The sequence below is a fragment of the Salminus brasiliensis genome, chromosome 2, assembly GCF_030463535.1.
Source record: "Salminus brasiliensis chromosome 2, fSalBra1.hap2, whole genome shotgun sequence".
NCBI classification, from domain to species: Eukaryota; Metazoa; Chordata; class Actinopteri; order Characiformes; family Bryconidae; genus Salminus; species Salminus brasiliensis.
In genome coordinates this window covers 12,465,732-12,608,476 of record NC_132879.1, presented here as the reverse complement: position 1 = coordinate 12,608,476, position 142,745 = coordinate 12,465,732, and the positions used below count along the sequence as shown (strand labels likewise).

General features: G+C 40.1%; 9 protein-coding genes across 20 annotated transcripts in view; 4 read left to right on the top strand and 5 right to left on the bottom strand.

Moving 5' to 3' along the window:
* gabra6a (gamma-aminobutyric acid type A receptor subunit alpha6a) overlaps nt 1–2,613 on the bottom strand; it is a 20,716-nt gene extending 18,103 nt beyond the window's left edge. The window contains exons 1-3 of the mRNA XM_072667918.1: nt 2,579–2,613; nt 768–874; nt 550–617 (exon numbers count right to left, since the gene is read on the bottom strand). Of these exons, the coding sequence (XP_072524019.1) occupies nt 550–617; nt 768–874; nt 2,579–2,613 (210 nt within the window). The remainder of the gene's footprint in view (nt 1–549; nt 618–767; nt 875–2,578) is intronic.
* A 2,209-nt stretch (nt 2,614–4,822) lies between these two features.
* On the top strand, nt 4,823–8,049 carry nudcd2 (NudC domain containing 2). Its single transcript, XM_072667938.1, has 4 exons — nt 4,823–5,262; nt 6,017–6,065; nt 6,160–6,311; nt 7,937–8,049. The coding sequence occupies exons 1-4, from the start codon at nt 5,074–5,076 to the stop codon at nt 8,018–8,020; spliced, it is 474 nt and encodes a 157-aa protein (XP_072524039.1). The 5' UTR covers nt 4,823–5,073; the 3' UTR covers nt 8,021–8,049.
* Nucleotides 8,050–8,268: 219 nt separating this feature from the next.
* ccng1 (cyclin G1) lies at nt 8,269–12,432 on the bottom strand. The gene is made up of 6 exons (XM_072667927.1): nt 12,248–12,432; nt 10,576–10,839; nt 10,122–10,375; nt 9,922–10,000; nt 9,470–9,580; nt 8,269–9,298 (listed from the first exon to the last, which is right to left on the bottom strand). Exons 2-6 carry the CDS (start codon nt 10,837–10,839, stop codon nt 9,107–9,109), a joined length of 900 nt encoding a protein of 299 aa, XP_072524028.1. The 5' UTR covers nt 12,248–12,432; the 3' UTR covers nt 8,269–9,106.
* A 3,443-nt stretch (nt 12,433–15,875) lies between these two features.
* Nucleotides 15,876–34,227, bottom strand: LOC140544369 (septin-8-A-like). 3 transcript variants are annotated; one of them, XM_072667892.1, is made up of 10 exons: nt 34,066–34,227; nt 28,546–28,660; nt 27,676–27,871; nt 26,773–26,959; nt 25,625–25,786; nt 25,234–25,330; nt 24,534–24,702; nt 23,848–23,980; nt 23,227–23,417; nt 15,876–17,628 (listed from the first exon to the last, which is right to left on the bottom strand). In XM_072667892.1, the coding sequence occupies exons 1-10, from the start codon at nt 34,093–34,095 to the stop codon at nt 17,574–17,576; spliced, it is 1,335 nt and encodes a 444-aa protein (XP_072523993.1). In that variant the 5' UTR covers nt 34,096–34,227; the 3' UTR covers nt 15,876–17,573. The 3 variants fall into 3 exon arrangements, with proteins under 3 accessions (XP_072523993.1, XP_072524009.1, XP_072524001.1); XM_072667900.1 differs by lacking the exon at nt 15,876–17,628 and adding an exon at nt 18,940–20,397; XM_072667908.1 differs by lacking the exon at nt 25,625–25,786.
* A 4,597-nt stretch (nt 34,228–38,824) lies between these two features.
* On the bottom strand, nt 38,825–56,665 carry sfxn1 (sideroflexin 1). 3 transcript variants are annotated; one of them, XM_072667875.1, is made up of 11 exons: nt 56,590–56,665; nt 48,618–48,786; nt 47,774–47,944; nt 46,819–46,917; nt 46,647–46,722; nt 46,218–46,303; nt 45,918–46,045; nt 44,701–44,750; nt 44,485–44,534; nt 44,313–44,360; nt 38,825–42,712 (listed from the first exon to the last, which is right to left on the bottom strand). In XM_072667875.1, the coding sequence occupies exons 2-11, from the start codon at nt 48,779–48,781 to the stop codon at nt 42,616–42,618; spliced, it is 969 nt and encodes a 322-aa protein (XP_072523976.1). In that variant the 5' UTR covers nt 48,782–48,786; nt 56,590–56,665; the 3' UTR covers nt 38,825–42,615. The 3 variants fall into 3 exon arrangements, with proteins under 3 accessions (XP_072523976.1, XP_072523968.1, XP_072523982.1); XM_072667867.1 differs by having other exon boundaries at nt 56,586–56,654; XM_072667881.1 differs by lacking the exon at nt 56,590–56,665 and having other exon boundaries at nt 47,774–47,864; nt 48,618–48,750.
* A 1,501-nt stretch (nt 56,666–58,166) lies between these two features.
* On the bottom strand, nt 58,167–79,060 carry LOC140544339 (cilia- and flagella-associated protein 69-like). Of its 2 annotated transcripts, XM_072667855.1 has the most exons (23): nt 78,816–79,060; nt 78,676–78,732; nt 77,627–77,692; nt 75,792–75,901; nt 75,625–75,701; nt 74,379–74,477; nt 73,891–74,043; nt 72,954–73,131; nt 72,528–72,651; nt 72,348–72,396; nt 72,128–72,249; nt 71,797–72,031; nt 71,238–71,402; nt 70,023–70,138; nt 67,446–67,564; nt 66,415–66,496; nt 65,900–66,092; nt 64,152–64,289; nt 63,987–64,063; nt 62,050–62,247; nt 60,506–60,592; nt 60,271–60,375; nt 58,167–59,588 (listed from the first exon to the last, which is right to left on the bottom strand). In XM_072667855.1, the coding sequence occupies exons 1-23, from the start codon at nt 78,936–78,938 to the stop codon at nt 59,415–59,417; spliced, it is 2,847 nt and encodes a 948-aa protein (XP_072523956.1). In that variant the 5' UTR covers nt 78,939–79,060; the 3' UTR covers nt 58,167–59,414. The 2 variants fall into 2 exon arrangements, with proteins under 2 accessions (XP_072523956.1, XP_072523947.1); XM_072667846.1 differs by lacking the exons at nt 58,167–59,588; nt 60,271–60,375; nt 60,506–60,592 and adding an exon at nt 60,676–61,422.
* An 898-nt stretch (nt 79,061–79,958) lies between these two features.
* LOC140544330 (lysine-specific histone demethylase 2-like) lies at nt 79,959–99,320 on the top strand. The gene is made up of 21 exons (XM_072667834.1): nt 79,959–80,139; nt 82,330–82,496; nt 83,872–83,993; nt 84,075–84,164; nt 86,708–86,819; nt 87,130–87,243; nt 88,700–88,738; nt 88,940–89,117; nt 89,489–89,673; nt 92,034–92,204; nt 92,899–92,973; nt 93,328–93,462; nt 93,804–93,975; nt 94,447–94,574; nt 95,209–95,340; nt 95,505–95,579; nt 95,674–95,790; nt 96,273–96,398; nt 97,018–97,140; nt 97,721–97,873; nt 99,045–99,320. The coding sequence occupies exons 1-21, from the start codon at nt 80,124–80,126 to the stop codon at nt 99,126–99,128; spliced, it is 2,514 nt and encodes an 837-aa protein (XP_072523935.1). The 5' UTR covers nt 79,959–80,123; the 3' UTR covers nt 99,129–99,320.
* A 1,318-nt stretch (nt 99,321–100,638) lies between these two features.
* On the top strand, nt 100,639–114,067 carry LOC140544316 (uncharacterized). 3 transcript variants are annotated; one of them, XM_072667809.1, is made up of 14 exons: nt 100,639–100,954; nt 101,031–101,228; nt 102,294–102,389; nt 103,107–103,202; nt 105,519–105,620; nt 106,037–106,138; nt 106,274–106,384; nt 107,462–107,563; nt 107,881–108,057; nt 108,442–108,543; nt 109,023–109,124; nt 111,406–111,510; nt 112,433–112,571; nt 113,426–114,067. In XM_072667809.1, exons 2-13 carry the CDS (start codon nt 101,204–101,206, stop codon nt 112,540–112,542), a joined length of 1,230 nt encoding a protein of 409 aa, XP_072523910.1. In that variant the 5' UTR covers nt 100,639–100,954; nt 101,031–101,203; the 3' UTR covers nt 112,543–112,571; nt 113,426–114,067. The 3 variants fall into 3 exon arrangements, with proteins under 3 accessions (XP_072523910.1, XP_072523918.1, XP_072523925.1); XM_072667817.1 differs by lacking the exon at nt 102,294–102,389; XM_072667824.1 differs by lacking the exon at nt 111,406–111,510.
* Nucleotides 114,068–115,784: 1,717 nt separating this feature from the next.
* On the top strand, nt 115,785–135,388 carry LOC140544291 (probable C-mannosyltransferase DPY19L4). 5 transcript variants are annotated; one of them, XM_072667786.1, is made up of 20 exons: nt 115,785–115,844; nt 116,602–116,691; nt 118,374–118,574; nt 120,186–120,310; nt 121,223–121,313; nt 121,418–121,539; nt 122,435–122,580; nt 124,245–124,368; nt 124,689–124,823; nt 125,217–125,348; nt 125,672–125,773; nt 125,863–125,936; nt 126,068–126,226; nt 127,101–127,220; nt 128,007–128,127; nt 128,235–128,291; nt 128,989–129,071; nt 129,999–130,131; nt 130,919–131,077; nt 132,277–135,388. In XM_072667786.1, the coding sequence occupies exons 2-20, from the start codon at nt 116,604–116,606 to the stop codon at nt 132,439–132,441; spliced, it is 2,337 nt and encodes a 778-aa protein (XP_072523887.1). In that variant the 5' UTR covers nt 115,785–115,844; nt 116,602–116,603; the 3' UTR covers nt 132,442–135,388. The 5 variants fall into 5 exon arrangements, with proteins under 5 accessions (XP_072523887.1, XP_072523895.1, XP_072523864.1 ...); XM_072667794.1 differs by having other exon boundaries at nt 115,791–116,088; nt 118,377–118,574; XM_072667763.1 differs by having other exon boundaries at nt 115,791–116,088.
* Nucleotides 135,389–142,745: the final 7,357 nt, after the last annotated feature.

Sequence of the window (142,745 nt, the reverse complement as noted above, 5' to 3'; positions counted from 1 at the left end):
AAAGTAAAAAAAAATAATACATTTTATGATACTGCTGTAACTTTATCATGTAAGCATTTAATGTAAGATAATTTTGAGCAGGTTGCCACATAATTTAGTCAAAACTATTTAACATGCTTTACACACTAGTATCCATATATAACATATAAGTTTTCCTGAGCACAAATCAGAAGAAATTTCATCAAACCATATAGTGAAAAAGTCTTTTGGTTACATGGAACCACCAACTTTTTACAAAACAATTGGAAATTGATTGTGAATAAAAGTATTTAAATGTCATCTAAATGTTTAAATTGGTACTAGATGTATAGCCAAAGTGTAACTTTACCAAATTACATCACTTTACACCAGTTACTAAACTAAACTAAAGGTTGTTAGCATTGTTAAGGTTCATGAATTAATAATATCTAAATACTTTGGAGAGACACATCAAAACTATGTAGTTTAACTCTTCCTAACTGGACGACAGGGTCCACGTCTCGACACTCAGCAACTACCAATGATAAAATAATGAAGAGGGTTGAATGAGTGATGCTCTGTGATTCTCACCATTTCAACATCTGACACCGGACCAAAGCTGGTGACAAAAATGTCTGTTTTGACTTCAGTGACTGAAACTGCAGAGAAAAATGGCATATGAAAAATGAGATAATAATAATATTAATAATAATTAAATTTCTTATCCATAAACATCAAAATGATTTTAACCATCTAAACCATATTAAATTATCTCTGTGGTTAAAGTGGTACTTCTGAAGGGTCCTCACTTCCTGATCCGGGGCGCAGCCGGTTGTCATATCCCTCAAGAAGCCGGTCCAGAATACGTGTGATGTTCTCGGAGTTGATCTTCTGGTTTCCTCTAACAGTGCTAATACTAAGCAGAAAAATAGAGTTAATGCAGTATCAAAAGGAATGCTTAAAAAAATCATTTGACATTTAAGAGCTCAGCGGTCCGTTGCTGTCATAGAAGCAACAGTCAGTGATCAATGATCAAGCAGTGCCTCCTGTTTACTGTCTACTGGACCGTTTTAAAAGATCACTAATTTGGGATACTTACTTTGACACATGTATTTACCCAAGCCAACCAGTCTGTAAATAGAGCTCTGTGTAATCAATACATTTTAACACAGATAATATCAAAACTTGCATCGTATATGGCCCGTATTCAATCATCTCAAGCCTGAGAATTTGTGTATTGTTAAATTGTTAATGTCAATACTGTTTAAAGCACATGTAAAACACAGTCTAGAAGGCTGGTCTATTTATCTATCTTTCTACCAATCTAGACATCTATCTGCCCATCAAGCTATACACCTGTATATCTATCTATATGTCTATACATCTGTCTGTCTCGCTATCTGTCTATTTATACATCTATCTGTCTATACATCTGTCTGTCTCGCTATCTGTCTATCTATACATCTATCTGTCTATACATCTGTCTGTCTCGCTATCTGTCTATCTATACATCTATCTGTCTATACATCTGTCTGTCTCGCTGTCTGTCTATCTATACATCTATATGTCTATACATCTGTCTGTCTCGCTATCTGTCTATCTATACATCTATATGTCTATACATCTGTCTGTCTCGCTATCTGTCTATCTATACATCTATCTGTCTATACATCTGTCTGTCTCGCTGTCTGTCTATCTATACATCTACATGTCTATACATCTGTCTGTCTCGCTGTCTGCCTGTCTATACATCTATCTGTCTATACATCTGTCTGTCTCGCTGTCTATCTATACATCTATCTGTCTATACATATGTCTGTCTCACCGTCTATCTATTTATATGTCTAAACATCTGTCTGTATCTCTGTCTACATATCTATCTGTCCATCTAGCTGTACACGTGTCTATCTATTTATCTATCTATCTATACATCTGTCTCACTGTCTGTCTATCATATGTCTATACATTTGTCTGTCTCACTGTTTATCTATATGTCTAGGCATATGTGTGCCTCACTGTCTGACTGTCTATCTATACATCTATCTGTCTATACATCTGTCTGTCTTACCGTCTATCTATCTATATGTCTATAAGTCTATGCATCTGCGTGTCTCACTGTCTGTCCGTCTATCTATCTATAAGTCTAACTATCTGTCTATATCTCTGTCTACGTATCTGTCTGTCCATCTATCTGTCCATCTATCTATCTATGTATCTATCTATCTATACACCTGTCTGTCTCGCTGTCTATCTATCCATATGTCTATACATTTGTCCATCTCACTGTTTATCTATATGTCTAGGTATCTGTGCGCCTCACTGTCTGTCTATCTATCTATACATCTATCTGTCTATACATCTGTCTGTCTCACTGTCTATCTATTTATCTAGACTGTCTCACTGTCTGTCTATCTATATGTCTAGACATCTGTCTGTATCTTTGTCTACATATCTATCTGTCCATCTAGCTGTCCACCTGTCTCTCTGTTTATCTATATATCTATACATCTGTCTCACTGTCTGTCTATCTATCTTTCTGTCTATATATTTGTCTGTCTCGATATCTATCTATCTATCTATCTATCTATCTAGTTTATCTATATAGGATGATTCTACTCACCTAATCAAAAATAATAATGTTACAATATTGTCCATTTTCTCCACTCCAGGCTGATCAACGACAGAAACCCATAACTTGAGTCTGAGTCGCTGTTTTCTCGCTGTGTGCAAAAGTCTTTGGAGTTGTCTGAGGTGAGATCTTTGAGAGTAATCGAGTTAAGGGATTAAGGAAATCCTCTGAGTGACTGGGTTTGGACACAAGTAGGCTTGGCTTTACCCAAGTGGTAAAAAGAAAACACACAGCATTTAAAAATCATAATGACGTCCATAATTAATGCTGGATCATTATCTCTTCATCCAAATTCAGAGATGGTTATGTGGTCCCACCAGAGCCACAAAACCCGTGGCCTACTTGAGTTGTTGCCATTTACACAGCGTCCAAATGTTTGGAAACACCTGCTCGTTTGTTCTTATTAAATCAAAGGTATTAATACAGCGTTGTCCTCCCTGCTGTAGTCCTCCTCTACTCTTCTTGGAAGACACTGAATGTTGGGTCATTCCTGTGAGGAGCTGATTGCAGACAATGTAAAACAACCATATTCAGCATTTGTGTTGGACAGAGGTTTTGATTGGACAGGAATTTGGCCTCCACATTTAACCCATCCGTGCAGTGAACACTCACATACAATACAGACACACAGTGACAGTGAGCACACATGCCCAGAGCAGAGGGCAGCCAATGCTGCTGTGCCCAGGGAGCAGAGAGGGTTAAGGGCCTTGCTCAAGGACCCTACAGTGGCAGCTTGCCAAGCCCAGGTACCGAACCTAGGCCCGGTGCTCTAACTGCTCAACACTGTCCCCATCACATCCCATCCCTGCATTTCCCACCACCATCCTCACCTGATCTCTGTATTACCCAACACCATCCTCACCCAATCCATGCATTACCCAACACTGTCCCCACCACATCCCTGCATTTCCCACCACCATCCTCACTCAATTTCTGTATTACCTAACACCATCCTCACCCAATCCATGCATTACCCAACACTGTCCCCACCACATCCCTGCATTTCCCACCACCATCCTCACTCAATTTCTGTATTACCTAACACCATCCTCACCCAATCCATGCATTACCCAACACTGTCCCCACCACATCCCTGCATTTCCCACCACCATCCTCACCCAATCTCTGTATTAATCAAACATTGTCCAAAACCACATCCCTGCATTTCCCACCACCATCCTCACCCAATCTCTGTATTACCCAACACCATCCTCACCCAATCCCTGTATTACCCAACACTGTCCTCACCCAATCTCTGTATTACCCAACACCATCCTCACCCAATCCCTGTATTACCCAACACCATCCTCACCCAATCCCTGCATTACTCAACACTGTCCCCACCACATCCCATCCCTGCATTTCCCACCACCATCCTCACCTGATCTCTGTATTACCCAACACCATCCTCACCCAATCCATGCATTACCCAACACTGTCCCCACCACATCCCTGCATTTCCCACCACCATCCTCACCTGATCTCTGTATTACCCAACACCATCCTCACCCAATCTCTGTATTACCCAACACTGTCCCCACCACATCCCTGCATTTCCCACCACCATCCTCACCCAATCTCTGTATTACCCAACACCATCCTCACCCAATCCATGCATTACCCAACACTGTCCCCACCACATCCCTGCATTTCCCACCACCATCCTCACCTGATCTCTGTATTACCCAACACCATCCTCACCCAATCCATGCATTACCCAACACTGTCCCCACCACATCCCTGCATTTCCCACCACCATCCTCACCCAATCTCTGTATTACCCAACACTGTCCCCACCACATCCCTGCATTTCCCACCACCATCCTCACCTGATCTCTGTATTACCCAACACCATCCTCACCCAATCCCTGTATTACCCAACACTGTCCCCACCACATCCCTGCATTTCCCACCACCATCCTCACCTGATCTCTGTATTACCCAACACCATCCTCACCCAATCTCTGTATTACCCAACACTGTCCCCACCACATCCCTGCATTTCCCACCACCATCCTCACCTGATCTCTGTATTACCCAACACCATCCTCACCCAATCTCTGTATTACCCAACACTGTCCCCACCACATCCCTGCATTTCCCACCACCATCCTCACCTGATCTCTGTATTACCCAACACTGTCCCCACCACATCCCTGCATTACCTCTTCTTCACCGCTGGATGTCAGTGGAAACCTCGACACCCCCGACTCTCCAGCGTAGAAATACAAGAGAGCCTTATCTGGATAGAAACTGTAGGAATGCTGGAGAAGATTGTGAACCCAGATCAGTTCAAGCATTTCTCCCTGGTCTTCAGTTTTACCTGTCAGGGCTAGGTTGTTGAAACAGGACGATCTCGGCAGATCACACCGCGGTGGCGTTGTTTAGGTGAAGAGATTCAGTTAGCAGAGATCCAGCTAGCCTGGTTAGCCGGCTAGGCTAGGAGAGGCCAAGCTGTAGCTGCAACAGTACTGAGATACTGAACCATGTCGGTCCATTTTGAGGAAAGGAGCGGTGTTATCCCCTGTAAAACACCGTGGGGGTCGTGGTACCAGACCATGGAGGAGATTTTCATCGAAGTAAATGTTCCTCCTGGATCATCCAGCAAAGAGGTCAGGTGTAAACTTGGCAGCAGAGAAGTGGAGCTGAACGTGAAGGGGCAGGAGATATTCAAGGTAGCTACACTCAGCAGCCTTTCACTGTTTATGTTTGTATTGGTGAATTTCATGACCTGAAAGTCTTTGGGAGAAGGTTTTCTGCTGATACAACGCATAAGCTGTTTGCCATAATTTGCTATGAAGCTACACTGCATGTCCACAAGTTTGCAGATAACCCTTATGCAGCCAACCAACTACTATAAAGGGTGGGTAGCCAAAGGGGTGGTTGACCAGTGTTTTAAATGTAGGGGAAAGTGAGGTTTCTAGTGGATTTGCTGAATAAATGTAGTATTTGAGCCAGATAATAACTTTAAAACAAGCAACAGGGGACTGATCATTAATGAAAATATATGATATAATATGATTTATTGTACATACACTACATCTATAGGGCATATCAGATGAATCTATACATATAACCTCACCCTTAAAACTAGCCCCCTGTGTGGAGGCTGCTTTTCATGGTCCCAAGCCTGACCTATACAAACCACGATGCCCTGTAAGAGCTGTATGAGATAAATACCAAAGTGTGAAGCCACCATTGGCTACATTACTGCTGTTAATGGCTAACATTCAGAACACTACATATATGGATATGTCTTCTGGCTAAATGCAAAAAAACACCAGAAAAGCAGCTGATGCTGCATCAAAGAGGGGTAAACTCCCTGTTAATACCCTTGATGAGCAGGTGTCTGCAAACTTTTGGACATACTGTCCTGTGAACAATGTAAATTGCTAACCTTGGTGTAACTGGGTTGATTTATCGCCACAGGGAAAGCTGTTTGGAACTACAGTGGCAGATGAGGCAACATGGACATTAGGTGAGGCTTTCCTGACACTGCAGATTGCCTTGGATAGCCTGATGTTGAACTAGTGCAGGTCGTGTTTGTGACTGATCTGAAATTTGCCTTGCAGAGGACAAAAAGCTGATTAGGATAGTCCTGATGAAGACAAACCGGGAGGCTGGAAACTGCTGGGCTTCGCTTCTGGAAGGGGAGTATGCGGCTGACCCATGGGTGCAGGACCAGATGCAGAGAAAACTCACACTGGAGAGGTTCCAGAGAGAGGTACACCACCATCCTCACCCAATAAAATTCCGTTTTTACAGTGTTATACAAGCCGCCCCAAAGCAAACAGTGGTCAAAGTCAATAAGCTCCCTAATTCAGTGCACAGATTTATCATCATGTAAATATTACACTAATAATGCACTAATTTGTGGTGAAATGTTTAGATGGGAAAGCTCATTTGGCACAGAGAGCAGGGCAGGAGGACCAGGGTTGGCAACAACTGCTCTAACCTTGCTGAAGTATTTCCTTCACATGATTTTGCCCTGCTGGTCTGGATGTGTATGCCCCACTCTCAGTCCTGAAGTTACCTTACGCTAATGAGTATTTTTGTCAGCGTAGGAAGGTCTTGATGAGTAGCTCATGAGGTAAGCTGGGGACGGTGCTGAATTATGCAGTTGAAGTATTGAGAAATGCTGATCTAAGTCACCAACATAAGCACTCAAAGATTTCTCCCTCCAGATTTTGTACTATTTTACCTTCATCAACATTACTGATAAATATTCAAAAGATATATGTTGGTTCAGTGGTTGTTATGGATAGTAAAAAATGGCTGTATTTGAACATTTCAGGCAGCTTGAAGAGCTCCTGTCATTAGCTTTAATGGAGCGTAAGCAATTAAAGTACTGCTTGGAATGCTTGACTTTAATGCAGTGCTTCTTAATTCTGGTCCTGAAGTATTGCTGCTCTGCACATTTTAGTGCTTCCCTTGCTTTCATTTAGGACGGGCTTGTTAATTAGCTGATGAGCTGAAACAGGTGCATTCGAGAGAACACCAAATCATGCAGGACCAGAATTGGAAATCGCTGATGCACACCAGTTAGTCAAAACATTAAGACCGGCTGGTCATGTGTGTATCACCAAAACAGCTAAATCTTGAGTCTAGGCTGGTAAAAGTACAACTTTCCTGAGGAACCTTTTTCTTGAAGGTTCCTCCAGTTTCAAACTGCACAAACTCCTCAAAGAACCTTTATAACCTTTTAAGTCTGGTCTATATGCTTGTGGTGCCCCGGATCAGAGTAACCTACAGATATCATAGCAGACCACAAGAGTCCCCCTATCTAACCAGCATGCCTTCAACGCACCCTTGACCTGTCATCAAATATCAGCGAGTAATCCAGCTGGTCTTCCTGATAGTATAAGTAGAATTGAGAAGAGAGGAGCTGCTCGGTCTTCTTTACTCTTACGGACGGTGAATTTCAGAGTGAACGCTGTACTGAGGTCTGGAAGTTATTAGATTTTAGTAACAAATGAATTTGTTTATTGGTCATAGTTTACCAAGTTAGTAAAGTAATGATTTAAGGCTCTCCTGGGTGGTCAGCTATATGGTTAATTAACTCAACAATGGTATTGGTGCCTCCCTTACATAAGTACTTGAGCATTAGGATCACTCAAAAGTTAAAGAACTATCCCATAACTGCTCATGTCAAGGTCTGGATTGTAGGTTATGTGGCAAATAAACGCTCAGTTCTTTTAGGTGAGTTTATTGCAAGAGTGTCTTCAAAGCTGGGCTAAGGAGAGACAAAAAAAGGCAACATGGTGTTGAATGTTTGACTCAGTGATATGAAATATGTATGTGAAATGTTTGTAGGGTTACTAAAGCATGCATTTCTCTTCTCTCAAACAGAATCCTGGATTTGATTTCAGTGGTGCAGAAATCTCTGGAAACTTCCAGGGTGGGGGACCAGATTTCTCCAGTTTGGAAAAGTAGAACCCAGCAACATAAAGACTTTAAACTGACATTGTGGGTTTCTGTGGTTCAGTGGGACACATCTAGAACCCCCCCCCTCCTTGTTGCAATATAATGTCCAAAGGTCAGATAAAGAGCTCAGGCTGTTCATATGTAAGCCATAACTTAGTTTTCACAAGAAGCCTTCGAGTCTCAGTTCTCCCTGTGGACTTAATAAATCATTTGTTCAGGTTCTGCAGAAGTATCCTTTTAAACAACGGAGCCAGTACAGCATTTCAATAATGTTTTATTGAAAGGTCCACATTCATATGTTCACAGGGCACAGTTAATTATATGCCAAATCATGAGGTTGTAGTACAAGTCTTAACATTTCATTATTACAGGAAACCTAAGAGAAATGAAGACTTAGTCAATTTGGACCCTGCAAAGTTTGTAGTTTCACAAAGCCATGTAAACATGACTTGTCAACTTTGTTAGTAACAAAGAAGCAGTTCAGTTAGGAGCAGGTTACTCAGCAAGATTAAAACCTACATGTTAATCATTCAGTTTTATCACCTCACAGAGAAGAACAACTTCCCCAACATAAGAAAAGGAACTTAAATCACCTTGGGTAGGAGTGTGCTTTAGGACTGTTCAGCAACCTAGGGTGAGAGTTAAGGGTTTTGGGCCCGATTTCTTGGTTCCACTGGTTTTTAAAATTCACAAAACCCTTCTCCCTCCTCTTCCACATGGTGGACTGAGGACCTAGGTGGTTCAATACTTCACCGCTTTAAGCAACCAGCACCAGTGACAGCACTGATTCAAATGAACATACTGTACATGCGCAAGCTAGTCAAGCCAGGTTGGTAAGACCCTCTCTGGCTGACTGCCATCAAACCCACCCTTGACTAGGAATTTCCAAAGTCAAAGCAGACCAAATAAATAACCATGCCAATGCTCAACAAACAAAAGAGGGGAAAGGGGGAGCTAAAAGAAAGAAAGAAAAAAGCCAGCTATTTGATTTCCTTAGAGAGCTTCACTTAGAAGCTCTATAAGGAATTCCATGCAGCATTAGGTGGCCATAATTTACAACATTCGTTCTGAATTATGGCTACCTAACCCTGATTTTCAACAGCCAGTTTCAGGAATCGTAGGCAGATGAGCAATCTTGTAGTAGCTGTGTTTCAACTGTCGGGCTGTTCTTCCAGAGATGATCCATCGCAGCCTCTGACCATTAGGCTTTGAGCACTTGGTGGTGGAATACTCAATCAGGCACTTGGCAACAAGCTCCCTCACACAAACCAAATCTCCATCTTTAATCTGGGGGAGAAAAATTGGCATGCCTGTCAAAGATCATGAGGCAAAGCCATCTTATACAAGCAATTAAAATGAATGCCCTCCTAAAATGGATAAACTTTTCTAGAATACTTCACATAACTCATACAAACAGTCCTTAACAGGTTAAGAACCATTTAGAAAAACTGAACTCACAGAAAGTTGGCGCTGAAGGCCCTGCACTGCCTCTCTCAGGGCTTCTACAGGCTCGAATTCATGCTGCTCCTCAACCTCAAGTGCTAGCAGAGCCAGGGCAAGCAAGGAAGGCTGATGGAACAAGACCGACATTAAACACAAAATATGCTACTGAAGGCTACTGAATTTGACTCAAGCAAACAATATTGCAAAAGGTTAGCTTTGCCCAAGTTTCAATAAAACTATGCAGCAGACAAACATCTATAGGACAAATACAATAGACAGCACAAGTTCAGGACACGCAAATTAAAGCTTGTTGATTTTCCACTGGGTGGTGTGGTACAGCAAGGTACCCCTTTGAAGTTGTGAATCCTCAAGCAACTGTACCCTACATGTGCTAGTTTAGGTTACCAGGCTTGGTACCAAACTGTACCATAATAGTGAATTGCATAAAAAAAAAACCCTCAACTGACCTTTATTTTTGTAAAGGTGAAGGAGCAGTGGCAGGCCTTTAGCTGAGCCTCAAGCCTGTCGATGTTCAGAATCTTCTTACTGCAAGGAGGTGAGAGTTTAAGCTGATTAATGTACTGCATAATTACAGGGTCACTTGGACAATTCAGTCAGTTAATGACTGCAAATTTAGGTCAAGATTGACATTAGATATGTTTCTCACCTGTCAGCATCCATCTTCTCCTGAATGTGGAAGTGAAACAGCCTGAGAAAATGCAGCACAGTGGGTGCCCGGACTTTCCAGTAAAGTTTTTCCAGAATGATCTTTTCCATTCTCATCATATCCGAGACTGTAAAGCGGTTCTGGCTGATCCGGATTAGATCATTTGCCAGAGGAACATTCTTCTCCTCTTCTGATGTCTTCACAGCAATGTAGAAGCAGCAAAGGCCAACACAGGACAGGTGCTTCGGTTGAATCTGTATATTTAAGAAGAGAACACTCTTAAACCCACTAAACAGATAACCAAGCTAAAACAGCCCTGGAAACAAGTGCAAACATCTAAGCCTTTTTTTGACTCGATAATCCATGCAGAAACAGACTGGTTCCAAAATCAATTCTCAACCTGATGACTCATTCCAGCTCTGAATCCTACATTGATCCACAAGAATATCCCTACCTTCATCACAGCCAGAAAGCGATCCAGGAGGCTCACAGCAAGGGAGAACGTCTCAGCACTGAAACCGAAGAACCGGGTCAGCGAGAGTAGATCCTTCACCTCAAAATCCCTCAGCTTGGCAGTCATCCTGAGGCCGTTGTCATGGGCAGATTCAAGGATGCGGAGGCCGCAGAGTTTTGGCTGATAGCGAGCCTCCTGCTCCAAGAAAGCCTTCAGCTGGACAGCAAAAGGCAGAGCTTCCGATCCGGTCACCTTGTCAATCATCTAAAAACGGAAGATGAAAAAATTGCATGTTTAGTGCATGGGCTGAGAGCTAAAGTGCAAGTGCTTTGCAAATACACAATCAGAAGGATGGGATACAGGAAGCATATGGGACAGTGATTTGTCCTGTACAATGGCAATCCAATATAATAATAATGCAGATATTGGGGGGGGGGGGGGGGGGGGGCATATCCAGTATCTCAACATTCTGCTGTTCCAACAAGATTAAGTTGAAAATCTGATCATCTAAAGTGATTAAATTTGAGCAATATTAACAATCACATCCCTTTAAGGGGCAGCAGAGCACACTAATAAAATAAAGCCAACTGGCAAGGAAACATCTGGGATAAAGGCAGAGCCCTGACAGAGTACACAATTGTTAAATCCTTCCAATAATCCCCCACACACTAGTCCCTCTCCCCAAAGGAAAAATTAACCTCATGTAGGCCACAGTGTATTATTATTATTATTATTATAATATTTAATATAAAGTGCTTTGGTCATCATTTTCAATCTTAATGTCAAGGTCGTTCAACATAATGACATTGAAGCCTAATGTAGAGCTTTTCTAAAAAAATAAATAAATAAAAAAAAGATAAACACATGCAGCATTGTCCTTTAAGGGCTTTAAAGCTTACTCTGCTCTACAGAGGTACTCTTGACCTCATGTGGGTCAGCCTAGTCGTGTAAAGGTCTTTCTAGAAAGTTAGGGGGTGGTGGAGATAGGGGGGAGGGTGGAAGGGGAGGTGGGGACCTGTGGACCTGTCTGGGCATGTCAATCCTTTGTCAGTGGCTTGTTTAACTATGTAGCTACAACAACTGACAATCTTTTAACCCCACAACTAAACACCACCGCTTGTTTTCCCCATATTTGAAACACCAGCTCCCAGCTTCCAAACGCTGAGAGTGACCCGGGTCCACGAAGCCCTACAAGAGCCCTACGGCTACAGGCAGTCATGTCTGGACATGTCCCTGCCCGAGTGAAGACAAGGGTCGTGTTAGGTAGCCGGCAGTGCCTGTTCACTAATAAGTCATTTCTAAGCCACACTCAGATTAACACACTTACACTACACTGATATTACAGCTACAGTCGTCTGACGAATTGAAGACCCCTCGGGCCTAAACTGGACCAGGCTTGGGTAGCTTAGGTAGGCTGGGTTACGCAAGCGCACAAGTTAGCTATTAGCTAGCTACGTTAGCCACCGAGCTAAACGTTTTCTAAACGTACATTCACGACAATAAATACTTCAAATCGTCGGTATTAAAGATTACTCGTAACGTAAAGTGATATTTGTATATTTATAAGTCATAAAAGCTAGCTTTCGGCTTCAGATTTAGCTAATAACTGTGATAATAGCCAAGCTGGCTTAGCTAGCTCATGCTAACAGCGAGAAAAAACGCGAACACTTACCTTGAAGTTGTATTAGAGTAGCTGAAAGCACAGTAAATTGAAAAGCAAAGACAAAAAAGTTAGGAAAGGGGGAATAATGCGTAAAATAAAAGGAAACCGTATGTACGTATGTTTAAAGTCAGTGTAAAAGCGTCCGCCCTGCACACCCCCAACCCACGGCGTTTCAGGCGACAGATCAGCCGCATCTGCCGGCTTTTATACTACGCAAAGCTCCGCCCACACGAGAGGTGTGTTTTAATTGGTCGGCGGGAGGGCGGTGTCGCTTCTTGCTGCGTTCACATTGGTTGAAACATACTTCAGTCACGGCCCAGGTCCCAAACCCCGCCCGTCCCTGGATTCTGTTGCTTTTTTTAACCTTATGTAGTCAGCGACAAACTAAACTCCGGTGGGCTGGCCAGGGTGTACAGCAAGCAGCTTCACCCACTTAAACACAGGCCTGTGTTTTTTTTCACTTGTTCAAGCTATACACAGATCAGCCATAACATTAAAACCACTGACAGGTGAGGTGAATAACATTGATTATATGGTTCCAAGGTGGGATCTACATATTAGGCAGTGAGTACAGCAACAGTGAGTTCTTACAGTTCATGTGTTGGAAGCAGGAAACATAGGCAAGCGTAAAGATCTGAGACACTTTGACAAGACCCAGATTGCGATGGCTAAACGACTGGGTCAGAGTGTCTCTATGCTGGTAGGTCTTGTGTGATGTATGCAGTGGTCAGTACCTACCAAAAGTGCTCCAGTGAGAGATAATTGGTGGAGGGTTATGGGCGCCCAAGGCTCATAGGTGAGAAGCATGGAGAGCCCAACTCTCCAACAAAATATCAAGGATCGGCTAATGTCTCGGTGCCAGAGACCACAGGTGTTGAGGGGTCTGTGCCTTGCTGTTTTGATGGCATATGGTACTAAAGGATACAACACAAGTATTATAGATTCAAATGAAACATTAATACAGGTATAATGTAGATGCAGACTACAGAGTAGCACAATAGAGACCATTTAGAAGTGGTTGTAGTCGTTTGTTTTCGATCCTTGTTATTCCCAGATCCCAAATTCCCTGAATAAATACACTTAGTGACTTAATTAGTCATTGAATTATTAGGAAAAGAAACACAAAACATATCATTCGTATTGTGTCACTAGAAGAAATAAAAATTCATCTCAGACGATACAAAATGTATAAATTATTAAGCACATGAATAACTAAATTAATAGACAAACAGAGAGTCTTGCATATTTGCAGTTTTTATAGTGTCATTCAATTTAATCCACTTTCTGTGGGTAGTTATTATAGATAAACAGTTGTATGCCATCCGTTGTATCCCTTTATGCCATCTTACCAGCCTACAAGCAGTTCACTCTTCTCTCTCACCTTGACCTTCATAGTTCCTCTGAACTGCCAATTGCTAATACTAACAACAGCCTTGTCAATCCTTTGTCAGTGGCTTGTTTAACTCTGGGCAACAACTGCTGACCATCTTTTAACACCACAGTTAAACACCATCTCTTGTTTCCTACCTTTGAAAGACTACCTCATGAATGCTGAGAGTCATACGGGTTCACGTAGGCCTGCAATAACAGTGCGACTATAGGGAGTCATGTCTGGACACGTAAGTGAGTAAAAGCAAGAGTTCTGTGTGATAGTAGTGCAGGTTAATAAACTGATCATAAACGGAAGCACTTTCAGATCAAACACGTATACTTAACATAAGCAACAGTCAGACAGAGCTTTTTATTTGACCTTACCAGCATTTGTAGCAGTCCTCCAGATCTCATCTTCACCTCCACAGTCCCTCTGAATGGCCGATCGCTAGTAACAGTCCGTACTGTAGAAACATCAAGCTGAAATCTTCTTATAGCCTTTCCCTTAGCTTTGTGGGAATGGATTACTTTCATTTTTAGATATTCAAACAGTTGCTTATAGGAGCCCATTTTTGATTGGTGTTAGTACAAGTTTGACAAAGTAAAAAAAAAAAAAAAAAAGCTTGAAAATTTGATTCAGCTGACAGTTAAATTACAGCTGGTGTCTGATGCCTTAGGCCTAATGTACTAAGTTGCTAAGGGCTGAGACCTTGGCAACCTGAACCTTTGCAATGCTTGGGATGTAAAAACCTCTCACAGGCCACAGTAATTACTTTGATTTGTAATTTTGTGTGAAAGGAAAGACAGGCTAATGTACATTAGATCGAAAGATAAGAAAAAGTTCCTCATACTCCCATCTCTTCACCAAACCCAATAAAAATATTGATACATTTACCCCACAGCCTGTAGATGAGCCAATCGTAAGCACAGACACTCTGCAGAATACTACAGCATCTCCTTCTGCTGAAATCCAGTTGCCCCGAATTCCACGGATCACTGTTTTCATCCAGTCTGTTCTCCAAGGGCACTTTATTCTCCAGGTGCATCAGGAGGCCAGACAGCTGCAGCAGCGCACAGCTCGTCAACCGCTCTGCCAGTGAAACACTACAACACTTCACCAGGCTTTTTTGAGAAGCTGCTGGAAGGGTCATGACATTTGGAAGAAGAAGGTGGTTGCAGCAGAATAAATTCAAGGATATTAGTGAACTGGAGGCCATTGTCCATGAGGAATGAGTTAAGATTCCTTAGGAACGCTGCCACAAGCTGGTTTCTGGCTAAGCATCACATTTGCAGCAGATCATAACAGCAAATGTACTACAGGCGCTTGTCATGAAGGGGTTGAATAATTCTGAGACTGCAGTCGTCCTTAAAAGTATACATTAATGTTGAATCTGGAGAAAACTTAAGAAAACTGTCAAGAAAAGTTGGTTATATTAGTTGTGTTGAGCTATTTACGTTGGTCTGGTTTGATTGGTTTAGGCCTTCCTGCCTTTTTGCTACAGAGTTATCAGTTATGTAATCCCAGCCCCTCCCCATTTCAGATTTCCCTGGAGGAGACCTTTAGCAGCCCAGGCACAGCCTGGCCATTGAGAAGTTCTGTCATTTTTCCAGTGGGTCTGTTGTGTGAGGGCTGGCCTTTTTTCCACAACGCCGGCATTATTTAGCTTATATCTAGCACTCTATGTCAAAACATGGATAAAAAAAGCTGCAAAGAAAGGGTGGGGGGGGAAAGGCTTTGCTGATTAGCTGCTGGTGAGGACATCCTGCCCCAGGTTTCTGCACTGTGCCACCCCTGGCAAGATGCTACACAGGGCAACTGTCCAGGTCACCCATATCTGATTCGGACACTGTTTGTATGGATTCATGCACAGTGAAGTCTATTTCCACTATCCTCTCTTTAAAGTCCCTCACCTTTTAAATGAAACTGTGCCTTTAAGACTGATCTACGTAAATGAGCTCTGTTGTGATTGGCTGCCCTTTATTGCGCCTCCTTCAAAAAGCAATCCAGCCTGAAACACTCCACCTAAAACTTCTATAGCACATAGCATATAGCTTTCTATCACATAAATGGGCAGGGCTAAAATGCTGTAGGCTGAAGAGACAGCTGTATGGAAATGTGATGGACTCTTAGGAAAAAAAGGACTGCTTAGATTGACAGATTGAGAGGCATACGAGAGGGAAATTCAGTTTTCTATGGCATGGCCCTTTAAGTAAACCCCAGTACGTACTGTAATGTAAATATATCTTTAATAATAATGTTCATTTAGGGGGCTTTTATTAATGTTAAACAAACCAGAATCCAAATTCCACACTTTCTACAACAGAGTCGCTGATTAGTGATTTCCAAGGGCAGTTTATTTATTACCAAAGTACTGTGGTTTGTCAAGGGAATATTTAATATTCAAAGGGAATCCGCATGATGATCAGAATCACATCAGAAAGCAATTTCTGCAGAAATAAATAAATAAAATTAATAAATAAAATAAAATCTAAAGCAACACCAGCGCCACCCTGTGGTCCAGAGTACATACTGCTGTTTACAGTGAACACAGGTCATAGAATCGATGAACAACACAGATCACAGCAAACCAGACCCATTTACACAGACGTTATGAGCACGGTTTAAAAAAATACTCAGATTAAACGTAGCTTTACAGATATTCACACTGTAAAACAACTGCACAGGTCCACATGATCCCTTCTGGTATAGATCTACAGTAATACTACAGCATTTTCTACAGTATTCCTATTTACGAATCGTACAGTAAACCAGGACAGGTACTGTAGTTTTACTGCAGGATGTTACACAAGTTTTACAGAGTACCCTAAAACAGTTCTACAGGAATATCACACCGAGGCCAAGGCATCACAGGTTATTATATAAGTACTACTGTAGAAATATTGCTATAGCAAATGTATTCTTATGCTATTACGTCACTACAAATAAAGGTGCTATGAATGGTTCTTTGAGTGAAGCCATAGAAGAACCACTTTTGGACCCATAAATAACCATGATCAAGCCTTCACATTGGTAAATAACCTTTACATCAAGTGATGGTTCTTTGGGCCTTTAAAAGCTTCAGCCGACAGCTTGTGTAGCGTTACAGTGATTTATTGCTCAACGAAAACAACTGGTGGTGATTTTATTTGATTATGTAAAGTGGTGATGTGCAGTAAGCTTGGGTGTATAGAAGTGTCGAGAAGTGGTCTAAACAGTTCAAATACTGCCACAGATTGACCCACATCTTTCCTATGGAAACAACTTCTTATTAGGCTCCATTATAACAGTCTAACCAGGCAGCGTGCTCACAGCAAAGCTCCCGCCTCTCACAATTGCAGCATAAAATGTAACTGCTTTTTAAGTTCTTCATGGAAATGAATTATAATTGTTTGTTTTCCAACATTTTCATGATACTTTTCCTTTTTTTTTAAACATTGTATGTGCACAGAGAACTGTGGGTAACTGAGAGCTGGGAAGGATACATCAGCTGCATTTCTAGGCTATATACGAATAGACGTAGTGGCAAAGAAATGCAGCCTGAACTATAGAAGGCAGCTTTAAATTCAAATACTGAGCCTTTCTGACAGTTTTATCATGTTCTATACATGCAGGAGTGCAAACGAAAAGCCCCCAACATACAAAAGATCATGTGAAAAGCCAATGAACTATATCAAAACCAAAAATAACATCCAATCCTCCAAAACACATTCAATGACCTAAAGGAGCAGATATGAAAACCTCATATTTCTTCCTTTTAACAGCTACAACAGATTCTTCACACTCACACATCCCTATAACTAAAGGTGGTTCTTCTATGGCAAGACTCAAAGAACCATTTGCAGCACCTTAAATTTTAAGAGTGTAGATCCTTTTTTGTTGGGTTGATAATTGCCACACTACAAACCAAACAAGTCTGTTAGTTACACATAAAAGAGGACAGTGATCATTTTTCAGATTCAAATCCTAATTCAGATTCCTTTCTGGGGTGAGGGAGAAAGCTGATGGAAGACTAAAGAAGCTGTGAGGCGGAGATGAGAGGAGAAGAGGGGTCAAAGAGAAGACAGGATAGCAGAAGGTAAAGTGTGAGGAGAGAAATAAAGAGGAAAAGAAGGGAGAAAAGACAAGAAGAGGAGACAAGGAAATAAAAAAATGAGAGAAGAAGAAAAACAGAGAGACCAACAGACAAAAAAACAGAAGAACAGACAGACAATAAGAAAGAAAGAGAGAACAACAAGTTAATAATCTGCAACTGTGAGCATCAAATCTCCACTTACGCTAACTGTCATCATGCAGATATTTATATGCACAGATCAGCCATAACATTACAACCACATGCCGAAAACTGTATAGGTCCCCCTTGTTCCAGCAAAACGGCTCTGACCTGTCGAGGCATGGATGAAGGTGAAGTTGTTCTGTGGTATCTGGCATCAAGACATTAGCAGCAGATCCAAGGTAGGACCTCAATGGATCACATCCATGAGCCTTGGGCACCCATGGTCCTGTTGCTGGTTCACTGGTTGTCCTTTCTTGGCGCACTTTTGGTAGGCAGGTCTTGACCACTGACCACTGCACACCAGGAACGCCCTACTAGACCTGCCTGATGTTTTGGAGGAGCTCTGACCCAGTCATCTGGCTATTTCAATATGGCTCTTTTCAAAGTGGCTCAGATTCTCATGCTTGCCCTTTTTTCCTTCAAGAACTGACTGTTCACTTTAATATCAAATTCACTTCACCTGTCAGTGGTTCTAATGTTATGGCTGATGAGTGTATATGGAGAATGGAGTCTAAAAAAAGCATAGATCTGTCTCACACCCTGTGTGTGAGTCACGTCACATTTTACACAAAGTTTTAAAACCCTGATGGTTTTCTGCAACCATTAAAACCCAGGCAAGCCTCTGCGAGGTTTCTATGAGAAGGTCTCCAGATGTTTCTTTTATGATTTATGAAACATATATTTAAGAGTTTGGACCATAGAGTCAACATATGATCATGTGCAAGGGAACTGTAAGAGGAGGGGAACTCTGAGAACTTTGGCCTGGAGTTCAGGTGGCCTCTGCTTTGAGCTAGAAGGCCAGACCCCTCTCTGATAAGTGGAGCTAGGGCTGAGAGATATGACTGAGTTAAAGGGAGGATAAGGGGTGGTGGGTTGTGGAAACTTCGTCATGGACACAGGGGGTAGAGATGGAAATTCATGGGACATTAGATTGGGAGGAGTCTCTGGTGTGTCCCTCCTCCCAAATATCAGTTCTTTCATAAATGGAGGTAAATGCACCTTAAGACTGGTTTTCCTGTTTTCTGGAAGCAGAAATGTGTACCGGTAATGTACAGGTAAAACTCACTGAAATTGGTCAATTGGTTTCTTAAAATAAAGAAACTTTTATTGAATTAAATGTAAAAAAAACAACAACACAGAAATATTAATGTATAATAGATAAACTCTGCACAGTAATCTATCTTCTTCTTGAGTCGTTTGGTCTAAAGGTATAACAATAGTTAGTTGCAGTTATTACACTGGGTCATTCAAAGCTACAAAACATGACATATTAAACATGAAGACACGCAACATCATCCAGCGAGTTATTATGACACTGATAGTTCACTCACTGTTCACAATGGTGAAACCTGCTTCTTAAAGCCTGCTTTAATCAGATCACATCACATTGTTAATGTTGTATTTTCACTTTCTAGCTTAAGGTTCTGTAAATGGCATCAAATGAGGAATAAAACATGTTCTACAGCACATGAGAAACAGCCAGAGACCTCCCTGCATTTATTTCATTACAAGAGCTCCACCCTTTACCTTTAATACAGCCTCCATTCTTCTCAGGGGACTCACTCTCAGTGTTTCTGAAGGGGATTTCTTCACTGTTCTAGAAATATCTGTTTATAACCATCCAAGAACAGAGAACAGAACAGCAACAGCTTCAGCAGTTTGATTTGCAAATAATTTTTTGTTGTTTTTTCTCTTCCATTAGCTAAAAGCTCACTCTGTGGCATCATCTAAACTTCAGAACCATTCCCTTATCAAGATTAGATGCGGGTCTACTTTACTGTAACTAAAATCAAAGATAGAAATGCATCCTAATGTTATCAGGTTTAGGTTTTTGGGGAAGCTGAAGATAGAGCTGCATGTTGCTCTGTACACGGAGGAGCTTCTTGATCAGCTCCACATCTGTGGACGTTTTCAAATCTGAAGCCAGAGTTGAGCGTGATTATCTGGCCTGTTTATCAGATGTGGCCATTTTGGTGGTCTATCAGGTCTTGCAGGGGGTTGTTAGGGGTCACATTTTCTCTGTAGCTTTGAGTCTTCCAGTTTTGAAAGCCTTAGGTTTTTTCCCTCATTTGCTTTGAATTTCTCACTCCGTATGCAAGTAGACCATCTTCTATCCAAAGAACTCTGGACTGTAAATGAAATGAATGAAGGGTGGTCTTCTGTACAGTGCTGTCTGCTCCACTATCAGAAGGGTTAAATATAAGAGGTCAATAAGGAAAACACCTGATGAAGACTTCTACAGCAGTGATTACAGCAAATGTGGCCTTTTTCCACAGCGGCAGTGTAAACACTGTGTTAGTGTGTACCGATGCCACAGAGGGGATCAAATACTCTGTCACCACAATCCTGGTGTGTATAGTGTGTATAGTATAAATGTAGGCTATTCCATACTAAGTCAATTACGTATTTTTAATGATGAGCCATCCGCTGTCCATTTTGTGCTGTTGTCATTGTAAACCATGTGACCGTGTGGAGTGCTTCAAGCAGGGCTTAGAAAGTGTGCAAAAAAGTCAACTGAAAGACAAAACAGAAGAAAGGAATGACAGTTCACACGGTTAAGACACAGGCAAAATCAAGCACAATGTGTAAATAAAAATAACATGGATTATTGCCATCTAAGCTTTCAACTTCAGAAACGGCAAATTCCAGTCTTGATTTCAGACCTACAGTGTGCTATTTTTTATAAATACATGTGGGGTGTGCAGCAGGATTCATAGATTGAGAAAAGTTGGGACAGTGCAGTGACTGTCTTGTTCGACATGTGGGAAAACAGGTCACAGATGTTAATGATTGGCAAAAAGAAGTGATTGCATTTGAGCCAAAGGCCACAGTGTGAAGAAAGTAGCAGAGTTTGCAGGTGTATGGAAGTGGCTGGTCATACAGGTCTACCAGCAGTCATGCCTCAGCAGAAGGGAGCTAAAGGCTCTTTCATGCCACTGTGCTTCATATGGTTCAGGTATCCTAACTGGTGGTGAAGGACCTGCGTTGACTTCTAGAAGCAATTCTTGCCTGGATGGGACATAATTTTTCCAAGCCATGAAATACACCAGCGGTCCCTGTCCGTCAATTTCAACTGTCAGTTACAATTCTGCAGAGAGTTTCCTATAGACTGGGATTTCTGCCACTGCTGGTAGACCCGTATGACCGCACACTTCCATACACCTGCAAATTCAGCAACTTCCTTCACACTATGGCTGCACCTCTTCTCAATCTATGAATCATCCTCATGCAATAGGAGGATAAATATGACAATAAGCCTTTCACATGTGAGACAAATCCCTGAGGACCTGCTCTGAGCGGCTCAACATAGTGCAGAGACATGGATTTAGTGTTCTCAATTATTTTGAACTCTATTGAGAATTGTTCTATTTAATGTGTACGTACTTAAGAGTCAATTCACCCAGCTCAGTTGTACTGACAGCTGAAACTGGGTGGTATAGACTAACTGGAGTAGGAGACCACTGGCTTAGCGGATACAGTTATGTGACACTGTAAATCAGCACCAGAATTAGTGGAGCAGTTTGTTGAAAATCCAATTCATACAGTTTTGCTCTTACCCCAAATACAACCAATCTGCCATGACATGTTCAGTGTTTTCCTGGTTCCAGAGCTACAAGAATAATGTAGCTAACAGGCTTTAGAAGCTTCAGGAAGACCTCTTTTAGAGGCTCTAGGGAGCAGTACAATGAAATGTAACTTTTTTGTAAGATTTAACACATCCATAGAAGTGAACAGACACATACACACTCTGGGCAGTGGGCAGTCTCAGCAGGTGAGTGTGAATCGCTCTTCTTGCCCAAATTTCCTGCAGGTACGGGGATTCAAACTAATGACCCTTTAAGCTTCAGTTGCCCCTTATCTACTATACACACTGAATGGCATTATATATATATATATATATATCTCAATAAAGATAGACAAAAGTACACTGCACTGCTAATATCCATTTTTGTCCCTAGATAACAGTATGTGGACATTAGCCTCATACTAACCCCAACAACATTTGAGATAAGAAGAAAAATGTGTAAATTTACATTTAGATTTATCACTGAAACTGTCTAAAAATGACCTTTTCTTGCTGGCAATGTTGCTTTTCTCCAGCAGAGGGCTCTTCACTCAACAGCCACCAGAAACGAAGAGCTGCTGGTATTGTAACGTCACTCAGACGACAACATAAAAAGGGCCAAAACAGTCATTACTAATGTTTCTACTCTCTTTTTATGATTCTGTATGATTGTAGGATAATGATTGCAAGAGTAACAAGGTCATATATACACTGATTAGCCATAACATTACCACCACCTCCTTGTTTCCACACTCACTGACTATTTTATCAGCTCTATTTACCATAAAGAAGCAATTTGTAGTTCTATAATTGCCGAATGTGGTCCAAACCCCAGCAGCACTGCTGTGTCTGAGCCACTCGTATCAGCACAGCACACACTAACACGCTACCACCATGTCAGTGTCACTGCAGTGCTGAGAATGACCTGCTCTGTGGTGGGCATGTGGGGACCTGACCATTGAAGGACAGGGTGAAAGGAGGCTATCAAAGTATGCAGAGAAACAGATGGGCTACAGTCTGCAATTACAGAACTCCAGAGTGCTCCTGTATGCTATGAGGAGCTGATAGAATGGACAATGAGTGTAACATCAGGGAGGTGGTATTGATGTTATGGCTAATGGGTCAACAAAAGTATTTGGACACACCACTTAATTATTAAATTCAAGTGTTTCATTCAGTCCTATTGTCACAGGTGTATTCAATCAAGCACCAAGCCATGCAGGCTGCCTGAAATTCAGTGTGTTACAGCGTGAACTTTCTTTCCTCCCAGATATTCCACAATCCACTGTGAATGGTATTACATAAAAGTGGAAACGTTTAGGACCCGTGTATTAGCGTGTAATAGGAGGAACATTTAAATCATTATTATATATATATATAATAATTTAAATGATACATTTGAATATTTTAAATGAAAAACATTATTATATGATTCCATTGAAAAATGTACATACATATTACACAACTGATTACTGTACACATGCACACACAGCTGCCCCAAGCAACCTGTAGCATGATGCAGTGTGTGGCTGCAGTGTGCCAGAGCCCTGAGTGCCAAGGTGCTGTCATAGTGCTTCTCCCTGCACAGCACATACAAACAAGAGCAGCATGCAGAGACAAACAAAAAGCCCACAGAGACACACTGAGAGAGCCACAGAGAGGAGGCAAGGACATGGAGACACCCAGACACACACACACACACACTCTCAGAGAGACAGACAGAGCCTAACACAGATAGGAGCAGACAGGCTGACACTGGAGGAGGGGAGACGACTCACTTTCTCTTGTCTTTGTCCTTTTTGATGGTGTGTGTGATGGAGCTCTGCAGCGTGCATGCCTGCAGCGCCTCCGCCGCCACCTTCCTCCTGCTGAACGAGTTCATCTCCTCCTCCAGCTCACGCCGCTTCTGCTCCAGAGTCCGCTTCTCCTCCTGATGCAAACGCTTCAGTTGCTCAAAACGCTCGTGCAGCTGTAGACACACACAAACACACGCATGTCTATTTTTAGACTTCAGGACATGGGGTCATACGTGCTACGTCTACGTATGAACATACATATATATATATATTTTTATGAACTTTTTAGTTGTTTAGGCAAAGCATTTCTCACAAAATACTCACAAACTGGGACATACTTTTCTTCACACATGAACACACTGTAATGCACACATACACACACACACACACATACACTGAAAAGCCTCCTCTTCACTAAACTCAGAGCACACATTAATGCACACACACACACACTCAGTATACAACTGCAAAGAAAAACAGAGCTACCCTGCAGGATCCACAAATGCTCCAGACTGTATGAAGGGCTTTCTACACATTTTTGATTAGTCAACGTGAGGTTAATGTATATGGCAACGTCCTGCATGCTCTCCTCTGTCCTCTGACCTCTCTTTCTCTCTCCTTCAACTCCGCCTCCGTCTCCTTCACTTTATTGACAAACATCTGCCGCATGTCCTCCTCACTGCGCTGCAGTTCAGCCATGAACTCTCTCCTCTTGGCCACATAAACGTCCTGCAGACTGAAGGACAGAGGCAGAGACACAATGATAACTCTATCTTACATTTACAGTACAGTACATTAAATAAACGTTTAGCCAATTGTGGGCAATAAGAGATTCTTGCTTGTAAAACCAGAATACATGCAAATAAACATTAATGCAGTACAAGTAGCAAGAATTTATTGCTTTCAAGAGTAAAGCATCTCCTCCATTGCACCAGTTAGTTTGAATTCACCATCAGCAGAACCCAATCAGGGCTTTAAAACAGACCAATTCCAAAACCTTAAAACTATAAAACGCAACAGTCTGACTTGTTATCATTACGCCCCCACAATTTACACGCACCCAGTCCCCTAGAGAAGTCCCTGCGAGCCCTAAAGCTCTGACACTGTAAAACGTTGGGAAATGATGAACGATGGTGTTTTTGATACTGGAGAGCTGCACTTCACCTTCAGACTAGGGTTAGCTGAGGTAAAACTAGTTGCTGAGTGAACCAGGCCTCGTGACCCTGGCTTTGCCTCTGTCAGTGTCTGTGGATGGGGAATGGGGAAGTGTGGCAACCCTGCAGCGGTACCTGAATGGCTGTGTGTCAGTGTTGGAGTCTTTAAAGCCCATCTCCTCCAGTTTGCAGCGGCGGTAGAGCTCATAATGGCGCGTGTGTGTCTGCTCCCGTAGATCTTCCATGTTCACCCGGAGCAGCATCTCTCTCAGCTTTACGAAGTCACAGTGGCTCTCGTTCTCCACTGTGCTCAAACACAAACACACATACACACACAACTTACAATACAGCCTCTGAATACTCTCACAGTGCATTGTTTTGCTGTATTCCAAATTACAACACAGTCAAGGCCCCAATGTTCTGCCTGCATGTGTGTATCCATGTGGCTCCATGAAGACCAGAGTGAAAATGTCTGTATCAGGGTTGTTTTAAGTCCACAAAGGTAATATGGCAGTTTACATTAATAGTAAAATGATGTGATAGGGTGATTAAATGGCATTTATATTGCCAGTCACGCACAACTGTAAAGCTTAAGGGTTCAAATGTGTGTCCGCACTTAGGTTCTTTGCATATAATTACATAACATCAGTTTCACAGTAGTTACCAAGTGATTTATAGTAGTTTACTGAGTAATACTGAGATCTTACGATTAATAGGAGGACTAACACTGCACTTTAAAGGGTTAAATTCTCATATTTAAAGGGGTGGCCCACGTGGACAAGAACTGTAACATGTGCGTTTCCCCTAGCTAACATTATCTGACTCAAATACTCACCCTGCACCACTCCCCATGGGAACTGCCTGGCCCGCACCATCTTATTTCCAACTTTAACCTCCTCACTGCTTCCCACCACAGCAAACGGCAGATGTGCCTGCACAAATTTGCTCAAATTCACTCCATGAAAGCAAATTCTGGCCTTTATGTACTTTCTGCCTCTGTACTTTCATCCATAGCTTTTTATAAACAGTATATACACTAATCAGCCATAACATTAAAACCAGTCAGCTCTTGAAGCTGAAGGCTTAGAGCTGTTTTGGTGGCACGAGGAGGATTACTCAGTAGTCAGGTGTTTTTATTTGTTAAGTGATGCTTTAGCTTTGCCCCACTGATCGTCACAATAGCCATTACTTTGCAAATAGCATACCCTGTGTTTGAGTTCACTCACGTTCATGGTGGAGTTGATTTCTGTGACTGCTTCATCGTCTGTTGGAAACTGGTAAATCTGAACGCCGTTACTGACCAGTTCACTCATGACTTTAATCTTAAATTTGTGAAGCTCACACTTGGAGATGGTGTCTGCCTTTGCAATGAGGGGAATGATGTTCACCTATCAGGGAATTCAGAAGAGCTTCGAGTTAAATTCACACAATAGGAGCAGTGTACACACAGCAGGATTCAGCCATTAAAATGACCCCGTTTGCAGCACTGTAACTTTTCATTTAATTCTAAAGGTTTGAATTTTGTTCATTGTTATATGAACTTAGAATACAGGATATAACAAGAGGAATGTGCTCCAAAAATAAAAAAAAATCATCATGCTGAATAGCTTCCATTCCTTGTCAGCCACATTATAATGCTGCATTTTAATAATATGCTAAACAGTGATGCTATGCACTACTACATACTGTAACTTGGACAGTTCCCTAGTTACCAACCAAGAAGTCTATATACTATATACTGACCAAACATGCCAATGTGGCTATTGAATTTTTTTTTATTGAACTCCCTGCCAATCCAGATTGGCCAGGGCAAGCTGGTTAGAATGGTCTTGACTGGCACAGGGTGTTTTCTCTGATAGTGATGGTTTAGCGGGTCTACCAGCGTGATCAACCTGACCAAGCTTGTTGATCAGCATGACCACACTTGTCAACCAGCCAGACCAGCTGGCGACTACGCTTGTCTACTCCCATGACTAGCTTGACCAAATAGGTCAACCAGCTTTATTAAACTAGTTAACCAGTATGACCTGCTTGATTACCAGTTTGGTCATGCTGGTCATGCTGATAGAGCAGCAGTTAATCAATCAAACTCAAATAAAAACATACACTTCACTGGTCAAGAGCTGAGATGGTTAGAAAAAGCATTACCGACAACTTCACCAGCTTAGTGTATGTTGTCTTCTGACTAGCTTCTCAACCACAATCAAAGACCAGCTTTGGCCATCTAAAACCAGCCATCAGCAAAAGCTGGTAAGGAGCTGGATGTTTCAGCATTGCTATTTTAGCACTAATGACTGAATGTTAAACCTTCGGTTTTTATGGTTACAGTATTTTAAAAGAAAACTTTGCTATTAAACAACAAAAACAACATTACCTTACTGTCAAGCTTCTTCATGGTGACCAGATCGAGGGACTTCAGCGAATGGCCCGTGGGGGAAATGAAGTACAGGCAGATGTGGATCCTCGTGTCGTGGTAATTGTGGAGTGAACGCTTAATCTTAAGCTCCTCTTGGAGGAAGTTTTCAAACTGGTTATCAATGTAGTCCACAATGGGTTTGTAGCTACAGGACAAAAACAAATACAGATTATACACTTACATGGACAAAAGTTTTGGGACACCTGCCCATTCGTTCTGTTTCTTCTGAATTCAATGAAATTAAAAAAGTGTTTCCTGCTTCTGTTGGAGTAACTGTCTCTGCTGTCTGAGGAAGGCTTTCTAATTGATTTTAAAGCATTGCTGTGAGGATTCGATTGCATTCAGCGACTAGAGTGTTAAGAAAGGTCAAGATTTTGATGGAGCACCATCAATGTAGGGAGGGGCTTTATATCTGTCTAGCCCACAACTAGCATTAGGCATGGTGCCAACTGGCTTACGTTTATGTGCTCCAGAGAGCTGCCTATTCTAGTGGGAATACTTCTCAATTGGGACTAGACAAGCTGTGTGTATATATTTGCAAGTATATGTCAGTAGCTGAATGCATTCATTAGAGGGGGTGTCCACAAACATTTGGACATGTAGTGTACCAAGGGATGGTTTGTGTAGAAGTGCAAAGCCCCCGAAAGCAACCACCATCTAAACAATATATTTCCTGCATTTTGGTTTAACTCGTCATGCGAAAGCTGACCCAAGGCACTGGTGTATTGGCAGTGTTTCTGAAATGAAGCCTAGCGTGGGCTGAAGTCCAGCTCTGTTTAGCTTTAGCATTCATTCAGACACCCTTACTAGCTACACATTAGGCCCTGTGCCCAGAGCAGGCGAAAGAGTGTCCTGCCCTACCTCTCCTCTTTATTGACCTGGTCGCCAAACCCCACAGTGTCCACTATGGTCAGCTTGAGGTCCACGTTGCTCTCCTGCAGGTTGTAGGTCCTGGGCCGTAAATACACAGTGTTCTGGTAATGGCTGGCCTCTTCATTCTCAAAGGTTGTGTTGAAGAGAGTGTTCATCAGTGTGGACTTCCCAATCCCTGTTTCACCTGAGAGGAAACAAGGTATGTGGCGTCAGGCATGGGTGGGAACAGACATTACCAGATCCAAATAACTGTAACAGTAGCAGTAATTACATAACAAATACATTGTAGAAATATATTGATTACCAGCAGGATTACACTGATTACACTCTTAACTAGCGTTCCTTTTTAACCCTATAGCGCAAAAAGGCTTATTACACCCTAAGATGTATTACTCAGTAACTAAAGGGATTTCTGTAATGAACTGGTGGGGCTATTCTTTGGTAATATAAGTTTGTAATAACACATCCATTGGCTTTTTAAGGGCTAAAGGTTGACTTTCCATCATGTGGTCATCTCAACCACCAAAACCTTCATTCTGTAAATAGTCTTTGTTTGGTAACTGATTTCAGAGCATTCTTTTGCATTAACTCAGCTTAGCTTTGTCAAAACTTTTCCTAGCCCACATTTTTAGCTCTACATCTCAGTTTGATCAACAATACATATTGGGTTTAGCATCAAACACATTAGTAAATGAGCTGCAGCTGAAATTACTTCAATATTTAGTAATTTGGTATTGAATAATATTTATGTTCAATCTGGGGCTCCTCCCTCTTAATTAGCTTACTGAATATTCCATTCAGCAGGTTAGGACTCCCCCTATCACATCCTCATGAAAATGTGATAGATCTATTCCTCACCTACACACAAGATGTTGAAGCAGAAGCCCTGGGACACAGATTTGCTGACTAGCTGATCAGGAAGGCTGTCGAAACCAACATGACCGCAGAGGGTCAGAGTCCTCTTCTCTTCAGTCTGAAGGACAAACACATTAACAAACATAGAAAATTCTAAAACCACTCTTGAATGCTTGAACTTTTAAGGTACTCTGCCATACCTTTTTACTAGCCATTTTACTGGAAACATCTACAGTGCAAATTAACTTTATGGATTTATAGTTACCGACTGTTTCCTATCTGTTGATGCTCAATTTATTAGCCCAACTCCATGACTCAATCAATGGAAAGGACCCATACCCACTCTCATCATAGCAGTGATAATGCTGTTGTGGTGTGTATGGCACAGGTTCAAGTAGATCAGGCAGCAGTGTACCTGAGGGTAAAAAATTCTATGTACACTTGCTGGACACTTTGTTAGAATCCCCTCTCCTGTAGCTTTTCTTTGCCATGTGAAAACATTCAAACAACCCATGAGATCCTTTGTCTTTTTTTTTTTTTAACTTATTTAAGTTTGTAGACATCTGATCCCCAAATTCAGGTGCAGCACATCAGCTGCAGATGAATAGAACATGGTAAGATGGGATTGTGGAGAAGCCCGTCTTATTTAAACCTCAGATGTTTAGTTTGGTTTGTGCTTGATTGGTAAAGTAAGTGGAATCACAATAGTGAGATCCAAAGAGCTCTCTGAGGCCTTCGGAAAGAAGGCTGTAGATGCAGAGGAGTCTGGAAAGGGATCTGAGATTATGGATCTCACAACTATAAGAGATCAGCCGTCCCACTGTCCACTAAATAATTTACAAGTTAAACAACTGCCAACATGACAAGGCCAGGCCGTCCTAGCAAGTTCAGCTCATCAGCAGACCTCAAAATGTATAAAGAGATCTTTAACAATCCTAAAACGATATCACAAAACCTACAGGTTGTTCTTGCCACAGTTGATGTCAGTACAGCATCTGCCATCAGAAAGAGACCACACATTCATTTTCAGGAGTGCAGAGAGGAAACCTTTGCTGTCAAAAAAACTTAAAAAAAACAACAAAAAAAAAAACAAACGTGAACACAAAACTCTCTAGCCAGAGAACACCTAGATATTAAAAAGAACTTTTGGAACAATGAGCTTTAGCACAAACCCAACACAGCATTTGAGCACAAAAACCCAAACCAACTGCAAAACACATAGGTGGAAATGTCTTGGTTTGGGGCTGCACTGCTGCAGCAGGGCCTGGCTTCATCACAGAATCCACTAGGGCTTCTTCATTGTATTGAGTAAAACGTGAGACCATCTGTCCAAAAACTGTCTGGAGGAGTGGAGGTGGACCATGCAGCATGACAATGACCCAAACCATTCCAGTAAATCAAGCAAGGAATTGGTGGTCCTTCATCAACAGTCACAGTGACACTGGCATGTGTAAAAAGTGCAGCAACCTCACTGTGTCTAACAAACTCATTCCATTAGTTAGTGGACGATGGGACGGCTGGTTTCTAATAGTTCTGAAATCTTTAAAAATCCCTTCCCAGGCTCATCTGCATCTACAGCCAACTACACCACTGCAGTGTCTGTGTCATTGCTGTGCTGAGAACGTTCTGTCTGGTGAAATTCTCCACAGTGAACCAAGGCAGCATTTAGCACTGATCAGAGGCCGTGAGCTGGCTGTATTAAGATGCATGGCTCATTGCAGTGATGAGACCAGCCCTACAAACACACAGCATGCTGAGGGCTTCACAGCACCAGCTTCTATACAAACACAACCCAGCGTTTCACACACAGCCGTCATCTGCTGCGCTGTCCCACTGCTCTTAACACACATACAATGGGGATAAAGGCCTCTTTATATATCCCCATAAACCCTCCCCCACTTGCTGCCCTTGCCTTATAGCCCATCAGTCACTCTTTCTCCTACTGCAAAATCAAATGTTATTACCATGCCACTAACAGTGTGGGAAACCCTGCATAGGACACGGAAGATATAGTACTTTCCCATGCACAGATATATACTTTATTTTTAGAGTAAATGTATAGAAATGACCCACTACACTCTATATACTGCCGTCTAAACAAAAGACATATTTGAACATTGAGTTTTAAACATTGCTTGTTTTTCTGAGCTACAGTTATACTACAAATATATTTCAATATATTAATTCAACATTACAATTATCATTGTTTTTAAATATATAAAACTATAATTCACGTTAAAATACATTTCGGTTCTATATAGCATTAAAAACTGCAGTTTGATTAGTAACAATAGTGGAAAACTTTCCGTTGCTAGGTTTTATATAGACAATTTATAAAAGGTTCTTCAAAGAACTATTTACAAGAGGGTTTCCACGGCAGTGAAAAATAATTTAAATCCTCAAAGAATCATTTCTCCAATCTTTTGGTTCCAAAAAAACAAACAAACAATACACCCTTAAAACTAGATAATACCATAGCTATAGATTTTTTTTCTACATTCATATGCAGTACCAGTCAAAAGTTTGGACACACATGGTTGAACGTGTGCTGATTATCATGTTAAAAACATTTGATCCAATTTTTTTTTCATAAGGAGGAAACTGGGGATACACGGGTATCCACTGTAGTGAGGATGTGGTGGTTAGGGGTTTCAAGTGGGCCAAAGTTGTAATTGAACTGAAAGGAGAGCATTTGGTCACATATGCTATTAACCGCTTAACACTCCAAGGCTTATTACACAGTAACTACAGGGACTTCTGTACAAACTGGTGAGGCTATTCTCTGATAATAGAAGTTTGTAATAACAGGTTTGGCCCGTCTGCGGGGCCATACACTTTTTATTGGTTACTTTTAAGGCTATTTACTGGTCTTGCTTATTGAGTGCTGAATGCTTTAAGAGGTATATCTACCCTTACACATACACACTCCCACAGTCCTTCACCTTAATCTACTTGAAATGCCCCAACCACAATATCCTAACTATGGTGGATACCTGTATATCTGATACTCTTCTGCTAATTGATGTCTTAAGGTAAGATATTATATTAAGATCTGATATTAGGCACATGATTTTAATGTTATGACTCATAAATATATATACACACACCCCCCCACCCCCCCACCCCCCACACACACACAATATATATATATATTATACACACACATATGCACACATATATACAGTGCCTCCAAGTATTATTCAACCCCCTGTAGATTTTGCAGGTTTACACATTTGGAGTTAACTTGGCATAGTGACATTTGGACTGTAGATCAGCCTGGAAGTGTGAAATGCACTGCAGCAAAAAAGAATGTTATTTCTTTGTTTATTGTTTTTTAAAATTGTGAAAAGTTTATTCAGAGGGTCAATTATTATTCAACCCCTCAAACCACCAGAATTCTGTTGGGTTCCCTCCAGTACTAAGAAGTAATTGAGGCCTTTTCTGACTATTTAAGCCCCTCCCCAAACTTGTGAACAGCACTCATACATGGTCAACATGGGAAAGACTAAGGAGCATTCAGAGACAAAATCGTGGAGGGTCACAAGGCTGGCAAGGGGTACAAAACCCTTTCCAAGGAGTGGGGCCTACCTGTCTCCACCATTGGGAGCATCATCCGGAAGTGGAAGGCTTATGGAACTACTAGTGCCGAGGCCAGGCTTGTCCGAACAGTCAAGGCTGACCCAAGGACAACAAGGAGGGAGCTCCGGGAAGATCTCATAGCAGTGGGGACATTGGTTTCAGTCAATATCATAAGTAACATACTCAATGCAATGGTCTCCGTTCCAGACGAGCCCGTAAGGTACCTTTACTTTTAAAGCGCCATGTCAAGGCTCGTCTACAGTTTGATCATGATCACTTGGAGGACTCCGAGGCAGACTGGTTCAAGGTTCTCTGGTCTGATGAGACCAAGATCGAGGTCTTTGGTGCCAACCACACCCGTGACGTTTGGCGACAGGATGGCACTGCATACAACCCCAAGAATACCATCCCTACAGTCAAGCATGGTGGTGGCAGCATCATGCTGTGGGGCTGCTTCTCAGCCAAGGGGCCTGGCTATCTAGTCCGCATCCACGGGAAGATGGATAGCACAGCCTACCTGGAGATTTTGGCCAAGAACCTCCATCAAGGATCCTAAGATGGGACGTCATTTCATCTTCCAACAAGACAACGACCCCAAGCACACAGCCAAGAAAACCAAGGCCTGGTTCAAGAGGGAAAACATCAAGGTGTTGCAGTGGCCTAGTCAGTCTCCTGACCTTAACCCAATTGAAAACTTGTGGAAGGAACTCAGGATTAAAGTCCACATGAGACACCCAAAGAACCTAAATAACTGCATGGAAGATCTGCATGGAGGAGTGGGCCAAGATTACTCCAGAGACCTGTGCCGGCCTGATCAGGTCTTATAAAAAACGATTAATAGCTGTAATTGCAAACAAGGATTTTTTCACAAAATATTAAACCTAGGGGTTGAATAATAATTGACCCACAGTTCTATGTTTAAAATGTATTATAATTTAACAAGCAACTTATATTTGCACTGATATATATATATATATATATATATATATATATATATATATATATATATATATATATATATATATACACATATATATACACACACACACACACACACATATATACATATACACAGATTACATATATTTATATATTATATATGCGAGGTTTTTTATAAATAATAGAGGTTTTAAGAGGATTTTAATTGCTGCAGTGCACGTGGACTACAGCCTCGGTTGATAACAGGGTATTGATCTTCTTCTGGCGGTTAATCAGTCCACTAGAAGTAGATCAATAATGTTCACAGATCAGTGACGCAGAATTGTGGTGAACAGTGCTCAGTGCTTTGAACTACATGTGTACGCTGCACCAGATATTTGTAATTTAGCAAAAAATGTGTTATGGAAACACAGCTGCTGAAGTCAAACCTACACAACTTTCATATCACTACTGTCTTGCTTAAATCTCCAGTTTTGTATGTTTTTTACTATTTGACATAATGTGAATCTGGCAGTTGTTCTTTATATGGTGTCAAAATTTCCTCTGATAACTGGACCAATAGAAAAAGTCCAAAATTGCTTGGAATGAAATCTTTTTCCATTGACTTTCATTGAAAGTTAAGAAGGGTTTTTCTTTCTCCTATAAAATTGACATTTTGGAGATACAAGGTTTTAGGAGGAAAGCAAAGACACACAGAGAATGGCTAATATGTTTTCATCATACAAATGAGCAAAGTATGTTTCATATATCTATATATAAAAGTCCTGTAAACGTAAAAAATAAAAGTCCTTTTCTTTTTTTAAGGCCCAAAAAGTTCAAACTGGGTCAGTTGTACTGAACAGGTCCACAAGTTATCATCACGCTGTGGATTCATGTTTAGCTCAATCAATGGATGAAAGTATTAGAAATCTAATACACGCTTTGTGCCGGTCATGGAAACTAGCTACAGACCCAGACTGAACCGTCGCCACAATACACAGAAAACAAAACACAGTGGTCACTTACAGGGTGTATGTCCACGTCCAACGCAGCCATTCTGATGTCCGAGAAACAGCTGATGGTGGGTGGTCGATGTTTTCAGCTGTCCTGCAATTGAAACTTCTCTCTCCGCCTGCTCTGTGCAGCCACTCGATGGCAACACCCTCTGAATTGAAATGCAGCTCAGGCAGCTTAAATGCCATCCTCCAGAAACTTGGCAGCTCTGCTTGTCCTTACACTGAAGAGATCGGCACGCTGAACGCTATTAAAGGGGAAGTCTACCAACCTTTTAAACTTTCTGTACATTTTAAATACATCACGGTAGAAGTCTTTTAGAGATGTTTGGGTGTGAAATGCTGTGTGCTGTAGAGAAACTTACCATTTGTCAGTGGTGGTGAATGGAACCAGACATCTCAAGCGTTTAATGTTTAACAAACATATTGCAAGAAATGGTTATTTTTGGAAATATTGGCCTATGATAAGGTTCTTGATCTCTTATTTTTATCTATTTAAAGTTAGTAAAGCAGTAATAATGCATGGTATACTCACTGACCATGATTTTGCTAACAAACATAAGCCTCCCAGTAAGGAACTACATGGGAATTCACAGCATTTGCAGCAACCATCATCAGCTCCAGTTTATTCCACTCCAGTCTGTTGCTTGGTAACAAGACTCACAATGCATTGTGGTCCACATTCAGATGATGTAGCGAGCTATGATGTTTACTAAAAATGACTAGTGCATTGTGGGAAAATTACGCTTGAACTCCACTTTATGATTCGGACACTCATTAGTGTAAAACCTAAAGAGGGATCAAATTCGGCCACAGTCACAGTGGCTCCATGTGAAATGATTGGTGGTGGTGGTGATGGGAACCAAGGGTCGCCATGACTACAACACAGTTACAGCCATTTCATTTACCATCCAAACTGACAGTGAACCAACATGTACAAGTTTTATATGTAATGCTGATGATAGAGGGGCCTTCATAAAACAGTAACTCAACGTATTCTCACAACTATTTCACATAAGCATTTTCAGTGAGGTTTTTATTTTTTTTGGGAGGTTTGAACCCCTTAAGCAGCCTATGGAGCACTGGCGGGCCAAAAGTGTTATTACAAACTTCTATTACCAATAGAACAGCCCCACTAGTTTGTACAGAAGTCCCTGTAGTTACTAAGTAATACCCCTTAGTGTGAAATAAGCCCATCTGCGTTAAGGGATTAAGCTCTTTGGACGTCTCGTTCCGTACCAAGCTTAAATGTAAGATTTGCTGTTAATTTCTGTAAACGCATGCAGGTCACTGGTAGAAATGACTGTATTATACTGGGCGTACCATGCAGACACTGCAGGATAAGATTAGACTGAAAAACATTGGACATTAATTTACAGTTTATTATTCAACATCTACTATAAATTATTCAGTGTATTTTTAAATGCTATGTAGTTACTGTAAATGAAATATGAGGAGTTGAGGTGTGGACCCACATCACAGACCGTAGGAGTCAATGACCCTCATATGGACTGAGCACAGGTGCAAAAACCTGGTGGTAAATACTTTTATTGACACTTACTAGACTATAGCTTGCTATTAAGGTTACTATACAAGTATAATAAAGACAGACTGAAGAGATATTATAAAAATAAAAGAATTGCTGTCCTGCAAGTGCCACTGCAGACCCCTAGAGGTCTCACCTTGCTCTATAATTGATACCTAATGTATGACTTCTTGTCAGGAGTTTACACAATATCTAATTTGGGTAAACTTCAAAATACAGCACTGGATCACTATTTAATGCAACACAAACTGGAAAAGGTGTTTCTGAATGTTGTGTATATCCAAATGGCAACTTTACACTGAAAGTAAATGGAGGTCATTTGGGAGCATTTCTGGTCCCTTAACTATGTAAAGAACAACATAAAATTTAAAGTACAACAAATTTAAATAGTCAAAAAGTGAAAGTGAGATACAAGGTTTTGGCATAACAGCAGTGATGTTTTTTTTTTGCATGTCTGTAAAAGGATGGATTTTCTTATTAATTTGCCAGAATATCTGCAGCCAATTTAGAGCAATCTCAAGTATAATTTGTAGCTAAACAGATTGTTTAGTAAAATTAAAGAATAAACCAAGGAAAACAGTTAAAAATAACTCAGTGTTGAGTCAAAGTAGTAATATAGGGTAGTGGTTCTCCTCCATGTCTTCGTTCAGTCATACGATCTGGTCAGTATAACCCAGCATCTGGTCTGTTATACAGTAACCCAACATTGGTACTTATTGGTCTAAAAGAATACATAACAGATGCACTCATTAACGTCAAACTAAAATCACAGCTCCATTAATATTTAAGCCTTCTGTCAGCTTGGCACAGCTCCTCTAGCATGTTTGTGCAATCCTATATGACATTCAACAAAGTTAGAAAGTACATTTTTACAAATTCTGATAGTGCTGGTAGAATAACAACTAAAAAATAATAATAAAAACTAAACTTAAATGATTACATAAATAATAATAGTGACTAGTCACAAATGACCTAAGTGTTGGCTCCATCAATGGGCGATTGCAGGTTCGAACTTGGTGATGCCACCACTATCCAGGGCTGGGAGTCCCAGAGAGCATAATTGACCTTGCTCTCTCTGAATAGATAGGATCACTCAGCACGATGCCAGCGGACATCTACTAGCTGCAGAAACAAGGAGTGTTCTCCTCCAAATGTGTTTAGCTGTCCAAAGATGTTGCATTAGCAGCGGTTTGAAAAGAAGTGTTTGGCTAGCTTGCTAGCATTCACTTTCCCAGCACTGGTAGCATTGTGTAATGGGGGAGTATTAGCTTGCAGGTGGAAATATTATCCTAAGCGTTTAGTTTTAAACCTGATAAACATAGTAAATTTACATAAATGTACTATAAAATACATATGGTTCATTCTGTTCCCTCGAGCACAGTCACCCCCGTCCCCTCACAGGGCATGCTGGAGACCAGGAATACTACATTTCAGATACAGGTCAAATACAATCACCATGGGATTCATTAAAACCTTTTTGTCACTTTTATCTCTCAAGGCAATGCAAAAAACAAGCAAAATAAAACGAGGTGCTCTTTTTTAAACATCCTTTATTTCTTCTAGGTAACCTACACATTACAACACCCTCATTAAATGTAAAAAATAATAACACCTTTCTCAAAAATAGCTGACCCACCTCATTTACTGTAAACAACAATTACAGTGACTTATTCTGAATTTACTGGCGTCCCAATGGATACACTGTTTATCGTACTGGTGACTTTAATAAAAGCACATCCATCATCTGAATTTTTTAACGTGCTGGTTTTGTTCTGTAATATGCCTTTCTTTCCATATTGATCACAATCTGCAGCTACAGAACAAACAGAAACATTATATTTAAACAAAGAAAAGGAAAAATCTGGCTGCTAAATTCAATGTTTTTTTTTCCCCTCAGTTCAGTGTGTGTCGAAAAAGCCCTCCCACGTTTATTTCCTTTGCTTGTTTGGGGTGAAAAAAAAACAAATTAGGGCTAAAGACACAATATTATCCATGTCTGTGTGCGTTAGATGGATACTTAAACAACTTTCAACTGCATCAGGTCCAGACGCATCTGTGTCAAAAGCTTGATTACCATGAATGATAATTTACCTCACAAATGAATAGAAAAACACTTCCAATAGAAAACACAGGGCAGGTGCATCGGCATCTGTCCACTGGCTACTATTTTAAGTGTGTTATATAGAAGTCAAGCAGCTTTCTGTTAGTTCAACAAATTCAGGTAGATGTTACCTGACGAGATTAGGTTGCAAAACAGTGGAGTATTCCTTTCACACACTTAAGAGTGATCGCAAAAACCTTCCATTTCAATCAGAGGCTTAAATGCTGTGATTCTAGAAAATGGTCTGTTGGTCCTGAGTCCAAACTGACTAAACTACAGTTTACTTCTAATATGTTCACTGAGATTAAATGCAAATTAGATCATGGTCTCACATTACAGTCAATTATACAGTCTTGCAACACTACATAGCACACCTTACACAGAGTCCTCTTCACCTATCCAGAGACACATTTTTCAATGCACAAACTTGCTACACGTGTTATATATGGAATTACAGATCCTGAAACTAGGCATACAGAACCACAGAAGTAGCATTTAACACACTGAGGTGCAATACAGTGAAAGTGTCAACTGGAATGGGTACCAAAATGAAAAAAAAAAATCAAAAACAAATAAAAGAGAGAAAAAAAAAAAAACATCCACTTACAACCACAGGTACAGACTGGATTCTGAAATAAAGGCCAGTGTACAACTTTTGCAAAAGAAAGAAGGGGAAAACAGGTCACAGCAGCAGAAAATACACCTGATGTTAACAATACATACCTTATTAAACTACAATGTCAAAAGTACAGCTGTAGCTATTTTGCTTTTTACGTGAACTGAAATAAACAGCATTAAATGATCATTAACTATTAATTTCCTTAAGGGTGTCAGGCTGCATGAAATGATCTCTGGATTTCTGAGGTAATAATTTGTGCTTTAAATCAACAGGTTTTTTATTTGACTTCTGTCTAGGGCCGGGTATCATATAAAACTGATACAATACCAACTGATACCTTGTGTTTGCTACAGATTCCTTAAAAAGATTTTGTGCCAAAGTTAACTATATATATATATATATATATCTATATATCTATCTATCTCATATATATATATATATATATATATATATATATATATATATATATATATATATATATATATATATATATATTTCTAGACATTTTTACTTGGAAGGAAATTTAATGCATTTTTAAATGCAAATTTAAACATTTTATTCTATTTCACTCTATTCAGGGATGGTTTTAAATCTAAGCATGATAGAAAAAACTAAAATCGAAATAGATGAAATAGTCTACATCGATCAGAATTTGATCTATTACATTTACGATGATTTCACTTTCACTACAGAAAGGCAGAAGGTCTTAATACTTTGTGGTATTAGGGTGGTAGAGTGGTGTAATTACTGTTGTAATTTGGTTGGTACTATAAAAGAATTTGATTTTGATACCCAGCCCACTTATACTTTTACCAAAGACTAAATTAGTACTTGCCTTAATTGTTGCTATAGACTTTGTAATACAGAATATGAAAAAGTAGCAACTGATGCACTGAACCCCCAAAAACAGCATCTGAATGTCAGTTGAAACAAATGGTCACGGTCACAACAAACCCTCCTATCCCTGAAATAATACCTTCATATTCTGAATAGGTGATGGAAAAAAAGAGTTTACTCTGAGTAACTTTTGCACCATTCATTGTAGAATGTTGCCAAGATGCAAAGGAGAGCTGGTGATAAATATGGAAAACAAAATAAACCACCCCTTCTTGAATTGGCTACGAAGGTTTGCTATAACAGACAAAAAACAGCACTCAAAAGTCCTTCGTCTGAGTGAGCAGTGAGCTATCAGTGATCATCACTTGCTCTGCTCTTTGAACGGACTTTGTCACATCTAATGGGAACAAATGGGGATAAGACCTTACACAAGACGCCCCCGTCCCCCCCTCCCCCCCAACAAAACAGTTTGTTCATGCATGTTTGGCAAGCAGAATGAGAATACTTACAAAAATCCTATTTTAAGACCATTTTTATCCAAATACTGTCCATAACTAAAATCACACGGCAGTCTCTCTTTATTAGTCCAGTTTCTTCAGAAAGGAGCAGCTCAGGCTCAGCCTCGGCAGGCTGGTTTGTAATGGAGAGGTCAAAACTCATTTGGCAACGTTTCAGATCAATTGCACTGCTCTTACATAGAGGTCCCGTAGACGGTATGATTCGTCATTAAAGGTACACTAAGCAGTTTCCTCACTGTGCTTGTAAGTCATTTATTGCTGGTTAAGATGAACAATGACTTGGATGGTTTAAGGACAGAAAGTGACTTCCACTGTATTGGTAATCCTGGCAGTGGGAAAGGCCTTTTCTCAGTCTTACTGGCAGACTTGAGCCTACATTAAAAGCACCAACAGCTAATCTGTAAATGTCAAAGTGACATAAAAGCCTGTGTGATAGCAATTCATTGTTTTCTTAGTTGTGGTTAAAATTTGAATGGTACTTTTAAAAATGTAGTATAATCATTAGTACTGTTACACTCTTTAAAAATAAGGGGCTTTAAATGATTCTTTGAGTGAAACCATAGAGGTGATACCACTTTCTGTAATAAAGACGTGTGAGTGTGAAGACCCTTTTAAAAGTCTAAAGAACCATCACTTGAGGTAAAAGTTTTTTTTACACACATCTTCATTACGTCTCACTGTGTACCTACACACTGCCAGGATCGATGGAAAACAGCACTTAGTGTACCTTTAATTTGAACTTGAAGTATTTGGCAGTTTTGTGTCAGAAGCAGCCTTAGTGTACACAAACACTGATCACTTAATACAGTAATGCAATAAAACACTAACAGAAAGCACAGGATCATTCCCCCCATCTTTGTTCCTCAGTGAATATGATTCTGTATGGCACATGGAACGGTTTGGCAGCAAACACAAGAACAGTGCAGTCAGCAAGTAACTGGACAGTGACACAGTGGCTATGGATTTGGCGCTGTATTCCAGCTCACTGCATTAGAAATGAAACCATATCCGGGCTTATTGTCCTGCTACGAGATGAAGCATCAGCTACAGAGGTTTCAGGCATTTTGGTTGGCGTTTCCAACCGCCATCAGTTGACATCCTCAACAGAGACGAGTAATCAGTTCCACTGGCTGTCACACCTGCTCTTGCATTTTTCCAGTTCCTGATTTTCACTAGCGACCTACAACATCCACATGATGTAAAATCACTGTCCAAAAGACTGGAATCAGGTCTTCAAAAAATATGGTAGCAAACAACTGATCCTAGTCTGTGCACAGGTTTCAACTAATCAGCAGGAAGCTACAGCTCTGTGTTTTTAGCTGTAAAGCGGTGATCAGACCTGTAATTCTGTTTGCAAGATGACCCCAGAGGTTGCAGAGCAGCAATAATGAAGTTATGATAAAGATTATTTGCAGAATGCCACATATTTCAAAAGTGGTGATCAATCTAGAGTCAAATCTTGGTTTCAAACGGATAGAAAATGATTCATCAGAGAATTACAGCATCATTTTATAACATTAAAAAAATGTTAAGACACACTGATTATTAAAACTCTCCTTAAAATACAATTTAAAGCCTATTCGCACAGAGTCCGATTTTTACAGCCGAAAAGAACACACAAAGTTTTGAATAATGAACACACGTTCAGTAATGATTGTCAGATAACTGGTCAGAAACTAACAGACTGCGACACTGCGTTAATTTTTCAACCAGCGCCGGCTCTATTTTCTATGTTGTACAGATGCGTTAAAATCAGGCTGACCAATTAGAGCTCCATTGGCATGGTTGCAGACCAAGCAAATAAGCATCCAGACGGCGGCAGAGCAGCTCATCTTCTTCGGGCCAGAACAAAAAAGCTTATATGACGATCAGCAACACGCCTACTGTAAAAATGCAGAGGTTGGAGGAAAGAGCAGAGCTGAAAGGCTGGGGAACGATGGTGAGAATTTTACAGCGACATTATGCAGCCATTTTCAGCCAAGTTTTTCTAGGTGCATCCTAGTATGTTCATGTCCCCAAAAAACTCTACAGCAAACTATAGCGTCCCTCGCTAACTCATGTAGAGGACGGACATTACAGAGAGTAAAAGTGGACAGAGAGCAGAGAAAAAACAAAGAGTGGCAATTTGCGAGAGCTGTGGAGTTTCTAGCCCTGTTTACAGAGCACAGAAGGCAAAAACGCACCAGACTAGGCGTAAAGGTTCCACTACACCAACGACCCCAATCCGGGAAAAAAACGTACATGGTGTGAAGGGGGTCATTCCGAATATTTAAATGTGGCTTATGTAAGTTATTACTGCATATAAAACAACCCTGCTGGAAAAGAAAACCCAGCCCAAGCATGGTCCGCACTTCGCAAAACATACCATATATTGGTTAAGAGCCAAGCTCGTCAACCAGCTTAACCACTGGAGCTTTCCAGGCTGTTTTTTAATCAGCAAGGGTGTTTGTTTTTAACTTCATCATTCACTACTGCAATCATCCAGTTTGCTACAGCAATGCTAAGCATGGTGTTATTGCTTCTTCTCAATAGAGAAGCATCTGACTGATTTATGCTTCATGTTAGTCAAATTGTTATTATTCATAAAAAACAAACAAACAAACAAACAAACAAAAAAAAAACGCAACACATTTCATGTCACTGTTCAACTACTTCCAGACTGCACTGTACTTAACAAATTACAAAAATACTAGATGTGGATACAAAAATCAAACTGAAAGAGCACCCTTTGTGACAAGTCTTGTCCTAACACTAACATCAACGAAATCTTTTTTCATTAAAAAAAAAAGAGAAAAAGTCACTAGGAATAACGTCTTACAAAACGACTGAGTTGGGATTTCCTTGAGATGAGACAGAGGAACTTAACTTTGGCACACTGAAGGTGGCTTTAACATGACGGTGAGTGGGATGGCCATGGCAGTGTAGGTACGAGGCTTTCTCTCTCATAGTCCTTTATTAAAGTAGACTCTCTCCACTCCAGGATGACTCGCACGGATCTTCTCCTGAAGCTCAGGCTCCAGACGGCTCAGGGCCATGGAGCTGTGGGGGGCGATCGCACAGGGAGATGCATTAAACACAGCAAACTCGCACCATACAGCCATGGGTCTAACGGACCATGTTACATGTTAGACATGTTAGACATGTTAGAGTGGACTTTCAAATGAGGTCAATGCAGATGAAACACCTTCACTTAAAGTGATCGCTGACGAATTGGTACTTCCACACTTCCTGGCATGCAGGATTTTATGTGAGAATGGATATTTTCAGCTTCTGGGTTCCCCCTACATCTGGGGAGTGTAATTCACTGCAACATCCATGCTTTACCTACAAAGAATCCTTCATGGACAACTGTACATGAATCTTTGTTGACAAGCTGAGAGATAGAGAACAGACATCTGAAGTGAAAGAAGCATGTGGACTGAGGCTGAGGAGGCATATTACAGGATTATACACCAAAGTAGCTGGGATAAAGTACTGTAGTTTTACATTATAATATTTTTTATAAAATTTCCTGACTCAAAATGAAGTCTCACTTGTTTCCCCTCGGTTTCACTGTTGCCTGCTGTGCGTTTACAGATTCTATGCAAACTCCACAGATAACGTCCGAATGAATACTGACTCACTATGCGTTCCTTGCAAAGGGTTAGCTCATAATACTCCTGTGACGTAACTCAAAGTTAACCTCATTGTTTATGAAAGGTCTCAGTTTCAGCCCATTCACACTAAAACCCCTGAGTTTTCAAGCTAAGACATGGCCAGCAGCATTTCCAAAAGTCTCAGTTTTAGGGGCTCAATACTCCAGACGAGTGAGAACAGCAGGCATGAACGCAGCACAAGTGATGGGTTTTAATACTAAAACATATTCATGTTCACGTGGCCCGAGAATCAAGTACACGGTCTTCTCTTGTTGGCTTCGTTATTCACACAAACTACTTTTGGCCTGAGGGACATTTGGGTTAATGGGAAAATTGAACAATTTTATAAGCCATGAATCCAACAACTTTGAACAAACTTCACTGGCCAAATTTAACGGTGTTAAATGTATTATATCATAACATTTTAATAATAATGTTTATTATTTTGTTAACAATCCTGTCATTAATGCATTACAAAAAAATATTTGCCAACAGTTATGCACATTTTGTGGGGTCCCACATGGTTCTATTTTAGGGTCTTTAAAACTGATGTTAAATATGAGAGAACTGCAGTTATGAGGATAAATACTTGTGAAGGTCTCCATACAGGGTTTAAGGACTTACGGCAGTATGCCTTTGGCTTGCTTGCTTGCTTACTTAGGATGAAATGTTTTGTGTTCTGTTACTCTTCAGTCTTATTACTGGATTTCTATAAAGCTGCTTTGCAACAACATCTACTATAAAAGTGTGATACAAATAAATTGATCAAATGATTTGATTTCATTTGATAAATGCTCTTTTCTTTCTGCCCAATGTGTGTCTGTTTATGTGATAGTATGTGTACTGGTACTGTAATGTTGCAATTTCCTTCAAGATAAATAAAATACTTCTATTGTTTTCTACTCTGTTTTAAACTAAAGCGCCTCTCTGAAGCCCACTGAACAGTGCAGATAAGACAGTTTAGCAGGGTTTATGTATGAAACAGTTCTTTGAAGCTCTCTTACCTCTTCTGTGGGAACAGTGCGCAGCACAGTGGCGTGGCAAACACCAAGCTAAGCAGCAAAAAAAAAAAAAAAAAATTCTCAAAGACGGTCACTAGCAGTTCTCATACACAGGCTATTAGAAACACTGTAAATAGCTGTTTATTACACCACCCGTCTATCTTTGGCAACTCACCAAAATCCCACCAGGCCGACCTGAATGGGTGCACTCATCCATGGGAACCTCTGAAAAGAGGAGAAAGAGAAATCAGCCCAGCAACCACAGCAGCACTTCTGTGAGGCTATTGTAAGCTTTAACGTACGCACTGTACTGCGCAAGCTCGGCTCGAACTGCTACTGAACTGCTGCATAAAACACGCTCATGAGAAACGAGACTTGGATAAGCACTTACCTTAAGGAATGCTTTCTTTTCCAAAGAGTTCATTAAAAATGGTGGAATAGCTAAAAAAAGAAAAGAAAAGAATATTATATATTATACCTTTTATTTTTCCACATTTCCCCTAGTGTAAAGCACACACGTGTGTGTTGCTCTCACAAACCTTATTCCTCCTACAGAGTAACTGGTAATTAGCTGAACAGTGTTACAGCAGCGAAACCGCCATTCTCTACAATAGATAGTACATCCTCTACTATAAATCCATTCATATATTAAACTCCATCAATCTCTCACTATACATCTAGATCTTTATTAGAGATGGCTGATTCTGATTTCAGATTTTCTTATCATATGACTGGCCGATTTCAATTTTGGCAAATTATAAATGACAGCATACAGAAACATTTTTGCTCTTTTCATTAATACTATTAAAAATATCTTTATATATATATATATATATATATATATATATATATATATATACACACACACACACACACACACACACACAAAAGAGTGTGTAGCTATTGTAGATTAAATACAGACATTTGAATTGATGAATAATAAATATAGTTGAACTGCTTTCGGTCATACTATAATGAATTGCAGAGGCTACTGCCTGTTCCTAAATACACCCATAATTATGTCAAACACACTTTCCAGAGTTTCCTCTGCATCAAGAATAAAAAAGTTTAACTGCAGCAGGAAGAAACAAAAAACAAACAAACAAAAAAAAACCTCACCCTGCTAAATTTAACAAGGCCAACCAATAAAACGTGTTGAACAATAGCTCTGTGCATCTCTAATCTTTATACAACAATATTTTATATTGCATCCATCTTTTCATCCATTTATACCAATCTACAGATTTATCTCTCTTATGTGTCCTTCTCTCTATCTGTATACAGATTTCTCCATCTATACGCATTCATCTATTGATTCCTATCTATGTTTTTTTCTATCATCAATCTATCTATCTGGATTTTACTCCCAATCTTTCTATGGATGTCTACCTATTTCATCTGTCTTCCATCCATCTATCTATCTATCGACTTCCCTGTTCATCTACCCATGGATTTGTCCATCTATATATATCTATCTATCCATCCATGAGTCCATGGATTTTTCTCTCTCTACCTGCCTATCTGTCTGTTTGTCCATCAATCCATTCACCCATGGAAGACCAGAGACAAAGATTAAATAACATTTCTTTAATGGAACAAAACACTGACCCATTCCAGGAGAGGCCATGAGGATTCTGGAGATGACCACTTGGGAGATAGCTTGTTGTGCTGCGTTCGTCGACTCCCCTAACCGATTATCATTCTCATCTGTTACTGGAATACCATGCTTCAGCTCCCTGTCAGTGAGGTACAACACTTATTCTTAAATTTCACTTTTCCTTCAACATCAACAAAAACAGACTTGATATACATATAGCAAACTGCTAAAGTAACCATGCATCCACAAAAGGTTGCATGGCTAGGTCACTTTTGGGGGGGGGGGGGGGGCTGAAAGTTACTACCCTTTACCTTTGCCTCATCAGTGGAATATTGATACAGTTAGCAGCAGCTACAGCAGCAAATGGCACAAAGCGTCCCAAAAGTGGAGAGACATGCTAGAGAAAAAAAACAAAACAAAAAAAACAAACAAACACAGCATTCATTTAAAATCATGGGGGGAAAAAAACACATACCGTTGTAACTGTTACACTGCCTTCTGATATGAGCAGTTTTAATTAGCACGATTGTTTTTACTGTGAATATTAAAACTGCTGTCTTAAAGTAAGAAAAAGACAGATGAACAGAAATAGATCAACTGTGGCCTTCAAGTGCTTATGCAATCAGGTAGTCTTTGACTTACTACCACATGAACAGGTGACTGGGTAAATATCCATGTGAAGTTTATGGGTTAAAATGTTGGATTTTACTCGGTAAGAGCGAGTATCTGGAAAGTGTTACCTTTGCTAGTGCGTTGAGTCCTAAAGCTGTGGCCACTGCTCCTGTTGTGGCAGATACGTATGCTGTGCAGAGCTGACTGAACATTAAGACATTACAGATTATTAATAATGAACTGTGGGATCTGAAAAACAGAATTCTGCAGTTGAAAGCACTTATTGAAATGTCCTCTTACTTTACTGTAATGGGAGCGTCGCCACTGCGGTTGGTGTAATTGACTATTGCATTAAAGGACTGATTGATCCACTGCCAGAATAGCACTGCTGGGGTTGTCCTGGAGTTGATGAACAACAAAAAAAGAAAAACTTAGTAAAGCATTACAGCTGTAAACTGCCACACCGTCAGATACTGGGGTACTTTCACACTACAGACAATTTACCACTAGCAAATACACAATCCCTGGCAGAATGCTGGTCATAAATATAATATTCTATTTACAGACATGAAATATATACAGAACCAATGTACAACCATATATATATATATATATATATATATATATATATATATATATATATATATATATATATATAATTTTATGTGGGACATTTTTATCACCACCTATCCCTTGTTTGTTTCAGAATCACATATTACAAAACAGTATTTAAATTAAACATTTTGCAAATTTGAGTGACATTTGCATTTCCCCAAAAGCAAAGTTAAATAACTTGTTTCTCTTCACCTTTCTGCTTGCTTTCTCTCTCTCTCTCTCTCTGTAATATGTGTATGCTTTATCATTATCATGATATATGTAATATATCAAGTATATTACAATTTTTGAGTATATTGTGGGCATCATCAGTACAGCTCATAAACTAGCCAAATTAGTTTAAGTGAATCTACATTGTTACATAAAGTGAAATGCATATTCATAAGTATTATACCTTTAATGCTGTTTTTGTTGTTTTTGTCTACTGCTTCAACATCAATAAATATTATTATATGTATTGTTTACCAGGAATAATACGTTTATATTACTCCTATACATCCATTTATCCACCTGTCTACTCGTTACACTGCAGCCCTAAACAACTGTCCTACACACTTGGTTTTAGTGACTGCAGGGTATTTACTGAAAAGCCTTGCTCGCTTGCTGCAGCGATTCCTGACCAGGACTTTCTGCTCCTCACCTGTAGAAAGTCATCATGCAGCCAGTGATGGTCATGTTCATGGGGACCTGAGCGGACATGCGGCCGATGACCAGCATCTTCTCACCCGTATCTGGGTGAAAAGCAGAGTCAAAAATATACTTCGCCCTCCAGAGCTCATCTTCTGTCAGACCTGGGGACACCACACCCTTTCTAGAGAAAAAAGCAAACCATAGTTTTAATGGATTTTAATAAATTGGATTGTAGTAAGTCCACTATCCAGCACTGTCAATCAGAGGAAACAATACTATGGAGGGCAGAGAGGCCCTAGGACCAGAGTTGGAAATAACAGGCTCTATTGGTGTACTGTATGTTAGCATGGTTTTAGCAATTATAGAACACATAGGCTGCATTCACACTGTTGGATAATTAGAAGAGATAATCTGAATATCTATATATATGGCTTTTCAGATTATCTCTTATGTGGCCAATATCTAATATTTGATCTTATTTTATCCAATATTTCTATTTTATCTTTACGTCACACCCCTGAACTTACCCTGATGCACAAGAGGGAATTCAGTTCAGTGCAAAAATGTCAATATATCGGTTACTGGATCAGGAGACTAGATGTCGTTCTCTAATAGAATTAAATCTAATCCATTTATGAACAAAACACTAATTTATAACTGTGTAGAAATTCCATGGTAATACATTTGTATATAATTATTCAAATATTTCTGAAAAAAAGATGCTGAAATAATCTGAACTGTGAAACTGAATTGTGGTGAACTTTGAATTGTGTGAGATGTTGCACTGCCTCGTTTGGAAATGAGGTCAGAGATTCTCATCCTTAAGATTCATTCAGACAGTGTATTGCTGTTACCTGTAATCCTGAATGATCCTATGTGCTTTCTCCAGCTGTTCATTGGACAGGAGGATGTTGCGGGGGTCTGTGACGGTGAAGAAATGCTTCGCTCGGCCTATGAAGGTTCCCTGATCCCAGCGAGGCTCTTTGATGTTTATGGAGGTGGAGAGCTCGGCCGCCATGGTCTCTACAGATGGACAAAACCAGGAGGGAAGTTCAGTTGTGGTTGAAGCTCAGTGGGGGGATCAGCAGGTTAAACACGCTCCAAAGCCGTATGAAATCAAAAGCCGCGGCGTCACAATGCTAAACAGCTCATGTGGGAAAGCCTGGAACAGCTTACAGTCTCTGACAGGGCTGTATCTCATGACGGTTATATTTTTGGCCTTTTGATGAGCATGCTGACCATCCGTCCCCTAAACCAACACTGGACAATGAAGACATAGCCATGTTTTTTTTTCCTTCTTCTTCCTACAGAACAATGCTTCACATGGATTAAGCTGCTGCTGAATCAGCACCAAGTTGCTATGGAAACAGCTGACCAGCCAACCACAGTGGATTCGGGTTCACCGCCTCTGAAACGCTCTGGAGGAGAAGCAGACGGCTTGATTTTCAACAAGGCTGTGTTCTCTCACGTGAGCGGCTGCTCAGAACTAATCAGTGAAACACTGAAACACGGGCAGCAGGCCAAGAACGACATGCTACTGCAACAGGACTGTAAACCAGGAGGTGCAAAAAGGAAAGAAGGGCAACCTGAGAACATTCGAGAAGTGATGCCAATTCTCTGAGCAGGAGGTCCTTGATATTGAGGGTCCATTCCAAACATGGAACTGCAGGAGATGCACAACAGAAACTGCAGGAAACATATCATGACTGTCACACAAAAAACCCTGTATCTCCAAAACTGCAGCTTTACAGGAGTACACTTTTAACAACAATGGTGCTATGAATGGTTCTTTAAGCGTTTTTATAGGAGAACCACTTTTGTGAAATAAATATCATTGTGAAGAACCTTTGAAAGGTATAGAGAAGTCAAAGGTTCTTCACTCAAATGGTTCTTTATGGAACAAAAAGTGGTTCTTCTATGGCATCGCTCAAACATCCCGCTGTGGCACCTTGCTTTTTTAAAGTTAAGAAAAAAAGCTGCTTAACTTCCAGTGGAAGGAACATTGGAGAGTTTCAATTCGTGATGAAATTAAGACACAATGTACAGAACAACCAGATTCCCATTCTGTCACAAATGGAGATCTAAGGTTTCTGTGCAACAGGAATGATATGAACTTATTTGGCTTAAGAAACTGAGCAGCCTTGTTCTTTAGAGAGGAGCATCATAATGAGATATGATGAGATTATGCTAAAACAGAAACTTCAGCTCCAACGAGGCACACAGATCAAACTGTACAGTATCAATTACTCCTAATTACTGCTAAAATGACTGTTAATTTTAACATTTAACAATATTATTATTAGTTTTCAAATTTAAAAAGTTTATTTTATTATACAGTTCCTTATACATCAATTTAGCTTTTTGTTTTCTTTTTAGGTATATTTGTTGTTTGTTATTTCATCTTTTTTAATTGCTCAGTTGTATTACATTATTTTCCTATCCATTTGTAATGCTTTAATATTCCAGAATTTTGTGTCTTAGGCTGTTGTATATTTAAGGTCAGCCTTGTAAAACATTTTATGTATGAAATTAGGGTTATAATAATAATAATAATAATAATAATAATAATATCATAGTAATAATATAATGTGGCAACCCAAGATATAATCAAATAATTGTTTAAAAAAAAATAATAAATAAAAAGCTTGGTCATCTCAGTGTGACATATGACCGGCTCCTTTTAAAGACACAGAGCAGAGAGCGAGCGAGAGTGCAGGAGCACAAACAAGAGGGCTGAAAAGGTCCAAAGTCTGGCTGCACTTTTCAGACAGAGGTCACAACATCAGAAGATTTTCTAAACTAGTTAATGCTGTAAAGTAGGGCTGCATGACCTTACAAAAAAAGACTAGCACTGCAATATTTTGTTGATCTAATATATAATATAATCTCTATTTTTGTTCTTTCGTTTTTGTCTTTTAAACCCTGTAGCTGTTCTGTACAATGTGTACATAAATCTAAATGAACAGACCAATAAAAATACTTTAAATGACTTGAAATTAAGTCTTATTTTACATTAACTTCCATAAAAATCACAATTTTAGAGATGTTTTTCATTGGACACTGATGATAATAGAACAAAGAATTCAAACAAAAAAGAAATACAGGAATTTTCACCTGATTTCACCAGAGGTCAGTGATCCAACACAATATTAATAATGCCCTACATGTAATCAATATTGGAGAGAAATGAACGATGATATAATCTGCCTCTGCCTCTAAAAATGTCATAGAAAACAAGAAGCATTTAATTAAAATTGCCTTACATGACATGCTCACGAAAGCTCACAGCAGCCATGTAGCACAGCACAGTCTCAGCGCGTTGTGGGATAAGCTGAAGAGATTGTAGCTGGTCGGCTAGTTTTAGCATTTACATTTTTTTCCATTTACATTTATGGCATTTAGCTGACGCTCTTATCCAGAGCGACTTACAAGGTTACTTGTATTACAGAGGTGGGTCAGTGTAGTGTTAGGAGTCTTGCCCAAGGACTCTTATTGGTGTAGCGCTGCATAGTCACCCAGACTGGGAATCGAACCCCAGTCTCCCACATGGTGTGGGAGCTCAGTGGCAACTAGTGATGTTATCTGTTGCCAGGCTGGCACTACCCGCTCGCTTCCCTGGCTTTCGCTTCCTCATTTGCCGAAAGAAGGGTTCCTTTCCGCGGATACTGGCACAGAAAAAGCCTGGTTCACAAGACTGGAGTATACAGCAGCCGGTTTTCCAAATATTCAAGAATAAATGTAAAAAACTAAATATTTTAACAGTAGATTTTTCCAAAGGCTTTTGCTAGTGGCTGGCTTCCTGTAAATTTTGGGGACATACATATAATAGGCCCACACTGTTATGTAACGGTCATGGGATTCTGAAATTGGCCTGTTTCACAGCCTTAGTTTAGTTGGATTTTCTTTTGAATGAAGCGTCCGCAGTGTCTGAGGGTCACAGCTGGTCAATTCAATTGTACTGACCTCTAATTATTGAACTTTGCCAAGGAACACACAGTTGTCTATTCCAGGGCACCTTTAAGGCAACTAGGCTTGTTACAATATGAGCTGAATGATGGAAAGGCTTTACAGATACTGAGGTTTCTTCTTATTTCACTGCTGCAGACATGTAGGTCACATGATGTCAGGAACGACTGCATGCACAACAAAATGCCTCATTCATGCCTTTGAAATTAGGAACTAATTCAATTTCATTTTCTGCTGCTTGGAGTTTAGCTACAGACCATTTTACTTCTTGGTAGAAATATGCTTACAGGCAGGATTAACCCAATACAGCCTGAAAGCCAGGGCCACCAAACCTGTTCCTGGAGAGCTACCTTCCAGCCGACTCTGAACCCAAGCCAAATCAGCCCCACCCGATCCAACGCATTACTGCCTTCAGACGTCTGGGATTGGCTAAATGAGGTGTGCTGGATTTGGGTTGGAGGAGAGGTGCAGGAAGGTAGATCTCCTGGAGAATGGTTGGAGACCTCTGCTGTAAGCTACTGAGCATCTGTGATTTGCTATGTGCACCCTTTGTTAGCTGAAATTTAGTACCTAGCCTTTTGGTATAAACAACAACAACAACAAACTGTCCAAGAATGTCTTACAGACTGTACTTTACATTATTAGCACAGTGTCAAACGCTAAATTGTACAATTTGTCACAAATTACCCAAACTGAAGATGGTATTGAGGGCTGAAGTCTGAAATCTTTGGTTTCTGACATTCTCATATCGCCCAAGGCTCGGTCTGGAATTCCTAGATAGTGTAGTGTGTAGCATTAGCATATGGGTGTTTCACAATTTGGAGATCTTGCATTTCTAAATAGACTATTTTCCAGATAGGCAGTGATTAGAAATGTCTCGTTTTACCATGCTGCAAGAAATGAACACCACAATGTACATTAAACACAGACATAACATTAAAACCACTGACAGGTGAAATGAACAACACTGAATATCTGGTTACAATGGCTTCTGTCAATGTGTGGGATCTACCTTTTAGGCAGCAAGTGAACAGCCAGTTCTTGAAGGTGAGGTGTTGGAAGCAGGAAAAATGGAGGAGCGTAAGAATCTGATGGCTGGGTCAGAGCATCTCCAAAACATCAAGCAGGTCTTCTGGAGTGTTCCTGGTATGCAGTGGTCAGTACCTACTAAAAGTGCCCTATGGAAGTACAACCAGTGAACCCAACAACCTGGTCATGGTACCCAGGTCTCACTGATTTGATTTATGCACGCCCCACCTCACAGCTTACAGGACCTAAAGGATCGTCTTGGTGCCAGATACGACAGGTACTGTGGAGGTCATGTCCTGATAGGTCAGAGCTGCTTGGGGATCTATACAATAGCAGGCATTTTAATGTTATGGCAGATACGAGTACTGCTGCAACTGCTGTGATCTTCTGTCTGGAGAGACTTTACACTAGATGATGGAGCATGGCTGAAAGGATCTGACTGCATTCACCCATGAGAGCGAGGTCAGTCATGAGGGATGGTGACCTTAGGCTCAGATGCTGCTGCTCCAGAGCGTCATGTTGTACTGGCAATGGCTTATACAAGCTGTGTGCACACAACTGAACACCTGTGTCTGCAATGGGTGTACCGTTAAAGTACCTAAATGATGAAATAAACAGTTCTCCAGATCTAGGTTTAGGCTACGTCTGGACTAAAACACTAATGCATCACTGTCAATTGCACCACTGCAATTTAGGCCAAGACAGGGCCTAATCAGTGTCCTGTCCAGGAATCCAACCTAAGGTTCAGACAATCAGGCAATTTTAAAATGTTGTATGGTTTGGTATCACAATCAATATTCTGGCATTGGAACAAGGCCATTTCACTGTATTGCCAGCATTAGGACCATTATTTGGATATCTATACAAAACAACTAATGCACAGGATTTCTGCTGGGAATTCATTGCTCAATATGGATTAGGGCAACGTATCCCTGTACTTTGCCCATGCATTGCTCGAATTTGACAGGCGGTAGACACAAACTTCCAAGTCTTTGAGAATTGAGGTGCATTCCCTGCTGGTTTACAGCTATTAGGAGTTCAAATCCTATGGCCAGCCTGGAAAACACGTATATCACAGAGTTGTCGGCAATCAATCAGCGTTATTATATAGAAAACAAATGAAAGAAATAGAGTTAGGGGTTCATGGGTGTCCGTTCAGTATGCTGCAGTCAAAGTGGCCAAACTCTTTTACCCAGTATGTTGTACTGAACAAATACACTTATTGATTCATTTAATCAATGACGAATTAAGCTTTATCATCATAGCATTAATGCAGCATTTAGACCCACTCTGAATTTGGATTATTATGACAAACAGGCAAGTGAAGCTGTTTTGGTACCTACTGTTTTAACAAATCAGGGGAAAATCCTGCTGACTGCATTAATCCTTCAGTCACAGGCCAACGTTAAACAGGGATTTCCATGGCTTTTCATCATGTGCCATGTTCAGCTCTTTCAATACAGCATCAACGTTCAGCTCTCTGGCTTTTAACATTAGAACTGGTGACTTCAGCCTTGTTAACTGACCTGTGATGAAGTGTTTGCCACAGTTTACCATTTTTATCCTCTTTGAGCATGGCCTGAAGCCACAGGTCTCTCCTTTTGCTGTCCTTCGCTCTTCGGGGAAGTAAAGAAAATTGTAAACTAGCAATGTGATTGGGTTCGCTTTCACCCAAAATGGGATGTGGCATTCGGACGACAGGGAAGTGACACGTGGTTGCACTCACCCATGCATCATGTTTTGCCTAGGCTTTGGGCCCTCAATGTGTGGCAAACACACTTTTAAAAGGGCCCATATTAGGCAAAGCAGTCCATAATACTCCATAAATGGAAACTATGCTGCAAAAACAGTGTTTTTGTGAGGTCACGAATACAGATTTATGTGTTGCTGTAGACTAAGTTTTGATTCCCCAATCAGGCAATCACTCCAAGCCACACCAATAAGACTCTAAACACTACTCTCCTACCTGTGTAACAAGACTTAAATGTACGTAATTCTGAATAAGAGTGTCAGCCTAATGTAAAATATGCAAAAACTGGTATTAGTTTTGCTCCTGGCCTCCTTTTACAGGTGGGGAGTGTAATCCACCTTTACACCACTGCCATAAATACAAATCGTGCTTTCAACAAATGCATGTGTACAGCTGTCCAAGAGGGGGCGCTCTTGGACAGCTGTACACATGCATTTGTTGACAAGTAGAAGCCATACGCAGTTCTCACCAAAGTTACCAAGTGCAGTAGCCGGCATTCCCCCTATTACAGTCAGTGGAGTACCAACAGACGTCTGAAATGCTACATGAGAAGCAGTTAGTTTAGCACTTAGTTAAGTCTTAAGGATAAATAAAGGTTGGAAAATGCTAATTTTGGTGTCCAGTGGTTACTGATCAAAAGGCTGTAGGTTTGATATCTGGGTGCACTGTCAGGCTCTTGAGCAAGGCCCTGGTTTATTAAATTAAAGTAATGTTTTTAAAATCCAGGGAATGATTTCTTGAATAAAGAGCGTGATTTATTCAATCGAAACAAAACATTTATTAAATCGAGGGAATTATTTATTAAATTAAGGGAATTATTTATTAAATTAAGGGAATGATCAAAAGGCTGTAGGTTTGATATCTGGGTGCACTGTCAGGCTCTTGAGCAAGGCCCTAAACCCTTTCAGCTCAAGGTTTGCTATAGCATGGCTGACTCTGTACTCTGACCCTGGCCTTCAAAGCTGTGATATGTAAAGAGGAGAGCTTCACTGTGCTGTGCATTGCATAAATGTAAATCGCACCATCTGTAAATGGCAGTACAGGTATAATCATATGACTGTTTTTGGTACATGAAAATAAATACATAAAATAAGGTCCAGAACAGTGGTCCTCTGGGGGGAGGGGGAGACATATATAGGATATGGGCCCTTTAAACCACTTGTCACCACATGCAAAACAGATTCTTTGAGCTAGTCTTGTGTAACACCAGAGATTACTCCTGAAACCAACTGCACCAAAGATGGCTGCAGGAGCAGGGCTTCAGCAAAACACTGAACACTCTCCTTTTTAATGCATTCAGCCAAAACTTAATCCATGCATTTTAATACGTTTGTAAAACGTTTATAAGATATATATGAAATTATAGTACAAATACAGATTCTGTTGATTTTTTTTTTAGCACTGCAGCCTGTAGCTGCACAAATCAGTGGCACTGGTGTTGTTTTTGTCTGAGGCCAGAATGAACTTTGATCAGAAAGATGTTCACACTCCCTTATACAGCACACACACACACCGCGCGTGCACACAATGCCACATTTCAGTAAGGTATCGATTAACTGGAGCTAATCATGTCTGGAGCTAATCATGCTCGTGCACAGCTCTGTCACCCAGCAGATCAAGAGCAGCAGCAGCAGCAGCAGCAGCAGCTGTGCATCAGCATGAACCGTCGTGTGCAATTCGTGTTTGCCAGTTGCATCATTCCTTCTGCACCGAGCAAATGGAGGTTGGCCCCAAACCAGTCAGTACTGGTTACAGAGCCACAGTAACAGTAACAGTAGCTGATGCATCTGAATGGACGGACAACTGACAACAGATTCACTGGAGCCCCACGTGTAAACCAAGCACGGTTAATACAGTAGACTGCAGCCACCTGAAGAAAGCACCAGCAGATCTCCATTTATTTAACTAGCTGCGGCTCCAGCTGTGCAGCCGCTGTGGTGCCTGATCTCACAGAGCCCTCAGACACAGGACGGCAGCCTGTCCCCGCTGATAGTCGCCAAAAACGCTGCAGATTTCGCCACAGTATGACTGAGAAGTTGAGCATCGAGTCAAAGCAAAATCAGAAACGGGCACTTACTTACAGTAGCTAGCAGTCCAGTCCAGTCCACCCAGTCCCAATCACAGCAATGCCGCTGACTCCAGCTGCTCTCCAGCTCATTGAATATTCAAGCGAGGAAGGGGAGGCACCACTTTTCAAACTAAGAGCACCTTAAAGGGCCCGGCAGCGTCCCCGCCTGCTCCGTCTGCTCTTACCCGGTTCAGCGGTGCACGTGTGGGGGTCTGTTTCATCAAGGTAGAAAATTATATATTACAGACATAAATCATCCACTTAGTTTTCTCAGTTTAAAGAAACACTTTAGTTTAGAATAAATGATTCATTAAATTGAGGGAATGACTTATTAAATTAAGGGAATTATTAATTAAATCAAGGGAATGATTAATTAAATTGAGGGAATGACTTATTAAATTAAGGGAACAATATATAAAATTATGGGAATGATTTATTAAATTGAGGGAATGATTTATTAAATTGAGGGAATGACTTATTAAATTAAGGGAACAATATATAAAATTATGGGAATGATTTATTAAATTGAGGGAATGATTTATTAAATTGAGGGAATGATTAATTAAATTGGGGGAATGATTTATTAATTTGAGGGAATGATTTATTAAATTGGGGGAATTATTTATTAAATTGAGGGAATGATTTATTAAATCGAGGGAATTATTAATTAATTTGAGGGAATGATTTATTAAATTGAGGGAAATATTAATTAAATTGAGGAAATGATTTATTAAATTGAGGGAATTATTAATTAAATTGAGGAAATGATTAATTAAATCGAGGGATGGGCAAAAGCAGTTTCAGTATGTGTGGAGTGATGCATTGTGCTCGGGTAAAAGGAGATCCAGTTAATAAAAATATTCCCATTCAAAATACATTTTTAGGGTTTTGTAGATTTTTTAATATCCCTCCATTAGGGTATTCCATACCCTAAACCACACTGATCTGCCTGTGCTAAAAAGCAGCAGATCTGGGTGTGTTTTCAGTGTACTGTAGTCATGGAGACGAGACTGGTGATGAGCCCTGAGGTTGTTACCAACTTTAGCCTACATTTACATTTTATGGCATTTAGCTGACGCTCTTATCCAGAGTGACTTACAAGGTAACTCGTATTACAGAGGAGGGTCAATGTAGTGTTAGGAGTCTTGCCCAAGGTCTCTTATTGGTGTAGCACAGCATAGTAGACGGGGAAATGAACCCCAGTCTCCCACATGCTGTGGTAGCTCACTGGAAGGTAGTGGTGTTATCTGTTGTGCCACACCAACCACAGCCTAGCTTCTCTTGTTGTAAACTAAAGAAGCACATCATATTTTGCATTGATTGGCTGCATCTGGAGTCTGTTCAGATTCTTTTAAGACTAGTGTATGTAAATGACATGTTTTTTGACTGTCTGCACTTGTGTTGCACCACATTCAAAATGCAGTTCAGGCTGAAACAGTGGATGTGCTCCAGTACCCATCTTCTTATATATATACACAACCCAACCCTTCTTACAATAAACCCACACAGAAAACTGTAAAGACATTTAAAATGTACTGAATCTAAACCCACACATGACAATTCAGTCTCAATAAGCACAGCTACAGCTGCTGAAAGTCACATTTTTATTTAGATAGGCTACGCACCAACGTACATACAAGCCAGTATAAGTGCTGCCAACAATCCATTTAAGCAGCTTCCTCTGCCAGTATCCTTATGTACAACATGGCAAGAGGTTGCAGTTAAATGGAGTTGTGTGGCATTGCTGTTGAATTGGGTCCAACAACTATATAATTGCATTTCATGTTCAGTCATTTTACCTGTTTTCATTTATTTTTTAAAATCTGTTGTTTCCAATATAAAGGTCAAAATATCAATGTGTACGAAATCGCTTTTACCTCTATTTTACATCTATTAAAAACATTGACATTTCCACCAACTTTCCCCATCATTTATTTTCTACTGGTTCCATAATGGCATGCCGTGCATGGACCCTGACGATCACAGCTTGTGGCGTAATTTGTAGACTGTGGCTAAGCTCTCACAGCGTTAATGGCAGTCGACAGGAAAGTTCCACATTCATTTTAAATGAAAATAAGTATCTGAAAGGACTGAAAAGCAGCAGCAGCATCTGTCTGATGGGAATTCTGAAATTATATTTGCATAAAACATCATCAGCAACCTTACTGACTTCCATTACCCTGGAAAAGCTTACACACAGGGGTCAGACGTCGTGATGGCTAATCACAGGATTATACGTTATGAAAATTTTGAATTCTTTCAAAGAATTACAGTCTAATCAAATTGAAAGAGGAATCTTATTTGAATTTGATGAAAGTTGATCCTAAGAAGCATTCCCATCGCTGTCACGAAAAAGCCTTGTATCTCTAAAATGTCAGCTTTACAGGAGAAGGAAAAACGTCTTAGGTTTCTATGAAAGTGAATGTATAAAATATTCATTTTGGAGCATTTCTATTGGTCCATTTATCATAAAAAACACAGTACAAGAACAATGTTCTGATTCACATTAGATCAAAACGTGAAAAACAGCTGAAAATGGAGATACAATGTTTTTTGTGTGACAGCAACAGTATAATAAAATAAGCCTTCATATTACATATTATTCTATATCAGCATGAACCATCTCAGTTTCACTGGACATTGTCTTATGTCTTTAAGGAATGCTGTGCTACACCTGAGGGATTGTGCATCATTTCTGTAGGATCTACTCACAGTTACTTACAGTCGTTCTACATATCTGAGCCCATGTGAGCCAAGACTTTAAGTCAAACTCTGGTCCCAGAAGGCCTCAAAGCTGCTGAATTAGGTCTTTGGAGTTTCCAGTCAGTACTATAGTGTTTATTTGACAGTGACTGGATTGGGAAGCTCAAGCTCAGCGTTCGAAGGGGTCACTTTTCTCAATGCGCCGCCCTGAATAGGCACCCTCTCCAGGGCTAAATCTGTATTTGCCAGCGGTCCTCCAGTCAGAGCTGTAGGGGTGCTCTCTACTGTCAACACACGGCTGTAGAAATTCTGTAATAAGAATATGCACACACACACACACACACACACACACACACAAACATTATTTAACAAACATTTTACAAAAGATCATTAAACAAATCAGGGAGAGTCTCAGTATGTAAAATTATATTTTTTGACTGTAGAATAATTTCTTTAAAGGGTCTTTAAAGAACCATTGACAAGAGGTTATCCAAGAACCATTTAAACACTCAGATTGTTCAGTTCAAGTTTTCACAGGTCTATACTGAACCCCTACCTTTATTAAAGGCCCCACCTGTGCTCTCTGAGACTCCTGGCCACAGATGCCTGTAATATTACTGGGGATAGAACCTGTGCTTTCCTAATGATAGGGTCAATGCTTAGACAGTTGTACCATCTGGGAGCCCATGAAGAATCCCCTTCTTAAGGGAGAATTATCAGAGACCCGATACCTATTTCTGTTGGTGTTGCTTTGTGTCCTAAAGGTCATTGTTTGTGTTATACTGCATGCCCTCAGCATCCCATCAACGGACAAATCATCCCAAAATAATGCCATTAGCAAGTGACCACTCCAGCAGCACTCCAACGTGCAAATTGCCTCACCAATTTCTAATTAAACATACACAGACACATATAGCCTCAGAGTCTATAAAGAAAGCCTTATCAGTTTAAGAGAATGGTCACATGTAAGTGTAGCTCACACAGCTCTTACAGTGGTCTGCAGGCCATGGATCTGTGTAGAGTGGAAAATAAACCCCTCTGGTTTCTCCTTCGGCCGAGATGCCTCAATAGATCGTTCCTGTAGCAGCTTCGACTCCTGAAGAAAACCAAAGGTGAAAATGAAGTAACTGTTCACTGAATATGATGCATCAGCCAGTTGTTTTACTGTGTTTGTCTTCTGTTGATTGATCACACGAAATTCAGCAATGATTAAAAGAGATACGTACCTTTAAGATCTCGTAGTCTGATGTTTTAGCAATATGATGCTGCCAGGACTTTGCTGTCAGCTCGTGTTGCTTACGATTCAAGCTGATCTGTATGTTCAACAAAATCATCAGAATAGTCCATTAAAACTGAATGTTGAGTCATTTAGTATTTGAGAGGACATTTGTGGCATTTAAAGGTGCGATAGAATGTCAAACTGTGTGTTCCTTGGCGTAGTTGAATAATGAGAGTTTGGAAGATGGAAGTGACTGACCGTAAACCTCAAACACTGTTGACTCTTCATTTAAAAATTCAGAACCAAAACAGAGGTGTAAAATCGGCCAATAGACAAAGACCACTGGAAAAAGCTCTGGTCTGGACAGGAAAAACATTTACATGCAACAGTGACTATGGTGTTGTTGATATTGGACAGCAGAGCACCACCTCCAGACTCTGCTAGTTATGGGAAATACGGGCTTCTACTAGAGCTTAGACCTAGCCCAAAAAATCCAGCCCTACCCGAGCCCATAAACAGACATTTTTATAGTAAGTAGACCTAAAAACTGACTTTTTAACTACAATTCCAAGTTGTTTGAATGACTTCTTTCTTTGCTATATTGTGATTATCACGGCATAGCTTTTATATAAAATAAAAAATAACATTAAAAAACATCACAGACCATTTTCTTGAGCCCTAAATGGGCTCGGGCACGGGCAAAGAATCTAAATTCTGGCTGCTACGCAAATCAGGCCTTGTGACTGCAGCTTTTCCCGTGCCAGTGCTCGCAAAGGGGAGCTCAAACTCATAACACGACATGAAATGAAAGCCAGGGGAAGCAAATGGGCCGACACTAGCCGATACTAGCTTATACCACCTCGTCTCTCCATCATCTGCTCAGTCGAAAACAAACAGGACTTCTTCAGCTGAAGCAAACTGGAGCTAAACACACATCAGAAGGGAAAGTACTGGCTTATTTTTATTCTGGTAAGACTCGACCAAGGCTAAAACTGGGGAAACAAGTTGCTTATGATTCAAGTTGATTTCTATGTTCAACAAAGTCATCAGAATAGTCCATTAAAGCTGAATGTATAGTCATTTAGTATTTCAAAGGTTATTTGTGGCATTTAAAGGTGCTGACTGACTACAATCTATTAAGCACATTGCACTGAGATGATACATTAAGAGAACTACAACACTATCCAGTAAGACTATAAACTATAAACTATGCTATGAAATGTGGTTAAAGAGCGTGAAAGCCTGTTGTAGTGCCGTAAACCAGCCGATAAGTGCAGAGCTTCATGAGCCCTCTGTTAACAAGAAAATTTAATTCCTCAGTTTCATTCAAACATAACAGGGTTGTAAAATGGCTTGTTAAACAGGATCCAATCATTTTTTGCCCCAGCCAAAGTCACTTTGGAGCTAGTAGTATTAAAAGAGACATGTGTCTGAGACAGCCTATGTCATGTATGCCAAATGCAGTGGATATAAATAGGGAAAAAGGTATTTCAGAAACTGTCTGTGAGGATGAGAGGCAAAACATGCTGTAGTTTAAAAAGCATTCTTCACCTCTTTATATGCAAGTTTCTCTTCTTTGAGGTCTTCCTGCTCCTGCTGGTCCAGAATGTTTTGCTGCAGTGAGCAGACGTGTCTGGCCGTGTCTTCACTTGTCTGGATGATGGTTTTGAGAGCCTCTGCATCCGGAGTGATGGGTCTGACCCCTTCCAACTCCAGCTCAGTTGAAATTTCACCCCACACCTCTCCTATCTGAACACACATGCATGTTGTGACTCATCTTTGTCATATGGTGAGCAATATAGTGATGTGTCATTGTCTTGATGAATTACATTACATCAATCAGATGATATCAGTACCTATCACCAGACCATCATCTTCATGATATATGCACAACTAGGTAATGTATAGCATGGTAATACAGTAAACAACATCAACCAGTGTTTAGAAACTGCATAGTAATCAAATAGCTAGCTTAATTTTACTCATAGTTTATTTTTAAATGTGGCACTACAGTTCCAGCTCGTTGAAATGTCTTTAACCTCATTTAAAATAAATATATTTTTAGACCATCACTTATTATTACTTAGCAGTCAGCTCATTTCTAGGCCATACAAATGAATGCCATTTAGACCTGGGCAGGATACACGTCTTCATACTGTTAAATTGATCCAGATATCACAGTGGTAAACCATGATACTGAAATACCATCATTCTTCTTGATGTACCTTATTATCGTATACTTGCCAACACTACTGATATTCAGAATAAAAACACCATAGTAACAGGTACCAAAAATGTTCTAATGGCTACAGTTTTTCCATCAAAAGTATCCACACAGAGCAGGGTTCCTCAATTCTGGTCCTGGAAAGCAGGGGCCGGAAGTGTCTTAAAAGAAACTCTAAGATGTGTTTTTTTTTCTTTAACTTCATATATAATAATGAATGATTTTGCTATTCTTTAAAAAGCTTCTGAAGAATTTCCTGTTTTCTCTAAACCTTTCTCTTAATTGGTATTCTTAATGTAAAATTAATGTAAAATTAAAATGATCAATTAATAAAATTAATTCTTAATGTAAAATGCAGCAAAAAAGGCTAGCTACATAAAAGTAGCTACATAAGAAAACCATAAAGAAATAAATCATATAAAAAATATTGAGAGAATGTTTAAGCTTCTTAATTCAATTAAATTTAATTCAATTTTATTTATATAGCCCTTTTTTTTATTTTTTACAACAAATATTGTCACAAAGCACCTTTACAGAGATCCAGGTCCTCTTTTGAGCAAGCTAGTGGCAACAGTGGCAAGGAAAAACTCCCTTTAGGTCAAGAGGAAGAAACTTTGAGAGGAACCAAGACTCAAAAGGGGAACCCATCCTCCTCTGGTCGACACCGGATCATAATAAAGATCAAAACAGGAATAAACACAACAATAAAAAGAAACTGAATTAAAAATATATATTTATATATATTATAATAAATAAGTGTTTTTTGAGAATTGTGCCTCACTTATCAACCTTTCTTAATCAAAAAATTACTTCTTAAAACACACTTATGGAGCTTTTAAGAAGATTCTGCCATTCTTACTAGTGTTTTCTTTTTTAGGATTTGTTAATTTACGAAGACACTGGGATCCATCATTATAAGAGCAGAGCAGTGAAGAGTTTTGCGATTTAGAAATACATATAACATAGACTTTTTGTTAGGACTTTTCTAAGTAGATATTGGTGAATGGGGCCTATTCTTATCAACCTCTTAGAGTTCATTTTCTTAGCTTCCCTTAAGTTTTTTTCAAAGCAAAGTTTTTGTGAATCCGACCCCTGGTGTCCAGCACATGCCCTGCTGAAACACACCCACTAAGCCTGGCAATTAACAGAGGAGTTTAATCAGGTGTGCCTGGTTAGGAAAACCTCAGTGCTAATCACTAACTACTATCTACTAACTGCTATCAGGACCAGAACTGAACAACCCTGCCATTATGCCTAAGCGTACCTTAAAGTCCAGGTATCTGCTCACTATGCTTAAGGTGATATAGTCTTCTGCAGTCAAACCTGGCAGGTCCTCAAAGCCTAGAACACATTCATTTCTCATTACAAAAGCAAGTGCATCCTTTCTTACCTTTTCTTATTGACTCCCTCTCAAACACAGTCATCTCACCTAGTCTGAGGAACAGAGCGTAGATTTTTGAGCGGAAGTTCTCGGACACATCAATAACGGCAGCACTAGGTCTGTTCGCAGGCACAGACACTAGCAGCCCCTCCTCCTGATACCGTGAAAGAATGGGCTTCTTCACATCTGCAGGTTAAACAAACACCAAATACAAATTATTACACTATTAGGTAGGTCACTAGATCAATAACCCTGGATCATGATGATCTCTTATTGCCAGAGTTTCGTTCACAGCCATCCTGAGAGCGAGAGCAGTGTTGAGTGGTGTTGATTACAGTGGTTCCCAAACCTGGTCCCAGAGGACCCCATATTCTGCACATTTGAGTAGTTTCTGCTCTAAAAAGGTAAAGTAGTATTTGTCACTGTACAGCGAAATGTGGTAGTGCGCACACACACACACACACACACAGCGGTGGGCAGCCAACTCCAGTGCCCGGGGAGCAGAGAGGGTAAAGGGCCTTGCTCAAGGGCTCAACAGTGGCAGCTTGCCGAGCCCAGCAATCAAACCCACAACCCTGTTATCGATAGCCTGACGCTCTAACCGCTGAGCCACCACTGCCTCCTAACGCACCACCTTCAATTTAGGAAGAGTTGGGACAACTGCTGTTATACACACACACACACACACACATACACACACACACTGGATTTCACTGGATTTCAATGACTGGAAGTCATTTGAATAACTGTGGGAAAATATGAAGCCTGTACATCAGCACTGAAAAATGTAATTACACAATAAAAAATAGGTCACCGTCATTCATTATTTCTCTAATTCATGGTTATGTGTCCCCTTTTCTTAAAAAGTCTAATCACAGTTTACACCAGTCTTTGAGAGAGTTCCTGTTCACTTTCGTCCACTGTTCAACTAACTTTCTGCTTTATGTCCAAACAGGACTTCTCTCACATTCCAGGCTAAAAATGTAGGGTGCACAGGTTCAGACCTGTGTGTGACCAGTTAAACAGATGTGATGTTACACCAGGACATTTAAACTGACCAGCAAAATCATCAGACCGTAATCCCAATCCTCGATCTGGATCAGCAGATGAAGTACTAAAGAAGGCAGACAGGAACTCTAGCTGATATGTGCCCCTAGTTAGTGGAACAGTGAACCGGACCTCTCTCTGAGACTAGTGTAATCCCTACCTGACAGGACTGACACTGTTATTAAGCCAAGAGGAGGTGCAACCAAGTATTAGAGAACATGAACATTTATAGGGAGCTAACTAATAATGAAACACTGCACTAACAATTCTGATATGAGAAACCTTATTTGTATAATATCAACCATTCTGGGCTGCATTATTTCATTAATAGCTATACTTTACTAAGGCTGTAACGATGAATGAATTAGGCTTGATTACTTAAAAAAGATAAATCAGCAGTGATTATTGGGCAGTTTGCATAATGATAAAGCATTTTTCTTCTAATGATCTCTTTTATAGTAAGAAACGTAATATGTTTTCACACTGACTTTCACTGAAAGTTTTTATCCATTCATTTTAAAGATATATTTTGGTGTTTTTCTTTTTTTTTTGACATGACAGTGACTATATGCATTTTTTCCTAAGACCAAGCCTTAATCCAGACTACAGACTAAGCCTGTTTCATGTTTGGGAAGCAGTCCCACAGAGTTGATAAATATCTATACCTAAGTATCTATATCTCAGAGATTTATATTGTTTATCCTTTTTTAGAACTGTGATAGCCCTCTATTAGTTGCCAAAATGTGTACCTGTGATTCTCCCATGCTGGTCTCTTTTAACACCAAGCTCCGCCTCCTCCTGCCTCCACAGCTGAAGCAGCAGAGCCGGGGCAGTGAGCTCTTTCTCTCCCCTCCAGGCCTCAACATGGACCAGTGTCTTGGGGTTGTCACACAGCTCCAGCAGGGTCCCCAGCAACACACCCTTCATGCCCCTGGGGCTCAACTGTGAATTGAAGAGGGGTGAGAATTGAAGCGGAGGTGTGGGTGGTAAAGCCATGGTTGTCTCAGCTAATACTGTGCTGTTGGAGTGAACCAGTGGTGTTTTTATTGCCAAATGGCACATGATCTCCTGTCCTCCTTACTATGGAGCTTAGGCAAAATGCACTGAACCCTTTTGTTCAGAGTTATAGCACCACCTGCTGGCCAAGCAAACATTAGGCCGCTATCAGTAGAGGCTGCAAATACTGTATGTATGATCTTGCTGACACTCTTCAGACTGAACAAATTTGAAGGAACTTGTGGTTGAGGTTCTTGGTGTAACTTACATGGAGGAAGTCGAGTAAGAGGAAAGCTCCTTCCTTCTCCAAAAATAAATCTTCTGTTAAGTAACAGCCAACGATGCAAGACCTGCAGATTTTCACATCAGTGGGTAAAACAAGAAGAAAACAGACAAGCAAGAAATAGCGTAGTGATTATTTCTAGGTGCCATAGAAGAACCACTTTGGTTTCATAAAGAACCTCGTTTATAATAAGAGGTCTGTGAGTGTAAATAACCTAATATAGAGGTTTTTTACTTATTTAAATGTGTAAATCTAGTTTACACACATGGTTCCTTATGAAACCAGCAGTGGTTCTTCTAGTAGTATAGTATATAGCTTTTTTGTATAGTGTACAGTCAACATCTAAACAGTCCTTTAGGTCAATGGAACAGTGGCTCACAGTTTGCCCTATCACATAGATGTTAAAAACAAATAAAAAAGTAATACATAGAAAATTGTCAGTGTACAGTGAAAAATCTAAATATGTTTCCTCAGTAAAACACTAATATTAGAATAAATACTAATAAAATTAATTTAAAAAGTGTTGGTTTTACATCCCCGTGTCATTAAAACATATCCAGATATCTCCACATGAGAGTCTAGTATTCTTTATAGTTATCATACAACACCTGGTTTGGTTAAATTAGTGCTTAATGATGTTAAATGAGCTGATGATAGAGTTGAACATGCGCTGGCTGGGAGAACCAAAAGAACCAACATAAGAACTCATAAGATCTCAACTACTTTCCCCAAAATGAGAAATTCTTGTTAGATGTTACTGTATTGATGTTTGACTGCATCTGATCTAATGTGAGCTGGATGTTTTACAAGGAAAACCACTCTAATTGCACAGTACACACAAGCTCTGTGCAGTACTGTATATAAACACAGAACATGCACTTCATTCAAGCATTAAAGCAGTGCTGTGCCCCTCCAGGCAACAAGGAAGGAACATGAAAGCTCTTGAGATCCATAACTAACTCACTCAAATTGTCTCAGTGAGACTGAAATTATTAATACAGTATGAAGATGCTCACCACACACAGTCCACAGAGGACATGAAGAGTCTGTTGTGGCCCAGGCCGCTTTGGAGTAGAGCCGGGTTCATTTTGAGATAGCGGATCGTCATCTCCACTCCCTCAGAACCAAACAGCTCCTGCACACAAATCACACACAGACATATTAGCATGTATGTAACCTGGTCACTTCATGTGACTAGTATCTGGAGTGTATCCTGATAAGCCACATGCATTTACACTGGGTAGTCTAATGTGGCTCCGGTTAGTCAGAAGGTGGCAATTATTACTAGTGTTTTGGTTGTATTGGCAGGGTTTTGTTGTAAAATGTGCCTTGGAGAGATGGATGCATTTACACTGCTATATCTGATGAAGTGGTTTGAGTGATCAGGTTTGTATCTGGTTTAAACACGTCCTGGGTGCCTATTTTTATGTGGCTTGGCCATATCTAGATATAATCCCTTTACTCCAGACACATGAAGTGACCATATTACAGTAGTATGTTATACTACTTTTCATCTTGTTTTGAGAAGTGCAGTTAAAAAAACCTATAGTTTACATTTTTCTTGTCTTTCCCCCTCTGAAGTCCAAGTACAATCTTAAAAAATGTGCTTCAAAGGGTTCTTTGAGTGATGCTATAGAATAACCATGTTGGCTCCACAATAAACCATTTGTGTAAAAGAGATGTGTGTGAGGAACCTTTTAAAGGCGTTAAAGTTCAAAGCTTTATTTGTCACACAAGCAGTTATACACAGTACAACTAGCAGTGAAATGCTTTGATAACTGTCTGCTTACATGAAACAACAGGAAAGAATATAGTGTATATTATACAAAATAAGATATAATATTAGAAAGAATAAGATTAGCAATGAAGATACAGCTTTGTCAATCAAATAATCTAAAATAAGCAATGTATACAATATATACAGAGATAATAAAATATATAATAACACACATAGCAATTTATACTCTAAATTGTTATCTGTTGGTGTGGCGCAACAGATAACATCACCACCTGCCATTGAGTTGCAACAACACTGTGGGAGACCAGGGTTCGATTCCCGGTCTGGGTGACTATACTGCACTACACCAATAAGAGTCCTTGGGCAAGACTCCTAACACTACATTGGCCCTCCTCTGTAATACGAGTAACCTTGTAAGTCGCTCTGGATAAGAGCATCTGCTAAATGCCGTAAATGTAAATTACACTAAATAGAAAATAAATGTACAACAAAGGCAAAGTGGATAATGAGCATAATGAGCAGGAAGTAATAGTAATCATAATGAATAATTGAATGAATAAATCATATATCTCACCATGTGGGAGAGAATTAATCAGAATCAGACATCTTGATTGACTTAAACATGACTTTACTAACTTTGTAAACCATACTATAACAATGAGGACAGATGTAAATGAACCTAATTTCTGTTTATTTTTGTCACTAAATTATAAATATAATAATTGTGCTGGACCTGGGCACAGTGTTGTCTGGGCTCAGTACTTTTATTTTGGAAAAAGTCTGTTAGACTAAAGAGGAGCTAGCAACCTTCTCGGTTCTCCTTATATGGAAGACGAGTTGTATTACTCGCTGAGAGATGATGACAGGTGTAGGGCACATCTGTAAGTTACTCTGATCCTGAGTTACAAAGCCTAGAATAGCAGCGGTGCGAGAATCCTTTGGATGGCTGAGGTCCCCGATCTTCTTGGCCTTTGTCCAGCACTGCTTGCTGTTGATGAACTGCAGGTCAGGGAGCTTGGTCCGAATAATTTACTCAGCTAAGCCCATCCTCTTCTGGAGAGCCTGTCTGTCCTGCTTGGGGCAGTTCCCAAACCAGGCTGTGATACTCTCCTTCAGGATGCTTTCGACAGTGCAGGAGAAGTTCTGCTGCACCTTGGAGGGCATCTGAAGCCCCTTAGTCGTCTGAGGATGGTAGATACGCTTAAAACAGTCAATGTAAAGGTTCTTTACCAATTTAAAGGGGCCTGCAGTGGCCTGAAGGTTAGAGAAACTGCCTTGTGACCAGATCCGACAGCAAGGCAACTCCCTGGGTGCCACAGCTAGGGTTGCCCACCACTCCGGGCATGTGTACTTACTGTCCTCTAGAGTGTGTGCTCACTAGTGTGTGTGTTCACTGCATGGATGGGTTAAAGGCAGAAGTCATGCGTCAAATGTATGCGACCCAAATGGTGATTAGGTGGTTCTTCCTTCACACGCTTTGACATCTCTATTTCAAAAATGGTTTATTATGAAACAATAAATGGTTTTTCAGTGGCATTGCTCAAATAACCCTTTGTACCATCTTTATTGTTAAGAGTGTACATGTTTGTTTGGTAGCAAATTGTGCCATAATTCATTTTTATGTGATATTCATCTACTATATAGAGGCTGTTTTGTTGTCCACTCTACATCCTCAGAGAAAGGATAAATAGTAAACCCTTGCCACTCTTTGTTTTGAAAGGTTAACCATGTTTACAATAGTACACACAGTAAAGCAAGGACAGTTCTATTTATTCAGGATTCAGCCCTTTAAAACCTGGGACACCCGAGAGCTGAGCATGACAACAGCTGAACTGCACCCCTCTGGGTGTCTCACCTTCCTGTGCATGTCTTCCTCACAGAGGGCAGTCAGGGTGAGCAGCACGTCTGTCTGAATCTCCACACACACTGCATCTTCTTCTTCCTCTCTCTCCTGGAATCGCCTCAGCAACCCTGAGCACCACACAGTGCATTTTAGGCAGGGATTATTCCAATATATAATATGCCTACTATATTATACTATATATATATATATATATATATATATATATATATATATATATATATATATATATATATATAGTATAACATAGTATATATACAGTATATACACAGATTACACATTATATTGACCAAAGTATTGAGACACCTGCTCTCTACTCTAGGCACTAGACACTATGGAAGGCTTTCTACTAGATTTTGGAGCATCTCTGTGAGGATTTACTGACAAGAGCACTGAGATCAGGATGTTTGATGATCATCACCCCATCCCATCCCTAACTCTTCAACTCATCCCAAAAGTATTGGATGGAGCACCATCATTCCAGATACCACAGTTCCACTGCTCCATAGCTCAATGCTGGGGGGCTTTATATCCCTCTAGCCCATGTCTGGCTTTAAGCATGTTGTCAATAGGTCCATGTGTATCTGCTCCTGAGTCCTGTTCTATTTTCAGCACTTCTCTACAGGTACTAGACAAGTTATGTGTGTGTGCATATCTGCATAACTTGAAGGGCAAGGGGTGTCCACAAACATTTGGACATATAATGTATCACCACTTTCATATGAAAACATTGTATCTCCACTTTATCTATATTATGGTTTTCTACTTTACTTTTGACATAATGTGAATCTGGCAGTTCTTCTTTACACTGTCAGAATCACATGATGAATGGACCAACTGAAATTCCAGTGTCTTTTTATGGTAACTTCTGTTAAAAATTGAGTGTTTTTTTTTCTCCTGCAAAGTTCTGATTATATATATGCTCCATTCTTACAGTAAATGTAATGTATGTAAAGTATAGCCACTAAGTAACACCTTAAGGCAGCTCACAATGGCTCCACAATCAAGCTTCTGAAGTAAGAATGCAGATCTGGTGTCAAGAACTGACTGTTCACCTACTGACTAATATGTAGATCCCACCCTTTGACAGGTGTCGTTGTAACCAAATATTATCACCAATATTATGGACTTCCCCTCTCAGTGGTTTTAATGTTACGGCTGATTGGGTGTATATAACCTATAATGCCTATGGTAGATCATAATACTTACCGAGAAGCTGACTGATGGCTCCCTGGTCGCAGAGATCCTGGTTAATGAGGCTGTTGCCAAGGGACGTCATGCACCTGAGGAGGCGCACGCAGTACCTCATCTGAGCCTTCTTCCCACCCCGGCCTCCGGCCCCATGGAAAGCATGGCCCTGTCCAAAGTAAGTGTCTGTCCCAAACACAGAAGAAGAAAACTACATAAGCCTAAGGGTTGTTTTGGTACATCCTGATGTAGTGTTTGTGTCCTCAATCGCTGACTGGACGATTAGAGGAAGAGTTCAGCATCTATAGTTCCCATCCTACACGTAACGTAAAACTAGCAATAAGGAATTACATTAAGTATATGTCATCCTGGCAATCTGACTAGCCAGAGTGTTTTTATAGGTCTGCATATCTGCAATTATTATTAATAAAAGGTCATAGTTAATATCTAAAATAAGAATTTCCTCTAGTGAAAACTACATTACTATATTGAATTTGAACGTTTGCTACTAAACAAACTTGCCATAGACTGGGTCTAGGTATGATCTCCTAGCATTACTTGCTCCAGCTGAGTCTGTTACCTTGCTGGGTACACCATTCCAGCAGCATCAGGAGGCAGGTGTTGGCTTGGCATGATACATACTCCTCCATCATGAGCGGCGCCACCGTGGCCAGGGTGGCTAACGCCTGCAGCTGCAGCTCCTCCTGCTGGACAGAGGTCCAAGTGCGTCTGCCCTTTCCGCTGGGTCTGCTGTCTGACGAGCTGGGCCGCACCAGCAACATCAGTGCCAGCATCACACGGCTCTCTCTAAACAGCTATTCAGCAAAAACACAGACATGTACATGTAAATATATGCAGTACTAGTTTGAGCTGTGTTGAACACACCATGCTATACTTGACGTTCTCCTCACCTGAACCGCTGAAAGGTCTCTGGACAGTACCACAAGCAGATTCAGCAGTAACTTCTTCATCTCAAAGTCCTCACTGGTGAAGGCCAGCTTGAGGTTTCGGATCAGTGGGTTGTGGCTCTTCACTGCAGGACAGGAATACAAGCCATCAAATTCTGCAAATTCTCAAAGAGACATGACAGAATCTACATCCAACAGATTATTGAAGAAAAAAAACACATACATTCAGGAAAAGTGACGAAAAGAATGAGTTGCTTGGCAAATCCACTCTCCTGTTAAGAAAAAAAACATTAATGATAATTTAATAAAGGGGAATAAAGCAATCAGTACTGAAATCATTGAGGATAATAACTGATGATAATGACAGAATAGGAAGGACATCAACTCAATTTAGTGTACTTACAATTAGTGGGGCACTGGGGTTTTCTGCAATCAAGGTTATAATCACTAGAAGGTCATTTCGGAGCTGCTGATCATAATGCCGGTAGCCATCAAGAAGCAGATGCAAAAAAGCCTCTTTCAAGACCCTGTCATTCAAAACACTCAATCAAGAAGCAATTCTTGTCCAATTCTGAACACTTAATACTTACACTAAAAATACCTAACAATCCACTTATTCCTGAGATGGGGGGGGGGGGGTTGTTCTGTATGTCTTTCTGATGGAGATGTAAACATTGGCATATGCTGTGTAATGTACTGCATTGTTCACCCAACACTCTTGTCCAAACACTAATTCTGCTACAACTAGACCATAAATGCTGGGACTATGGTGTACTCATTGTAAGACCTCCATTTCTGGGAGGGATCAGTATGAAGAATGCAAACCCACGTGATGCAGTCCATATTGCTGAGCTGGCTAGTGACCTCCTCCCTGGAGCCGTTCTCCAGAAGGTTCCACAGGATCTCAGAGGAGCGGAACAGCACCTGTCCGGACGGATCTGGCTCGTTCATGTGGAAACAGATTTTCTGGGCTCCTCCTGCCTTCAGGATCAAGCTGCAGTTGATGGCTACAAAAGCCACATGCATGACATTAACATGATAAAGCCATTCTGCTAAAACTACCAAACTTCCAAAGTTGTGTAAGCTGTGGTGACTTTCCTGTTGCACCAAATGTAGTTAATAGCCAAGACATGTTTGGTGTCTGAAGTCTAATGTAGCTAAGAGGCATTAGGAGCTTTTAACCACCCATTAGCATAATGAATCGTTGCATTTTAATCGACTCGCTTTGTTTTATGATGCTTGTCTAGTACTGTCAATAAAATAGGACTCTTTGAAGCAGATAAACATGAATCTATTGGCACTGTGCCTAATGCCAGGCATGAGCTAGGGGCATTTAAAGCCCCCCCAGCATTGAGCTGTGGAGCAGTGGAACGGTGTTCTCTGGAATGATGGATGGTCCTCCATCTAATACTTCTGGGATAAGTTGGGGAGTTGGGGTTGAGGTGGGGTGGTGATCATCTTACATCCTGACCTGATCCATTAATGCTCATGTCACTGAACGCAATCAAATCCTCACAGCAATGCTCCAAAATCTAATAGAAAGCCTTCCCTGGACGGTATAGACAGTGAGTTCAACAAAAGCAAGACAGACTCTTTTAATACCATTGAGTTCAGAAGAAACAATAAAATAGTAGTGTCCCAATACTTTTGTCCATATAGTGTATAAAAGCTCCAGTGCAATTTTGTGTAAATTAGACTTTTCAATGAACCATAACCATAAGTACAAAATCTAGACACTGATGAATTCAGATGAACACAGAGCTCACCGGAGGAGCTGGACAGCATCTGTAGAGCCCGTAGGGCCTGATGTTTGGCAGGCAGCTGGTTCTCCAGAAGGGCCAGAGACATTGCCAAAGTCTCTGCCAGACCGCTGCGCTCCACCAACTCTTGCCTGTAACCCAGACTGGTGGGACACACACCTGATATATGTGGAAAAAAAAATATGTGTGTGGAGAAGAAAACAACACTCTTAAGAATAAAGGTGCTTCTAATGGTTCTCTGAAAGATGTCGTAGAAGAACCACATTTGCTTTCATAATGAACCATGTTTGTAACAGAGATATGTAAGAGTGAAAATCCTTTAAATTGGCAACGGTTACGCATCAAGTGAAGATTCTTTAGACTTAGGTTCTTCACGCTCTCACATCTCTGATACAAACATAGAACCAATATATGCACCTTTGTTCTTAAGAGGGAAGGAGTCATTAAATATCCCCATTAAATCCTCAATGTTACCCAGTATAGTAGAGACTCACCATCTTCATACTGTTTTGTCCTGTCTGTGCTGTACAGTGATATGATGGAAGCGCAGATTTGCTCTCTGATTTTAGAGTCTGGCACCCTCATCAGAAAACCTACCATGACACAAACAGTTACATCCAGACTTCAGCATAACTTTCACTTAAATCTGCAGAATTCCCCCTTATCACAAATGTAGTAAATCAGTCAAGGCATGTTTGGTATCTGAAATGTGCTTCTTTAGATACCAATTGCATCCAATTGAGTCAGTCTGTTCAGCCATTTTTAACAGACGTCATGTAACTGGTATATTACACCTCTTTTTCACAAGTTAACACAGTTCCCTGGGCTCTTAATGAAATGTCTGTGACATGTTTTGGTCAAAATACCACAAGAATCCAGCTCCACAGCACCCTTCTCACCCTGACTGAAACAGCCCTTGTCAGACTGACCTGTTTGAGTGCCTGTTCCTTTAAATGATAAGGAGCCACTCCGCGCTGATCCCAGTAGCTACTGGATCAATATGCACTAATGATAATTTCTAATATTTTGGTGGCTGTGGTACATTTTTCTAGGAGTCCAAAAAAGGCATCTTGCCGACAACCTTGTTATTTTAACCCACACTCTGCCTTTTGAAACTCTGTCTTCGCCAAAGTAGTAGGTAGAGATACTCCTGTGGGGGTGGCATCATTGGCTTGTGACATAGGAGCCGACCTGGACGTTTTTTCTGATGTCGACGGTCCAAAACAAACTGACAGGGTTGTCCTGTTTCACAGTTTGTGCTGAAAAGTGCTACATTTGAAATATGCTGAAAGTTTATTATATTAATTACATGAATATTATTCTTTTATACCTAAAACAGATGCTGGATTAAAGCCTATTTAAACTTAGTTTAAAACTTAGTCCATGATAACAATGTGAGATACAGTGTCAGAAAACACATAAGCAAGTCTATAAGAGAAAGCCCACAGAGGATAAGGCAAGTGTATGATGATTTAGGCATGAAAATTGCACGGCACTAGATCACTGGTGGGGTACACACTTTAGCTGAACAACCTGAGTCCAGAGCAAAGCCAAAGACGCCACAAACGTCAAATGTCTCTAACTAAATTAACCATATTTGGAGAAAATTGCATTTTTTCTTTTTTTTTCCCAAAACCAAACATTTCTTTAAAGAAAGCAACCAGAGCACAGATCAGCAGTACTCTAAATGTGGAACTACAGGAACACATTCAGCCAGAATATCAGAGCCTCATTGTTTACCCATCTGAGACAGAGAGTTCGTCACAACGCTGGCATAGTTCGTCTCATCAGAAGCCTTCTCCTTTAAAAAGGGAAGCCTGGAAGGGAAGGTTGCATTAATCAACGATGATTCACCACTTGAACTGGATTTCAAGTATTTCATATTTACACTTTGAGGAACTTCTTACCTGCATATCTGTAGCAGGTCACACAATATGGGCACAAACCCGGGATGATCTTTTGCTTTTTCCCCGCAGAGGTTGAGAATTGTGAAAACGTCTGCAAGGTCTCTCAGAAGCTTCAGTCAGACACGTCAAGGAAAGCGTTTAACAAGCCACCAGCACACTCACAATCATGCTGAATGTCTATCTACATCAAGACGTACATGACAAGGAATAAATTTGCAGATAAAGGTGGAAAATGGGTTCATTGGAATATATAGAACCACTTTTAGACCCCAAATAAACAACAGATGGTTCTTTAAATAACCCTGTTAATAAATGGGATGTGTGAGAGTGACACCACATAATTAAAGTGTTTGCACACTTGAGTTTGCTGCCTCTAAAAGCTTCATCACAAAAAGTTATTACATTAAATAGTTCTGAATACACTGTTTTACCATCGTTTTGACATAGTCATCCTGTTATAGGGGTACACGTATGGGTTCTATGCCATTTACCACAATTTGTTTTAGCAATAATACATATAAAAAAACACACAGCTAACATGTGTAGATTATGTGGCCATTTTAGATGAATAAATAGTAAATAGTAAATAAAATGTTTTTGGATTGTAGATACAATGGCTATAAAAAGAGCCCCAGCCCCAGAGCTTGTAGGAAATGACAACATGCAACAAAGCAAAAATGCTCACAAAAATGCAGATAGAGGACGAGAACACTAAATAACACATAACACCAAAGTCTGTCACATTTACTATAGGTTTTCAATATTTCACTTCATCTGACCTGTTATTCTACTGCTGTTTTGTTATCTGTTGTGATTTCCAGTGTTGATTGGACTAAATGGGGTTACCTTTGAATCTTGGTTCCTCTAAAGTTTTTTTCTTGATCTGTGCAGGATGTGTGGGATGATTTAGGCTTGCAGATTGAACAGAGCTACTTATTTGACAGGGTATAAGCTTTCATCACTTGTTAGCTATACTACTTCCATAATTCTGGTGCAAAACCAAATAAGCCAATGTCAAACCTCAAACATGGATGAAAATTCCAGTTTTGGTGGCCAAAGGTGGTGAATGGAGCAGAATGGGTTTGACTCTTGGTTTGAGCAATCGACCGATGACTTTCGAAAAAGCTGCTTTGTGGCAACATCTGTTGTGAAAAGCGCTGAATAAATACATTTGAATTTGATGAGCAATGAGTAAAAGTACAGGAACTTCTGTCTTACTGATCCATTATCAGTGCTTTGAATGCCAAAGCATTCAAACTGACGAAGAGCCTCAATGAGCTACTTAACAAGAACCAGCTGAAGCTGCTATTTAAGTCTTGTAGTGCCGAGGGAAAGGCTTTCTTCTTAAAAATAATTAAGGGGGGTCTTTTAGTCTTTTTCAGATTTGTATTGCAGACAATGTGATCCACATTACCCATCACCACCACTGTGAAGAAATCAGTGTCCGTAGGTGTCTCCACTACGAACCACTCTACACGACTCGGAGTTCATCTCAGCAACTGAGGTGCAGTTCTCCTTTAGGAGTGCATCTTGAAAGCACAGTATAACATTTTAATTACAAACGCTTTTCATGAAGACAGAAGCGCTTTATATGTATTTCTGTACACAGGAATATTGAAAAGCATCAACGTAGGAGGGCAAATTGGACGTAATTGGGCTCTAGAGAACCAGCTAGGCAGCTTGGGTTCCCGCAGGGCTCTGAATAATACCTCCCTACATCACAACTGACATCATTACACCCAAAGGCCGGTACTAGAAGCACGCACTTCTAGGATTTTCACGTTCTCTTGAGATTAATATGTAATTTTAAGAGTTTTTCAGTTTGGTGAGGATACAAATCCTTTCTGGCATCTCTTCACCACTTTCTTCAAGGCGAAAATGTGCCTCTCTTTTAGTGAGCTCTGTAGAATAATGAGATAATAGCTCTTAGTACCAAGCAACCAGTAACAGTAACACATATATATATATATATATATATTATTTTAAAAAACATTTATACTACGATATTCATCCCACTGTATTGAACCAAAATGTGTTTAAGACAAAGATATATACAAGTAAAGTATGAGGGTATCATCCAACTTCAGGACATGTCCTCACCAATGCTCTCATTGTGGCTGATTTATATATATATATATATATATATATTAATTAAAGGTGCATGTATTTGTGACTGTACAGTGGACACTGTACAGCGAAATGTGTCCTCCGCATTTGGGCATGTTGGGCAGTGGTGGCTCAGCAGTTAGAGCGCCGGGATATCGATAACAGGGTTGTGGGTTCGATTCCCGGGCTCGGCAAGCTGCCACTGTTGGGCCCTTGAGCAAGGCCCTTTACCCTCTCTGCTCCCTGGGCACTGGAGTTGGCTACCCACTGCTCTGGGTGTGTGTGTGTACTCACTGCTCCTAGTTCACTAGTGTGTGTGTGAGTGTGTGTGTGTGTGTTCACTACCAGATGGGTTAAATGCGGAGGACACATTTCGCTGTACAGTGACAAATATGTGCACCTTTACCTTTAACCCATCTGTGGTAGTGAACACACACTCACACACACACTAGTGAACTAGGAGCAGTGAGTACACACACACACCCAGAGCAGTGGGTAGCCAACTCCAGCGCCCGGGGAGCAGAGAGGGTAAAGGGCCTTGCTCAAGGACCCAACAGTGGCAGCTTGCCGAGCCCGGGAATCAAACCCACAACCCTGTTATCGATATCCCGGCGCTCTAACCTCTGAGCCACACTATATATATATATATATATATACAGCCCAGGGTTTTGGGGTCCAGCTGATGCTTGGCACAGGGCATTGGGCGTCCAGCCTGATACTTTTAGGACATGCTGAAATGCTGAAACACAAACTAGCTGAGAGTTTAGGTCTTGCTTACTGAAATGGGGTCTTCCAGGAGATGAATCACACGGGAAAGGTCTGGATGCCTGGCAGCCTGTGAAAACACCAAACAGCTTCAGATGCAAGTAGCTGATTGAATGTATGCTGAATAAAACACCAAGAGAGACCCTCACTCACCTCATGGTGGTCCTGAGCGCCCTGTGTGAAGAACTGATTAATGGAGGGGAAGTGTGGAGCAGCTCTTCCAGACTTGAATCCATTGGGCGCTCTGGTTGTCACTCGCGTCCCGGCAGAAAACATCCCGACAGGACAAACCCGACTGTTTTGAGGTAATATGACATGAATAAGCCCCAGCCAGTAAGCCGTTCAGGGTAAAACGTGGTAAACAGGCTGCCTGTGTTTGTGTAGCTGCGGCCTGAGAGCTGAGCCTGGACTGTTTGTTACCGCCCCTATGCACAACAATCTCCATAGCAACGGAAACCGTGTACGGAGCATCGGAAGGCTCAAGCATGATGATTTTGGTGTCAAAATACAACTCATGTGTGATTTAACTTACTTTACACTTAATTTGATTAATTGTGTCAATGTGCAGTTTTTTTTAAAGCCCTCCCAAACCCTCCCAAATTAGCCACTGCAATTCTGTCAGCTAACATATGAATATTTTCCACATTTAATATATTTTTTAATTTTTTTTGTGTGAAAGAAGGAAATATAAATTAATATAAATTTAATTATAAAAAAGTAAAGATGAATGTACACGGATATGGAATTCTGTTTTTTAAAATATAAAACAAAATATTTTTAAAAATTCTACTACGATATTCGTCCCGCTGTGTGTCCCAAAATGTGTTTAAGACAAAGATATATACAAGTAGCTAAAGTATGAGGGTATAACATTAATATTTAACATAAAACGTTCCTCTGATTAAAAAAACGCTCCCTCTATTTAATAATATTTAATACTCATTCTGTCAATTTAGTAAATAATTTGCTCAATTTATAATCTTTCCATTCATTTAACAATCCGTTTCCTCGAATAAAGAAAAGGTTTATTTTTAATTAATTTAAATTTAATTAATTCTCTGAATCGCTCCTTCTTCAATTTAACAATCAATTCCTCAATTTTATAGCTAGCTACATTCGTATATCCGTTTAAAATTGATGCTTGAGTTAAATTGAAAGTTCAATTAATTCAATTAATTTTTTTTAAATAAATTTAATTGTTCTTTTATCGAGGGAGCAGATTGTTAAATTGTTAAATAGAGGGGAATGTTTTAGTTCTCTAAATTGTGCGGACTTTTATTTTGGCGAGTCGTACAACCAGCGAAAACGGAAGCTGGATTAAATGCCTCGAGACGACCAGCTTTTCTTCACTTTTTATTAAAAAGATAATGGTTGCAGTGGAGAAATAAACGCCCACCCCTCTTAAATTAGCGAAAAGCAGCAGAGTTGTGAGTCTGAGCGAGGAGAAGCAGAGTAAGGGCGATGCTGTCGGACGCAGGTTGGTGAACTGCTGTGGGTTTGTTTTGGGGTCCAGCGTTGAACCGCACTCAGCGCCGCTCACTCCAGCTCATGTCTGTTAACGACAGTCGATCAAACCAGTTAAAGTGCGCTGTAGCGCGGCTGTAATTACACACCGCTGGTTTATTCAGTGTGCTCCACTAAATTAAGTAGCTGTCTGCGGTCTAATGGAGTCTAACACAGCCCCATGCTTCAGTAAAGGCACTGCCAGAGAACATATGGGGGCTTGCGCTGCTGTCCACCTCCAGTCAGCAATACCATCTCTTAACTTAGCAAGGCCCAAAGACTTCCGTAGTGTTGCAAAACTTTGTAGACTTGACTGGGCTGTCTGGGCAGTATGGCATGTTATTGTGATAAATTGGGTCATGATCTGCTTTTCTGATCAGATCCTGATTTATTGCAATATTCCTTCATGCAGACAAAATGCACCATCCCATATTTGGTTCAGCAGTGTGTGAATATTGTGCATCACTATATTCAGTCACATTGCCCACGTCTTTGCTGATATCGGCAGTACAACAGCTTGTATAGTCATGTTTACAGCCTAAAACTAAAAGCTTTTAACTTCTACTCGTTGTTTCTTTCTAAACCTGACACTTCTGCTGCATTCAGTCTGTTTACATTTTTCAAGCCATAAAAAAGACATAAAGACTTCATATATTCCTAAAATAGTACTAATGCCATATTACTCACCCTTAATTAAACCTTAAAACATTTGAACGGGACAGTTGTTCGTTTATTTTTGTGGACAAGATGGATCGTAAGGTCAAATCCAAGTTGGATTTTGAGGGTACAAACCTCCCACCGTGCACCGGTCATTTCTAGGGCCCAGCGTAGTTCACTACATCGTCTAACTGTGGACCAGAATGCAGGATGCTACAAAATGTGGCCGATGACATTTGCTCATATGAGCGATGAGTAACAGCTACAGCAATGGGACTGCATGAATTTCAGATATTCGCCCATGTAGTTTGTTAACAGTAGGTTTAGGTTGCTCAGCAACATGGCGATCAAAGGTTATTCCAGGAAGAGCACACAGGCTTTTACTGACTTCATTTGCAAATTCACTTCGACTCGTGTGTTTGTAGATGTAACCAGTGCTGACACTTTTCATAATTCATAAACGAATATTCTCTCCCTGTAAAGCGCAGTACTAATAAATCAGTCGACATCCATTCTCTTTTTTAAACTATTTATTTATACACAGCTTTAGGTACAGGGCATACATTTTGTAGAAACAAATAAATGACAAAAACAAATATTTGAGGAAAATAAATATATAATATTAAGAAAAAAAATATATATAATGATATGGGTGGGGCAGGGGACACACGTGAGGCCATGGAATGACCCATTTATATTTATATTGAAGGCATTTAGCAGACGCTCTTATCCAGAGCAATTTGGTAATTCCAGTCATATTTAAACTGAAAGTCAATGCGAGCAATCTTTCATCTTGGCTAAATAAAAGCTCCACTTTCGTCATCTTTTTTTCTCTTAGCTCCTTCTAGGATGGAGAAAGTCTGGAGCCTACATTTAGTAGCAGCCTTCTTGCCTTCTGCCAATAAAATCTTTAGGAGATAATTCTCATCACTGCTCAGTTTATCGGGGATAACACTGAGATACAGGTTGTAAAGGATGTGTTAGTGCCAAAACCCCAAATTCTCAAGGTGATCGCTGCTACAGCCTTCCAAAATGACTGAATAAATGGGCAAGACCAAAACATGTGTGTATAATCAGCCTTAGTTCTTCCACATTCTCTCCAGCATTGCAGTTGGGTGCTTAAACTGTTTAGCTTTCTGTTTAGGTGAAGTTCTTCCAACAGAAGTCTCTCCAGGATAAAGAATTTGTAGTGGATGACTGTTTTCCAGGCTCTCAGCCACATATCCGTTGAAGTCGACATCAATTTCAATCACTCATCACATGAAACAAACACACAATTATTGTAATTATTGTTTTTTTGTTTTTTTTTTGCTTATTTTGATTTTAAATTACATCACTGTGCAACAGTGGGCGGGGCAAAGTAGCTCACAGATCCTCCCTGTCACTGCTTTTCATTAAGAAATGCGTGGCAGTGTGGAAGTAAAATGTGTTTTTTTCTATATTCATTTTAAGCCTGTAATTCATGTGTTGCAAAGTCCCAAAGTGCCATGCTTTGTCTCAACAACAGATTATGGGGGGACAGCGCCCTGCGGCCGTTCGAGGGGGAAGAAGCGCGTTGGATCAGCAGTGACTGTGGATTCCTCAACAGGGGAAGGAAGCTCCATGCGCTCAGGAAGACAGGCTCCTAATGCTCGGGCCAAACGGAGCACCAACCCTCCGACGGCACAGCCCAGTGTATGTAGCAGTAGCAGACGTGATCTGCAGTTCTCTAATGCAAATCCTGGTGCAGGATTATACCTGCAGGGTGTTCCACAGAGGAGGGGTTATCCAGATAACTCAAAGAAGCACTCCAGCCTAAAATTAGTGGAATGTTTTCTTTGTTATGAAATATTTTATAGTGCAACTTTGACTAAATTTTGGTGGTTTTGCTCATCCGTGTTTCTCTCGTTATAATATCCAGCATGCATTAGGCAAGTACGTCACACAACCGTTAGGAATACCCCAGCACACTATTTCCAGTCAAAATTGAATGATGAATTGTCCAATAGAAATGCTCCAAAATGACTTGGAAAAGGTCATGAAGTATTTGTGCTAATATCAAATATTATCTCATTTTGTACTCCTGAAAAGTTTCATATTCACACATGGAATTTGGCAGAAATAAAGGCTGTCTGACACAGATTGTCTAATACTCCGAAGTCTCTATAGAAGGCTAATTTCGCTTTTATGGTGCTTATCGGCAGAAATGCAAAAAAATATTAAACACAGATAATAACACACATTTCATACATTTCTGGCTGTTTTGTTGGGCCTGAAAGGACATTTGAAAATGTGCGATATGTTCAAAATATGTTTGTTGTATACTCTATTCCCGATTCCCGGGCTCGGCAAGCTGCCACTGTTGGGCCCTTGAGCAAGGCCCTTTACCCTCTCTGCTCCCCGGGCGCTGGAGTTGGCTGCCCACCGCTCTGGGTGTGTGTGTGTGTACTCACTGCCCCTAACACGTGTGTGTGTGTGAGTGTGTGTTCACTACCAGATGGGTTAAATGCGGAGGACACATTTCGCTGTACAGTGTACAGTGACAAATACGTGCACCTTTACCTTCACCTTTATTGACAAAGATGTTCAGTTTTCATATTACCAGGTGGGAAACTTTCCTGATCTAGCAGAACGCAGTATTTTAAGAGTCAAGGTCCTCCAAATTAACTATAGAAGCAGGGTAGACTTCCCACACCTCCTGGAAAATGTGCAAATGTGCTTCTTTTTCTGGAAATAAGAATGAGAATTGAAAATCGCTTACAATTTCATGGATCAATTAGTTAGATCATAAAAAATTTAAGGCTCTATTAAGCTATTGAGACACTTTTTGCATTAATACATTTGAAAAACAGGATTTTACTGTAAGTGTTGAATAGTGCATCCATTAATAATGTGTGTGAAACCACTTTATGCTGACATGCTTTTAACATGTTTATTGTATGTAAGTTGTCTTAAACAGTCTTGGAAAATGTTTTTTTTCCCGAAAAAAGTGGGACACTGTAGACAACACTATGTTCCGGGGCACTCCAAGACCAGCACTGGTATTTATTTCTCTCTTCTGAAATTCCAGACCAAAAGAAAAGCCCCAGAGATGGAGGAGGAGGAGGACCAGATGGAGAAGAAGTTCAGAAAGTGTGAAAAGGCAGGATGTCCTGCCACGTACCCTGTGTGTTTTGCCAGCGCCTCGGAAAGGTGCCGTATCTTCACTCACAGCTTGGCTTGCATTGGATGTTGCCTGGTGGTCTGATCTCTTTCAATATTTCTCATCCAAAGGTGTGCAAAAAACGGCTACACGTCTCGCTGGTACCATTTATCCTGTGGAGAGCATTTCTGTAACGAGTGCTTTGACCACTATTACAGAAGGTGAGGTTTGAGTAGCACTGATACAAATCTTTCTGCATCCCTCAGCTGCTGGTAAAGTTACATTTGTAGGGGTGTATATGTATGTATGTATGTATGTGTGTGTGTGTGTGTATGTATGTGTGTGTGTATATATATGTGTGTGTGTGTATATATATATATATTACACACACAGTGGGGGGAAAAAAGTATTTAGTCAGTCACCAATTGTGCAAGTTCTCCCACTTAAAAAAATGAGAGGCCTGTAATTGACATCATAGGTAGACCTTAACTATGAGAGACAAAATGAGAAAAAAACATTCTGAAAATCACATTGTCTGATTTTTAAAGAATTTATATGCAAATAATGGTGGAAAATAAGTATTTGGTCACCTACAAACAAGCAAGATTTCTGACTCTCACAGACCTGTAGCTTCTTCTTTAAGAGGCTTCTCTGTCCTCCACTCATTACCTGTATTAATGGCACCTGTTTGAACTCACTAACAGTATAAAAGACACCTGCCCACAACCTCAAACAGTCACACTCCAAACTCCACTATGGTGAAGACCAAAGAGATGTCGAAGGACACCAGAAACAAAATTGTAGACCTGCACCAGGCTGGGAAGACTGAATCTGCAATAGGCAAGCAGCTTGGTGTGAAGAAATCTACTGTCGGAGCAATAATCAGAAAATGGGAGACCTACAAGACCACTGCTAATCTCCCTCGATCAGGGGCTCCACGCAAGATCTCAGCCCGTGGGGTCAAAATGATCACAAGAACGGTGAGCAAAAATCCCAGAACCACACGGGGGGACCTAGTGAATGACCTGCAGAAAGCTGGGACCAACGTTACAAAGGCTACTGTCAGTAACACACAACGCCGCCAGGGACTCAGATCTTGCAGTGCCAGACGTGTTCCCCTCCCCAGCCAGTACGTATCGTGAGGTTTGCTAGAGAGCATTTTGATGTCTGGAAGAGTATTGGGAGAATGTCTTATGGTCAGATGAAACCAAAGTAGAACTGTTTGGTACAAACACAACTCGCTGTGTTTGGAGGAGAGTGAATGCTGAGTTGCATCCAAAGAACACAATACCAACTGTGAAGCATGGGGGTGGCAACATCATGCTTTGGGGCTGTTTCTCTACAAAGGGACTAGGACGACTGGTCCGTGTACATGAAAGAATGAATGGCGCCATGTATTGTGAGATTTTGAGTGCAAACCTTCTTCCATCAGCAAGGGCATTGAAGATAAAACGTGGCTGGGTCTTTCAGCATGACAATGATCCCAAGCACACTGCCAGGGCAACAAAGGAGTGGCTTCGTAAGAAGCATTTCAAGGTCCTGGAGTGGCCCAGCCAGTCTCCAGATCTCAACTCCACAGAAAACCTTTGGAGGGACTTGAAAGTCCGTGTTGCCCGCCGACAGCCCGAAAACATCACTGCTCTAGAGGAGATCTGCATGGAGGAATGGGCCAACATACCAGCAGCGGTGTGTGCCAACCTTGTGAAGACTTACAGAAAATGTTTGACCTCTGTCATTGCCAACAAAGGATATATAACAAAGTATTGAGATGAACTTTTGTTATTGACCAAATACTTATTTTCCACCATTATTTGCAAATAAATTCTTTAAAAATCAGACAATGTGATTTTCAGAATTGTTTTTCTCATTTTGTCTCTCATAGTTGAGGTCTACCTATGATGTCAATTACAGGCCTCTCTCATCTTTTTAAGTGGGAGAACTTGCACAGTTGGTGACTGACTAAATACTTTTTTCCCCCACTGTGTGTGTGTAATATATATAATAATATAATGTAATATATATAAGGCACCTGGAAGGGGTGGTCCACCTTCATTAACTATGGAATTTCGTAAATTGGTTATAAATATTATTGGGGGGGGGGGGGGGGGGGGGTTGTGTATTGGCAAGAACCTGGCGATACAATACACAACAGTAACAGTTCATTACAGTACAGTATTGTGCAATACATCACAATACTGTCAGCAAGGCTATATATATATATATATATATATATATATATATATATATATATATATATATATATATATATATATATATATTTTATCCAATGTTGGTACGTAAATAGTAATGTAAACATTTGGCAGACCATATATTAAACCTGTACATTTGAAACAGGTCTTTAACAAATCTTCAAATATTAAACAAGTAAATATTACTTCATATTTACTTGTTTAATATTTGAATTTTTGTTAAAGATTTATTTAATAATAATGAATATATTTTTTAGGAAATTAATGAAAATTGTCAGTATATAACACACTATTGTATGCATAAAATCTGAGTAAAAAATTAAGTTAATAAACCATTAGTCAATGAATCGTGTTATGTTTTTGCAAAATGTTCGTGAGAAATCGTGAAATGTTTTTGAGAATTGGTGCAGTTTTGCAAACCATATCACTTTGATGTTCATATTTTCTTACATTTCAACTAAGCAGTCAGGATTTAAACAAATCATCATCATATGGTCAGAAATGTACACTCCTATTAATCTGCCTCTTTTTTGTGTGTGTGTATGTTGTGAAAGTCACAAGGACGGTTATGAGAAGTACACCTCGTGGAAGAGGTTGTGGACTGGAAATGGAAAGAGTGAGCCCAGTCTGAAGGCCTTCATGGCTGATCAACAGCTCCCTTACTGGGTGAGAAAAGTCTCCTGACCTGGTCTGTGGTATTTAGTGTTTAGTCTGTTACACAGTGTCTGCTGTGAACCCAGTTTCTACACCACTAAAACACTGAACCCCTGTCATTTACTGAAGCCTTTGGAACCTATAAAAGCCTTTGATAGTTCTGTAGGTGTGCTGTGTTTTCATCACACTATGGTGGAAAAGAATTTGTGAAAGCTGAAGCCTTCACCCACTCTGGAAAGCTAGAACCCCTCTAACAGTCATACTGAAAGTGTGTTCCTCCTCTGTTCTTTCTCTCTCCTCTTGTATCTGGCCTCTTTTTTAGGTTCAGTGTACAAAGCCAGACTGTGGGAAATGGAGGCAGCTCACTAAAGAGATCCAGCTAACTGCTTCTCTGGCTGCTACATACCGCTGTGGAATGAAGCTCAACAACATTAAAGTAAGAAGCGAATTGCTCCGCGTTGCCCTGACAGAGCGCAGTGGTCTAGCGCTCCTTCATTAGCTGCTTCTTTGTTTGATTCTTGTATTGTCAAGCACTGTTGTATGATGCACTCTTAAAAAAATAAGGCCACCAAATAAAAGCACTCCTCAGGGAGACATTGTTGATTCCCTAAAGAACCTTTTAATTGATGGTAAGTTTTAAATCAGTGTTATTATTATTATTATTATTATTACATCACCTTAACACAGGTGTAAAGGTGAGTGGAAAAACATAGGTGCAAAGTCCCCCATGGTAGCAAAAACACAAATATATACAAATTAAAGAATAAATACACATTAACTTACACTCTACATACACTGTACATACATTACTGCACTGTTTCAAATGTACAGGTTTAATATATGGTCTGCCAAATGTTTACATTACTATTTACGTACCGACATGGGATAAAGTGTGATATTATTAATTTTTTTTTAAGCATTAGTGATACCAGTTTTAAGGGCCCCTTCATATTCACACACCCTTCACCGCATTTTCACTCTAAAGCCCAGTTTGTACAGGATGAGTTTTACATGGGGAGGTTTCCCATTGGTTTAAATCCTGTCCAAATAGGGCTTAACCCTGTGTACTGGGAAACGTGGACTGTCTGAGAGGCCCTGAAGTAAGGTTGAAAAAGTATTTGAAAATTAATTACATAAGATTGGAATTACTGTATTAGACAGTGATGTTGGAAAGAGAAGTCAGAAGTCCTGGAACTACTTCTTTGCCAAGTTGGAATGAAGGTATTGGGGTTTTACACTGAACAGGCTTTTGGCCTTTCCACAACAAGAACCATTTGTGTAAATGAGATAACAATTATGATTAAATAAGCTTGAGATAAGCTTGGATGATTATGCAATTATCAATAAATGACTGTATCTACAGTATTATCATACTAAATTATATTATCATCCAAATTCAGTTATGTAACACCTGTGAGCTTTATTATAGCTAGTATTTCATCAATGGTAATAAAATAACTATATCATTACTAATTGGACTAGCTTCTAATTTTACTTAGTCTTTTATAATGATGACTACAGTGACATGCACATGTTTGGGGACCCCTGGCCAAAATATCTGTAACTGTGAATGCATAAGTGAGTAGAAGATGAACTCCAAAAAAGTCAGTAAAATCAGTGGATTTTATTCCCCCAGAGAGTTAACAGTCAGTTGTGCAAAACATTGTGGATAGGACATCCTGAATCCTGTTACGAATCAGTTTGAGCATTATAAAAAACAAAAATAATAATAAAGCACAGTGTTTTTAAAGGGTTCAGTATTGATGCTGATAAATAAATAACTTGCCAAATATAGGTTTCTCCAGAAATCACGTGTTCAAGCTGAGAGGTTTGTAGGGACTTTTCTATTAGAGTGTATGTGTGTAATGTGTATGCTGTTATTTATCATGCAGAGTGAAGGACCAGATCAGTGTTCTCAGCCTGAAGACATGGTGAGTCCACTTGTGTTCCTGAGAGGAATATCCAATCAGATTTTCATTATATAGAAATATTTTATAGCGGTCCTAATTACTTATTTTTATTTACATCTGGTTCATAATTATACAGTTGATGATCATTTCTTGCAAGAGCAGACAAAACAGAGTATTTTCTCTCTGTCTATCTCTATATTTCTCTCTCTCTTTTACTCACAGAGAGTGGCAGGTATAGGAGACACCTGGTGGTACTCCATGTTGATTCTACCACCACTGTTGAAGGAGAGTCCGGCTAACCCATTCCTCACTGCTTACTACCCTGACTGTGTGGGCATGAGCCCATCCAGTTCCCATGGAGAGCTACGGCCTGAGCAACGCCGCAACATCCAGCCACAGAGTTAGTACTGGAGAAAAAAATCTGTGTTGTGTCGATACAAGTATTATAAAAATGCAGAATGTTTTTACTGAGCCCTGGAACTACACTCACACTGATTCATGTGCTGTATGGAAATACTGCAGTAGTTTGTATTTCATTGGTGACCTATGTTTTGGACACAGACAGCAGAGGGCAATCTCACTTTCCTTCCTATAGTTTGCAGTACTCTTCAGGAAGTGTAGAAGGATGGAACCAAATGAAACAGAACATTTCCATTAGTCAGACAATGGAGTTATATAAATAATCAATACTCTCTCAAAGAATGATGTTTAATAGTAAATGCACTTCTGTACAGCTCTGATATGTATATGTGTGTGTGTTTGTGTGTTTAGTCCCGGGGTTGTGCCCGTACTTCCAGCCATTCTACCAGCCCAACGAGTGTGGAAAAGCTCTCTGCGTGCGGCCGGATATGATGGAGTTGGACGAGCTCTACGAATTCCCAGAATTCTCCAGAGATCCTACCATGTACCTTGCTCTACGCAACCTCATCCTGGCTGCCTGGCACAGAGACTGCAAGGTAATAACGTCCACTTGCAGGTGGCAGTATTGCCTGGGCGCTGGATCTTACACAAGTAAATTGTCAGAGTTTGGTCCCTTTAATGGAAACTTGAGGGAAAATGGAGGGCCCATTCTTTTATATATTTTTTTGCATTTAATTTTATTCTTTTAAGTCTTTCAATGATGCTTGTGTGACAGTTGTTCCAGTCACTTTATGTGTTTTGTATTGCAACTTCTTTAAAAAAGCAAGTAGAATAAGTAAATAAATTAAATTCAGTGTTTGGAACTAATAGGATGCATGGCCCTGCATGGCATTCATTTATTCAGGTACTTCAATAGTCTGAACAGGTGTAGAGTCTAAGACTATATGTAAAAAGAATATATAAGAATGTTTGAATATGCATTTGTTGTGAAAAAGTCTAATTAGTCATTTTTCCACTTAACCCAAATGTGGTTGATTAGGCAAGCATCTTGTTTAGTTTTGCATTGGAGTTTCTAGGCTACTAACACGTAATGGGAGCTTATGTCGTACTACCAGGTATCTAACTTGCTTATGTGGTTTCTATTTAAATATTCATATTTAAAATTCCCTGATTACTAATAGTGTTTTATTTTAAGCATTATTTTAAATGTAGATTATTTATTTATCTACATTTTTGTAACCGAGTGTCTTGCTATCCCTTTCTGCTGTGACACTGAGAATTTCCTCACTGCGGGACTAATAAAGCATAATCTTATCTTATCTCATCTTATCTTTTCTTATCTAACATATTTGTAGGTTTAATACATTGTGTGTTACGAGTGTCAGAATCCACTAAATATTTTATTTGCATTTAAGGTCTTTGAGCAAATGTTATGAGTAAAACGATGCATTTAACTCAAGCGCACTACTAGTTTGGGCACCCATTATGAATCATGGCATTGTGTGTCCATCTATTACAGCATCATCACTCCCAGTCATATGCCAATTGAGAGTAGCTGTGGGACTAAGCTTCTGCGTAGGTTTTTGACAGTACGAGCTGTATTTTCCCTTAACATGTTCCCCAGAGCCTGAGATTAACTCCACTGCCTGTTAAGCTCAGTGGAAAGTGCAGATGCATGCGTTTCCAAATGCATGTTCCCTGCAGGGCCCTGAGGTACAGGCTGGGACAGGACCGGGCCCATTCAGGAGAGGGAGTGTGCGTGAGCTCCTGGGACTCTCCAAAAGCAGAATAGTCTCATTAACAAGCCTGCCATCTGAGCTTACTCTGTATCTATGACGTCAAATCGGAAGCCACATATTTATTAATTGCCCACCCTATGGTTTTGGAGGGAGAAAATGCTCTTGTGGTTTACAGAATAGTAAAGCAAGGGGGCTTAGAAAATGCTGCCAATGATGGCATTTTATAAGATTTGGACTATGTTGTAAGTTCGTTTAAGTATTTCAATGTAATGGTCTGGAATGGATTTCAAATTTTGTTTTCAAACATATTTTAAACTTTAAAACTTAGTTTACATTTGTTTACATTTGCAGTGTTTCCAACTAAAGTGTTTAAACGCTTAAAAAAGCTGTAGGCATTCAGATAAAGGTAGATAAACCATTGCTTGAAAGTTTGAAAACCTTAATACTTTTTCTTGTTTTGAGGATGGTGGAAGTAATGTGTTGTTTTCAGAATTTGCAGTGACTTGTCTGTACAATGCTTATCCTTATCGAGGCCAACAGATGGCCTTGTTCATGTATCGGTGGTGCGTCAAAAGCTATCTCCTTTAAATATGGATCAAAACAAATGAACAATGTGAAAAGATACACCCTCACACCCACACCATGAAGCCAATAAACTCTCTTTACTGCCATCACACAATATCTGCTCGTGCGACACAATTATGCTGAGGTGACAAATGATTGAATATTAGCTTATTTTTATCTCTACAACAAAATGTGACCAATACACAGTAGTATATTGGTCGTATATATAGTAGTATATATATAGTGTATATATATACTATATAGACAGAGTAGTATATATAGTAGAGTGAAGAATGCACAGTATATGGAGACATTAGCTTTGAAGCATGGAGTGAAGGGAAATTGTGCAGTAGGTTGGGATGCAAAGAATCTCCAGAAAGACTAATGCAGTGAAGGGAAATTGTCCATTACATATCTGTCAGCTAGTAGGTGGAACCTTGAAAGATGCTGAGAATTGCTATTTTATGAGTTGTCATATTGAACCAACCAATTAAAATGGCCCAGAATGAATTGAAATAAAAATTCTTTACAGCAAAATACATTTAAAGTCAAGTCTCTCAGTATAAACAGATATTTTATTACTGTGTAGATTGCTCTGTCTTTCCTATTTGTATGTTTTGTTGACTTTTACTGTGTGGTTTTTCTGTCTCCAGGAGGCTTTAACCCCACAGAAGTGTGCCCCTCATGTGATCGTGCGGGGCTTGGTGAGAGTGCGCTGTGTACAGGAGCTGGACAGAGTTCTGCACTTCATGACCCGCAAAGGTTTGATCAACACTGGAGCTCTGCTGGCCAAGCAGCCTCTCTTGCCTGAGCCCTACCACAGTGTAAGTTTTAGCGCACTGTGCCTGCAACACCCTATTTCAAGGCTGTCTAACCTGCCCCTGGAGAGCAACTGTGCTACAAAGTTGGTCTTCAGTCTTGACTTGGCCCTTTTGCTACATTTTCTTGAGGAATTTTTGAGAGTTTGATTAATTTTAGAGAGGCCCAATATGATTTTCATGGGTTCATGTAACAAACAGTCAGGACTGATGTCTTATTGGTACTGTGCCTTTTCAGACTGTTTTATGTAATTAATCTCTGTTCTGATTGACTGCTCTAAAAAGCATCCCAGGCTGAAACATTCCTTATGACTAAAGTGTGAACGGGTGGGGTTAAACTGCTGTAGGCTAAATAGGAGGATATTTTTGACCTCACAAAATGAATTTGAGAAAGTGCGAATTTTCGATCAAGCCCATTTCACACCAGAAGTGACTCAGCATATGCGGTATGCTGGAACCCCTCGATGATGTGCGTTGTGAGGGGTTAGTGGCTTCTGCTTTTCCACATGGCTTTATTGTCCAAGTGTTGGTTAAACATAAGGTTAAACCTTATGCAGAGTAGATAGGAGACTAGCTTGTGTAGTTAGATTTTCACAGACCTTACTGTTACTTGCATGTTTTTAAAGGTCAGTGACCGTTTGCTTATATTTGTGGATGCTGTCAGCATGACTCTTCTCATTCTGTCCTTTGCTGTCCGCAGAAGAAGGTGTTGGTGATTGGAGCAGGAGCTTCAGGCCTCGCTGCTGCCAGACAGCTGCAGAACTTTGGCATGCAGGTCAGTTAGAGCTCATGGGGTAAGTGTAGTTAATGACACTAGGGGTGGATATCAAAAATATATATTATATTAAAATATACAGTATTTTCACTAAATTCTGTGGTTTGATGACATTTAATGGACAATGCCAGTAGTACAAGTACTAGTTTTGCATAGTACAAAAAGTACTGTAAAAGCATAAGTATGGTGATTGTTATGATTTTTCACAAGCCTCAACCTACTAGGACCTGTATGTTGCACACAGATATATACTCAATCTGAAAACACATAATTTAATTTAAACATCCTTAATGATGATGGTGAAAGTGATCAACTCTCCTGTTTAAGCTGTGCACTGCTGTGGTTGGCTGTTAGGTGGTGGTGTTGGAGTCGAGGGAGCGAACAGGAGGACGAGTCTGGGACGACACGTCACTTGGTGTCACTGTGGGCAGAGGTGCTCAGATCGTTAATGGCTGTGTGAACAATCCCATCGCTCTAATGTGTGAACAAGTGAGAGACACATACACACACCATACTTTAATAACTACGTCATTCTCCTTATTACACTTTTGCTTTTCCTGCTGATGCACACCTGATTCAAATCCCCTGTTAATTGCCAGGTTTAGTTGGTCTGTTAGAGCTCTAAACAAACACGGTTCTATATACTGTTGACGATATATGACTGTTGATATTATCCTTTTTATTCATTAACATTTTAGTAAAAGATTCATCCATGAGCTTCTTTTTCCTGTTATCATTGTATCATTGCCGCACTAGATCTTATAACTATAACCACTATTACTGCTACATGCATGCCCTCTTGACACTCATGCATTTGCCTTTGTCTTCAGTTGGGTGTGAAGATGCACAAGCTGCGTGAGCGATGTGACCTGATCCAGGAGGGTGGCCAGATCACTGACCCTGCCATAGACAAGCGCATGGACTTCCACTTCAACGCCATACTGGATGTTGTTTCTGATTGGAGGAAGGACAAATCACAGCACCAAGATGCTCCACTTGGGGGTACTGGGCGTTTTAAAGGGAAAAGCAATCTGTAGGCTCAATCTAAAAGCAGATCATTAATGGTGTATGACATTTACACAAAGGTTCTTATGTAGTCAGATCATTTAAGTCTCAATTCCGGATTGTCTCATAGAAGTAAGGGTCGTTCCTACTGGACTAGGGTTTCCAGCTAACTGATAAATTGTGCAATAAGTCCTGACATCCCTGTTAAATCATTGTTATTGAGGCTCTATATTGTATTGTATCAGAGTTTAAAAACTATGCTGCCTTTGTTCTGAAAGTATCTGTTCCCTTGTGTGTTTGGCCCTTGGGGGCCATTTACTAATAGTTGCATCTAAAATTGCAATGTTTTCTGTCATGATTGCCTATTAAATACTTCAGATACTTTTCAGATTCAGGAAACAAAGTGCAACAAATTACTCTCTCCAGGTTTCTGTTTGTTTATTTATTTGTTTTCTTTCTCGTATTAAGAGAAAATCCAGGAGGTGTACAAAACGTTTCTGCAGGAATCCAGCATTCACTTCAGCGAGCTGGAGGAGAAAGTACTTCAGTTCCACCTCAGCAATCTGGAGTATGCCTGCGCCAGCACCCTGGACCAGGTGTGTGATGTGTAAGAAATTATCTGAGGATTGCAAGCCTTAAAGGTGTAGGATGTAAAAGTAGAAATGGCAAAATGCCTAGACTCTTCGTTCATTCTAAGCACAGAGGCTTTCTTTCTTTTTTTTCCATTATTTCCAGCATTTCAGAAAAGCTGTTGATCTACAGCTGTTGAATACAGTTTAGGTCAAAACCTTCTCATAATTATTGTAAAACACTGTTTTAGACACATTCATAACCAGTTTATGTAATAATGTTCTTTGATAAAGCTTTTAGCAGTTGTAGTGTAGTGGGTAACAAAACCACCTTCCCTGTAGCGGTCTAGGGTTTGATTCCTTGCTCGGGCAATCGCACCACACCAATAGGAGTCCTTGACAAGACTAACTCTGCATTCTCCCATCTGTGTAACCTGTGATTCTACTGTTTATCCTAAGTGACCTGCTTTTTTAGCATGCATACAAAGCTAAAAGCACTGAAGGTCCATCACCAAGGCAGTTTCCCAATAGCTTCGGACTTATAACTATATCACAGTCTCTCAAACACAACACTTAAGTACCGTAATCAATAAAATGTTGCTGTTGTGTCACTAAACCATTACCCACTAATACATGGTCCTGTTTTTTTATGTGTTTCGAGGTGTCTGCTCGATCCTGGGATCATAACGAGTTCTTTGCGCAGTTCTCTGGAGACCACACACTTCTGACCGAGGGCTATTCCACTCTGCTGCACAAACTGGCTCAAGGGCTCGACATCCACCTCAACAGCCCGGCAAGTTTCCTGTGCTAATTTAGTATACAGAGAACTTTGGCTAAAAATACACTTGGTCCTGACTTCAGTTTCAGTTGATGCTTCAGTCTGCTTGGGTGTTGATGCTGCAGTGGTTACTTTTGGCAGAAACCATCTAATTAGCTAAATGCGGTCCCTCCATTCAGGTGCAGTCCATTGATTACTCAGGAAATGTTGTGACGGTCACTACCTCCAGTGGAACACAGTATACTGCACAGAAGGTACAGCAACAATGTTTCATGTAAAGTATAAGAAGGAATGTGTCTAGTCCAAAGGGTTTACTCGTATCTTAAAACAAATAAAACATTTTTGTAGGTGTTGGTGACCGTTCCTTTAGCTCTTCTGCAGAAGAACGTCATCCAGTTCAACCCTCCTCTTCCAGAGAGGAAGCTCAAAGCCATTAACAGCTTGGGTGCAGGCATCATAGAGAAGGTAAGGACTGATGCAAAAGGTTGATTTCTACCCACACTGTGCTTGATCTGTCCCTAACGTTGACGCTCAGTGAAGAAGCCATGGTGGCATATTCTTCTGTCATAAGTCAGAAAAGTTCAAATGTCAATAGACAAAAAACTACATGTACATAAAACTCAACAAATGCAGTTTGTGGATGACTTTACTTCTTTTAGTATGTTTAATATGACAATGACAAAAAAGCAGAACTGAAATGTAGCAATATATTTCTTGATTTGGTCAAGAACCGGGAAACCATACGACATAAAAACCAACCTAAAGACCTTTTTGTGAGCAGACGCATCAAAGCCTTTTTTTTTAAATGTTACGTCATGCATGACATAACATTTGAATTCTTCATTCAGAACTTTCACTTTGCACACAACACCATGAAAAATGTAGCATGTTGTTCTCCCAGTAGGCCCCACTGTGAGCATCAGTGGATGATTTATCTTCTGTTTCAGATTGCTCTGCAGTTCCCCTATAGATTCTGGGACAGCAAAGTCAAGGGTGCAGATTATTTTGGTCATGTTTCTCCGAGTCCAGAGAAGAGAGGGTTGTTCAACGTGTTTTACGACATGACTCCAAAGGTCAGACACTTTTATTTATCTAATGTGTTTATTCATTCACATACTGTATGTGGACATATGTCTATCTAATGAATACATTAAACTCCTTTACATTTAAACCTATGAACGCCATGCCTAATGCCAGGCTTGCGCTAGAGAGAGGTATAAAGCTCCCCCCTCAGGATTAAGCTGTGGAGCAGTGGAACTATTCTCTAGAATGATGGTGCTCCATCCAATACTGAGGAGTTGGCAAGGTAGTAAGAATTCAACATGCTGGCCTCACTAATTCTCTTGTATTGTATAATGCTCCAATATCTACTAGAAATCCTTCCTTCAGCTACTCCAATAAAACCAGGATGCATTATTTTTTTTTTTGTTTTTTTTTTTGAGCAAGTGTCCCAATGTCCATATAGGGTATATACCTCTATTAACAAGCTGTTGAATATTACTATATGTGGGATAATCATATCTTAATTAGCAGAATGCCTATTAATCCCGGTGGAATATCATATTTGTATTGTGATATTACAGTGTCGTGATTCATCGTCACACCTCTAGTGATCATTACACCATATTCAGTACTCAGATTGCAGTTCAATAGCTATGTCCCACAATGTCTGTGTGTGCCTCGTCACTATAGGGAGGTCAGTGTGTGCTAATGTCGGTGATCACAGGAGAAGCTGTGGCCTCAGTAAAAGATCTGGAAGAGAGAGAGGTGGTCGAGCTCTGCATGAACGTCCTCAGGGAACTCTTCAAGGAACAGGTAAGCTGGTCGTAAGGTGCTCCAGTGTGAGACACATTTTACTACTGATGCCCTAGAATGGAAATTATTGGCTAAGACCAAATGCCAGAGCACACTAGGCCAAACGTATGATCTGTAAACTGGGCCAAAAACTGGAATGCCAAACACAGTCTTATGCAAAGGTTTGGGCACCCGGGTCACATTATGCATTGTTGATTGCAAGTAAATCACATCCTGCTTCTGCATTTAAATTTATGGCATTTAGCTGATGCTCTTATCCAGAGTGACTTTGAAGAGTACTCCTATTACAGAGATGGGCCAATGTAGTGTTAGGAGTCTTGCCCATGGACTCTTATTAGTGTAGTGCTGCATAGTCTCCCACATGGTGTAGTTGCTCACTGGCAGATAGTACCATTATCCAATGCACCACACCAATTCTAGATCACTGTTTATTTGCTCTATTAAACACATTAAAAGGAAACCTCATTAAATGAACATGATTTAGAAGAAAGAACTGCATGATTGATTTATTGTGAGGCTGTCAGACTGTGCTATAATGTAAGAATCAGAGTCATTTAACCTATGAAATCTTCTATTGTAGGAGGTTCCAGATCCATTGAAGTACTTCATCACGCACTGGAATAAAGACGTGTGGTCTCAGATGTCCTACAGCTTTGTGAAGACTGGAGGCAGTGGGGAGGCCTATGACATCATCGCTGAAGATGTGCAGGGCAAAGTTTTCTTTGCTGGCGAGGTGAGCTTAGACATCAATCTTTAGACTAGTGTTGTCAACATAAGGCCTGTATATAGGTTCTAATGTGGCAAAAAAAAAAATACTTCCTGCAACTGAGGCAAATTTGAATCTCTGTAGGTAGAGCTAAAGGAGCTTTTCTATTAGTTGGGACTTAAGGGCCTTCAATTTCATTTCTGATGTGTCAGATTAACTGCTAACTACTAACATGATTAGGAAATGACAGATGAATCAACCAGTCACGTTCTGATGTACAGTGGGTGGGAGTCACTTAACACAGTGATTTAGTGATACAGTGGTTCTTTACTTTAATGGTTTGAATAGAAATATATACATAAACTTTTGCATGCTTAAATAGCCTTTGCCTGGTTAAAGCATTCTTCCCGGTGGAAAAGTATTTGTACATAGTTCCAAAGTTCTATCTAGAGCCAGTCAAAGATCCCTTTCAGCACTATTTAGAAGCCTTGTAGCTTAGGCTTAGCATTTTATACTGTCAGTAGTCTTTTTCCAAAAGACTGATCCAAGTTTTAAGCTAGTAAGAAAACTTGAAAGTGAGAAAAAAAATCTGAATGTGACTGGATTACTTAATTGGAGAATTTCTGTTAGACTTATATCCCAACCTTGTACAGATTTTTTTTGTTTGTTTGTTTGTTTTTTTAAAAAGTGTGTGTGTGTGTGTGTGTGTGTGTGTGTGCATGTGTATATATATATATATATATAATCACTAGATTTTGGAGCACTGTTGTATTTGAATGTGAGGTTGGATGGTAATCATCCCACCCCATCCCCAGCTAACAAAAGTACTAGATGGCGCACCATAATTCCAGAGAGCACAGTTCCTCTGCTCCGTAGCTCAATGCTAGCCCATGCCTGGCATTAGGCATGGTGCCAATAAATTCATGTTTATCTACTCCAGAGAGTCCTATTCTATTGCTATTACCTCTCTACAGACATGAGCTCAACAATGGGTACAACTTGAGTAACTGAACGCATTCATCTGAACGAGGTGTCTGGTTTGGTTCACCAGCACTGTGAACAATTCTGACTTAATAAGTTTCTCTAGCACAGACTATTTCCCACCAAACCACACTGTATGGTGTTTACATCTTAATGATTTAATTATGCAGGAATTTAACTATGTCTTTCGTTCTGTTGCATTCAAACCTCTCTTCAGGCCACAAACCGGCACTTTCCTCAGACTGTAACTGGTGCTTATCTGAGCGGAGTGCGAGAAGCAAGTAAGATCGCAGCACTGTAAAGTTCCAGTCAAGTGACTGATGAAAGGAACGTCGCAGCGGAGCTTCCGTGACTTTTTGGAGCAGGTGTTTCAAAGCACCAATCAGGAATTAAGACACCTGAGCTTGTGTGTTTTGGGTACTGCAATGAAATCTGTCTGATAAAGTGGATTTCTCAGTGTTCATTTGTTAGCTGGTAAGGGTATATATATATATATAAAAAGATGTCCTGATTATGGGTTTAAGCTGTCTGATGCTGTGGTAAACCGCACCTCCATAGTTTGATGAATTCTGTGTAATGATGGTTCACTCATTCACTCATTCTTTATTTAGTGAGAGATGTGTGTTCACTACTGTGTGTCTTCTTTGTATTGCTTCTCTACAGTCCTAGAAGGTAGTTTTTGTCCATGTTGGGAGTCTCCTGAGAGAAAGTGTCCACAAAATCTGTGGACATTAAATATGCTGATGTACCTCAGAAGGGTAAAGGTTTTGTTGTTCATCCCCAGTGATGTTACTTATCCTAAATCTTTGGTATGAATTATGAAAGCACTCTGCATTGATTTAGATTTTTTGACTTTTCATTTCTCATGATTGTGACAAAGCACTGTTGTAATGTTGGGTTAGGAGATCAAGCTGTAAGACCTGAGGATCATGCTGTGTACAGAGTGCAAGAGGATAAGTTGATAATGATTTCAGTGATCCACTGAACCTGCTCTTATTATGAGGACTTTTTTCTTTATGGGAAAACAAATGTAATATATGTGTACTGTAAATTATATAAGTATTTGTCTTACATTGACTCTTTTTTTTCCAACATAAATTATATGAACAAAACCATTTGTATTGTATTTATTGGCTGGGCAGTGGTATTATTTTATTTTATTTTATTTTATCAGTTTATTTATTTTTCTTACCACATGACACTCCTGATTTGGGGGAGGGGGAGGGGGGTGTTATAGAATCTTAATATGAGCATTAAACATGCTCACATTTCTCTACATTTCTCCTTTTTTTTAATTTATTAGCATTGCTGCTTTACTATTATTAGTGATTGGTATTAGTATTAGTCAGTCGAGTGAGAAGCCTTGTATTACGTTACTTAAATATTTATGAATTATGGAACTAGAAATCTGCATTGACTTTATGTAGTACTTATGTTTGTATTGCCCTTATTTTAATATTAGTAGTATTATGACAGTCTTAAGTACAAATGTGCCACAGAATCTTAATATAACCATTTAATTACACCAATATGTGTATGTATATATATATATATATGGTTATAATAATAATGTGTTACTATTATTATTATTATTATTATTAATAATAATAATATTTTATTAGTAGTATTTTATTTTCCAATTGGAAATGTAAAATAATAGCAGAAAACACTGTAATGCTTGCTTTATGTATACTTTAAAACTTTTTTTCTTTGCTTTTGCCTTGCTTAACAGAATAATGGTCCAAATCTTAAACTATATCTATTTTTTATATTAAAGGAAAATGTTCCTGCTGCGCAAATGCTGCGGAGTCGCACGCGCCCCAACGCACTCTTTGAATATGTGGCGCCAGTGTTTGGCCGCTCATGCAGCAACTTTTACTGTATTTAGAAGACAGACGAGGAGCTTATTGCTAACCAGGGAGTGAGTTATCAATTATAGACTGGATTTTAATGAGAAAATACTGACCCTTCAGCGGAGCTTCCTCGCCTGGTTCCGGCGGCAGTGTGCAGGAGGAGAAGCTAAGGGACTAGCAGGCTGCTACAGCTGCATCAGGCCGGACTGCAAACCCTGCACTCGGGGGGGCTACAAACCTACAGATAACCTGCTGGTCACTCACTGGGAACCAGGTCAGACTGTACGGTTTCCTCTGCGTTTGCTACTGTAGTTACAGCTGGATGTGTTGCTGAAAGTGTGTGTTTGTAGCCCTCTTGCAGCTGCAGGGCAGATGGCCTGAGGTGGACTGGAGGATGCTGTGGAGCAGCTAGTCCATTTTTAATTCCCTGGATTTTTAAACCAAGACACCAAGTTCCTTAGGACTCCCACCCACAGTGACCACCACGTCCTCCCAGCTGCAGGTCCCAAGAGCAGCAGCTGACATGACTGACATTCAACCCAGAGATGGTAATGGGCTCCAAACTTCATAATGAAGGGTTTCAGCTCTGCATTCTACTGTAACAGTGATTTTAGAGGTGGTTGTGTCTGAAATGTGCTTAACAATGTGATCAGAGGTGCTTCAGCTTAGTAGCACTGGTCAGGCCTGCTCCTACCTTTCTGTTAATGCTCACGTCATACCAAGCCTCCATTTGCCTGGGTTAAAGGGATACATCACCTTAAATGCTTGCATCATATTTAGCCATCATGTCACTTTGTTAAAGGGATGCTTAAGTCTTCAGTATTTCAAAGTCTTGGTCTAGGCCAGTCAGTTGGGGCATGGAGATCAAATTGAGGTATGGAAGATATTGGTCGGTGGTGCACTGCTCTACTGTGCAGCATCATCTGCACAAATAAGGCCTCAGAAAAGCTGTGGACTGATGAAGGTAACATGGATAACTTTTAAAATGCGATGAGCAAAGAAAAAAAAAAGACTTTCATGAGAAGAACACCTGTCCAACTGTTTGGAAACGCAGCACAGGGGTGAATCCATCATGCTTTGGGCTTGTGTTGCAGCCAGTGGTGCAGGGTAGAGGGAGCGATGGATTCAATCAAACCCTGGCAAATTTCGAAAGCAAACATCACACCATTTACGTTTACGGCATTTAGCAGAAGCTCTTATCTAGAGCGACTCAAGAATTACCTTCGTTAGTCTGAATAGACTAAAATTCAAAGATACCTCTAAGCTTAGACACTACTAAACCCAGCCACCTGGAAGGAACCTCTTCGTGCCTCTTTTTCTATCATGTAGCTTTTCGGGAGTTTTTCTGAAGTGAACCATTTCCCACAAAACCCACCCCAGAAGAAAAGCTAAATACAAAATTAAGCAGAAAATATCATCAGAATCAGCGGAATTCCCCCTCAAAGGAGGCCTTTGCTAATCACTAATCTTGACTGGAATCTAAAGGGTCCCATTTACTATAATCTAAAGTAGGCCCTGCCAGTTGTTGCCGCACACCTGCTGGCATTATTAGACATGAAGGCATGCTTTTGGGGGAGCTGTTCTTTACTCTGTTACTGTGTGGAACTTTGCAGAGTCGGTTGGGGACAGCTCAGACGATGATGAGCCTTTGAGTAAAATGATGAAGAGTAAAAGGCCACCTGAGAGGAGTCGGAATTTAGAGGAAGCACGTAAGACAAAGTTAGGATTATACTGGACCCTCTGGTCTGGTCTGGTAGTTAATAGAAGGGGCTATTTCCCCCTTGACTCTTCTACTATTGGACAGACAGAGGCAACCCTAACTGTTGTGATGTATGGTATACATGTGCATGTATGATACTATTATGTTAATGGTATAACAAAATAAAAGTATTTCTTGAAGAATTAATAATACAAGCAAATCTTTTTATTGGGTAAAAATAGGTCTTCTAGTAATATGCTGCTTAATACTGGATTTTGCCTGATTGACATGTTTTGTAAACAAAACCCTTCCGTTTATTTTCTAAATCGTAATTAATTGCTGTTATTATTTATTTTTTATTATTATTACCTAAAATGAGGATATTACTGGGCAGGATTCTGAAATTACACTTTTAATAATGGCTCTGTAGACCATTACCATTACATTTATTAACCACTGATAGTGAGAAGTGAAGTGAGAACTGATTATCTTATAAAGTAGGTTGTTTCAGAATCCCGACCTTTTTGATGTCCATGAATTTTAGTTTTGTTAAAAATTAAAGCATTTTAAAAACATAACACACACTCCAATGGAGGCAGGAAAGAGTTTGATCATGTCTAGTTGTAGTATGTGTGCTTTAAAACTAAACTCTTTGACCATCAGCAGATGCTTGAAATGCTTTTTAAAACCATTTTCTTTTTTTATTTCATCTGTTTGTTAATTTTAGTGTCACCTGGACACAGCTCAGATAATGAGCCTCGAAGCAATCTGACCAAGTCTAAAGACTCTCCACCTGCAAGCTCAGATAAACATCAAGAGAGCGGTGAGCATCCTTCCAAACCTTTTTTTAAGGACTCTGTTGGCTTAGTTTGGTTGATTATAAATAGGCATGTAGTGAAACAAAATATTAACAGTATGATAACTGTCCTTACTGTAGCCTCACCACTTCCCTTACTGTGGTGGTATCTGTACATGTGCCATCAGTAAAAGCCAGTCAAATTCTGCATGCTAATGGGCCAATGCATGTTATACATTATACCAGTGCTCTGTTTGAGAGCTAGAATTAGTGGAATTAGCTAAAATTATACGCCTCCATAATTCAGGACATGTGAACTGTGAATTAATTGCCAAAGTTTAACTATAGTTGTGTAGAATACAGTGTTACTGTTATTTTATACAGTAACAATGCCATAAATCTGGATATCCGGACTGAGCAGCTCTGCGTCCAGATTTACAGCATTTTTACTGCATAAAGTTACAGCGGCGATAAAACTGTATTCTACATAGTTATAGTTCAACTTTGTCGATTAATCCACTAAGCGTGGGAGTAAAGCTGGTATTGTTAATATTGTAACACAAGAGTCTTAAGGCAACAACCAACGAACACAGCCACACATCTGCAGTAACATCATGTGACCACCACCACAGTGACCACCACGTCCTCCCAGCTGTAGGTCCCAAGAGCAGCAGCTGACATGACTGACATTCAACCCAGAGATGGTAATGGGCTCCAAACTTCATAATGAAGGGTTTCAGCTCTGCATTTACTATAATCCCATTTACTATAATCTAAAGTAGGCCCTGCCAGTTGTTGCCGCACACCTGCTGGCATTATTAGACATGAAGGCATGCTTTTGGGGGAGCTGTTCTTTACTCTGTTACTGTGTGGAACTTTGCAGAGTCGGTTGGGGACAGCTCAGACGATGATGAGCCTTTGAGTAAAATGATGAAGAGTAAAAGGCCACCTGAGATGAGTCAGAATTTAGAGGAAGCAGTAACATCATATTTCAGAATTAAAGTCACCAATACAAAATAAAAGTCTCTAAAACTAAAGTAGCAGTAACACAAAATGCCTTCAGACTAACACCTAAAATGACTGTCTTTTTAAATTACTAATTATTAATTACTAAATTACTCATTTAATTACTTAGTACTTTATTTTATTGCTGCACATCCTTCGATTTAAGCAGAAATGTTCATTAAAATTGTGAATTTTTTAATATTATTCGTCTTTATTGTCTTCTTTGTTAGTTAGCAAATCAATAAAACAGCCTGCAGCTGAATTTACATGCAAGTTATTTTGAACTGAGCAATTACTAATCCAAATAATTAATTGTTTTAGTAATCAATAAATTAAATTACTAAAATATTTGTTTGCCGCCCTAGTGGAGAGCAGAGTTCTATTAGTGTGGTTTGGGAGTCTCAAATGTTTGGGAGTGTAAAAGAGGGAAATATTCAAGTAAGTAAGGAAGGATTTTATCGAGGATATTTACAGATTGCCATTTGTTCTCGTTGTTCTCCCAGTGACAAGCAGGACCAGACTGTTATCAATCCATTGTCCCAAAACAATCTCCAAGGTTATATAAACAGGAAAGTACATTAACACTAGAGAAATCTGCCTTATTTTATATGAAAAAAATAATGGAATCAGTATAAAATTACCCCAATGTTTAACATAACCCACCATTTATTGACTTTTGGATAACCTACACTAAATAAAGCTTAGCGGTCCAACATAAGAGCAATTTGACAAGGGCTCATTTGACACCGTAGTAAAATGCTCAGTATTAAATTCTGTATTAATGCACCCTAACATCCTTTTCAAGATGTTTGTCATGATACTCCTGATACTAGTCCAAGCCAGTCAGAATGTGCCTTTTTAATATAATTTATTTTAATATATTGGTTCATCAGCTGAGTGGGTGTACCTGCAAAATTTAGTGACCAGACATGTTTGAGGATGTTATATGAAACATAGATTAATCTATGTTAGCTTCTCATCTGCAAATGTACTGTCAGGCAGATTTACATGGTATTGTATTTATGGTGGTGGTCTGTTATGAATCTCTTTGATCTCCTGATCACTGATGATTTTAATTTGCCTTTTTGTTTATGCTTTTAATGGATGCACTAACAAAAAAAACTATTATTGATACAGTCTGCTTTCAGTGGAACATAACTTGAGTCAAGGACTATAAATTAAAAACTAAAGTTAGTAACTAAAGTACTAAAATTAGTAGTATCATACATGTAGGCTATAGAATGTTCAACAGTGAAGGTGTGATCATTACACCTTGGTGCAACCGGAAAAATGAAAGTGCATGGAAAGTTGGATGGTTATTTCTGTTCTTTATACCAGATACAAAGGAGCTTTCAGATTTGGAGGATGATGAACCACTCCTGACACTGATGAAGAAGAGGAAGAAAAAGCAGCCAGACAAAGAGGAGACTGCAGTGCTGGGTAAGTTGTCATTAGTTTATCTTCCTGAAACAGAACATAATTTTCACTGTGTTCCTTTTAGTTGGTGAACATTTGCAGTGAACATCATTTTGAATTTAAAAATGAACAGGTAAGATATTGCTTTCAACACTGCAGATTTCAAAGACCAAACATCCTGAAAAAAAAGCATAGTGCAGAGGTGAAAAACCACCAAGCTTAAACATTTTGACCATTTTCATTTTGATTTATTTAAGTAAATCCGAAAAAATAGGTATTTTGGTTTCTTTAACACTTTTAAGTTAAATATATGATTCCTTAAGTGTTCATTGATAGTCTGGATGACTTCAGTATTAATTGTACAAAAAAAAGAAAAACATTAAATGAGAAGCTGTAACCAAACATTTGACTGGTACTGTATATGCTTTTCATTTTACCAGATAAAAAAGAGGTCTCGGATTCGGAGGATGATGAGCCAGTCCTGACACTGATGAAAAAGAGAAAGAATAAGAAACCAGACACAGAGGAAACTGCAGTGATTGGTTTGTAATAATGCATTTGTTTATCTTGCTAATACAAAAATACACCTTTCATTGTGTTTCTTTTAATTTGGTCATTTGTTGTGAATTTGTTGTGGTGTTGTTTTTCCCAGTTAAAAATTTGTTTCAAACATGCAGATTCCAACAAACCCAAAAGTCCAAGAAAGCATCAAACAGAAGCAAAAGTCTCCAAGCTCAGACAGTCATCACCATCACAAGCCAAGGCCACCCAGAAAAGAGGACGAAAAGGTAACATAGATGAAACATTTGCATTATTCGACCAATCGTGACCTGACATCCCTTCTGTTGAGTGAATACAGCTACTTTATGATACATCTATTGGGGGAAAATGGGAGAAAAAATATGCTCTCAGTGGATTTAAGTGTGCCATAATTGTTGGTATCAGATGGGCTTGTTTGAATGTTTCTAGAACTGCTGATCTTGGCATTTTCAGCACAACAGTCTCTAGAGTTATGAAAGGTGCAGTAATAAAAAACGCATCCAGTAAGTGGCAGTTTTGCAGACAGAAACACATTGTTGATGGGAGAGTACAACGGTTAATTTACCTATACTGCTACAGTAACCCAGATAACAACTTGGTAAAGCATCTCAGACTGCACGACACAATGTCCAACCTTAAGGCGGATGAGCTACAGCAGCAGACGACCAGTCGGGTTTCACTTCTGTCAGCCAAGAACAGAAAGCTGAGGCTGCAGTGGGCACAGGCTCACTAATTCTGGACAGTTGAAGACTGAAAAAGTGTAGCCTGGTTTGATGGCTCTCGATTTCTCCAGGTTCACAGATAACAGGGTCAGAATTTGGAGCCAATAGCATGAATATATGGACCCAACCTGCCTTGTGTTAACAGGCTGGTTGAGGTGGTGTAATAGTTTGGGAAATGTTTTCTTGGCTTGCTTTGGGCCTGTTAATACCAGTCAGCCATTGCTCCAGTCCCACAGCCTATTTGAGTATTGTTGCAGACCAGGTGAATCCAGTAGAGCACCTTAGGGATGTGGTGGAATGTAATATTGACAGTGTAAAAGAGCTCCTGATAATTCTGCAGGCATTGTCATGGACCAAAATCTCCACCCGGCTGTTTTGAGAACAAAAGAGGACCCTGTGATATCAGTTGTTATTATTATTTCTGCAGCCCAGTTTTACCCATTTCCAAAGGGTAATCTATTGAATAATTGATCAGGCCTGGTTTATCACAAGCATTGACTGAATTCCGAGTTATTTTGGGAAATTCAGTTCAGCTTCTGTAAATTGGCAGATTGTGGAGCTACTTGTAATGGAAATGAATAAGCAGTCTAGTTCAACCTTTAGGTAAAGAGGAAACAAGGAGAATGGCTTCAGCACAATCCACACCTGAGAGCACAACACCTAAAAAGAGGGGGCGCCCTAAGAAAGAAGCCACAGAGAGAAAAGGTAGGTTACTCATTTGACAGTGCAGTTGAACATATAATTTTTATAACTGTACAAATGGTGGAACAAGACCATGTATTTTCTAACTTTACAGAAGAAGAAGTGAGAAACGGTTTAATTTCAAGTCATTTTGGATCGTTTGTATTGGTCTATTAATTATAAAACTTTAACACGATGTAAAAGACTGCAGATGTTTTCAAAGTGTGTATTAAAATGGAAAACTAATGACAAAATAGAGACACAGGCTTTTGTTTCGATGGCAACTATAAAATAACATCACAAATTTCATATTTTACGAATTATCTCCCGCTGTCTCACAGCACCCTCTCGTGACAGCTCAGACAACGAGCCTTTGGTTCAGCTGGCGAAGAAGAACAGACAGCCGGAGATGAAGCAGGCGGTGGTGTTGCTTAAGCGGATGTCTAAAAGAGACGTTATTGACATGATTACGCAGGGACACACACACACACAAAAGCAGAGTGGCACAGCCAGAGCAGGTAATATCCACGGTGCCTCCGGCAAGTTTATTCACTCTAGACTGAGGCTTAAAATAACTTCTTAAACTCACTACACCTCAGTTTTTCACCCTCTTAACTGCAGTTCTTTCTGAATAAATATCAGTTTCATAGACCCTACAATAGAACCCTGTGGGGCTCCACTGAATATGCTAAACTGCTACCAAGTAATCCATAGTAGTTTCTGTGTTAAGAATAATAACAGACTAATAAACATTGGGTTACAAAATGAAGCTATAACTACATAACAACTACATACTTGTCACTTTATTTATCTGATTTCTGAAACTGTGAAGTGTGGAGGTAATAATTGTTGCTACTGGCTGCATTTTTTAGAGTAATCACACTGTGCATCATTTTTTGCAGGTGTAAAGAGTGAGGCAGAAAGCTCGGATGAGGAGCCGTTGAGTCACAAAGTGAAGAAACTGAAACAGCACAGTAAGCCTGTGAGAGGCAGAGCAACAGCAGGTAAGAGTGCCCCATTATTAGCCATGCTGATCCAAGATCAAATCATGCCTGTTGTGTCTAATGAATGTACTGGAAGATCTGACTCTGGACGGAGACATTAAAAAGCCACCTTATTAGTAATGGAAAAAGCAGGAGAAGATGAGCTGCAGACTTCAGATTTCAATATAGTTTTGAAACATTAGCCTGTTTTATAGTTTTGGGTGCATACAATCATGGCATAGCAATTAGGAAACCCCTTCAAAACCCTTGTCTTTAATATATTCAAACATCCAGGCATTTGATCTTCATTTGAACATATTGAGAGATGGAGGTAATATAACTAAACATGAATAGAAATGCATGCTTCTTTCCTACTCCTCCATGCAGAATTCTTTCAGCTTTGTGATGCATCAATGTCAGTTTTTGAACAGATGGTAGTGGTTGTTGCCTACAGGTTGCATTGTTATGTTTGAGTAATCACACTGCATCTTCTGCCGCAGATGTTAAGAGTGAAGCAGATAGCTCGGATGAGGAGCCGTTGAGTCACAAAGTAAAGAGACTGAAACAGCACAGTAAGCCTGCGAGAGGCAGAGCGACAGCAGGTAAGAGTGCCCCATTATTAGCCATGCTCAAATTATGCTATTTGAGTCTAGTGAATGTGTTAGAAGATCTGACTCTAGCCAGAGAAAAGACTAAACATCTTGTTAGTGAAGACATAAGCAGGAGAATAGTTTAGGAGTAAAATTTAACTTAATCACCTGGGTTAATATCGTAGAGACTCTTGAGTGATGCAGCTGTCTAATGCTGGGATCACACTACGTGATTTTAACCATGAATTTCGAGTCGTCAAGAGTTTTTGAAGATAACAGGCAAAATATTTGGAGGCAAATCCGCGCTGGCTCGGTTGTTATGGGTGAAATACAGAACGACGTGATCAAGAGCTTACTGAATCTAAATCAGGTAGTCGTCTAGTGTGTACATGGCATAAGCGCTGACACATGTTCAGAACATAATTTCCATCAGAAAAACAAAAAAGTTTCTTGAAGTATGGTCCTTTTCATATGTTTACTTTTTAAAAGGTAGTTTGACACCAAGAAAACTAAAAATATTAGGTTAAATCCGTGATTTCCAACCTTGGTCCTGGTTTAACACATCCTCTAATACATCTCTAGCTCATGAACCCTTAATTAGCTACAGTGGGGGAAAAAGTATTTAGTCAGTCACCAATTGTGCAAGTTCTCCCACTTAAAAAGATGAGAGAGGCCTGTAATTGACATCATAGGTAGACCTCAACTATGAGAGACAAAATGAGAAAAACAATTCTGAAAATCACGTTGTCTGATTTTTAAAGAATTTATATGCAAATAATGGTGGAAAATAAGTATTTGGTCACCTACAAACAAGCAAGATTTTTGGCTGTCACAGACCTATAGCTTCTTCTTTAAGAGGCTTCTCTGTCCTCCACTCATTACCTGTATTAATGGCACCTGTTTGAAGTTGTTAACAGTATAAAAGACACCTGCCCCAACCTCAAACAGTCACACTCCAAACTCCACTATGGTGAAGACCAAAGAGCTGTCGAAGGACACCAGAAACAAAATTGTAGACCTGCACCAGGCTGGGAAGACTGAATCTGCAATAGGCAAGCAGCTTGGTGTGAAGAAATCTACTGTGGGAGCAATAATCAGAAAATGGGAGACCTACAAGACCACTGCTAATCTCCCTCGATCAGGGGTTCCGCGCAAGATCTCAGCCCGTGGGGTCAAAATGATCACAAGAACGGTGAGCAAAAATCCCAGAACCACACGGGGGGGGGAACTAGTGAATGACCTGCAGAAAGCTGGGACCAACGTTACAAAGGCTACCGTCAGTAACACACTACGCCGCCAGGGACTCCGATCTTGCAGTGCCAGACGTGTTCCCCTGCTTAAGCCAGTACATATCCGGGCACGTCTGAAGTTTGCTAGAGAGCATTTTGATGTCTGGAAGAGTATTGGGAGAATGTCTTATGGTCAGATGAAACCAAAGTTAGAACTGTTTGGTACAAACACAACTCGCTGTGTTTGGAGGAGAGTGAATGCTGAGTTGCATCCAAAGAACACCATACCAACTGTGAAGCATGGGGGTGGCAACATCATGCTTTGGGGCTGTTTCTCTGCAAAGGGACTAGGACAACTGGTCCGTGTACATGAAAGAATGAATGGGGCCATGTATTGTGAGATTTTGAGTGCAAACCTCCTTCCATCAGCAAGGGCATTTATGATGAAACATGGCTGGGTCTTTCAGCATGACAGTGATCCCAAGCACACTGCCAGGGCAACAAAGGAGTGGCTTCGTAAGAAGCATTTCAAGGTCCTGGAGTGGCCCAGCCAGTCTCCAGATCTCAACCCCATAGAAAACCTTTGGAGGGAGTTGAAAGTCTGTGTTGCCCGCCGACAGCCCGAAAACATCACTGCTCTAGAGGAGATCTGCATGGAGGAATGGGCCAACATACCAGCAACGGTGTGTGCCAACCTTGTGAAGACTTACAGAAAATGTTTGACTTCTGTCATTGCCAACAAAGGATATAAAACAAAGTATTGAGATGAACTTTTGTTATTGACCAAATACTTATTTTCCACCATTATTTGCAAATAAATTCTTTAAAAATCAGACAATGTGATTTTCTGAATTGTTTTTCTCATTTTGTCTCTCATAGTTGAGGTCTACCTATGATGTCAATTACAGGCCTCTCTCATCTTTTTAAGTGGGAGAACTTGCACAATTGGTGACTGACCAAATACTTTTTTTCCCCATTGTAAATGAGGTGTTTTGGCAGCTCGGCAAACACTAAAATGTAAAGGGAAATCTCTATGTCGGAATTACACATCACACTCTTCTTAGATGTCTGCTCTGATGACGAATCTTTGGTGAAGCGAGCAAAGGCAGTACCGGTGAAAAATAAATGTGCGAAACGGACCAATGGTGAAAAGGACCCACCCAAAAAAGGTAAGTCTAGGAAAATGTGCTGCCAAGTTGTTATTAATGCTTTAGAAAAGCTGAAGAAAAAGTTAGGACACCCCCACATTTATTACTGCTTAAGTTGTCTACAATTAGAATGGTGTGCAGCACATTAACCACAGATGATTAGAACATGCTTAGAAAGAAATGCTCTTGATTGTTTGAAATGCTTGTTATCACCAAGGCCAGATCCAAAGAGTAAAGTCTCAAACAATCCTAAAATTCCATCACAGGATCTACAGGTGGCTCTTGCCACAGTTGATGACAAGGTTTATGCATCTGCCATGTGAAAAGAAGGAGCAAGCTGAACAAGGAGGAAAACCTTGCTGTCAAAATAAACATCAGGACTCTAGATCATCTGTTCCTGAAGTCCTGGTCGTTGTCTAGGTCTTGTTAAATATTTAAAATTAGTTGTCATGGGGTGTCCCCATCTTTTCTACAAGCACACCAAGGAGCTCTCCAGGAAAGGCCCAGGAAAGGTCCCCCAGCTATAGTCAAGTGAAGTAATGTTGGTAGCAGATATAAAGTTTATTTTCCCCACATGTAACGAACAAGTAATGGAAGCTAATATCTCTCATTTTAGCATTCTGTAAATGTCATAGCTTAACCCTCACACACTTTAACCACGTTAAGTAATCCCAAACATGCTTTCTGACACTGTGTGTAGGCGTCAAGATGAATACCAGCACCAGTTTTAGCTGCCTGGCACAGTTTTGATCATGGAATGATGCCACTATTTTTCAGCTCCAGTATTGAAACCCTTTCTGATATCAGTGTAATATTTGTTAAAATGTATTTTTTAATAAAACAGAAAGGGTCAAGCAGAGGACATGAACAGAGCTCACACGTTCAGAGAGCTATTTGATTGGTCTGTATTGTCTCTTCCATACTGTTGATTTCCTTCATGTAGAAGCAAAGCTGGGTGACGAGTTAAACACTGACTCAGACAACGAGTGTCTGGTGAAGAGGAAATCAGACAAAGCAGCCCAGTCTCTTCACAGAGAAACCAGCAGCAGCTGAACCACACACACACACACACAAGCATACAAGTGAGTCTGACCCACCTGTCCAGCACATTTTACACATTCTGACCGTTTTATTTAGAAACTCTTGTAGCTTCAACAGTTAAATATTGTAGCCTTTCATCTGTGCTCATCCTCATCTAGTGCTTCTTTAGTGCTCAGTTTATGACCACAGAGCTTCTTTATGCTGGATATGTTTTGGATGATGAACCCACTCTCAAAACTAGCAGCGACCCTGACGTGTTCCTGTAGTAACTACAGTTTATGCAGTCTACAGTCTAGAGCTATGGTCTATAGCTGTAAAACTACAAAGTGGTTGGTATGGCAGATGCAATAACCAATGTGTTTAGGTACAAAATAAGTGTAACTGACACCTTGGTGTAAATAGGCTAAATGTGCAACGCTGTGCAGACATTTTTGGCACCTACGCATTTTACTCAAACGCATTAATCCCAGCTATAAGATCTCAGATCACATAACATAGAACAAATGTAGATAACAAGAATTTTTCATTTTAAAGACAAATTTCAGTTCCAGATTTCTCCTGGACACCCCCAGCCAGTGCGTGGATGTGTTCAATTCCATCACCAGCTCACCTGATTTTCCATCATTAAGCACTGATTTACCAAACCAGGATGTCGAGTGATGAGTGTAAATAAAACTGTCTCTCTTGAGAAGAGATTTAGGGATGTTTTAATTGGCACAGTGATGTAAAAACACTGTTTTTTGTGTGAATGTTAGTGAATTAGTGTTTAACAAAGCAAATAAACACTATCTGCCCAGATACAGCGCTTAATAATTTAAATTTCCACAGATGCATGAAGCTGTTGCACAGTACCGTACTGGTTGATGATCTTTCTTTTCTGTCTGTTTTTGTACAGATTTGGCACGAGAGCATATCTGAGGGGAGGACTTGTTAGTACTTGCATCATTCTGCGATCATGAATCCTGTCCACCTCCTAGTTTATTTAGCAATGACTGTGCTAAACTGTCATACTGAATTAGATTTTTAATTCATGAATTACGTTCTGTGTATTGTATCTCTTTCACAGCATAATGCATGAAACAGTTCCTTTTATATTGTTTTAAATATTTTATATTAGTCCGTTTTGGCCTTTTTATTTTGTGCATGCTGCTGTTTCGTTTTGAAGGTGTTTGTAGTAAAAAAAACAACTGCACTATATGCAGATACTGGGCCTTAGTTTTTACTCAGGGTTTCTAATGAGGAAAGACATTAATCAATGTGATTTTTAAAAAAACAAAGTGTAGAACAGTATGAAGAAAAGTGCAGAGTAGTGCAAAACTGAGGAAGAATTGTAGTTCAGCCATGTTCCTTTAGGCAAGCTGTGTTTTGTATTCACTGTATTTCGGTGGTATGCTTCCTGCTTCTTTAATGTGAAGGAGTGTAACTTCTGTTCCTCTGTTCCTTAGAGCAGTGTTTCTCACTCCTGGTCCTGATGTCTTTCTGTCCTGTGCATTTTAGAGCCAATTTCCTGAACAAAAATTAAAATGGGAAAATTCCAGATTTTTCAGTAGTTTTTTCAGGTGTCTGTATAATTCAGTGGTTGTAGATGTAAGTAAAGTTACACAGAGTGGTTTGGTGTGCAATGTTCCATTCTAGACAAACTTACAGTAAATACTTGTAATTTTAAATTGTTTCACAGGAGTTTTTCTATCATTTTTGGCGTAAAGTATGCATTTAAATCCATTCAAGATAGTGAGGTACAGTGGCATGCAAATGTTTGGGCACCCCTGCTCAACATTTGTTACTGTGAATAGTTAACCTCGCTCTCCAAAGTTAATCTCCAAAAGGCATACAGTTAAAGAAGAAACTTTTTTTTCAGCATTTTAAAAACTTTTAGTGTCCGGTTTGTTTTGTACAATGTTTTTAGAGTGAAAACAAGGAAAGCTGCAGCATGTAAAAGCCTGGGCACCCCAAGAGATTTCAGCTCTCGGATAACTTTCTCACACCTTAATGGGCTTGTTTGGGTTATGGCTTGTGTTCATTGCTAGGAAAAGCCAGTTGATGCATATTTCTAAGCTATGTAAATACTCTTGACTTCTTAAACTGTCTCAACAGACAAGCAGCCGTCTAACAATTAAAATGACTGATGACCACGAAGCAGGAGAAAGCTAAAAGAAGATAGCAAAGCCTTTTTACGTTGCTGGTTCCATTGTTCGTAATGTAATTAAGAAATGGCAGTTAACAGAATCTGTTGAGTCAAGTTGAGGTCTAGAAGACCAAGAAAGCTTTCGAAGAGAACTGCTTGTCAGATTGCCAGGAAGGCAAATCTTAACTGCAAAACTGCAAAAGACTCAGGACTGAATTTAGCAGATTCTGGAGTGGCGGTATGCTTCTCTACTGTGCTGTGACACCTGCACAAATATGACCTTTGTGGAATAGTCATAACAACCTTCCTTCCTGCATCATCAAGGTTTTTAAAGGAACATCTAGGAGCATTTTGGGAACAAGTCCTGTGAGCTGGTGCAGAATTTCAGGTGCGTCGATTGTGCTTTGGGCTTGTGTTGCAGCCAGTGGCGCAGGGAATTGGTGCCAGCATACCAGCAAGCCTCACAAACATCAAGATGAAACAAGGACGGCTCTAAATCTAAATGGTAAAGGTGCACGTATTTGTCACTGTACAGTGTACAGTGAAATGTGTCCTCCGCATTTAACCCATCTGGTAGTGAACACACACTCACACACACACACGTGTTAGGGGCAGTGAGTACACACACACACACACCCAGAGCGGTGGGCAGCCAACTCCAGCGCCCGGGGAGCAGAGAGGGTAAAGGGCCTTGCTCAAGGGCCCAACAATCGAACCCACAACCCTGTTATCGATATCCCGGCGCTCTAACCGCTGAGCCACCACTGCCCCCTAAATGGACCACTTCAGGAGGTGCAAGCTCGAGCCGTGCAGCAAGACGGCCCAAGAATCTCCCAGAACTGGAAATAATCCAAACTATAACAGGAAAGCATCTGGAAGCTATGATCCTGGTGACAGAGGGTGTTAGGAAACCTTTGACATTTGTCAATGTCATTAAAAAATGTGTGATCAAGACTCAGCACAGGCTGTTAATAATTGGTCATTAAAATAATAATAATAATTCTGACTGTTTTTGCTACATAAAACACATCAGGGAAATTAATAAAACACATCAATATAGCTCTAAAATGTGGGTCCTCTACCTTTAAACACTGCTTGCAATTCTATGAACGAATGAAGTTTGGCCCACAGGAGCCTCCGTAGCAGCTCTGCGAAGTTCTGACGGTCCGGGATCGCAGGATGAACTTATGTGGGTTTTAGTTTTTAGTGTTTATGAACTGATTGAAGGGTTTGTGAGCTTTCTTAGCTCGTTTATATCGTGCAAAATACCCCAAACACATGCACCTGAGCCACCTTTTTTAGTTTCGGCGTCAAACGGAAAACATAGCCAGTCGTTAGCTAGCTGGCTAGTTAGCTAGCTAGCTCGTTTAAAGCGTTCAAATATGGGAGCAACGGTTGTGTGAAGTTTTTGCAGGTGCTGCCGAGGGATGCAGGTATGGTTCGTGTACGTGTATATGTGTTTATGTTGTTTTGTGAAGATGTACAGCAGGTTTGAGTGGCTGATAACGAAGCTGAAGTTGGCTTGTTGTAATTCTCCGTTCCACCTTAAATGGTGCAGCAGTTACATCCTGGCGCCTGCAGGCGCCAGGATGTAACTGCTGCACCATTTAAGGTGGAACGGAGAATTACAATAGCTAACGTGTGATAGCTAATAAAAAGCACGCTAAAGCTGCTTAAACCTTCTAAATCTCTAAATTCTTAACATTTACAACCAATTAAAACTCAAATCCAATACATATATAAACTTAAAACCATATCTTTAAGCAATTTGGTGTTAAAAATCCCCCCAAGTGACAACCTTGCTCTGGTCAACCGGCTGGCTAGCAGAGAAGGTTGTTGAGGTGAGCTCCGATCAGAAATCCTTTTGTTAGCTATACCTCTACCCTTTGTGTCAGGGGTGAGGATTAATGTTGATGTTAAACCTGTAAAAGGTTTCTGTGATCTAGAAATGGCAGAACTGCGATGCAGAAAAGCAGGAGAGGCGAAGAAGGAGGAGGAAGATGCTGCATCTGAAGTAGACCACCAACACCACCCAGGTAGCTAGCTAGCTAGCTAACGATGGATAACACACACACACATATACACACACACACACTGGAAGTAACGTTAAGTTTGTGATCTGGGTTTCTGAACTATTAAAGGGATCAAATCAATGAATAAAAATGTCTCAGACGGGCCAGCAAAGCTTGTTTTGTTATGCACCTAAGTGACAAAGCTGAAGTAGGGATGGTTGATCAGTGCTGATGGGTGTCAGTATATCAGGACAGTGTCAACAGAAAGTGCTTGATTGAATATGGGATCTAGTCTTATTCTGTGACTGCACACACTCATTTTGACCGTATCAGACCGTAGTTAGGTAGTTAGGGCTAAGTGATGCATATTTCAAAGCTTTGTAAATACTCAGACTCCCCGATCCTTGTCCCGACAGTCAGCAGCCATGGGCTCCTCTAAGCAGCTACAAGAAAATAGCCAAGCTTTTTTCGCTGGCTGTTACCTTAGTTTGTAATATAATGTAAATGTCAGTTAACAGGAGAGTTGGAGGTCAAATTAAGGTCTGGAAGATCAAATCAACTTTCAGAAAGAGCTGCTTGTAGTCCTCCTAGAAAGGCAAGTCAAAACCTTACCCTGTTTAATTGCAAAAAGATCTGCAGGAATAGGACTCTAGGACTCTATATGCCTCTAGAGTGGTGGTCCACTGTTCTACTGTGCAGCAACACGTGCACAAATTTGACCTTCATGGAAGAGGCATTAGAAGAACACCACCACGACTACCGCCACCAAATTTAGCACTAGATGTTTTTTGGTGTTCAGTCTTTGCTTTTATGTATCAATGGCCGTTTGTATCAGGACGAAATAGAAAATACTTGACTGGATATCCAGTCTGGTCCAATTTTATAACAAATCTAGTGTAAAACAGAGGACACAAACACAGTGTGATGTGGATTTCTTAAAATAGCATTTTAAAGCTTTGTTGGTTTCGTAGGTCAGTGTTTGATAAGTAAGTAAGTACTTTACATATGATCAAATAAACTAAAATCTATTCAAAGCAATTCAGAAAATATAAAAATATCATGTCATGTTTAAAAATAAACAAATAAATAAATAAAAACAAAGGAGTTAGACCTAATGTCCAATTGTAGGCTGTTCCAAACCCTTGCTGCTGCAACTGCAAAGAATTAGACCTTTAGGCTTCAGCTGAGATTGTGGAACAGCCAAGAGCAACTGATCTAAATACCTCTGGGACCTGGAAGAGGAAAGTGGGATAAGTAGCTCTGAGACATAGGAGGGTGCAGCTACATTAAAGCCATATTAAGCAGATGTGTTGGGCAAAAGGTCTGTTTTCATGGGCTAGATTAAGTATATTCTTGGGTTAAATTGCAGTTACAGTGGTGAATTCCCATTAACAGTTGTTTATGGTGTGGGATGAGTTTAATCTGGGTCTTTTTTTTTTTTAATATAGATGTCTTTTTTTTATATTTGCTTCAGTACAAAACCACAGAAGCAAACATCATATACCAAATGTGTCTTGGCTGATTGATTAAACAGAGGAAACTATTTTAAGTCCAGGTTTTGGGTTAATATTGTTCCAGGGAACCAGCCCTACATTCATTATATGCGCGTTACTGCTCCATTTGAGATTACATTACTTGCACTAAATGGAAAAACCATGAAACCGTTCCTGTCCTTTCTGTTCTCATTTTTTTTTACAACCTTCCAGAAGATGTCACAAGAGATGAGGACCATCCTGATGGAGATACAGAGCCCACAGGTATAGTGGAGGAAACGCACACAGACTCTGTCGGCACCTCGACTGAGCAGACTGGGACAGGTGCAGGGGATGCAGATGGCCCCTCACCCACTGGTACTGAGGAGGATGGAGAGCAGACCACAGCCAAGAGTTCCCAGAAAAACAGCAAATGTGAGCAGGTTCATTAATAAGCTGTTTGTTTTGCTGGTTGACCACTGAACTGTTGATTCTTTTGGGACTCTTGCACGCTAGTTTAGAAACATGATGCATGTCTTCATGTATATGTTTCATCTCACCCCAGTCAGAATGACTCTGCTTCTGCATACAGTAATGCTGATAAATATCATATTTAAGAGATGGGCATGTATGAACAAAGTTGTATTTACTAGTCTGATTATTTTTATTATTATTTTTGGATGAACCCAGATTTTTCATTAAGAAATCTGATTATGTTAAAACATGTTGGGTTGTATTTCAGTATTTAACAGGAACACTGTAGTCTAAAACATAGATGGGTTAATACTGCTGAAGCTTCTAACTGAATAAAAACATTGCAGACCTAGTGCTCATACTCGCCACTTTTGCCAAATATGTTTGCTGTTGATGACAAAATAGAAGTATACCCCTAAGACAGACCTCCTATATATTTTATCTAAAGCACGTAACAAACATTGAAGCATAAGTGTAAGCAGTTGTGTTAAGCGGCTTCTGGTCGTGTTGTGAACATCGGTTTAGACGGAAGCAGTGGAAGAATAAACATGCTGGATTTTGCTGTTTTGTATTGATTATGCCACTGAGCTTCATGCAGTAAACAGCACACTGTAGCAGACATGCAAGGTCTCACAAATGTTTTGAACTTGTGTGGCTGTGTTTGTGCCGCCCGCGTCCTTGTCTGGTGCGCAAGCGTAAATGTGACCGGCACAGAATCTAGGTTAGGCTCCTGTAGTTGTTTTATTTTCTACCTTCAAAATCACTTTGCCCTCTCCAGCGCAGCCAGAGTTGCCCACCAAGAAATCTGCTCACATCACCTCCATCCTTCACCAGTTATACTGGCATATGCTAATCATACACTAGACGACCCTGAAAATACTTTTAAAAGACTAAAATCTGACACTCTCCGACAATTTGTTATTAATCACAGATGGTTTTGCAAAGACTGAGAATCTTGACAGCAAGACCAAAACTGCAACTAGATTTATTTATTTTTAGACTAAAAATATATTAAATGTAAGTTAAGTTTCAAATATTAAACACGGTTGCTTTTCTCAGAACTGAGGAAAGACAGCTATCCTGACCATCTTACTGACACTGCAACTCTAGCAAGACTCGCATGATTTAATTCTGTAATTCTGAAATCACAATGTCTTGCAATTTTAAAGTGACCTTGGGTATGTAAAAAGCACTATACAAGTCTGACATTATTATTATTATTATTATTATTATTATTATTATGATTATGATTATTATTATTACTACTACAGTGTATTACTTACATTGAATGTGTTTCTGATCTAAGGGTGTGTGAGGTTAAAGTAGGCCTGTGTGTTTTGCCTTCATTGTTGTGACTGAGCCATCAGGGCTAATGTTGCAACACTGCTGATGGAACATATTGAGTAAACATCAATAGCAGTTCACCTATTACTGGAGGTGGTGTGTTGTAGATATGAATGTCAAGTCTGTAAACACCTGTGACCTGCTTATTGTGTGCGTGTTTGCAAGCTTTTGACCTCTCTCTTCCCTCTTTTTTTTTTTTTTTTTCCCCCTCTCATCCTCTTTTTGCAGCTGTACTTCTCCAGCGGGTAGTAAAGGTGTTTATTGGTTGCCTCGCAGCAGTCACCTGTGGGATGATGTATGCAGTCTATCTGTCCACTTACCACGAGAGGAAGTTCTGGTTCTCCAGCAGACAGGTAACGTGACTGAGCCTGATGTGGACATAATACCATGTCTGTATATTTAAAATATATAGCCATTTTGGCCTCCTGTCCACACAAACACAGCATTTTCACACACTGAAAACACTAAAAACAGTGTTTTCGTGTGTACACTTCACTGCATGATTAGGGGTGTGTGGACAATTCGGCTTTCAGCTTTGTCGCCACGTCAATGTAACAAAACCTTATGGTAGATTTTGGTAGTTTGCTTGCTTGTTTGTTGTGGGTTCGTTTTTTATAGTTTTTTGGTCTGTTTAAAACTTGTACAATCAAGTTTTGAGTCTGTGTGAGATCAGATTATGGAGACCTGCTGTTTGAGCACAGTGAGATCCTTGTTAAAATGTGCTTTTGCTTAGCACAATATTTAGGTCTATGTTGACCGTAATTCTGTTTCTTGATGAATTTGACATTAGATATTGTGAGGTGTTGGTGCCCCCTGATAGGTTGTGTGCAAAACTGTTTTGGGGCTGTTCTTACAAAGACAACCACATCCACCATTTGTGTTGCACACAGATGGAGCCTCCGCTTTTAATCCATTCATGCAGTGAACACACACATACAGGCTAATGAGACACTGTGATGCATACGGAACAAAAAATCTAAGCGCTGTCCAAAAAGGTTTTCGCTAATTGCCTACTTCTAAAACAAGAACAAGAGACCAACATGATGATGGCATTCAGATTGCAGGTCATGTAAATAGTGGCAGCAAAGCCTCCTAGTGTTATCTTGTATTATCCTTACTTGGTATTATAATTCTGAAGGCCTGTATTGCAGTGATTGCTAACTAATAATGTCTAGTGCGGTACTGGCAGTCTCTTACAGGCTGACCACTCATTGTACTGTTTTTAGGTAATATGATTGTAATGGTCTTTATCTTTTCTTCCTTAGGAGCTGGAGAGGGAGATTACCTTCCAGGGAGGCAGTGGCCTTTATTATTACTACTATAAACACATGCTCTTCGCTTCATCCTTTGAGAGGGGTAATTCAACTGTGTTCCTGATGTTTTTGTGGAAGGTTTAGCTCTTAAAATGTTTTGTAACTTTGCTGTTTCTGTTGGTCTTATCTGTCTGCTCCTCTGTGCAGGTGTGTACGAGCTGACCCGGGATAACAGGACAGTGTCTGGTCAGACCATAAATGCAGTAGAGCAGCTCTCTCTCTACCCAGAGCTTCTCAGCAGCCTGCTCTACAAACTCAGTGGAAGCCAGGTCAGAAAATCTCATACTAAACGTTTCCTAAACACGTATGTATCTGTAAGATTTATCCAGACCTGTATTTTATTGTATAACCCTACATATATGCTCAGTGTAGCTATATAGGTAGGCTGTATAGATTATCCTGCATCTGTTACCTTATGCAACACAATTGACCGTCTTCTCCTTCAAGTGTGTTCAGCTGTTTATTGATGCTGGCTGACTTTGTGTTTTGGACGAACTAGCCTTTACCCTCCCAGAGCTGATGGCATTGTGTAGTTGATGAGAATTGGCAAAGATGAAATTGGGAGGAAATGATGTAATTTGTCTATTTATTTATTTATTTGTTTATTTATTTATTTATTTATTTATTTATAGCCCAGATTTCTCCCCAATTTTAGTCGTATTCAGTTCCTACCCAGTATCCCTACCCTGTATCACAAAAGAAACCAGTGCTGGGAAGGTGACATGACCCCGCTTTAGCGGCAGTTTAAAAAGAGGTGGCCAGTATACAGCTAAACACGCTTGGAGGAGAACTTCTCTTTCTGTTACATCAGGTAACAGACAACTATACTGGCTAGCATCACACTAATTGATTGGGGAAAAGGGGGGCCATCCTACCCACCCAAAGAGAGAACAGTTGCACTCTCTGGGAGTCTTTGCCATGGGCAAATTGTGATCTAGACAACTGTGTCATAGCTTTTCCAAAACATCAGGTCTATACAGTGGTCAGCACCAAAATTGGACCAAAAAAAAGGACATCCGGTGAACCGGCAACAGAGACATGGGTGCCCAGGGCTCTGTGATGTGATCTATGGATCCATCTCACAACTTACAGAGCTTACAGGATCGTCTGCTAACACCTTGGTGCCATATCTCTCTCTGTCTCCCTCCCTCCCTCCTACTGTAGGACGCCATTGAGCCGGTGTATTTCTACATAGGGGTGGTGTTTGGACTGCAGGCGGTGTATGTGACCGCTCTGTTCATCTGCAGCTGGGTGATGAGCGGCACTTGGGTGGCTGGTATGCTAGCAGTTGCCTGGTATATCATCAACAGGTGAGACTCTCACAAGGAGACTGGTTCTTTAACCTTTTCTGAGAAGCTGAAAATCTTACGTTTATGTTTTTATTTTTTGTTTGCTTGCATATTTATTTATTTATGGATGCAATTTTTGCTGCCCAGCCACTTGTTTCCATCAAACTAGCTATAAAAACAATCTATCTAACAGATAATAATGGCTATTGGGTTTGGTTCATTGATTGGTCCAGTGGTGAGGAAAGTAGATTATTATTATTATTTATTTTTCTATTTATTTTTTTAAATAATGTATTTATTGCTCTCTCTTGTAAGAGGCATGATATGCTATGTTCACACTACTCTCAACTTCTTGTCTTGTGTTTGAGAATCTTTACGTCATTTTGTACATTACATGACTGATCAATAATGGGGGGGGGGGGGTCACATGTTTTAATATCTTTAACCAGGAGGTAATCTCAACTGGAGGAGTCTCTCACCTGTGTTTTTTTGTTTGTTTGTTTGTGTTTTCTTTTTATTATTATAATAATAATAATTATTATTGTTTATTTATTCCAAACAAAGTGCTCACTTGTTTAATCAGTTGGTCTCAATACTTAAGCGTGCACCTACACAGCCCACAGGCGAATAAAGTGAGACATCCCTGGTCTGCCTCTACAACAGTGTTTGAACATAATTCAAATACATTTTGATGTATTAAAGTAGCTACAGCTTACTGATGTTGAATGCTAGTTAATAAGTGGATCCTGCTAAGCTAACACTTCTTGCCAATTACAGGAAGAAATAGTGTCTTGGCACCCTGAAGCAAAATTTATATTGAACTGGGTCATAAGGGGCCTAGAGATTCAGGTGCTCTATATCTTCTGTACTGCTACATCACTAACCACCTGCATTATAAAAAGACCACCCAGATTGAAACCAGTTATAGGAAACCTGTAAACAACAGACATGGTATAATGGCACTCAATGGTTCTCTCAAGGGTGTAACCATACAACATCTAGAGTTGTAGTATGAAGGGGGGGCCCCTATTATTTCCACCCCACCTCCCAGGGTGTCTGCAGCGTTTTGTAGATATAGCCCCAGTTTTCATGTGAGTAATGCTAACACCAGAAGATTCCAAACAGACTTTCCACCATTTGGCACAGAAGTAGTGTGTAATAAGCCTTGGAATGCTAAGGGGATAAAACACTCATCTAAAGACAATTATTGTCATTATTTTTAGTCACAGACTATTTTGCAAGAGTCTTGCAGGGTCATTATTTGCAAGACTGCAACTAGATTCCTTTTGAGATCATTTCCCATCGTGCTTCTTCTTCTTCTGGTGACTATTTGCAAGAATAACAGCTATTGAATAATGGAGCAGAAACTGGAGCAGCTTTAGGCCACAGCTGCCCTTGTCTGAGGAGTAGTAAGAGACGTCACAGAAAGTGGCCAGAGATGTAGTTGCTTTGCTGCTTCATGTTTATCTGTTTGGTGCTGGAGAGAGCTCACCTATTGGTCATTCACGATTGAGATGACTGGGGCACGCTGCCACTCTAGCAAGTCTCACATTATTTAAGTCAATCGCTGGAAATTTGTCTGCGACTGTGAAATCTCTTAGTGGTTTGGTGTAAAGCCGACATGAGCTGGTTCACGAAATTCATTTTAAGTGTGGCTTTATCCTCTGTTTAATTCTTCACTGCAGGCCGGACACAACAAAAGTGGATTATGCCATCCCTCTGCGGGACAACTGGGCCCTTCCCTACTTCTCCTGCCAAGTAGCTGCTCTGACCGGCTTCCTGAGCAACAGCATCAGCTCTGCTACAGAGGTAAGAATTGATCAGGAAAACGGTCATGGGTAATATGTTCTTGTTGAATGTCTGGCTTTGTCTATGCTAGATGTTTTACACAAAAACCTTGACTCTTCGATTTTGGCGGTTGATGAATGGGCCAAAAGAAATGCTCTAAAATGAACATAGTACATTGACTTTTATCCTTCTCCTTGAAAGTCATGGATGACCGTTTTTGCATGATTGTGACAAATAGGCTTTGTTTATTTGGTGGTGTTCTTGGTTTGACGCTGGTGATCCTGTTCTGAATGGTTTTTCAATGGTGTTTGTGTAAGGCTGCTGGCTTGTGTGTGTTTTAGATGTTCTGTTATCTGCTGATGAGCGTGACAACGTTCACCTTCATCGTGATGTGGGAGCACAGCCACTATGTGCTGTTTGTACAGGGAGTCGCAATTTTACTGCTGGACTGCTTTGACCTCGTTCCAGCTCGCAAGGTGCAAACATATACACAAAAACACATCCTACACAAACTCGTATAATGAACAGAGGGGTAAAACCACCACTGCTGGGAAGCTGATTTGTGCATTTCTGACCTTGCGGTTAGATTACTGTAACAATCTCCTGGCTTAGAGTGTACTAAGATGACAGTATGTTTAGATGCACTTCATTTTACACAATCTTTGCACTGGCTGCTTTTCAGACAGAGAGAATTAGTTATATATGAATATTCGGTGATCTTTTATAAAAAAGACCTGAATCAAGTTATTCAGTCACATAGAATCAAGACAAATCAAGAAATTTGACTAATCAAGTGTTCTTAAATGTTCAGTATGACAGAATTTACTATTTTTTTTTCTCACACTCTTTCTCTGACCTCTGATTTACAGATGGCAGACATTCATAAGGTGTACCTGAGCTCCTTGTTGCTGGCCTATGTTCTGCAGTATCAGAGGCCCAGTCTGCTCTCCTGCCCACTGCTAAGCCTGCTAATAGCCAGCCAGCTGGCCAGGTATCTGCAGGTAACATTTTTGCGCTCTCTGGCCTACCACCCAACAAAACATTTGGCCTGCATGTATTGTGGTTGCTCTTCAGAATGTTTAGAAGAAACTTCCATTGCTTCTGTTCTTTGGCAGATTTGTACAGCTGCTATAAATGAGAATAAACGCACAGACAGTAGTTGTAATAATTTGGGTAGTTTATTTTCCCTCTTGAACTTGATTGAAGCAATATAGTATTTTGTAAAACACAAGAGATATGAAAAGATTTGTATGTTCTGCTCTACTGCGTCCAGCTCTTTGTTTGTTCCAACATTTCTCATATAAGCATGCATGTTCCTTTTTAGCAAAACATGAAAATGGGCCCCCTGGTGGCAAGACTGATGAAGATCGTCCTGCACCTCTACCTGGTCTTCACCACAGGCATCACTTTCAACTACGTAGTCAAGGTGAGATGGCAGCTGTATCTTTTCTCAGGCACTTTTGTTATTGTGTTTGGACTCTTATTTATCTAATTTTTTTATCCCTCTTTTTGTAGAAAATTATTCCAGCAAATCAGAATGACTTCATACTGAAGTTTCTGGAGGTCAAGTTTGGACTTAACACAACTACGTGAGTTTCAAGCTCTTGACAGAAGCACACTTTTAATGATCAAGAACTAATATAGAAATCATAAGTTGATTGAGTTGATTTAATGGTAATCTTTGGTAATCACCATCTTTGACTCTTCTTGTTTATCTCAGGGAGTTCATTCCAAACCTGCTGTTGTGTGAGGAAGGCTTTCAGTCTCCAGGACAGGATTTCTTCCTGCGCCTCACCCAGGCCTCCGTCTTACCTTTTTATGTTCTGGTGCTGCTAGTGTGCCTGATCTCAACCATGCAGACCATTTACAGGAGACTCAGGTATCTGTTTGTGCGTAGGTGCTGTGAGATTGCTGTCCCCATTCTTGTTTGTCTTTTGATTTTTAGTTTGTTTTTGTTTGGTTATAATTTACTTTTACAAAAGGCAGCAAGCGTCACCACAGTTCAGAAATTAGATATGACTGATCTGTTGGTGGGGCAATAGCTTTGTCCAATATTGATGGCCTGCAGTTTAATTGGTCTCTCACAAGTGCTTGTTAAAAATGTGCTAAAAGTTTTTAGTGGAATGATTGAGACAGATATATCGATCAGTTTCAATCAGTCTACCTTTTTCCACACAGAAGTACATTGATGGTGACCCTAATTTTCTGTGAAGCCAAATATTTACAGTAAACAGGGATTCAAAATAAACGATTAGATTAATGAAAAATTTAAATGGACCTCTAATCAAGAAAATCAAGGTAATAGATTAAGAGTTAAAAACAAACAGAAATAAACCAAAAATTCCAATTAAAGCCATCTTTAAAAATGTAAATAAATAGGCCAAACATATTACAACAAAGAAAAGTAAGATCAAATAAATAACAAAACTGAATCTAAACACTAGAAAAATATGTATATATAATATTTTAGTTTAGTGTATTTCATTTTTTTTTTTTTTTTTTGGTAATACTGCTGGTGATTATTACTTATTTGAGGTCTTTTCGCCCCCTAGCATTAGTATCCGCCATTATTACCTGTATCAAGGTAGTGTAAACAGTGGTGCAGTGGTGTAAAATAGCTTAACAAAGGATCAGGATTGAGTTAGATATAGAAAGATATAGCAGATGGTAGATTGCCAGGATCAGCACAGATTGGGACTGGTCAAGCGCAATCCTTGACAAGTAGTTCCCTAAATATTTGTTATTGTGTGCAGTGGTGAGCGGTTGAAGGGCAGCGTGCGGATGGAGGATGGACGAATAGGAGAACGACCAGAGGTGATCTATCACGTACTCCACACGCTGCTGTTTGGAGCTCTCGCCATGCTGTTCCAGGGGTAACCTACACTTACTGTAATCATCACACTAATGCTAAAGTAGCACTAACTGTAACACCCACCCCTAATTAAGAGTTCAACTTATTTTTATATAGATCATGTGAAATAATTAGGACACCCCAATAAAATCCATTTAAACATATGGACATTTGATCTTCATTTAAGCAATATTGGGAGATGGAGGTATTGATGACATTTTGGAGACTTCTTTACAAATGTGGGGTGACCTAAAGTTTAAAATGTGAATGTTTACAAATAATGATAAAGTATTGACCTGCATGTGTCTCTTTATTAATATCAGTATTGTTCAAATGAAGATCCATGTGTTTTAAATAAATTAACCCTCTGGAGTCATTTTCTAGATTTCCTTTTTTAATTCCTTCTTAAATTCACCTTGACTGTTCAATAATACTCACATATTTTATATCAAACTGTTCAGAACAGTCTCAGCTCTCTGTAATGTCGCGGTAGACGCTATGTGACCTGGAGTACTGTGTGAAGAGAGAATCCAACTCTAAACCTGAAAAATTGAAGTCAGATAAAAAAAATAAATAAATTACTCATGTGAAACTCCAGAGGGTTTAACTCAAAGGTTTTTATGGGGTGTACTTATGTTTTCACATAATTGTGTATATAATGTTCTTATGTGTTCATGAGTGTCTCAGTAGTATGAGAAATGCAAGTGCAGGTTCATATTGGGTCTAAACTCTTGATCCTCTCTCCTCTGGTACACAGCCCTGTTCTCATCTGTCTTTGATTATCCACTGTGCTTCTCCCCCACTGTAGGACAAAGTACCTTTGGACACCGTACGTATGTGCCTTCACAGCATTTGGTGTGTGTTCTCCAGAACTCTGGATGACTGTGTTCAGATGGATCAGGCTGAAATCTGTCCATCCTGTAGTGCTGGTGGGTATGGATGAATGGACAGATGGACATGTGGTTGCATGGCTTTTAATTTGCCCAGTACTGTTTGGCTTGTTCTGCCCACTGATGGTGATTGTGTTTTTCCTCAGGCACTAATACTGAGCACAGCAGTACCGACCATCATTGGCTTCAGCCTGTGGAGAGAGGTGAGTATGTAGAGGTTGTGTGTATGCAAGTTTATAATAAACAATATATTGTTATATTAAGGCTGTTGGAGTGGCCATTTTTAAAACTGATAGCTGTTGTCATAATTAAAACTAATTACTTTTTACCTTCCAGTGTTTAAGGCACCATTACCCACAGTTGTACACAAAGCTTTAACAAAACTCTGCCTTCCCCACAGTCTCGCTTTTCAAATCTTTTCAAAAACGTTTTGAGACAAACCAAACCTGGAAAGAATCTGTTGTGTGTTCTGCCAGTCTGCCATTAATTAGTTTGTTTGTCCATTTGGTGTATTCAGCTGGTCATGGTATCGTTCCATGACCTGTAAAGTAAATAAGAAGCCTTGCTTCTCCAGGGCATCACCACATAAAAACCCAGATAATATTTATAGCATGCTATGGACATAGATGGAGCTATAGCACCATCTGCAAATGCAGACTTTCCAATCACAGTGTTTTTTGTGAGCGTATCCTGGCCAATCCAGTTCCATATGATGCCTTTTAATGAATCAAGATATTCATGTAATCCAACAAAAAGTATATTATTTTAGCCAGAATAATACAAGGCATTATTTAACCTGGTCACATTACTAAATCAGTAATATTAGGCATATCACGATCACAACATAAAACAATATAACAATGTGTGTGTGTATGTTTAACTTATTGATTTTTCCTGCAGTACTTCCCACGTGTGCTGTCTGAGCTGACTGAGGTGCAGGAGTTTTATGATCCTGACACTGTTGAGCTCATGAACTGGATTAAGTGAGTTAAATAACAACTTTCCTCTTTTATAAAAAGAATCTGTTGTGTGTTTGTGGCACTGTTTGGGAGAGAGTGGATCCGAGCATTGGTTCACAGACAGATCATTTATAACATGTTGATGACATGAAGTCAATTATTTACAGTAAACAAATTAATTGAAATTTCAGTTTGAAGAAAGTGAGAATCCATATGCATGTACACACTGACTTCTACCATAAGGAGAACTTTTTAAACCAATGTTGTACTTTTTGGTTAAAGTCAGTTGAGCAAGGGTAAAATGTAAAAATTTCTGATTTCAAAAACTGATTTCGCTTCAGAGAGAAAAGCAAGATTGTTCACTTCTGCTGAGACACAGTTGAGAGGTGAACGATCATGGATCTTTATCCTGTTGTTGAAGTCATCTGCTTTTCAGCTTCCATCTTTTTCTACATTTGCATCCAGGATTTGCTGGTGTTTTGTGGAAAACATTCTTTTTCCACCAGTGTAATATTCCCACTGCCACAGGCAGCAGCACAACTCTAAATACTTAACAGTTGACAAGGTGTTCTTTTCATGACGTGTTTCCTTTGTCGAGAAACATAGCACTTGTTTCCAAAGCTCATCTGGCTTTTCTAGATAGCTGCCCATAACAGACACTACTCAGATGTGACGGCAGCATTAACATCAGTAGGTACCCAGAGGCAGGGCTTCTTCACATCCTGCTTGTTAGGATATAAACTAGTAAAAGAAACATGGTGGTAACAACAGTAATGAAATGAAAAAGAAAAGAAGTGACCTCATTAAATAAAGCCACAATTAGAAGCATCATATATGACTCCCTGCTGACCAGAGGCCAGCATGTCAGATGGAGAATGGAACAATATAAGAAACATCCTGTTTCACAACAAATGTGTTTTTCTGTCTCTCTTCTCCTCTCTCCTGTTGTAGAAGTCAAGCTCCCCTAGCAGCCGTGTTTGCTGGTAGTCCTGCACTGCTTGGTACGGTCAAACTCTGTACGGGGTGGCCAGTCACCAGCCTGCCTCTCTACACAGACCTCAGCCTGCTGCAGAGGAGTGAGAGTGTAAGTGCATGTCTCTGTCAAATTACAGTACTGTAGCTGAGCTCTGTCAGCATGCACCAGTCATGATGATAAGTACTTGGACTTGCTCCAGATACGATCGCCTTACTTGCTTTCGCACATCAGTAAGTCATGGGTGCCCAACATCCTGTTGACGATTCATGCTTTATCCTCCCTCTGGCCGCTTTTGGCAGGTACTCATTGCCGATAGCCAGAAGCCCACTACAACCTTTTATTTTATTTTATTTTGGGAGCGTAAATACCTCTTTCAACAGACAATTTTTTCCCCAAACTGACGCCGATGCAGCGTCACAAGGCAACCAATATGCTCTGAGGCCCGCAGACGCCAGTGGCACCAGCATTGCATTTGAGTCGTGTGAGAAGAGGAGAGGGGGAGAGTGCATAGCCAACTGTGCTCTCTCTCGGGGCCCCCGGCCAACAATTCTGGTCACAGTGAGAGCTGGACCAATCGGGGGGAAGGGGCCCCAACCTGGCTGTTGTAAAAGTGTCTTCACGCTTGGCCGTTTCTCTTATATCCAGCATAAGACTATGGAAACCATTTGTTCAGTTACCATCTAACTTGTCTTGCAGACCTTGTCTGCTTGTCTTGTGTGCACTGTTATGAAATAATCACTGTTATGAAATCTCGTCTCTGTGGCTATTGAATTGATTAGATATGGTGACCGCAGTCTTGAATATGCTGTGTGCATCTATTTGTAGGTTTCCAAGTATTTAAATATGTTCTGTATGTGTGTGTGTGTGTGTGTGTGTGTGTGTGTGTGTGTTGCAGACGTATCAGGTGTATGCTATGCGCTCTGCTGAGGATGTGTACAAGCTGTTGACTGCTCAGAAGAGCAGCTACGTTATTATAGAAGAGGAGCTGTGTAATGAGATGAGTCCCGTCAGAGGCTGCAGGATCAAAGACCTGCTCGACTATGCCAACGGCCATGTTAGTACTGACCATTTAACACACACATGCTAACCAAACCAGTTATCTCACACACAGCACATATAAACAAACAATTTTACACATTCAAGAAACCATTGTATACACACCAACTGAACTATCCTGTGTATACTGTTAGTCATGGTGCATCAAGCAATTAATTTTCCACAGACCGCCAGCCTGCTAGTTATAGTCCGTTATACCAGTAATGCTCTAAAATAGAACCATGTGGGACTACAGAAGATATGCTACACCAAATTATTACCAAATAATCCATATTAGTTTCTGCATTAAGAGTAATAACAAAATAATAAACCTAGGGTTCAGGGGGTTAAACCAAGTCTGTTTGAGCTGAGGCCACCTGTTTCTATCATGACCTGGCACTAAAACATATGGAGAGTGCCAGGGATGTGAACTTCATAGTGCTGGTAGATTAGCTCTGTTTTGTTGATGTTACACATACCAGCTACCAAAAGCATGGAATACACAGATATCATAAGTGAACAACAAACATCCAACAGCTCTGCTGTGTGTGCATTTTAGCTTTATTAGAAAACAATATTTATGCACAAATACTGGGCTGTGCTTTGAAAAGTGTTTTTCCTGAATTTGTACATGTTTCAAACACTGAAGGCATCACATCCTAAACCAAAATTTTGGTTCAGGAATTCAGGAATTTTGAAGCGTTGCTGTGATGATTAGATTGCAATCAGCACCAAGAGCATTAGTGACGTCCGTATGTTGGATGATCACCACCTCACCTCAGTACGTTTGTCCATGTAGTGGTTGAACTAGGACCCGTGGAATCTTTAACTTGCGAACGTGATCTGATCTGCTAAATTGGAGACGTAACGACCATTTGCTAACCGCTTATTCTAGCGGAATATCGGCCCCAACATATACATAGGCGATCAATTGTTCCATCTCTAGTCATGAAACAAGATAATCATTATAATGATCTGAAGCACACAAGCAAGTCTGCCCCACAAGGGTTAAAAAAAGAAATGTAATTTTCATACTATGAACATTTCAAACTAGAACAACCCCTATCAGCCACACCAGTCAATCCTCTAAAAACACACTAAAATACGCACACAACAATCCATCCGAACTCTGTTTTAATTGTGATGATTTTTTTTAAATGATGTTTCTGCTGGAGGGAAAAAAATGTTTACTTATGTCACCTTCTTGTTTTCCACTAGGTGGTGTACGATCAAGGTGAAATGTACACTTTCTCCAAGCATGGTCGATTCTGTCACGAGATCAAAATGAACTACTCCCCGTACACCAACTACTTCACTCGAGTGTTCTGGAACCGCTCGTACCACGTCTACCGAGTCAACTCCGTCATTTCCTTCCAGTACTGAGGGCAGAATGCTGCTTCCCCGTCATTTCTGTTCTTTCTCTATTTTTCTTTCACTCCACAACAAGCTCTGTGTTACTGGAACTTCAGATTCTTGGAGTATGGGATGAGAAATCCCACAAGACTTTTAAAACGGCATCAGATTTACTTTCTGCACAATGACCTTTGGTGCTGTGTGAATGTGAAGGAGCGTGCTGGAGAATGGCTCAGTAGGTGTGTGTTTCTGTGTACATACGTGCTTACTTCTGATCTGTAGTCTTCATGAGCAGTCACAGGACCTGGGGCCGGATTTACAAAAGAGTCTTAAGGAAGAAATTCTCCATAGATGTGCTTTATTTTTCTTTACTTCATATTTAAGAGTAAGTTAAGTTATTCTTCAACATCGTCTCAGTTTTTTTGTTCCATGAAGTTGAGACTGGGACTCGCTGGGATTCACTAGTACCTTCCTAAGCATTTTCGGTCCTAACAAAGTCTACTTCAGATTCATGTGTTTAAACTGCAGACTTTTACACCGCTTTGCTCTTGTAACTATGGATCCCATTGTACTCGAAAATTAATTTTAATCCCACATGAGAAAACGCTGGTGAATGTCCTCACGCCACAGTTCTCATATTTTCCATAGAGAAGACACTTAGATTTGTGTTTTTTTTTTGTTTTTTTTTTTTTTTTTCCTTCGTTTTGCCGTCCACTGCATGGATTTATCAGAAAAATTATAATAATGGAAATGCAACCAAGCATGATGAGCTGTAAAATGCAGCATGAAAGGCTATGCTACACACGACTACAGAATCTTTAAGAATAATTAAGACTTTCTAATTAAATCTTTGAGAACTACTTCTCTTGGAAAGCATTTGTAAATATGGCCCCTGGTCTGTGGTGTGTTATACAGGATGGTGCGGTAAATACGCTGCCAAGTGGTTCTGAGGGCATTTGAGAGATTCTGTTGTTTTCATGCTACAAACTGGTCTGTGTTGAAGTGATGGCTGACTGACTTTTTACACTTTATGAAGAGCAGTTGCAGGTTTAAAGGGGACAGAAGAATGGGGGAGGGTTGTGTTTTGAATTGGAAATCGTGTGTAGTACAGTTTCTGAGTGTGGGAATGATGGGTAGTGCAGGCTGGTTCTGACACTGCCTGGGCATTTAGGTTCCTCCTGCCTTGATTTCACATTAAAGGAGCAGTTTGGTTAAAAAGCAGAACAGTTTACCTCTTACCCCCTAAATGATATTTATATTTACAGCATTTAGCTGGTGCTCTTATGCAGAGTGACTTTTTTTTTTTTAATCATGTTCTACAGGTAGGAGAATGTCGAGTTTGGAGTCCTGTCTAAGCACTGCAATTGGTGTAGCGTGGTGTGCTTGCCCGACTGTAGGATTGAACCCCAGTCTGGCACAAGCAGTGCCGTGTGGATGATCACAATGCTACGCCAGCCTACAAGGCCACGCTGCATAGCTAACACAGTTAGAGCAGCCAACTTGTCAAGCCTGGGTCTTGTCAATATTTGTATGTAAATAACAGCAAGTTATACAGTGTTCAGCAAATCTACTGAAAATATACTGAACACAGTTTGAGACGAGCATGATGGTTCAGACATGCGGTATTTTATTTATGCTAATTAGATGCTCATTAGTGGAGTATATCGTCACTGTGACACACAGACCTTGTACCACTTTTTCATTGTGTTCCGATTTTATAAGTGGACCAATAGAAATGCACCAAATTGACTCAAGATAAAATCTTTACACTAACACTTCCATTGAAAGTTAAAAGGTTCTCCTGTAAAGTTGCTGTGCTGGAGATGCAAGGAATTTGTGTGACCGTGACCATATGCTTACTTTACCAATTAGCTACATAATCCCTGTAGCTCCACTGCTAACCTGAAGATGCTTTAAGGTAAGGGGGGAGGGAGGAACTGTATCTTTTTTTTTTTTTTTTTTTTTTTTTTTTTTGTTGCAGAGTCAGTCTTATATTTATGTGTACATTTGTGTATGTGAGAGCGGGGAAACCTCTTAGCTGTGGTTGTGGCTAATTTCATTTGCCTTCGTTTGGGATACAATCTGATAAGTTTAACTTTTCTTTTTTCTTTCTTTTTACGTCTCCCCTCACTTTCTCTCCCAGCTTAGCTATTCTATATAGCTTCTCTATTGAGGTGTTCATCACTGCTACAGCTCAAGGCTGTGCAGTGCAGTCATACAGTCACACCATTACCTAGACTGGTGCAGTGAAGTGAGGCTGTGTAATGACAGCCATTAAGAACCAGGTGTGCTCTTGACCATGGATGGAGGATGACACAGTTGGGCCAGCCATCGTAATCTGATCTGCTAAAAGAAACTGGAGTGTTGAGGTTCGCTTAATTAAAATTGGGAATTAGCTGGGGCTCGTCCTGCGCCTGCGTCTGCAACCTTTGCCCAAAACCTTGTAGGGATTTGAGGCAGAAAATCGATGCAACGTCTGAAAACTAATAAACACACCGGTGTTCTTTCCGGCAGGATGAGTAATGTGGAAATGAGTCACAGAAGTCGGTCAGGTTGAAGAGCCCTCAACTTTGACTATTTTATGTTTGTGCTTTTTCCAAGTTTATTTCCCCATCTGGTTTAGTCTTTTTCTATTTTCCTTCACACAGATACTGTAACTGTACTGTACATGCAGAGAGAATGAAACTACAGAAGTTTGACTTTATGCATACAGATTTTTCTGTCTGTGCCTTTTGCCCCTTTTTGTTCCCATATTAATCTCTGACCTTCTGCGGATTCTGCTTTCTGGTCCACATTGTGTGCAGTTTGTCAGATGTGGGGAACGCATCTGCTGTCCAAACGTGCTGATGTCCAGAACATGCAGTTGTCTTATAGGCCAACCTGACTGAGGTATTGCGTTGCAAATACTAACTCCAGACTGAGTGATCATGTGATGTTTTGTTGTAAACAGTACATGGTCATATTAAAAGAAAGTAAGAAAAATGTACACAGCAGTGGACTTGTTCTTGGAGTAGCATGGTGGTCTTATTCTGTGTTGTTTACCATGACATTCTTCAATCTTTTCTGGTTAATCTTTTAGAATTTATATCATTGAGTTGATTGTACTAGATAATCTGTTAGGTAAGGGGGGGAGGGAGTCCAGAAATCCAGTTTAACAAACTTTAAACGTAACATTGAGCTCTTAGCAGAACAGCTCAGAACAGCTGAACAGACCTTGGGGGGATCAAGATCAGTGCATTCTGAGTCGGGTGACCGTAGCTGAAGTGTGTTCATGGTTACGTATAAAGATGATGGAATGATGATGGATAGCTTTTTTTTAATGTAGTGATATCTCTCCACAGTGATTGTTGGTGGGGTTTCATTGACTGAACCTCCTTCAGTTGTAAGTGATGTTACTAGATCATTCCTGATTGGTTTTGAATACCTTTCAATAAAACAAAGGGCCCTGCTCAAGGGCCCAACAGTATCAGCTTAGTAAACCCAGGTATCAGACCACAACTTGGTCATCAATAACTGTCACCACTGCCCTCACAGCACTCACCATCCATGCCTGGGCTCGAACCACCAACCTTGGTGAATAGCCGGACGCACTAGAGACCCAGAGAAAAGAGGGATGTGTTCACATGCATTTAGCCGGACTGATTAGTCTGCTGACCCAAACAGCCTGTGTGCTGTAGAATTAGCTGCAAAAGCTTCTTATTCTCATTAGTGTGAGTGTCCTGCAGGTAATCCTAAATGGCTTGGTTTAACTGTAAAGTGCACAGTGAGCACTAAAATCTACTGCACAATTTGAAGATACGTTTTAAGACCTCGGGAGCAGAAAAATAATATATACACTTAAATATCACACGTATTTCTGCTGATGCATGCAGGGTACCCTCTATATACTTAACCATGACTTACTTATATATTTTTTTTGTTATTTTATTACACAATTCTTTTTTTAACAAATATAGCACAACAGTAGAATAATATCAGACTAACTTTCAATATGGAAAATTTTGTATTTCTTGTGCAGAAACCATAATTTTAAACCTGTAAATGTTGATCTCATTGCTTTCGGGGGCATTTTTGTTTTTGTCATATTAGCATTTGGTACCTCTATTAATAATAAAAAGATATTTCCATAACCTTTTAGACATCTAAGAACTCTTTTGAAGTCTATAAAATATGATATTTAATTTATAAGACTTCTTAAAGATTGTTAGGGGCTGTAGCTGATCTAATTAAAACCTACTTTGCACAATGACAAAAAATCTCACACACACCTTCACAGACTGATGGTGCTCCCCTGATCTGGGCAAAGCACACTAACAGTATTAATAAGGAAAGTGTATCTCAAAGAAAAGTATTTGGACACCTGCTCATTTATTGTTTCTTCTGAAATCAGGGTAATAAAAATAGAATATTCTGCTTTTGTTGGAGTAACTGTCTCTACTGTCCAAAGAAGACTTTTTACTAGGATTTGGATCATTGCTAAGACTCTGTACATCATTAATCTGGTTTTATAAACATACAAAACAAACTGATAGCCCCACTCACCACCTGCTTTATTGAAAACAGTGATCCGCAGTAATCATTTTAACCAGAAGGAGGCTTCCTATTACCATCACATATCCCAAACGTCTCACAGTTCTGTATAAAGACTGTGCTCGGCTTTTGTTGCATTCGGTACTCTCAGGTCCCTTTAGTCACTCTCTTTTTCAACTTTTTGTCCTTGAGTAACTTTTTCCTCAAGGCTAATCTACGCCGCTCTGCCACTGCTCTGGCAAGGCTGTTAATCTGATCTTTGGCACTAGTGGAGTTTGGCTTGGACGTACACACAGAGCTGAAGAACTTAAACAGAGTAGAAGAATTAAACAACTACACAAAGTAGTCTAATTAAACTTTAGTTTAATGTTTTAGTCTGTGTGATTGGAGAAGCTCACTAGTTTGTGTGCATGACAATATCAGAATCATATCAGTAGATAGTTTCCTTAAGAAGTATCGGCATAAGACAGAAGATTACACATAACTAATGCTTGGAACTAATATTTAATAATGTATTTATTGAACTCCAGAAGAGCTGACTGATTGTGTTGCTGGACTACTACACTAAAAGATCTGCATTTTTTTCATTTTACTGTAGGTAGCTGTAATCCTAATCCATGTTATGAATGTTTATGTATCTTGTATCAGTGAAAGCAGATATGTATATGTAAAATATTGGATATTGTAAGAGAGGCCAATGTGGCAATATTTTATATTGTTTGTGATTAAGGAGAGTATACAAAGAGTGTATAATTATTGTACTTGGTCAGAGTGAAGCAAATTTTCCATTTAAATCACTGTACAGTTTTTGTACATCTCCCGCTACTGGGGCTTTTAATCTGCAAGTCTGTGATAAATATTGTTTATTATGAAAATGTCTTCATATATTGTGGGATCATATTTTTTACCCTATTACCCGTAATATATGCATCCATACAAGAACCCTAAATTACTCTAAAACACTAGCATGAACATGCCAGACCAGCTGGGATTTTTGCTAACACATCACAAAGTTTGACGACAATTTTATCAAAGGAGCATAACGACCAAAATAGACCTAAATACAGCGTGATTTTAGCACTGTGTGATTGTTAAAACAGCAGGTCTTCATAACTCCATCTCACACACATACTGATTTGTACCAGAAAAAAGTTTCAAATTAAGAATTGAATGTATTTTTTTTTTCATGTTACCATGGTAACACTGCTGCCTTCCTGATCAGGCAATAAAAGGGGAATTTTTGTAGCTTCCTAAATTTGAGTTTAGCACACTGTGTTGTAGTGTTAATCGGCACCAGGCATGTGCAAGTTAGCATCACGATGGCAAAGCTTCTAAAACAAATCTGTGGGTTCTTAAAAAAATCTCCATCCTGGAGAGCATTTTTAAAAACTTCTATATTCAGTCACTTCAAATTCTGTGTTCTAGTGGACAGGATGCCTAAACATAGAGACAAAGCCATGTAAAAAGAAAATAGCCAGAGCTGTGTAGACAAGGCCTCAGTCTGAGATCTAAAGAAAACAGCCTTAGGCTCACAGGACATCAGCTGCACTGTTTATTCTTGTGCTAATTCACTGAATCACAAATGAGCCACTAGCTGGTGCACACTCTCACAAAGGGCTGTGCATCTTTATTGTACATTAGCACATCTGCAGAGGTCATAAAAATATTAATAATCCTCTGATTGGATATTAATTACACTTACATCGAATGATATTCTACAGCTCTCAGTGGTGGAGGATTGGTTTTGTCTGCTTTTCAAGGTAAAGCCCTGCTGCATTATGACCTCCATGACCTTGTCCAGACATAGCACTAAATGTTGAATGTATGAATGCACCAGTGGATGGGTTGATGTACTGGTGAATGAATGAGTCATGACTGGTGACCACAGTAATCCTCTGTGTGGCCCCAGTGAGGATCCATCTTTTAATGAGCGTTGTGTTTTCAGCTTCATGGCACCATCTCCCTAATCCTCCTGAGATACACCAATGAGTCATCATATTGAGTCATCGAAGCGAAGCCTTGCTGCCATTCAGCCACATTCTTTCTCTTTCTCTCTCTTTCTCTCGTTCTCGCTCAATCATGCATTTTCTCTCTCTCTCTCTCTTGCTCATTCCTTATCTTTGTATCTTATTATTTTTCACCCTCCATCCGAGATAACATCTGGTGTCTTTCCTGGTGTCATTCAGCTGCTGGTGCAGCTTGTAAATTCTCTGTAGAATGTTCCACTGCGTCAGACTGTCTGCTGATTAAGGCTAGTGTGTGGCATTCGTCTTAAACCGATAGCTTGCTGGAAAATCAAGTACACAGCTTTCCCGCTGTCATGCAAAAACCTCATATCTCCAAAAGGTCAAATTTACAGAAAAAGACAAAAACCTTCTTAACTTAAACTTCACAAAAATCTGAGATACAAGGTTTTTGCGTGACTGCAACAACGACCGTGACTGAATCCAGAGATAGCCGACTTGAAGCCTTCCTGCCCACACTCTCTCACAAGTCAGTGCCTCAGAAGGCAGAGTAATGATGAAGGTCTCTGCACTCCAATCACAAAGGCAACAATACGTTCTGACGTGGCCAAGCTATCGACAGCTCACTGCTGGACATGATCGTTTCTTTATCCAGGAGCATTTTCACCCCCCAAAAATAGAAGGCTGGATTACTAAACTTCGATTCAGACACCACTGCCTTCCTGCCTCAGAATCCTGTCTGAGTAGATAGCATTTCTTACATTGTACTGGAGCTGGGAGGTCATTGTAATTAACCAGTAATGATAGCTTATGTCACATACAAAGTTATACACGGTACAGCTAGCTGTGAACTGCTTTGACAACTGATAATGGGATAATAACATACACCCAAAAATATATTAGCATGGAAAAACAGTATATTTAAATTTGTAGAATGTGTAAAAGTAAAGAGACCCATGGGGGAAGCAGAGTGAAGACGTTTAACACCGCTAACCGGAAACGACTCTCGAGAGAACTTCACTTAGCCCAGTACTGCAGGTATCGAACACAGGAGAGCTGTGCACTGTGCCCTTACTTGTTACTCGAAAGTGGATAAAAACTAGATTGTACGTTTTTGTGTAAAATAATGACACACTTTCATATAAAAAATACATTAAAAAACAAATTATAGTGCACCTTTCAATAAACATCACTACCAACTTGGATTGTCCAATCGAAACTAGTCTTGTACAGTAATGCTTGTGTGGAACATATATAAGGAGATGTAAATATAAGGAGAGTTCAGTAAATGGAAGTGACGTACTGTGCGCCTCAAACAGTGCTGTGTCTTCCTTCAAAAGGAAATCTGACAGAACCCAAACAGGCCTAGTCCTAGTAATCCTAGTTTTATATAACCGTTATTTATCAGGGTTTGCCAGTCGCGGAGGTGAGTGCCGGAGGTGAGCTTGAGTCTGTGAGCAGACAGCGACATCTATGATGTAGGAAAAGACTCTTACACAGTTTTACTGCTGCTGTAGTCTTTTGCACAGTTTATTCAAGCAATACACAAACGTGTAGCTTGTATTCCAATGCAAGACAAACAGAAACTGCTTCCTTATATTTACACATGTCTTGTGTCCATTGTAACACAAGTGTCACAGAAGGGTTCTGGCCTGTCTTGCAGACCGAGCCTGACCTTGTGCATGGCTGCAGAAATGCTGTGTTGGATTTCGCTCAACGCTCCAATAGAAAATGTGTCCTCAGTCTGTCAGTTTTGACAAACTCGAGCCAAAGCTGCTCTAAAATGTTGTGTAAAACAAACAAGCAGAGTAAAGACCTGAAACTGACCTGATACATCACTCAGCCCAGTACAGTGAGTATCACAACACTGCAGATCCAGCAAACACCACTAACAGCACCAGAAGGTGACTGGTCAGTCTATCTGTATATAACAATGGTAATGTACCCAGCGTGGCCACATATCTAAAATGACATCACTCTGGTGTGTCTGTGGAGGGCAAAGTTTGTGTCCCATATATTTCCATTCTTGTTGGTCTGAAAAAGATCCAATTCAATACTCAAAAGCCATACTGTTCTGAAGAGTGTGAGTTTGTGATCCGAGGAGAGCCTGTTAAAGTGAAAGAATAATTTACATTTACTGTATTTAGCAGACACTCTTATCCAGAGCGACTTACAAGGTTACCCTACAGAGATGGGTCAATGTAGTGTTAGAAGTCTTGCCCAAGGACTCTTATTGGTGTTGCACAGCATAGTCACCCAGACCAGGAATTGAACCCTGGTGTACCATCTGTTGTGTGGAAGCTCACTGGCATGAAGTAGTAGAAGTACTGTTGCGCCACACCAACCAACCAGTCGGTATGTCGATAATATTTGTTTAATTAATAGGATAACATTTTTTATTTTATAAATATGTCTAAATATTCTTAATTATCAAAAGATCAATATTTTTTATAGGAGCTCATTATATCACTGACAATAATATCATGTATGTCAATAATTTCTGGGACAGTATATCATCCAAGAATAGAAAAGTTGTGACGACAGGTCTAATTCTTCAGCCCCTTTAATGCTGCCTCCATCTAGGCCATCAAGCCAATTCAGTCTAATTTTATCTGTTCATTTTTAATAGAGTAATAGATTTGAATCAAGTGTTTACTCTTATTTCCAGTGATTAGTCTTATTTATTACACATATTTGCTTCAGTAAAAAATAGCTCCAGTAAAAAACTAACAAAGCAAACTTTAGACACCAGACACATCTTGGCCACATCAGTTTTCAGAATTGCGTAAATCAGATTTCAGCGACTGTCGCTTTAAGACATTTCCTCTGCACAAAGTAACCACAGGCCCACTCAAGTGAATGAGTGAACATTAGACAGAATCGTAATTCTATCATTCTATCATTAAATCATTAATAACAGGGCCAGAAGCCTCTCAAGGTCGATAAGCGGATATGTGATTGGCCTGAGCTGAAGAATCGTTAAAAAAAGACTTGGCTGATTAATAAATCTATTAATTAAATCATTAAGCAGGTGATGAACGACAGGGCAGTGTCTGCTGAAAGCTGTCTGTAGGAAGAAATGAGTGTCATGCCTTTCTTGTTTTGTGTGCATGTGTGTGTGTGTGTGTGCGGTGAAAGGCATGAAGAGAGCGTACAGAGAAGAGGTTTGTGTATTCGGAGCACGGCTGAGGCTGTGTGTGTTTTGTGCGTGTCTGGGTTGGTGCACGGTTGAGGCATTGGCATCTTGTAGGGAGCCAGAATGGTGACCTTGGCCAAAATGATGAGCTCAAAACTACATGAGGAAGGGAATGTACATGCATGTAGACACAAGCGTGAACACATGTCCAGCCTGTGGTCAGTGATTTCTTTGAAGTGTTGTTGTTTTTTTTGGGGGGGTCCTTAACCAGACGCTTTTGGTAGGCATCAGGAATTCTGATTATTGGACATTCTGCCATTCTTTTTGGTTAACAGTTGTTGGTTTTAAGCACAGTCCAGATATGTTCGACAGAGTGGGGGTCAGGACTTTAAGAGGACCATTCCAAAAGCTTGATGTTAGCCTTCGTGATCCAGTCCATAACCACTGCTGATGTGTGTTCGAAGTCAGTGTCCTGCAGAAACTGCTGTTTAAATACTCTCCCATGCTGAGTACAGAGATTTCACCTCTCATCTGCTGCACTGCATCTGATTAAACAGCACTAACACTAGTTCCACTGGCAGCAAAACTGCTCCAGAGCATGGTGCTACCACCACCAGGTTTAACAGTTTGCACAGTGTTCTTGGGATTAAGCGCCTATCTTCACTCCTCGCCTCATCTTCACTCCTCCAAATATATAAATAGGT

What these genes read in the sequence shown, in the direction of transcription:
- nudcd2 (XM_072667938.1), top strand. Translation starts at nt 5,074, where the DNA reads ATGTCGGTCCATTTTGAGGAAAGGAGCGGTGTTATCCCCTGTAAAACA. An exon ending in TGAGGCAACATGGACATTAG is followed by an intron (nt 6,066 to 6,159) that starts GTGAGGCTTTCC and finishes TTTGCCTTGCAG; the next exon opens with AGGACAAAAAGCTGATTAGG. An exon ending in TGGAGAGGTTCCAGAGAGAG is followed by an intron (nt 6,312 to 7,936) that starts GTACACCACCAT and finishes TCTCTCAAACAG; the next exon opens with AATCCTGGATTTGATTTCAG.
- ccng1 (XM_072667927.1), bottom strand. Translation starts at nt 10,839, where the DNA reads ATGATTGACAAGGTGACCGGATCGGAAGCTCTGCCTTTTGCTGTCCAG. An exon ending in GCTTTCTGGCTGTGATGAAG is followed by an intron (nt 10,376 to 10,575) that starts GTAGGGATATTC and finishes TTAAATATACAG; the next exon opens with ATTCAACCGAAGCACCTGTC. An exon ending in GAGAAGATGGATGCTGACAG is followed by an intron (nt 10,001 to 10,121) that starts GTGAGAAACATA and finishes ACCTCCTTGCAG; the next exon opens with TAAGAAGATTCTGAACATCG.
- LOC140544369 (XM_072667892.1), bottom strand. Translation starts at nt 34,095, where the DNA reads ATGGCTGCGTTGGACGTGGACATACACCCT. An exon ending in TGAAGAAGCTTGACAGTAAG is followed by an intron (nt 25,787 to 26,772) that starts GTAATGTTGTTT and finishes ATTCCCTGATAG; the next exon opens with GTGAACATCATTCCCCTCAT. An exon ending in AAGGACAAAGACAAGAGAAA is followed by an intron (nt 17,629 to 23,226) that starts GTGAGTCGTCTC and finishes TCCGCCTCACAG; the next exon opens with CTTCTTTAGTCTTCCATCAG.
- sfxn1 (XM_072667875.1), bottom strand. Translation starts at nt 48,781, where the DNA reads ATGGCGGCCGAGCTCTCCACCTCCATAAACATCAAAGAGCCTCGCTGG. An exon ending in AGGATCATTCAGGATTACAG is followed by an intron (nt 47,945 to 48,617) that starts GTAACAGCAATA and finishes TTTTTTCTCTAG; the next exon opens with AAAGGGTGTGGTGTCCCCAG. An exon ending in AAAAGAAAGCATTCCTTAAG is followed by an intron (nt 44,535 to 44,700) that starts GTAAGTGCTTAT and finishes TCCTCTTTTCAG; the next exon opens with AGGTTCCCATGGATGAGTGC.
- LOC140544339 (XM_072667855.1), bottom strand. Translation starts at nt 78,938, where the DNA reads ATGTTTTCTGCCGGGACGCGAGTGACAACCAGAGCGCCCAATGGATTC. An exon ending in TTTCGTCACTTTTCCTGAAT is followed by an intron (nt 72,250 to 72,347) that starts GTATGTGTTTTT and finishes CCTGTCCTGCAG; the next exon opens with TGAAGAGCCACAACCCACTG. An exon ending in CAGACTACGAGATCTTAAAG is followed by an intron (nt 60,376 to 60,505) that starts GTACGTATCTCT and finishes GGTTTTCTTCAG; the next exon opens with GAGTCGAAGCTGCTACAGGA.
- LOC140544330 (XM_072667834.1), top strand. An exon ending in CTCCGACGGCACAGCCCAGT is followed by an intron (nt 82,497 to 83,871) that starts GTATGTAGCAGT and finishes CTGAAATTCCAG; the next exon opens with ACCAAAAGAAAAGCCCCAGA. An exon ending in AAGTTTTCTTTGCTGGCGAG is followed by an intron (nt 97,874 to 99,044) that starts GTGAGCTTAGAC and finishes ACCTCTCTTCAG; the next exon opens with GCCACAAACCGGCACTTTCC.
- LOC140544316 (XM_072667809.1), top strand. Translation starts at nt 101,204, where the DNA reads ATGACTGACATTCAACCCAGAGATG. An exon ending in CCAGAAAAGAGGACGAAAAG is followed by an intron (nt 106,385 to 107,461) that starts GTAACATAGATG and finishes TTCAACCTTTAG; the next exon opens with GTAAAGAGGAAACAAGGAGA. An exon ending in AAAGGACCCACCCAAAAAAG is followed by an intron (nt 111,511 to 112,432) that starts GTAAGTCTAGGA and finishes TCCTTCATGTAG; the next exon opens with AAGCAAAGCTGGGTGACGAG.
- LOC140544291 (XM_072667786.1), top strand. Translation starts at nt 116,604, where the DNA reads ATGGCAGAACTGCGATGCAGAAAAGCAGGAGAGGCGAAGAAGGAGGAG. An exon ending in TCTGGTTCTCCAGCAGACAG is followed by an intron (nt 120,311 to 121,222) that starts GTAACGTGACTG and finishes TTTCTTCCTTAG; the next exon opens with GAGCTGGAGAGGGAGATTAC. An exon ending in TCGACTATGCCAACGGCCAT is followed by an intron (nt 131,078 to 132,276) that starts GTTAGTACTGAC and finishes GTTTTCCACTAG; the next exon opens with GTGGTGTACGATCAAGGTGA.